The sequence below is a fragment of the Perca flavescens genome, chromosome 11, assembly GCF_004354835.1.
Source record: "Perca flavescens isolate YP-PL-M2 chromosome 11, PFLA_1.0, whole genome shotgun sequence".
Classification (NCBI taxonomy): domain Eukaryota; kingdom Metazoa; phylum Chordata; class Actinopteri; order Perciformes; family Percidae; genus Perca; species Perca flavescens.
The window spans coordinates 32766160-32910338 of NC_041341.1; the positions used below are offsets into that span (position 1 = coordinate 32766160).

The 144179-nt window shown below is 40.8% G+C and overlaps 9 protein-coding genes across 13 annotated transcripts in view; 4 read left to right on the forward strand and 5 right to left on the reverse strand.

Moving 5' to 3' along the window:
* Positions 1-15722: 15722 nt before the first annotated feature.
* mstnb (myostatin b) lies at positions 15723-19696 on the forward strand. The gene is made up of 3 exons (XM_028591409.1): positions 15723-16188; positions 16549-16919; positions 17924-19696. Exons 1-3 carry the CDS (start codon positions 15807-15809, stop codon positions 18302-18304), a joined length of 1134 nt encoding a protein of 377 aa, XP_028447210.1. The 5' UTR covers positions 15723-15806; the 3' UTR covers positions 18305-19696.
* A 19427-nt stretch (positions 19697-39123) lies between these two features.
* On the reverse strand, positions 39124-60556 carry pms1 (PMS1 homolog 1, mismatch repair system component). 2 transcript variants are annotated; one of them, XM_028592196.1, is made up of 13 exons: positions 60303-60556; positions 58970-59113; positions 57103-57285; positions 56241-56343; positions 54560-54723; positions 49383-49499; positions 46756-46878; positions 46477-46623; positions 44828-45660; positions 41917-42372; positions 41574-41704; positions 39611-39771; positions 39124-39517 (listed from the first exon to the last, which is right to left on the reverse strand). In XM_028592196.1, the coding sequence occupies exons 1-13, from the start codon at positions 60333-60335 to the stop codon at positions 39317-39319; spliced, it is 2796 nt and encodes a 931-aa protein (XP_028447997.1). In that variant the 5' UTR covers positions 60336-60556; the 3' UTR covers positions 39124-39316. The 2 variants fall into 2 exon arrangements, with proteins under 2 accessions (XP_028447997.1, XP_028447999.1); XM_028592198.1 differs by lacking the exon at positions 60303-60556 and adding an exon at positions 59983-60068.
* On the forward strand, positions 60424-64604 carry ormdl1 (ORMDL sphingolipid biosynthesis regulator 1). 2 transcript variants are annotated; one of them, XM_028592202.1, is made up of 4 exons: positions 60424-60550; positions 61967-62146; positions 63198-63349; positions 63623-64604. In XM_028592202.1, exons 2-4 carry the CDS (start codon positions 61973-61975, stop codon positions 63756-63758), a joined length of 462 nt encoding a protein of 153 aa, XP_028448003.1. In that variant the 5' UTR covers positions 60424-60550; positions 61967-61972; the 3' UTR covers positions 63759-64604. The 2 variants fall into 2 exon arrangements, with proteins under 2 accessions (XP_028448003.1, XP_028448004.1); XM_028592203.1 differs by lacking the exon at positions 60424-60550 and adding an exon at positions 60564-60711.
* A 735-nt stretch (positions 64605-65339) lies between these two features.
* On the reverse strand, positions 65340-69315 carry adat3 (adenosine deaminase tRNA specific 3). Its single transcript, XM_028592200.1, has 2 exons — positions 69236-69315; positions 65340-66767 (listed from the first exon to the last, which is right to left on the reverse strand). Exons 1-2 carry the CDS (start codon positions 69290-69292, stop codon positions 65697-65699), a joined length of 1128 nt encoding a protein of 375 aa, XP_028448001.1. The 5' UTR covers positions 69293-69315; the 3' UTR covers positions 65340-65696.
* On the reverse strand, positions 67244-69322 carry alkbh6 (alkB homolog 6). The gene is made up of 2 exons (XM_028592201.1): positions 69236-69322; positions 67244-68459 (listed from the first exon to the last, which is right to left on the reverse strand). Exon 2 carries the CDS (start codon positions 68452-68454, stop codon positions 67747-67749), a length of 708 nt encoding a protein of 235 aa, XP_028448002.1. The 5' UTR covers positions 68455-68459; positions 69236-69322; the 3' UTR covers positions 67244-67746.
* A 160-nt stretch (positions 69323-69482) lies between these two features.
* On the forward strand, positions 69483-75761 carry osgepl1 (O-sialoglycoprotein endopeptidase-like 1). The gene is made up of 7 exons (XM_028592199.1): positions 69483-70001; positions 70742-71129; positions 71233-71437; positions 74231-74379; positions 75168-75298; positions 75403-75474; positions 75573-75761. The coding sequence occupies exons 1-7, from the start codon at positions 69790-69792 to the stop codon at positions 75655-75657; spliced, it is 1242 nt and encodes a 413-aa protein (XP_028448000.1). The 5' UTR covers positions 69483-69789; the 3' UTR covers positions 75658-75761.
* Positions 75762-77366: 1605 nt separating this feature from the next.
* Positions 77367-83343, reverse strand: fkbp7 (FKBP prolyl isomerase 7). The gene is made up of 4 exons (XM_028591596.1): positions 83090-83343; positions 82492-82643; positions 79770-79897; positions 77367-77855 (listed from the first exon to the last, which is right to left on the reverse strand). Exons 1-4 carry the CDS (start codon positions 83317-83319, stop codon positions 77694-77696), a joined length of 672 nt encoding a protein of 223 aa, XP_028447397.1. The 5' UTR covers positions 83320-83343; the 3' UTR covers positions 77367-77693.
* Positions 83344-84916: 1573 nt separating this feature from the next.
* glsb (glutaminase b) lies at positions 84917-139405 on the forward strand. Of its 3 annotated transcripts, XM_028590644.1 has the most exons (18): positions 84917-85321; positions 96853-96949; positions 97102-97223; positions 99232-99361; positions 101813-101892; positions 103814-103977; positions 105175-105233; positions 110569-110601; positions 111891-111949; positions 113135-113201; positions 113713-113763; positions 114951-115127; positions 116690-116821; positions 117714-117806; positions 131857-131918; positions 133166-133242; positions 134313-134376; positions 137466-139405. In XM_028590644.1, exons 1-18 carry the CDS (start codon positions 85014-85016, stop codon positions 137611-137613), a joined length of 1923 nt encoding a protein of 640 aa, XP_028446445.1. In that variant the 5' UTR covers positions 84917-85013; the 3' UTR covers positions 137614-139405. The 3 variants fall into 3 exon arrangements, with proteins under 3 accessions (XP_028446445.1, XP_028446446.1, XP_028446447.1); XM_028590645.1 differs by lacking the exons at positions 131857-131918; positions 133166-133242; positions 134313-134376; positions 137466-139405 and adding an exon at positions 118523-120604; XM_028590646.1 differs by lacking the exons at positions 131857-131918; positions 133166-133242; positions 134313-134376; positions 137466-139405 and adding an exon at positions 118526-120604.
* A 3015-nt stretch (positions 139406-142420) lies between these two features.
* LOC114564150 (signal transducer and activator of transcription 1-alpha/beta) overlaps positions 142421-144179 on the reverse strand; it is a 13921-nt gene continuing 12162 nt past the window's right edge. Inside the window, exons 22-24 of the mRNA XM_028591355.1 lie at positions 144059-144116; positions 143763-143847; positions 142421-142729 (exon numbers count right to left, since the gene is read on the reverse strand). Coding sequence (XP_028447156.1) covers positions 142613-142729; positions 143763-143847; positions 144059-144116 — 260 coding nt within the window. The 3' untranslated portion in view covers positions 142421-142612. The remainder of the gene's footprint in view (positions 142730-143762; positions 143848-144058; positions 144117-144179) is intronic.

Consider the following 144179-nt stretch of genomic DNA (forward strand, 5'->3'; position numbering starts at 1 on the left):
CGATTAAAAAAAATTAACTAATTAATTGCACAATTTGCTGTAATTAATCGCGATTAATCGCTTTTTTAAATTGAGACTGAACCTTATAATAGTGGATATGTAAATGCTAAATCACTTAACTTTGCAAATATGAAGAAAAAACCAAACAAGGAAAGGTTCTGCTAAGTTCAGAATGTTTAATATCTTTCAGAACAACAGCAGCAACAATTTGGCTTATTTAGTCCTGCTGAAGGCTGCTGAAACGGCTACAAACTGTCTGACTTGAGATAATTAATTAATTTGTCACCGTCCCCGGCTGCTGTCGCCTGCTCTCGTCTACTTTACAGGCGAGGCGCAGTTCATCTCAAACGAGCCGGCGGCAGGGCAGTCGGGACTCACCCGGAAATGGCGAGCAGGATGAGGTGACTAGTCTCTCAAAATCTGACGAAAATCTTTTAAACTGACCTTTGTTGAGCTGAAATGAAGACAGATTCAGCAACTGCACGGCCTATTTCTCGCTTAAAATGTTTTCAGAAACATGTTTCAGTGAACTATTTTAGTACAATATGAGATCGTATTCTGAACGGCCGCCATGACAATCTGGCTCTCAATATCCGGAGAAAACAAACCCATGTGACGCGTTCGTCCAATCAGCTGCCTGTTTTCATTACTTGGGCAACAATACAGAGTAGCGCCGCCTGCTGTTATGGAGACGTATTACGTTTCTCAGCCGCCACATGAAGTAAACAAACACAGCTGCGTTAATTTCGTTAATTTTTTTTTAACGAGTTAAATATTAAAAAATTAACGCAAAAATTAATTTAATTAAAAAGTTAATTTTGACAGCCCTAGTTTTAATCTTATCTACCTGCTACCTGCTTCACATTTATAGTCCGACTCAATAACACACATCTCCTTTCAACATTAGCCTCTTTATAATTTGTGTCATATTTCTCAGCAGTGCTTCATGCAGTCTGAGGCTCTCTCAGCCGTCCCAGTGGCCCAGTAGGCCGACGGGATGACCTCCACATACGGTGGGCCATAAACGCTGAGAACGCAGTCTGAGTAGTTCTCTCTGCGTCACAGATAAACCCTCATGCTTTATGGCTACCATTTGCTCTTCAAACAGGCGCTGGCTAGCAGTCCCTTGTAAATCCTTTTGTTTGTTCTCTATGCAGCTGCACTTTTAACCTGCCATGTGTTCACTCTCTTACAGGATGCAGCTAATCCCCTCTTGTTTGACCGATAGTTTGAATAAATACTGTGGAGTCTCTATGTGCCACTAATACACCTGCGTGAGGTTGTTATGAAGTAGTGATTTAGAAAATGCTGAAATATTTCAATAATGATAGAAGGCATAAATCTGATTTATTGGCATCATCAGTTTTCACACATACTGTATGTACAGTTTGCAAGTTAAATGAGTACTGCAGGAATATGCAAAAAGAAAGTCACACATATCAAGTTATTGATGATGATATATTCACAGGCCGACATGGATCATCTTACAGAGCTGCTTCCCAGAGGCCATTTTACACTTACTGTATTTGGCAGCAGGCAAGTCATGGAAAGAGTCTTTATAGTCAAGTCGGCTTGCATTTGCTTCAGCTCCTTCTCCCTGACTGCTGTTTGGTCTATGGGTCAATGACTGTTGTAAAACACAGATACATCAGAGACATTGTGGGTACAGGAGTCCAAACCCTGTAATCACTTGTGCTAAGATCAACCTGGCATAGATAATGCATTATGGGATCAGCTGATATGGTTTCAGGCTAATGGCGCAGCTTTGAATCATGGGCTGATTGTTGAATATTTAAAGGCCTAGTTAAATGCTTTACTTTGCCCAGCAGCTTAACATTGGTAGTGTAGGGAATTAAGGACTAGTAGGTTCAATTGTTACTATTGCTCTGGCTGCAGAACCCATAAGCGACTCATTTAAACAAGGTGCAACGTTTAATTGAGTGGCAGAAAATTAATCTGCAACTTTTCCTGACCATTAATTGTTTTAGTCAATTTTCAAGTAAAAATGACAAACATTAAATGTCAGGATGCGTTTCTTTGCCATGTATGATAGTAAACTGAACATCTTTGGGTTTTGGACTGTCACACGATTTTTTTCATTATCAATTAATCTGTCAAATTAAATCCTCAATTAGCCGTTTTGTCTATAAAATGTCCAAAAATGGTTGAACAAAACATGCCATCAAAATAAGAGCACAGGCATTTTTTCACTATTTTCTGACATTTTCTAGATGAAACGGTTCATAAAGAAATCAATTGAGCAGTTAATTGATGATGAAATGAATCGTTAGTGGCAGCCCTAATTGAATCCGTACCAAAGGGCACGACGGCCTTCCAGACCCTGCACCTCGGGGAACCTATCCTTTTCAAGATGAATAAATCCTGCAAAACGTGTTGGTGGCCAACTCAGCAGCCTCTCCATCTCTGACCAAACACCTGCTGGTATTTAATAATTTAAAATGGGTGACCTTTAAAAACTACAAATGACGGTTTCCAAAGGGAAGCACTGACAGACCTTCAGTCCGTGTTAAAAGCATCAACTGGAAGACCCAGATGTTTGAGTAAAGACGTTGGATCAGACTTTGAACTCCTTGTGGTGCAGATTCAGCCCCTTCACGGCTGTCTGAAGAAGGAAAATCCAATTCGCTGATTTTCTTTTAGGCGACCACGAGACATATCTTTACCACAGATACAAAAACTGAATTTGTAAACAAAAAGTGATCCCACAATTTGTAAAAAAAAAAACTAACGTGATGACATCACACTCAAAATGCACAGTAAAGCCTGACAACATTATGGCAACATCTGTAATGTATAGCCTAAAGAAATGGATCCCCATGACCCGGTTTAGTGTCTGTATTCTGGTCTTTAAAAGCAACATGACAAATACCATGACTCGGCATCCTCCAGCATGTAAACCGTTAAGAAATGTGCGTCTTTAATTTGCGTGAACCGACCATCACCTTCTCCTCACGCTGCCATCAGCTCTTTCTTGTGCTTTTGAAACGGGCCTTTTGTTTTTAGTTTTATCCCAACGTTGACCGAATCTGCGTTCAGCACTAAAGGGACATCAGCCTTCATCATTTTATCTGACGCCAAAAAACAAACGGCATCCGATTTAAGAATTAGGAATGTGGCGTGTGGAGAACAGTGTCATCTCTAATCTTTAGTGCATTCACAACATGTTTGGGACGACCCCAACAGATTAATCTGTCCACACAGATTAGTACAAGTTATGTTTCAGGAGTTGACTTTCAGAGTGATGTGTGTGGGGAGGTGTTTTATAGCACGCATTATGTTCCTTTGGGGGGGGGAAACCTCTCTCAGTCAGCAGACATTTGATCAACCATCACCCAGCGGCTCCCCCGAACTGAGGTGTTTTTGAATGATGCTGCCCTTCACTAAAATGGGCACAGTTTCAGACAGCACTGAAACATCTGTATTGGTTAGACTTCCCAACGCAGTGTGACATAACACGGCCTGTTTTCCGTCAATTCTGAAACACTGTTAGCGCTATAAGAGAGGACATGGGGAGAAGGCAAGTGCAGAGAAAAATACCCTGCCAGTGTTTGATATGGCTTATCAGCTTATGTTGAAGGTATACGGTTACTGGTTCCTTTTTATTATGGTAATTACTACAACACTGTTCAACGCTGTTATTACTGCAAATGGTTATGTGGCAGTTTAAGTGTCCTCAATGCTAGCAATGTGACTTGAATTTTGGGCAAATCCCAATGACATCATTTAGAGGACCTGTGCACCAATCTGCAGCTACCTCTCTGTCCAGTGGACAAAGACCAGTGTCCCCTCGGATAGAAATAGAAAATAAGTAGAAAACCGTGTTGGGCTCTTAGTAACATTCAATAAGGACTTTGGCGGTTGTGAACCTCTATTCCAAATATATCTACTCTATTAGTTTGTATTGTTGCCCTCGATTATGGAGCAGCACCACACTATTTTAAAGAGCCCCTATTATTCTCCTTTTTAGCATCATATTTGTACTCTTGGGGTCTACTGGAATAGGTTTACATGATTTGATGTTTAAGAAACATCATTAAGAAATGTTATTTTTCTCATACTGTCCATTGCTGCAGCTCCTCTGCCTGAAACACTCTGTCTGAGCACTTTGGCCCACCTTCCTGAAAAACCCAGTCTGCTCTGATTGGTCAGCTGACCCACTCTGTTGCGATTGGTCAACTTAATTCAAACAAGCCGTAGGGCGGGCTGTGCTTGCTCAGGCGTTGTCTCGCTTTGCCAGACCTTCCTCCACAGCGTTGCGGAAGAGGGTCTGGCCAGGGGCAGAGCACAAAATTCTGGGCCCTGTAGAAAGGCCCCTCCCTGCATCCACAGCTATTCATTCTAGCATCTTTTTGGGCCCTCCTCACATGAGGGCCCTGGGTACTCAGTCCCCCTTTCCCCCCCAGTCCGACGCCCCTGGTTCTGGCTAGTTCACAGAGCAAAATAGCCTCTGGAAGGAACTTGTTTTGGTGGAACATGTGTACGTCCAAAAAGTAGTTTTAGTTGTGCAACAGAAAACTCCGATTGGACAGATAGTCTAGCTAGCTGTCTGGATTTACCCTGCACTCAAAGGAGCAGTTAACCAGTCCTCACAAATCCACCGGAGGTTAGAACGCCAACACAAAGACAGAGGAAGGTGACTGATATCCGGCTGAAAAGAGTGTGATCAGGCGGAATTCACGGCGGCACCGGAGCAATCCCGGAAGTGGAACGTCAAGGATATAGACTAGCTCAGACAGCACCTATGGGCGGCACATATGAAAAACTGGGCATCACTAATTGAGGAATTTCAAACAGGAATGTGGGTGAGGCGTTTTCAGGCAGTTGAGAAAAAGTGCCATCTTTGGGAGAGAAAGCTCCATTTGGAGTGAAATGTTTTTTTGTGTACTCTATACAGTTATTACATAAACAAAAACCTATATAGCACACTAAAAGACCAAAAAAAGCATAATAGGGGCTCTTTGAGAAGTCATATATAGGCTTTTATAGAGGTTTGCATATTTGTGCTGTTGTCCTCTTTAGGGCAGATGGCAGTATTTCTCCGTTAGGCTTTGTACAATAACACAATGTCAAAAAGAAACTAGGCCTACAACATTTCAGCTAAAACCATGTGTTTTTTGTTATGTTTTTTAACTCCAGTTCTGTTGACGAGCCAAATCCTTTTTTGAAAAAGTCTGTCAATCCTTTCCCTGGTTTCTTTGTGGCTGAGAGGCCAGCAGGTCCCCACTGATCTGGGTCCTGATGTCAAAGTTCCCAAACTGTGTATGCATAATATCCTGGAGTACAGGAAACCCATAATTTCCTGGACTCATTTTGAGACCATGTCTGCTGGATGGAGGGCTGTGGTCCAGGCTGCCCAATGGCAGCGGGAGAAGGCGAGCCACAGGATCTCCAGGGAGGCCATTAAGGGAGAACTTCAGCCCGCAGAGCTTTTTGTGAGACCAGAAGGACCCGGACAGCTGGGTGTGTTTCTGACCTGATGACACCAGTGGGTTTTTATTTTTTTAAAGGGAGAGTCTTCACCAAATGAAGGGATCTATTAATAACTTCCTCCGCAAGAGGGGGGAATCTTGGCCCTGGGACAGCATCAATGGTCGGGATAGACTTTCACTGGCAAGGAAGAACATTAAAATTCCAGGCAATATCTGATAGGATTTCTTGCTTTGCGTTATGAGTCCAGCCCCAGAGAGCCAACACATCTTGGGAGAGGGGACAAATAAGGTCTGAGTAAGATGATAACCAAGTGAAGACGCTCCAGGCTCCGGCTCGGAGACAGATAATCACAGGACACGTGGATCAGAGTGCTTTGGTCGCTTTTGGAGGAGGGTTTTTAGGTTCAATCCAAAAAGTAGGTCAAAACTGAATTACTGGCAGCTCATTCATATTCCTGCTCACAGCAGAGAAATGCTTGAAGGACTCATTCTGAATGAAGGTGTTTGAGACTATCGGCCTCGTTTAATAACATGTAGAACCTCCAGTATCGAGGTCAAAGGCAGTCTTGGCTCGGCCCGGGCCTTCCCACCGGGACATCCCGTCCCACGTCACGGCACGTCACATTCAATGTAAGGGATGTCGCCGTAGCGGCGGTCTACCTCCACCCACTGCTGCACGGCCCGGGCCACGATCTCCTCGGACAGCCTCTGGGCGAACTCCTGCAGCGCTGGGTTGACCGAGGGGGAGCTCTCCGACGAGTCCATCTCTGAGTGGACCAGGTAGGCTTTCTCCCCCCTCGCTTTTCCTTCCACCTTCTCTGTGAAGTTCGCATTTTGGGCTGCAGAGTCACTCCTCTTGGATTTGACGCACCCCATACTCTGGAGGATGTAGCATTGATTGACTTTCGGTTGGGACACGTGCGGCGGCACTTAAGGTGCGAAGAGTCTTTGGTTAGATTTCGAACCCACGCATCGATGTTTTCATTTTGATTCTGGAAGCGAGGGCTCGGTCCATCCCAGAGGCAACTCTGTGCTTCCCCGTCACTTCTCTCTGCTGTGGTCGCCTTGGTGCTCCTGTCATCCACTCCCACTCTCATCCATGTCGGAGTGGCAGCATGTGTGACGATCGGTATTGCGCAGTAGAGGGTGGTGATTTAGAGGGCGCTGGGGGGGCAACCGGCTAGGAGGCCCATCCCTCGTGTGGGTCTGCTGGCGTTGAAACAGTCAGTGCTGCTCTCTTGCTGGCTAGCACTCCCTTTCTCAACTGCAGATAGAAAGAGAGTGGAACGAGAGTAGATTAATCAGTTAGTTTTGAATGTATGACCAACTATTTTGATAATCAATGACTGTATTTGTGTAAAAAGTCAGATTCTCAAAAATTTATTTTTATTAGGGCTGTCAAAATTAACGCGTTAATTTTTGCGTTAATTTTTTAATATTTAACGCGTTAAAAAAAATTAACGAAATTAACGCAGCTGTGTTTGTTTACTTCATGTGGCGGCTGAGAAGCGTAATACGTCTCCATAACAGCAGGCGGCGCTACTCTGTATTGTTGCCCAAGTAATGAAAACAGGCAGCTGATTGGACGAACGCGTCACATGGGTTTGTTTTCTCCGGATATTGAGCGCCAGACTGTCATGGCGGCCGTTCAGAATACGATCTCATATTGTACTAAAATAGTTCACTGAAACATGTTTCTGAAAACATTTTAAGCGAGAAATAGGCCGTGCAGTTGCTGAATCTGTCTTCATTTCAGCTCAACAAAGGTCAGTTTAAAAGATTTTCGTCAGATTTTGAGAGACTCTAGTCACACTCATTCCGCTCGCCATTTCCGGGTGAGTCCCGACTGCCCTGCCGACCTCTCGCTCGTTGGAGATGAACTGAACTCTCGGCTCGTTGGAGATGAACTGAACTCTCGGCTCGTTGGAGATGAACTGAACTCTCGGCTCGTTGGAGATGAACTGCGCCTCGCCTGTAAAGTAGACGAGAGCAGGCGACAGCAGCCGGGGACGGTGACAAAAATCTGCTCTCAAGTCAGACAGTTTGTAGCCGTTTCAGCAGCCTTCAGTAGGACTAAATAAGCCAAATTGTTGCTGCTGTTGTTCTGAAAGATATTAAACATTCTGAACTTAGCAGAACCTTTCCTTGTTTGGTTTTTTCTTCATATTTGCAAAGTTAAATGATTTAGCATTTACATATCCATTATTATAAGCTTCAGTCTCAATTTAAAAAAGCGATTAATCGCGATTAATTACAGCAAATTGTGCAATTAATTAGTTAATTTTTTTTAATCGATTGACAGCCCTAATTTTTATTGAACTCAAATAAAAAAAAAAAAATCTAATTTGGCCCTAATTCTCTTCCGTAGATTCCAGCTCCCTAAATGTAAATATGTTCTGGTTTCTTCTCTCCTCTGTGACAGTAAACTGAATATCTTTGAGCTGTGGACAAAACAAGACATCTGAGGACGTCATCTTGGGCTTTGGGAAACACTGATCCACATTTTTCACCATTTTATAGACCAAACAAGTAATCGATTAATCGAGTAAATAATCGACCGATTAATCAACATTAATTAATTAATCATTAGTTGCAGCCCTAAAAGAACCTTTTTCACGGTGTCTGTGGTAAACTCTGCGCCCCAGGGATCCAGCGGCTGGCTCGGGGTCAAGGCCTCTGGCGGCTCTCCTCTGCAGGGTCATTTCTAAACACGCTCTGCTCTTCTGCACATCAAATGTGTTACTCCTTCACCTCCCGCCTCCCCTACCTCGGTGTTTTATGACTCAATCCCACGGCCTATTTTGTATTGCATGCCACAGACGTCTGTCTCTGGCTTGAGTGCGCCTGATGCTGTTTTGTTGTAAGCCTGTGTCTCCCATCTGTTCTACTAGCCGAGCCTCGCAGCCTGATTCACAGTGACAGCTCCTGTTCTAGGACTACACAGGCCTGGGTGCACAGCAAACATAGGCTTCATTCAGAAAGCTGCGTGCTGTAGTCTACACACCACACGCCGTGGATGATTTAAGCAGAGCAGGGAGTCTCCCTGGCAGTAAAACAACATTTGGAGGTGCACGTCTCAACACAGGGCTCTGAAGTGTGTCACAAAATCCTTTCTGATATTATGTTAATGATCTTAAATAGTGGTAAACGTTAAAAAAAAAAAAAAAAAGTAGACTAAACCTAATCTTAATGTGCACCACCAAAGTGTCAGAGCATCCTCTAGCTGTCAAATAGACGCATGGGATTTGGATTAAGCCTGATGATGGATTTATCTGAACCACACAGACAGGGCAGACTTGAGTTTAAACCTCTGCAAACATGAGATGTCAAAATGAACATGTCACCAGAATGCGCTGTGATCCTGTAGAGCTGTACTTACTTTTAACAGAGTGTGGCAAATGCGTCAGGTTTTTCTCCATTCCAACCAAAAAAAGAATCCGGTATAGCCTAACCCAAGGTCGTCCAAGTGAATAATAACCCGGACATCACCTGCTGTGGCGCCGGCTCTCCTGCCTTCTCTTCAGCTCACCAAACAGCATCCGAGCGGTTTCAACTTGACGCGTTATCAATTTCGTGTAACGTGTAAAGAAACAAAACGATCTCCCAAGTTTCTGCTGCTCGGCACCACATTTCAAAATAATCTCTGAGAAGGGGGGGGGATCCCAACCTGGTGCACCAGACGGCGGGTTAACCCGTTGCCTTCACGCCGGTTACCGCCGGAGTGGAGCTCCTCAGCACAGCGGAAATCAGAGGTCTGGAGCCCTGTCTTCAGCCTAATGACATTCCACGGCAACCACCGAGCTGCACTGCAGCGGTGCTCCGGAGGAGAGCGAGTCCGGCCGCTGCGCACTCAAAGCGGCTCTGCAGCTGAGTGTGCGCCGCTGCGGGCTGGGCCAACACCGCCATCTGGCGGCAACACTGAGAAATACCACATGGGGAAAATGACCACACTGATCTTCACAGTGTGTTTTCATCAGTGTTGGGGAAATCATTCAGATTCTTCACTTAAAGCTGTAAACTCGAAGCTTTACTTTTAAATAAATGTCTCTTAAGTCACGATATATCGCTGAAGGAGGGTAACACAATGGTCCACTGATAAAAGCATTGCAATAGTTATATATTTGCAGTGTTACGAGCTGGCTATCAGGCGTGACACACACCTTAAAAAAACTATCCTGTATTACAGTTTTTCTCCATTGCATACACAAAAAACGGAACTATGCACACAGTTCTGAAACTTGAAGCTCATGTATCAACAGCAAGACTCCAGACCATAGGCATAGGTTGAGATCCACTCTATTTCTATGCTACACACTGCTACACTCCCAGCAAAATGTCATTCTTTTCACTTAAATAGAAATTCTTTTTTTCAGGTGCCAATTGTCAGTTGGCACCTGCTAGATGATCTTGGTTTGGTGCAGCAACATTTAAATGTTTGCATCTGCTGAGGAGTTTGATGTGAGAATAGGTACTGTTACTTTGGTTGCATATCAATAAATGTATTAAGTAACTGTGAATTAACGTCCCTTAATTTTTTTTGGATTAACATTTTTTTTTTTACCAACATAGAAAACATACAACTCGCAACATGAACACTCATCCCATTCTGTCATCACCACCCACCCAGACAAAAATCAAGAAAAGAGACCATTCAACAAAATAGACAATAGACCATAAACCAAATGAACATATGTATAAATGACATCACTATAAGCCCATCATACATGTTTTTCCCCAGCACAAAGCTTGGTAGGAGCCCTCCAGAAAGTTCAGGTACGTTCCTCATGTTCTAGTGTAGACATCCAACCTGGTAAACCGCTAATACGACGTTTCTTCAAACGCCGCCACCCTAGCCATCTCATAACCCCCCCTCCTGGATTGACGGCACCCCTTCATTCTTCCATCCTCTTAAAAGAATCAGTCTGGCTATCATTACAACTAGTCTGGACCCAGCTTCCTATGTGCTTATCCATCCCACTTAGGATAGACCCATCTCCCAGGACAAATCATCTTGGGCTGAATGGAACCTGGCTCCCTGCAATCCCACAGAGGTTATCATGTACAGAATTCCCGTCCAAAATTTCTGGACCTTATCACAGGTCCATAGGACATGAAGTAATTCAACAGCCCCTAATTGATGATCTGTTAAGTGTGAACTAATCACATAAAGTCACAGTGACTTGATCATTTGTTAACGGCGACCAGCAGGAATTATAACACATCCTGCATTCATTGATCATGAGTCATGCATTAGTTAACTACCTCTGCTTTATATACTGTTGGTAGTTAATTCTATACCAATGCATTACTTTACAAGCTCATCACATGTTTTGCATATAAAATCCTAATTGTCAAAGAAACTAGTTGTAAAATAAATGAAGTGGGATAAAAACTGCACTTTTTCCCTTTCATACATCATTTCCATTCCATAAATGTCAATTTAATTAAGTCAAACATTTATAGCCTACACGTGCCACAGAAGAAATATGTTATTATCACTGAAGTAACTTATCAGCCAAAGTGAGAAAGAATTGCCTAACACAATGACAAAAAATGATCTACCATTACTACTATGCACAGCATATTCCATATTTGTGTGGGGTTTAACTATTTAGAACTTTTGCAAGAATATGGTAGGCTATTTAAAGGGGAACACCACCTATATGAAGAATTCCAATATGTTATTTCCATGGTTTAGGAAAGGTCAACCAATATTTGTGGACATGAGCTACTCTCTCTCTCTCTCAAAGCCATAAACCAGAGAAGTAAGTCTCAAACTTGTGATGTCATCAAGTATAAAGTTTGGAGATGCTCCATAGACAATTAATGGGAGACTGATTTTGTTTTCTTTTTTTATAACCAGATGAGCTTTATTCTGTTGTAGTGTTTTCAGTTCTGAAACACATGTTCCCATATACTAAGAACGTTCCCCTGGGTGCTCTCAGTGCCGTCTATAACATCTTTCCCAAGTCATTGTCTATGAAGCAGCACTTTATGGGCTACCTGATGATATCACAAATTTGGGTTTTAGCAATCTAGTTTTTGGATTTAGGAGGGAGTTGTTCATGTTTTCTAATAATGTTGGACTGTTGAATTTTGAAAATGAGCGTGGTTACAGAAAGTTACAGCTGTGCTGTCTCAGGAAAATGACAATATATGTCAATTAAACAACCAATCAGAACTAGATAAATGGGCTTTTCACAGTATCTCATGTGGGACTTTGTGAATCAGAAGCTTGCAAGCCAAAATTAGTTTTGAATTAGTATCTCATAATTAGAAGTAATGCCCAAGCTTGGACTTAGTACAACCTAAAGCTGTTATGGTTTTTCATTTCATGTCATTCTTGTCTTATTTTGGTAGTCTGTTTTGTGCTCTGTTTCCTGTTTTATTTTGACGGTCTTGTTTTTTGTCTTGTCTTGTTGGTTTTACTTCCTGTCTTGTGTTTTCCCACCTTTTTTGATTACTCTGCCCAGCCTAATGTGTTTCACCTGTTTCCCAGCCCTTGTGTCACCTGTCTTGTGTTATCTCATTAGCCTCTGTATTTAGTCTTGGTGTTCCCCTTGTCCGGTGTCAGATCATTGTTTGTATGTTTCTGTGTGTGCCTGTCGTGTCTCCCGGTGTTAGTTTGTGTCTGGTTTTTTGCTCCATGGATTTCCTTTTGTTTCATTTTTAGTATTGTTGTTTTTGCCTGCTGCTGCGCTCAGGACTTCCTTGGTTTCTTTTTGTGTTTCATCATTAAATCCTCGTTTTCAACTTACTCCTGCCTGCCTGCCTGCTCTCTGCATTTTGGGTCCGCCTTTCCCTGCTACACCCTTAACAAAAGCAATTTTGACTCACTTTGAGATTTTCATTTTTATCATTTTAATCTCTGCTAGGACTTGTTTTCAACGTAAGTAATATGAGTAGGCCTATACAATTCTTTTAAAAAAAATTATATTATGATGAAAATGTATAAGTAATTTTAAAAATGATTCGGCAATGTGTCATGGTGCATTAAGCTAATATGAGAAGCCTAGCTATTGAATGTAAGTGTGAGCTATTCCAATTTATGAAACAGCGTTTTATCTATCCATCCATCCATCTTCGTCCACTTATCCGGTGTCGGGTCGCGGGGGGAGCAGCTCCAGCAGGGGACCCCAAACTTCCCATTCCCGAGCAACATTAACCAGCTCCGACTGGGGGATCCCGAGGCGTTCCCAGGCCAGGTTGGAGATATAATCCCTCCACCTAGTCCTGGGTCTTCCCCGAGGCCTCCTCCCAGCTGGACGTGCCTGAAACACCTCCCTAGGGAGGCGCCCAGGGGGCATCCTTACCAGATGCCCGAACCACCTCAACTGGCTCCTTTCGACGCAAAGGAGCAGCGGCTCTACTCCGAGCTCCTCACGGATGACTGAGCTTCTCACCCTATCTCTAAGGGAGACGCCAGCCACCCTCCTGAGGAAACCCATTTCGGCCGCTTGTACCCTGGATCTCGTTCTTTCGGTCATGACTGCCGATTCTCCGACCAATCTCCCGCTCCATTGTCCCCTCACTCGCGAACACAACCCCAAGGTACTTGAACTCCTTCACTTGGGGTAAGGACTCATTCCCTACCTGGAGAAGGCATTCCATCGGTTTCCTGCTGAGAACCATGGCCTCAGATTTAGAGGTGCTGATCCTCATCCCAACCGCTTCACACTCGGCTGCGAACCGATCCAGTGAGTGCTGAAGGTCGCAGGCCGATGATGCCATCAGGACCACATCATCTGCAAAGAGCAACGATGAGATCCCCAGCCCACCGAACTGCAACCCCTCCCCACCCCGACTACGCCTCGATATCCTGTCCATAAATACTACAAACAGGATTGGTGACAAAGCGCAGGCCTGGCGGAGGCCAACCCTCACCTGAAACGAGTCCGACTTACTGCCGAGAACCCGGACACAGCTCTCACTTTGGTTGTACAGAGATTGGATGGCCCTGAGAAGAGACCCCCTCATCCCATACTCCCGCGTTTTATCTAGCTTTGTTCATTTATAACGCAAGGATCATTCTATTAATGCCCTGATTTATAAGATGCATTTCGTGGACTTTATAAATTCAGATTTGATTAGAGTAATCATAAGTCGTTAAGCAACTTTCAGATTTCATATTTAGTCAACCATCACCATTGTTTTCATGCTGTCATACATGAATGTCACACTTGAGAGAGGGGAGTTGACTCTGAATGCACTTGGAGTACACTATAAAAAACACACATGCTCTGTAAACGATCCCACTGGTTAGGTTCAGGGTCACTAATGTTACTCTTCCAAGCTCACTGGAAAGTATGGGGCGACAAATGTGAACATTCAGATCCAAATTTTATAGCTGATATATTTTGGTTATTTAGTTCACTTTCCTCACATTTAGCTTCTTTTTTTCACAATTAAGACAGAAATTCATGTAAAACATATTATATGCAATTGTCAACATTTATAAACGTAAAATAAAAAGTTAAATATAAATCTAAATGTTGAATCTAAATGTTAAATGTAGAGCTATATGTTTAGAAATATACAAATAGACCCCTGCCCTCGCAGTGTCCCCGCCCACACCAGTGACTGGATCAGCCATGGGATCAGCAGGGAAACAAAGAATACAATAGGCTTTGCATATTTTCTAAACATTTAGATTTAACATTTAGATTTAGATTTAAAGTGCTCATATTATGCTTTTTGGCTTTTCCCCTTTCCTTTATTGTGTTATATATTTTTTTTACAAAGTGAAAAAGCCCAAAGTCCCCCCCAAAGGGACTTACCATCTCCAACAGAAAACACTGTTCACCAACTGCTCCAAACAGCTCTATTGTAGTCCAGCCTTTACTTCAGAGACCAACGTGGTCACTTTGGAACACACGTTATAATGCTCACCTAGCTGCTAGCGTAGCACGCCCTCATACTCTGCAACTAACAAGCTAGCAGTACTTACTGAGCATGTGCGACTCCCAACAAAGATGGGACAGAAATGTGATGTCTCTCTGTAGCTAAAACAGAGAGCTCAACACACAGGGTGAAAAGAGGAGCTGCAGCAATGTGCAGTACAACAAAAATATGGTGTTTTTTGAAAATTAAACCATGTAAACCTATTCTGGTACAACCTCTAAATACAATTATGAACCTGAAAATGAGCATAATATGGGCACTTTAACATTTAGATTTAACATTTAACATTTAGATTGAATTATTAGATTTAATATTTAACTTTTATTTAACTTTTATAAACTGTTATATAACTGTATATTGTTGACAATTGTATATGACATGTTGTTTACACTAATTTCTGTCTCAAATGTGAGAAAAATTATCTGCATGTGAGGAAAGTGAGCTTAATAATAAAAATATTTTAGCTATAAAATTGTTTCTGAACTTTTACATTTGGCGCCCCATAGGAAATTGTCTTCACCTCAGGGCGTTTCATTTTCCAACCTATTTTTCTTTTCATTTGACCTCATACCCTCCGAATGATTCAGGTCGCCATGTGGGTGCTGCAGATGATGAATATGATGGCATTTCTGAAGTGAACGATGCCAACTTGCCACACGATGGCACTATCTTCTCATGTGCTACAACCATGTTTCACCAACGAAGATTTAAACAAGTCCAGGGTTGTCTCTTATCTTTGCTGATTATTGTTTTTAATCCCTGCACGGAGAACGATGTACTGTATGTTCAGCTTCTCAAAGGGAAACCTGATCTAAACAGATGTCGCCTCAAGAAGGACTAATATTGTAACTTTCTTAAAAATGAACAGTATTCAACAACCAGGCAGACAGTCGCACCCGCGTCCCTGCCATCAGACAATTCGCAGTTTAAAACAAAAATTTTGCCAAAAACATTTTTGAGTGTATTGTTGTTGTTGTTTTTTTAAACAAGCCTATTCCATAGCACAAACTACACACGGATCTTTCTATCTGGCATTCTTTCATAATATGCAGCAGATATTTTGTTAATTGGTGGTGATATAACTTCATCAGGTTCATCACAACGTTAGAGACAGTCCGGTCTGCGCCCCTGAGCGCATTGCGTAATCGCTTTAAGAAAAGTGCATTTCTCCATCTGTGGACACGTTCAGCACATGCTCACAGTCTCCATCCCTTTATGGTTTGACAACGAAAAAATCTTTTCATGTCAGTCGGTTAAAATTCATTGTTGCCTGTCCAGCCAATCATAGTTTTTGACGACACAAAAGAGGCTAAAGTTGGAGTATAAAAAGGTGTGCGCTAATAAAGTATGATGCCTATCAGTGTGGGACATTAATCCAAAGCCAGTGCCGCCGCGCGTTAGGTCCAGCACACACCGAGGGCTCTTTTTTAAACGAAACCGCACACCTTAGAGACAATGCCTTTGTCTCAGACTGTGCTGTATCTCAGCTTGCTGATTGCTTTGGGTCCAGTAGTTTGGAGTGACCAAGAGACGCACCAACAGCCCTCCGCCAGCAGCCCCGAGGACACGGAGCAGTGCTCCTCTACCTGCGAGGTCCGCCAGCAGATTAAAACCATGCGATTAAACGCGATCAAATCTCAGATTTTGAGCAAACTGCGAATGAAAGAAGCTCCTAATATCAGCCGAGATGTGGTGAAGCAGCTGCTGCCCAAAGCGCCGCCGCTGCAGCAGCTCCTCGACCAGTACGACGTGCTGGGAGATGACAACAAGGAGCTGGCCATGGAGGAGGACGATGAGCATGCCATCACGGAGACAATCATGATGATGGCCACTGAACGTAAGTTTTTATTTTAGCTTTGTTTTTTGCACGATGCAAAAAGGACCCGCTCAGACGTCTCCGTGATAGGGTTTTACGCACGGGCCAGAGCGCACTGGAGACGCTTTCAGTAGTCTTTATGTTGACAACACGTAGCTTTACCAGGGTTTGATACATGGAATGTGGTACGCCAATATTACCAAGGTTTAAAACTGCTTATGTGTAGGTGCATTTTGGCATACAGCGCGCGTGATTGCGCACAAATTGTAGGGTTTTTTAAACTTTAGTTCACATGTCGAGTCAGGGAATGTTTATGTACACCAGTTTATTTCTGTCTAAACGTTTTTGCACACGGTGTTTAAAGCTGTTCTCTCTCTGCAGCCGAGTCCATCGTCCAAGAGGATGGAGAACCGAAGTGCTGCTTTTTCTCTTTTACTCAAAAGTTCCAAGCCAGTCGCATAGTCCGGGCTCAGCTCTGGGTGTATCTGCGGCCGGCGGACGAGGCGACCACTGTGTTCCTGCAAATCTCCCGCCTGATGCCGGTCACAGACGGGAACAGGCACATACGCATCCGCTCTCTGAAGATCGACGTGAATGCCGGGGTCAGCTCTTGGCAAAGTATAGACGTCAAGCAAGTGTTGGCCGTGTGGCTGCGGCAGCCGGAGACCAACTGGGGCATCGAGATCAACGCCTTCGATTCCAGGGGAAATGACTTGGCCGTGACGTCTGTAGAGCCTGGAGAGGACGGACTGGTGAGCTGAACCTTTATTTTACATTCAAACCTCATGATCAAGTGTTTACTATAAGTGATACTTGGGGTGAGCAGTTGGTCTCGTCATCAGAACAGGAGTGGACAGCGTCATTATGGCTGGACTCCTGTCCTCATCATTATCATTCTTATTACAACAGATTACAATAAACGCACAATCCTGTATGCTTTTTTCTTCTTCTTGTTTATGGGTAGGTGCATTTTGGCAGACCCCTGGACAAAAAGCGCACAGATTGTAGGGTTTCCTAAACTTTAGTTTAAATGCCGTGTCAGGGATGTTCATTTACACCAGTTTATGTCTGTCTGTAAGTTTCAATCGCATAGCTTTTTTTTTCCTCCTTCTAAAAGGCCAGTTTTTAATTTGGTTAAAAAAAAAGCATTTTGGGGTTCTCTATTGTACTGTCCTGAGGTTTTAACTTAAGGCGTCCTGAGGTTTTGGTGCAGAGAGGAGAGGCTTTGCAGAGTCAGCAGGGGGTTAAACATTCATGCATTTCACTGCTGGAAGAGGGAATCAAGATTTAAGACTTTTGAAAGCTGTTAATCAACACAGACTCCATGCAGGCGCACACCTGCATTTGGACAAATGCCCGGTCCACAATAACCTCAAATCTTATTGCTTGATTACATAAAAGTTCACCTGCCCCACATTCCTTAAAGTATTCTGTGTGACTGTGCACATCAGAGTAATTGCCTGCACACACACACACACACACACACACACACACACACTGCTGCTATCAATGGCAAACTTATCATACCTGGGCTCTGAGGCAATTAGAAAACCTAGACGGCTGTGGTTAACCAACCATCAGATGATTTAATTTCTTTAAAACTCAAAATTTCATAATATTAACGTGCCATGTTTGAAAACCAGCTGCCAAAGGTCGAGGGCACCAGATTAAAAGATGTAAAATGAATGCTGTCATCCGCCTCCTTTTGCAACCAGTTATATCCAAAAATGTTGACACACACACTCTGTCGTTGCAGCAACCATTCATGGAGGTTAAGATCTCAGAGGGCCCCAAGCGTGCCAGGAGAGACTCAGGCCTGGACTGTGACGAGAACTCTCCAGAGTCCCGCTGCTGCCGTTATCCGCTCACAGTGGACTTTGAAGACTTTGGCTGGGACTGGATTATTGCCCCAAAGCGCTACAAGGCCAACTATTGCTCCGGGGAGTGTGAGTACATGCACTTACAGAAGTATCCGCACACCCACCTGGTGAACAAGGCTAACCCCAGAGGGACCGCAGGCCCCTGCTGCACCCCCACCAAGATGTCGCCCATCAACATGCTCTATTTTAACCGAAAGGAGCAGATCATCTATGGCAAGATCCCTTCCATGGTGGTGGACCGTTGTGGATGCTCTTGAGTTGGGACGGAGACCCTGGCGAGAGGGAGGGGAGCACGGAGGGGCCGTGGCTCGGTCCGGCCTCCAGCTTCAGACTTTTTGACACAACCAATCCACCAGTTCCAATGCTTTCCTGCAGAACACGGTGCAGTAGAACCAGAGTAGAAGCCACAAACAGCCCGACCTTCCCACAGGGCAGCGCTTTTCACAACCGGCATAGCTCTTACTTTTCTTTCCTCCAGTGAAATCTTAGCCATAGAGGCTTGAAGTCAGATGGATGCAGAAACATACATACGCACACTCACACACCTGCTGGACCTCGGAGTGAATGTAGACAGAAATGATCAAAGTTAACCAAAAACTTGTTTTTTTTCCTGTCTCTGTGTTCTGTGCCGTCCATTTATACACACACATGCCAACAGATTATACTCGTACGCCATCTACTCCACTCCACTCGTAGCCAACATACAAGCTATTACACTTTTTGCAAAGCTATGTGTTTGTGATAATCATTTTTCGAGTTATGTTTTCAGAGTGAAACCAGGAATCCTCATGGACTTTTTGAAAGGGCTTGGAAAAACCCAGCTGGAGACACTTTGGAGTGATATTTCACACTGGTAGAACATGTTTTAGTACACACAGGTTTGTAGGAGTCAATAAAAAAATAAAACTGACTGCACGGCAAACCCTTAGTCACTCCCACATTACTACTGGCATTTATAAAGACCCAGCCAAACATTGCAACATTACTAATTTGGAAAATTAAGCAGGTTATTTATCTTTCCTTTGTTGGATCAAACTTTGAGTTCGGGAATAAACCCCTAAAGGCAGGTGGTGGCATGGTGGTTGATCATGTCAAGATCCTTTTGACATAAAAATGTTCCACCAGGTTGAAGTAGCACTTTAGGTTTTGACACGTCTTCATGTACTCTACCATACATGCGCGCAGCAACATACCCGACTGAGGAGCGTTCTTGCTCGGTCATAATCTTCACTATCCAACAAAACAGCCTGACCTGCCCGATACACTTGAATTATTCTGATTGTAAATTCACATTACTGGACAGAAGGACTTGAACTGAAGGCACAATGAAAAATGTGTTAAAGACAGAGAAAATGGATTGTCGAGATGTATGAATGTTGAGATCATGCTTAAACTCTGTCTTACAAACAACACCGTTTGCACTATGGCACACCAATAGAAAGAATTGGTTGCTACAAAAGTTGTAAAAACTGATTTTGATATGTTTGCTAATTTGTATTGTATACATATGCCATTGTTTCCATTAGGAGTTGCCTTTCTAAACCACTGTTGGGAAATGTATAAAAACCACAATCTAGCAAGATGAAAGATGTAATACAGCAACTCTATATATTTGTTTTAACAAATAAAGTTTCTGGCTTGTTTGTTGAGTTCCGTTTCTTTGAGTATTTTGTTCCTACGCTACATTCAGACATTATGTCCGACCAACTGCACTTTACAAGAAGCAAGTATGCTAATTTTCTGTAAATCTGAGCTTTAACTGTTGTATTAGTTGCAATTCAGATTAATGTAAATTCCTGGAATATGTGGAGGAATGTGCATCGTCTTCTTGCATACAATTTCGGAATTGTACACAATATGAAATCATCACTTGCAGACATAAAACACTCCAGTTATTCTGATAAACTACTGCAGTTTATCAGGCGAATAAGACTGGACATGCCAAGTGGCTTCAGAAATGACTTAGTGTTATTCTGCTGACTCAGATGATATCCAAACCTGATGTTTCAGTATGACAACAAGCTGAACATCGCAGCACCATTCACACTTTAGCAGCTGAGAATCTTTATGTCTTCAACAAATGGTGTAAACTGATAGCTTACACAGGCTGTGTGTGTGTGTGTGTGTGTGTGTGTGTGTGTGTGTGTGTGTGTGTGTGTGTGTGTGTGTGTGTGTGTGTGTGTGTGTGTGTGTGTGTGTGTGGAGAAAAGTAATGACAACGCACACACTGTCTACCTGACTACATCTGCACAATCCCATCACCATAAACCTGTTTTATCACAAGCATAATTCAGCCCAATTTCCCTGACTTTGCCTTTTTTTTCTTCTTTCAGTGAAGGGATGTTGAAAGTATTGCTGTCTAATGAGAGGATGTGAACTCTGGTGCGCTCTGACAGCATGACCTATTCGACTGACGGCCTCATTGAGGCTTGACTTCCGCCCAGTAGAGGGCGAATTGAGCACTGCCCCTGAGAGCCACTTCCTTTCCTGCTGAGAGCTGGAAAGCTGCCATGACGATCGGCAGAGCAAAGCAGAGAGCAGACTCTGGGTAGAGTGGATCCACAGAACTTCTTTTCCCTGGGGGGAGGTTTTTAGATTCTACCTTACTCTGTTTGCTGGTGACGGGGGGGAAGTGTCTGAAAAGATTTGTAAACAACAGAGCACTCCGTAAAGGTTAAATACCAAATTCAATATGATTTGTAATAATTATTGCAGATTTACTAGCAACTATCTCCATCCTTGTATATGTTCCTACAACTGTGCTGTAGGAACATATGTGTGTCACATTATTACTAATGTGTGTCTTAAAAGTGTCTTCAAAATTGAAACAATTGAAGAGTATGACAATATCATTGCCCCCAGAGGTAAATGTCAGTTAAACTTGTTTTTATAGCTTTTCAGCACTAGTTTAAATTTTACACAACTCTGTGACTTTTATTTAAATATTACAGCTGTGTGCGTGTGTATATATATATATATATATATATATATATATATATATATATATATATATATATATATATATATATATATACACACTACCTGTTAAAAGTTTGTGGTCACACAAATTTCCACTCTGTTTGCTGGTGACGGGGGGGAAGTGTCTGAAAAGATTTGTAAACAACAGAGCACTCCGTAAAGGTTAAATACCAAATTCAATATGATTTGTAATAATTATTGCAGATTTACTAGCAACTATCTCCATCCTTGTATATGTTCCTACAACTGTGCTGTAGGAACATATGTGTGTCACATTATTACTAATGTGTGTCTTAAAAGTGTCTTCAAAATTGAAACAATTGAAGAGTATGACAATATCATTGCCCCCAGAGGTAAATGTCAGTTAAACTTGTTTTTATAGCTTTTCAGCACTAGTTTAAATTTTACACAACTCTGTGACTTTTATTTAAATATTACAGCTGTGTGCGTGTGTATATATATATATATATATATATATACACACTACCTGTTAAAAGTTTGTGGTCACACAAATTTCCATTCCACTCCATTTCAGACAGAATACCATCTGAGATCAGTTGCATTGTTTTTTTAACCAGGGCAGCAGTTTTCAGATTACATTATGTGCTTACATAATTGCCAAAGGGTTCACCAATGTTTTCCCAGTTAGCCTTTTAAAATGGTATCAGATTAGTAAACAGAATGGGCCTTTGGAACATTGGATGAACGGTTGCTGACAATGTCAAGAACACTTTTGCAATTATGTAAGCACATAATGTAATCTGAAAACTGCTGCCCTGATTAAAAAAACAATGCAACTAACCTCAGCTGGTATTCTGTCTGGAATGGAAAAGTGACCCCAAACTTTTGACGGTAGATATTTATATATATATATATATATATATATATATATATATATATATATATATATATATATATATATATATCCCCAGTAAGGGTTGAGGCATTTCTGCTTGTTCCGATAGTAAACATGAAAGGTAGTTGGGGAAAAAAAGAAAACAGGTTTAATGTGATGAGCCTATTAGCATTGTTTTTTGCTTTAGTTAAAGGTACAGCTGTAAACCTGTATGAGCTGCTCTGATTCTGCGATGTTTATCATGCCCAGGTGCATCATTTCAGTAATTGCTGCTGTCTGCTTGTTTCAAGCTACATTGTGAATAGGAGCTGGGAAACGTTTTCACTGAGCATCGCTACATCTGTCCAGAGTCAGACCCTGGAGGACTGTATTCGCCAGCGACATTCCACCTCTGACAGGTGAGGAAGTGAGAGTGAGAGAACGGGAAGAAGGATGTTAGGGGGTAAAGGAGTAGTCCAAGGCAGCTGGAGACCCTGTTATTGGACAGGATTCCTGTTATGTTAAGTTAATAGAATTTGAATGGATAGAACCTGTATTCCTCTTCATGAATGGTCATTCAATGATGCGTGATATGGCTGCCTAAAAATGTTTGATAATAATATTAAAATCCATTCTGTTTTTTGGCTACTAACAAACTAATCAGATTTTTGCACCCTTAGAATACAAAATTATAAATTTTTAACAACTCTACATATATAACATATAACAAAATTGAATAAAAAAATTGAATAAAAAAATGTAATTAAAGAAAAAAAATTTACTTTTAAAATTGGAATAGAGATGCTTAAAGGGGATCGTCAAATTCACCAGTATTCATCCTCTGGGGAACAGGAATGTCTGTAGAAAATATCATGGCAATTCGTATTATCTAATTTAGTCTGGACCACACTTACTGGCCTAGCTATCTAATTTACACATTTCTATGAGTAAGCAGTATACAAGAGACATGGGTCTCAGGTTTATTTTAGGAAGGTCTAACAGGTCTCTAGAGAAGGTCAATGTCCGCAGGTCCAGACAACTGACAGATGAAAGCAGCTATTCAAGAGAGCTATCACTTCTAGAGGCCTTTCCGATGTGCAATGTCTGGATAGAGATGAGTTGAACTTAACACTAGAGGCTGTCGTCAAAGAACAAGGGCCAGAACAGAAAACTTGTCTTAGCTGGATGAAAAGATGAGAAAACTAAAGGTCACAGTTGGTCAAGTGTTCTTGTCTTATAGAAGTGAACCACTGAGCTGTTGGGTCTATTGTGATGTGGTTATCCATTACAGTAGACTGAAGGTCCATTCAATTATTTGAGTTATGGACCATTGTATTCTTCTGTATATTGTTAATATGTATTCTCCTGTTTGATTTAAAGTACATGTAGTGTGCAGACAATGATTATATCCTTTATTTTTCCTTTTAATTTATTTGTTGGCATCATATTTCAAGTATTGGTAGAACCGGCTTACTACAGTTCATGAAGGTTTGAATATTGTCAGGATCATGATTACCTGACATGCATTAATTAAGGCTATACTGCTCATGTGTTACCATAAGAAAAACATTCTTGGAAGCATTCTACTTCATGTCCTGTAAACTGTCTAGAGACTAAAAGAACAACACCTCTATTCCTCCTAACTCTGTAGCAAGGCCTACACTACAGATTTCCACCACATCTGGACAAAGGAGGGGATGCCCTGCCTTGGCCGTGGTGTAGGGCCATGGACAACAGGTTGGGAGAGAAAAGGGGCTTGCCAGGTGCATCCAAAAACATCTGGATCCTTTAACAGATGTGCGCACCGTACCATCTGGAGAAGTGTTTCTGCTGACAGATCGCTCCGTGGCAACGATCTTCCTTGACAACAACACAGTTCAAGTGTGATGACAGATCAAGAGGCTGAAGTGAACATGTCTGCAATGGCATCATGAACTAGAAAATGCATTTGCTGCATTAAATGCTTGTGAATGCTGAAAAGCTACATTGCTAAAGCTAAACTGAATTGCTGGCATAATTGCATAAGAAGGTGAAATAGTGAGAATGGTTTAATTAGAAATGTTGAATAGTACCAATAATGTATCAAACAAAAGTGGAATATTTTAAGTTTTTTTTGTCGCTACACTGAATTGCTGGTTAGAATGTGTAAGAAGGTTAAATTGTAGACAATGTGGAAAAGTGGAAATGGTTCTAATTAATGAGAAAGTCTCAAAGAAGCCGAATAAATATCAATATTGTATGAAAGTTTTTGTAAAAGCTGATGCTAAACTGAATTGCCAGCTTTAATTTGGATAAAGAAGTAACTGAAAGAGTATCTCAATCAGCTGTGTACAATATTTTCATAAAGTAGGAAAACAATTTACAAGTTGTATAAAACTCCTAATGAATGAAAGATGTGGAAAAGGCTTAGGCTTGAATTAAGTGTGGATCAGTAAATAAGACTTGATTAAGCATCGAAAGCAGCTGTAGCAGTACAAATAGCTAAAAAAGTGGGAAAGGGATAAAGGATGCAAAATAAAGATTAAGAAAGGATAGGGGTTTAACTGTTTTGCATATCTGCCACACTATTTCTTTACAGCCGACAGACATATGGACAGAGAAAGACATATAAACATATAGATATGGGGAAAGAGAAGCCCTGTTTAACCTGGTGTTAAAATCCTGAGTGATTGGATCACTAGTAGACAACTCTAAGGTGTAAACACACTCAGGACACACACACACACACACACATATATATATATATATATATTTTTTTTTTTTAATAATGAATGTATTATTGTTGTTATTATAAATACACCAACACACAATGTATTGTATATAATTAATATAAATCAATTGTAATATTGTGTTATTGTGGTAGTATTGTCATAGTTTAGCATATAGCATAGTATAGAAATTGTTTAAAAAACTCATAGTATAGTATGTTGAAAAAAAGTGATGAAGTCATAGTGTAGTATTTGGGTAAAAAAAGCATAGTATGTATGTCAATTAAGTGAATAAAAAGTCACAGTGTAGTACGTCGAAAAAAAAGTGATAAAGTCATAGTATAATATGTTGAAAAAAGTGATGAAGTCATATTTTAGTATTTCAGTATACTGTGACTTTTTTATAAATTCTTTTAACATACTTTTTTATCACTTTTTTCGACATACTATACAGTGACTTCTTTCTACATACTATACTATGACTTTTTATTACTTTTTTCGACATGCTATACTATGACTTTTTATTACTTTTTTTGACATACTATACAATGACTTTTTTATAAATTCTTTTGACATACCATATTATGACTTTTTGTATTACTTTTTTCAAAATGCTATACTTTTGACTTTTTTTAAATCACTATTTTAAACATAGTCAATCAAAATCACAATTAAAAGAATTGTATTTGTACAACATAGTCAACAATCAATCAATTGTTGGCATGATTTTATAATATTTTAATGTTACATACTGTATGTGGCACAGTAAATCTAGGATTAACTGTATCTGTGGGCTGATATCTTAGGGACTCCCTTACCTATAGGCCAGTAAGCCTATCATCAGTGGGAATTAATATTTGCTAATAATATGTTGGAATTATGTTAAGGCATTTTAATTTTAAAAGACTCAAAAATAATAAAAAGACTCAAAAATTTACAATAATTTGGAGGCCCCCCTGCAATGACTTTGAGGACCCCTGGTTGAAGATCTCTGCCTTACATTACTTTTACTTTTATACTTTAAGTAGTTTTGAAACCAGTACTTTTACACTTTTACTTATGTAAAAAGCTTGAGTTGATACTTCAACGTCTACAAAAGTCTTTTCAAACCCTAGTATCTATACTTATACTTGAGTAATGAATATGAATACTTTTGACACTTCTGCCTCCAGGCGGGTGCCAAACAGGCATCCCAACTTGGGTTTTTGTTTGGTTTCATTGTGTTTAGTTGAACCCTTGTTTATGTAAAATGTCTTCCATATCTTTCAACACCCACAATACACTAATGGTTACTGACATCACAGACAGTAGTTTACTTTAGTTTAGCTGTCTTTAATAAATGTACTTGTTTATTTAACGCGTTGGTTGGACCTCCCTTCTTTGTTATGCTCTTAAACAAGCTGGGCGTAACAGTATGTCAAAAAAGTCATAGTATACTATATTGAAAAAAGTCAAAGGTTAGTATGTCGAAAGAATTTATAGTACAGTATGTCGAAAAAAGTGAAAAAGTCATAGTATAGCATGTCGAAAAAAGTGATTAAAAAGTCATAGTATAGTATGTGAAAAAAGTCATAGTATAGCATGTCAAAGAAAGTGTCATAACTCTTTTCTCAATCAGATGTATTTTCTGTCATTAGGAACTCTAAACTCATAAGATGTAAAAAGTGGTTAAAAAAAAAGTCATAGTGTAGTATGTCGAAAAAAGTCATAGTAGTGTATGTCATAGAAAGCCTGGAATAACATTCAAACAAAACAGCCCAGACTGGGGATTGAACCAAGGGTCAGAATATACAGTGTCTATTTGCTGCAGTACTTCTCACTGAGCCACCTGCTACCAATTGAAATACGTTGAAAACAGTCATAGTATAGTATGTCGAAAAAAGCCACTAAAAAGTCATAGTATAGTACTGTATGTTGGAAAAAGTCATAGTATAGTATGTTGAAGAAAGTCTAGAAGAACATGCATACTTTTCAGCCCGGACTGGTGATAAAACCAAGGGTCAGAGTCTGTAATGGTTATTTGCTGCAGTAGTTACCAGTGAGCCACGGTGCTACCAAACAAAATAAGTTGAAAACAATCATAGCATAGTATGTCAAAAAAAGCCATTAAAAAGTCATAGCATAGTATGTTGAAAAAATTCATAGTATAGTATGTCGGAAAAAGTCATAGTATAGTAGTTTGAAAAAAGCCTTAGTATAGTATGTCATAGAAAGCCTGGAGGAATATGCAACCTCCTAAGCCCGGCCTGGGGATTGAACCAAGGGTCAGAGTATGCAGCATTTGCTGCACTTCTTACCACTGACCTAACCTGACTCCGCCAGATGGATTGCTTTGCATTTGCTCGGCATATCCATCTGGGAACTTTCCGTTGGAGAACTTTTGGGAAGGGGTGGAATACTGGTTATTTGATTGGATGAACCATCTGTCTATCACCTATGTTGGTGATAGACGGGCCAAATCAACCAATCAGATCCACGAAGCGTATGAAAATACAACCGCAAGCCCGCCCCTGCTGCTGCAGGCAAAGCATAGCTCGTAAGCTCAGCATGCAAGCAACATGTCGGTAAGAGGAGAATTTAGGAATAAAAGAAACCATTTCAGGTTCCCGGACCATATTCCAAAAGAAGGATCCAAGAGAAAAAAAGCATTAGCGAGCGGCTAACAGAATTAGGGCTACCGCTGGCTGATAATACTGGTTAGCTGATTGGATAAACCATCGGTCTATCACCACCTAACCCACCTCAAAACCAACGCTGATTGGCCCGGTCGTTTGGCTAACTGCTCCAAATTTTCTCTGCCTCAAGATGCCAGACTGATCTGCGAGTGGAAAACTGGAACTCGCAAGATCAGGACGGTCTCACGAGGCTACCACTGACCCACCGTGGTACCAAATAAAATTCATTGAAAACAGTCCGATGTATTTACAGTCATAGCATAGTATGTAGAAAAAAGTCAAAGTATAGTATGTCATAAAAAGTCATAGTATAGCATGTCAAAAATATGCATAGTATTATGTTAAAAAAGTGAGTAAAAAAATATCTGGAAGAACATGCTAACTCCACTAAGTTTCACTTAACTAACACACACATTATAAACGCAGAAAAAGCCTGAAAGAAGCACTAAACTTTAAGTTAACACAAAAACTGTAAAAGCCGAATCATTTTCTAATAGCTGAAGGTTTTTGTGAATAGTTTAAAGTTTAAATGACATCTGTAGGTGACAGTATGTGTGACAGGGGCATAGCACAAAATTCTGGGCCCTGTGGAAAGGCATTCTCTATGGGCCCCTCCCCGCATCCACTTCCACATTCATTCTAGCATCTTTTTGGGCCCTCGAACTCACATGAGGGCCCTGGGTCCCATTTCCACCGCCAGTCCGACACCCCTGATGTAGGGGGAGTAGCATTTCAAAGGGGAAGAAGCCTGAAGAGGATTTGTTGATTGCTCCATTGACTTTCAATGTAGAAAGAAAAAAGCTTAATATTATAAAAAGTATGAATGGTAGAAAAAAGTTAAAGAGCTGAACATTTTTATATTTGAATGATTTTTGTAGCTGAAAGTATGCAGAAGTAGTAGCCGGCCGAAAGTTGTCCGGAAGAATCGGATAACAACACTGTGAATTTCACACAAATATAACTACAAAATGCTTACAGCAATGCACTTAAAAAGCCCAGTTACACTTTACTTGAAGGTATCTACATAAGAGTGACATGACACTGTCATGAACGTGTCATAGACATTATAAAAAAGTCATAAATGTTTATGACATAAGTGTCATTCGGTTTTTGTCATGACAAGTTATGGTTAGGGTTAGGGTTCATGTGTCATGACTGTCATGACAGTGTCATGTGTTCATGACAGTGTCATGTCACTCTTATGTAGATACCTTCAAGTAAAGTGTTACCAAAAGTCCTGTATTGACACGAACCAGGTTATTTAAAAGAACTGGTCTTCTCATCACTAGAGGTTTGCCCACTCACGGTTTTTTTACCTGGTAAGAAATCCAAAACCAATCCAATCACAGCTTTGCAGGCGAGATTAGAATGAGGATGTCACCTTCCTACATAGCTAGTTAAATGAAAATTGCAACTGAAAAATGGCCACAAAAATGGTGTCAACCATGTTGTAAGTGGATTTAAAGAAACTCCTAAATCTGCATATTGCTTCGATCGTCGCAAAAAACTTTAACTACTCCCTGCAAATGCTACCCCAGCTTCTGTGCTGACTGAAGATTACATTGGTGGGGCTAATTAAGTGATCAACTCATTTCAACTGCCCATCTGATGGCCCCAAGCAACAATTAATATATTTATTATTATTGTTAAATATCAAGTTTCCACCTGACCTGTCTCATTCATGGACTGTTAATCACTACTAAAACCATGCCCCTTTCCAAACTCTTATAACTCCGCCCTTCAAGCCTGCAGCCCTCTTTTCCCTCCAAACAAACCAGGCAGAACAAAGAGAGGAGTGATGTGAGTTTGATGGACCTTTTCATTGTATAACCCTTACTATTTGGTCACATTGAATGTTATGTCTTAAAGGTCCCATGACATGGTTCTCTTTGGATGCTTTTATATAGACCTTAGTGGTCCCCTAACACTGTATCTGAAGTCTCTTTTATATAGACCTTAGTGGTCCCCTAATACTGTATCTGAAGTCTCTTTTATATAGACCTTAGTGGTCCCCTAATACTGTATCTGAAGTCTCTTTTATATAGACCTTAGTGGTCCCCTAATACTGTATCTGAAGTCTCTTTTATATAGGCCTTAGTGGTCCCCTAATACTGTATCTGAAGTCTCTTTTATATAGACCTTAGTGGTCCCCTAATACTGTATCTGAAGTCTCTTTTATATAGACCTTTGGTCCCCTAATACTGTATCTGAAGTTCAGACCTTAGTGGTCCCCTAACTGTATCTGAAGTCTCTTTTAGAGCCAGTCCCACAATGAAGTCTCTTTCCTTCAGGATGTGCCATTTCCAGTCCCACAATGTGTGTGCCATTTCTGTGTCTATTGAGGAGGAGAGTGGGAGGGGCAAGGTGGAGGGTGGGGTTGTGGCCTTGACCAACTGCCACTTTTCTCATTTGAAAGCCATGATGTCTCTCTCTGATGGGTTGGCCAAATTCTCTGGGTGGGCAAAGCAGAGAAAGGGGAGGTAACCTTGCTTGTTATGACCTCATAACAAGCAGATTCCAAAACGGCTCATCTGAGCTTTCCTTTTCTCAAAGGCATTGCAGGATACCCAGGGCTCGGTTTACACCTATCACCATTTCTAGCCACTGGGGGACCCCAGACAGGCTGGGGGAACTCATATTAATGTTAAAAAACCTCGTAAAGTGAAATTTTCATGCCATGGGACCTTTAAAGTTGAATGTATCTTGTTTGACTTATGCTAGATTTCAGGGTGACATCCTGCTTAACTTTAAGAGAAAATTGTAGTACAGATTGTGGATGCAGTGCAGACTGTGGATGCATTACTGATGTAAGTCAAGCTGAATCCAACCTAATTAGTAATGATTGATTGTTCAAGGCTGTTTAGATCTGTGACATTTCCTTCATGTGCTTATTTGTTTAGACAAAATCATCCATTCTTCCATGCATCCATCCATCCATTATTCACCTGCAACCAATGTAAACCTTTCCCTGCCTTGACAACAATAAAACCTTGGAACGGCACTGGATCCGGTGTTTGAATGTGCATACCACCACAGATGTTCAGTGAGCCAACACCATCAGTGAATAAGAGTTTCTTCAATTATGATGTTGCGTTTCAAACATCAGACACAGAAACCTGCAGACTCGGTCGCTGGGCAATCTGAGTCAACGTTAATGTCAATGATGTGAGTCACGCGTGCGCTCTACTGGGAGAGGGAGGGTCCTGTCAGTCAAAGTAGATTACTGCAAATGTGCCTGTTAAAAATTACCTAAAAACCCTCTGGGCATTAAAAGAAAAACGTGACGTGAACACAAAATACCCAATTCCTTTGAAAGATATGTAGAAAATGAAGTATGGGGAAACTAGTGTTGCCAACTCTTATCCAATTAAAGTAGCTAGCACTAGCTCCAAAAGTGGCTATAAGTTGCCTGATGACATCATACGTTAATAATGCATATTGGTGATGTCACTGTGTATCATTTGCATAAAGCTTAGTGGCTGTCAGCTAACTGCCTGCTGCTCACGGCTCAAGGGGAGAGGGAGAGAGCAGAGGACTGTGATTACTCTGAGCAGCATGCATGGGAATACATTACAATATATCTTGCTTGTCTCCTGATGGTCTGAAGTCGCTACATTTGTCGCTAGTCGCTTTTTTAGTAATGAAGTCGTAAGAAACTGAAGCCAATATAGCAGTAGTTTGGGAGGCAACCCTACTTTGTCTGACAGGACCCACCACTCCCAGCAGAGCGAAAGCAGGACTTACATTAACAGGACCGACCAATGACAGCAAAGATGCTCTGGCAACAGGAAGTGACACAGTGTTCACTTACCGATGTACTGGTGATTTTGTATGTCCACATTTGGTATGTCCTTGAGGTGTGGCTTTTATATAAGCCATTATAGGTTTCCTTCACACTCTCACATGTATTTTATACTTCTTCAATGTGATTTGTATTTATATCTGTGAAACAAATTAACATAAACATAAACGTGTTTAAAACATAGCGTAAACATATTGTTTCTTGGGGCCATCTGATGGATAGTTGAAATGATTTGATCACTTACTCACATGTTTCTGTGCCGTCTTGTAAAGTGTTACCGGCAACAAGAATTTGGTAGGAACCTGAATATGAACAAGATGTCAAACTCAATAAATTAAAGTAATGACATGCAAGTGAAATGAAATGGCAATTCAGTCAGGTCATCAGGACCACTCCATAATGCCAGAAACTCCTGAAATGGTAGTCCATGGTATTTAAGAGATAACTTTACCATAACATCAATTTGATCATGTCTTCACCCCCGTTGATTATAGGCTGGTCAACATGTTTCTGTTGATGGGGTTGCCACGAGGTTATGTGAATTATACCTATCTTGATTCAAACAAGAATTATTTTAGTCCAAATTGATTTTTTTTTCCTCCACCTGGTTTATTAGATCATTATATTATAGACTGTTCAGAGATCTCTTAGATCCAGAATTATAGTTTAGGAAACAACCATTTAAACCAACATCAGATTTTCCCCATGTGTAACAACAGGAGGTCAATTCATGTGACAACTTAGAGAAAAAAACAATTAAGTTCATTTTTGCCACGGATGTGAGATTAGGTAATACAATCAGTCACTGAAATTGCATTACTATCAGTGCATGTCTTATTCCATGTAAAAGACATTGATCAGGGTAATAGTACACGGCCTCCAATGTACAACTGACTTAAACACTGCGCCCCTGGGAAGCCCTTTATCTTATGAGGGCATGATATTCAAAATGCACATTGTAATCACTTAAAAAAACAGCAGAGGATGATCACCTCAGGCCAGATTGACAGGTTGTTTATGAAAATCCCTCTTGGGTCTACGGAAAGCAATGAAAAGCTATAAAATAAACCAGTCTGGGACACGATAAGGGCCAAATGGCCAGCTGCTGAATGCTAGCTGTCTTCACTTCTCGAGTGATTTATCCTTTCCGTCTGCACTCCGCTTGCTTTTTCACTTAGGGATGAGGAATCACTATTCCTACCTCAAAACTGACAGTCACCTCTGGGAAGCTAACCTATGATTAATGACTTTGTAAAGCTACTGGAAGTTTGGAGACAGGACAAATTTGGTGTTCACTCCAGATATGTTTACAAATTCCTCAATGTCAGTGTTTGTTTGCGAGGAGGGGTTAGGTGACGAGCAAAAAATGTGGCCCTAAGCCATCCAAGGTCCAAGGCAGCGAAGCCTCGTCTCTCTGGGGATGGACGGTTGACAGTGATGAAGAATAGATGTCCCTCCAAGGAGACTAAGGGAGAGCAGATTATGGAAACCTCCTGTCTCCCGATGATATGCCTATGCTCTTAACACAGACGGATGTAGAGAAGTATCAGGTATGTGTCAAGAGGCCTGGATAGATTTTGACATCTCAGAAATAACATTTATGGTAAATTTTTTTAGATTACTGCACACAATTAATTTTACAAGAAGCTTAGTTGATTGACATTCATGCGTCGAGCAGGACTTTCCAGAATTAGGCCTCGGTAGATAAATCCAGGAGACTGTCAGGTTTGAAATTTATTGATATGGAGGGAAATCCAACTTTCAAAAATGTTTCACTATGTTTATGGCATATTGATTTGAAAAACCCAGTGTTTATTTCTAAGTTTGGTTCTCTCTAGGGCTGCACAATTAATCACAATTGTATCGAAATTGCAATATAGACTAGTGCAATATCCAAATCGCAGGGGGGTGGAATATTTGTTAAAGGCTAAATATGTGTCAAACCATTCTGAAATAAAGTATTGTGGTGCTGCAGAGATGTCCCGGCCTACAGATCCTATCCTACAGACTGAAGAAAACATCTTTGTTTGGTACAGATCCTCGCAAAAATCACACCACAATCATTTTCATTTTGAATTTCGGGATTCAATGTTAATAATTTTCAATGAAAATGAGAATAATGATACAAAATCGATCATTCCCTCCAATATCGTGAATCATATCGCAATATCAGTCAACATAATCACAATTAGATATTTTCCTCATATCGTGCAGCCCTAGTTCTCTCGAACATCACGTTCTACAGGCTTGCAGCTGAAGCAGATAGTCCTTGAGCTGGGCATCCAAAGCAATTTGCCCTGTGAATTTCACAGTTTTACACACTAATTACACACTTTTCTTTCATTCCCTAAAATGTATCCCTGTGTCCATGTAAAATGTCTTGGAATATAACTTCAAAACTTGCTGTGGGAATTGTTGACAAGTGATTAAAAAGTAGACTTGATGGCCCCACTGTGGACGCCTTTGACCCATGAAATTGAATGTGGTGTGGCTGTAAATTCTCCAACAGTTGAGAACCTGTGGCTTTTTAACACCCATCACATTAGTGTGTGCCTGAAGCCCATAAAAAGAACTAAGTGGCTCTTCTGTGGTTGGCAGAAAAGTGCACAGTCACAGCACGGCACCACGACCAATTACCAGCTGAAAAACACAAACTTAGATGCAGCAACGATTTTATAGCTGGTCCCATATGGACCAAGGTATGGTTAACGGTTTAAGACGCTTGATTAAGTCCTTCTGGGAAAGTTTGGTGTTGATGGAGAGTTTTGGGGTTTGGTGACAGGTTAAAAGCCCTTTGTTTGCGTCTCATTCAAAGATTTTTTAATGCCATTTTTATTATATAGTCATAATAACAATAATTCAAATGTTTAGCTACATGTAGCGTGATGTAGTCACTTGCAGTGAATAATATAAAATGTTTTTATTCAAATCTTCAGATGCTATTCTTTCTATATAGTATGCTATTTTCAGTAGAACAATGTAGTTTATCTTTAGAAAAATACAATGCCAAACATACAGAATCATATGTTGTATTGGTGGCATTAATGAGGGTTTGAAGAAGGCATCTTTTTTGGAAAACAGACTATGATTTGGCAAAAAAGTTAAACGGGGTATTTGTGTAAGCCGAGTACTTGTTGTACTTGTATATATGGATGTCTGCTAGCATGTGCAATCTTATCATTTGTCTTTCTTATTCATCATTTCAATACATGTTTTTTCCTTCCATAATGGATTAAGATAGACTGGAGGATGCTGCGGACAAGTCCCTCTGAGGGTTTTGTGCACCTCTCCATCACATTCTCTGTTGTCTATGTAGGCTACATAATAATTGGCATGTGTAAACAAATTTAAAAAAAATACAATAAAATAAATAGTAATTACATTGATCTTGGCGTGGTATGTCTGCGCTGCTTTTCTCATCACGCTGTGACAAACACCCAACAGAAAGCATGAGTTGATGCTCAGCTACTCGATCTGTGCTGTGGTCTTACTAGTAGGGGTGTAGATCACAATACGATATTATATAGCAATATATTTGATGATATCACAAAGTTTGCCACGATACGATTGTGATTCAATTCAGGGGCCAATTATCGATTTGAGACAATATCATGTGCCAATTTAAAACAGATTTATATCAACTCACTGAAATATGATTTGACAATTGTATTACTAAGCTCATCCAGACATTTAAATAAACATACTATTCTTTTTAATCAAAGCAATATATAAAAGTCGGGATTTCAAAGGAAAAGCGCATCCTAAAGATGATATGTATCAATATTTTTACTTTGTGCAATCATTGAACCGATATATGGATCCTGATCAATGCATCATTACACCCCTCCTTACTAGGGCTGTCAAAAACAAGTGACAAGCTAACGGTAATGTAAGGCAGTTACATTTCACAAAGTCAGGAAACAGCCTTAAACCACAATTCTTCTGTCGATAGTGTTGAATCTAAAATTACTCCTTCATTTTTAAACAATTTGGTGTCAAGATTTTCCATTCGATACAGCTTGCTAGCGTTCTCTATTTTTTGTTAGCAAAGAGAACAATAGCCTAATTTACTGATTATGGCAACAGTGCATGCTGGTCTTTTTTGCTCATACATATTCATTTTGAATTCAAACAGATTCTTACAGATTTAGTATTACATTTTTTGAATTGTAAATAAAAGTTGACAGCCATAGTTCCTACTACTGTTGCAGCTAGGTAACAGTAAAACTGAAACGTTGCGAGGAATTGAGTTTATGAAAAGCATATTGTGTGTACTGCATTTATTTAGCACCTAACAGAATACAAAGTGGATAGCTAGTGAATACCAAAACAGAGGTAAAAAAGGCGTGAATATCGGACTTACATTTATCAGATGACCAGAAAAGTGACTCCAAATGAATGCTAATGTTGCTCGGCACTTGCTAACAGAGTTCTTCCGCCCCCAGGTGGCCGAAAAGAAATTTAAAGATAAACAAAAAGCTTTAAGGCAGCAAAGTGGTTGAAGGCCCTGCACACCCACCCAGGTGTTTCCAGTGACTGTTGTGAGTCCTCTGGTCAGTTTGGTACTGGGTGGAGCTAACAGGTGCAACATCATTAATGGGAGAGAGGAAGCTGGGTCTACACACACCCACACAGTGGAAGAGGGCTAATTAGGCAAGTGGAAACACCTGTGTGCAAAAAAAGCATTATTTCGGTACCAGCACTTAAATAATCTTCCCACCGGCATTAGCAATCTTCTCCATGGTATCTCTTTCAAAAACTTCCCCCTTAAAACACCTGTAAAATAATCAAAGCTAGCAGCAGAATGCAAGTTTCTAAAGTATGTTTTCGATAACTCTCTGTTAAAGATCCGATTTATTTTAAATAAATTTTTTTTTTTTTCAAGCATTAGACAGAGGTAGCTTTAGCAGATACATTGCTGGGTTTAAAGGGAACAGTTTACCTCACAATCAAAAATACCTATTTTTCCTCTTACATGAAGTGCTATTCCTCAGTGTGGCCGTAGAGTTGTCTGCCCTTCTTTAGAATATAATGGAACTAGATGGCACTTGGCTTGTGGAACTCAAAGATGGCAAAAAATACATTTGAGAAACTCAACAGCAATGTCTCTTATTAGAAATCATGACTCAGTTACTCATGATAATCCACAGACCTGGTTGTGGCAGTTTCATGTAGGAACTATTTTCAACCATATTACTGCACAGAAGGAAGCTTAGAGAGGTTTTGATTTTGGGCTGAACTGTCCCTTTAAGGCCAAGGAATGCTCGATACAAAGTAGTTTGTATCAAGTGTTGTCCAAAAAAGTGTTTAGCTGTTCTAAACGGCCACACTAGTACAAAGGGTGAAAAGCCTGCTGTCATAGGGGCAAGACGTGATCAGTTGTCCTGACTACTTTGTCACCCCAGCACACCTGGGTAACTGCTGCATGAATTTGGTTTACTTGTCCAATTGACGTCAAGTCCTTCAAATTCTGGAGGGAGGGAGGGAGACAGTGTGTGACAACTGACAAGCTCTTCAGTTGAAGCGGGCCTTTAGTCTCTTCATGGGCATTTCTGGCAATATAAAAAAGCTACATTTTAAGGGATGACTTGGTCAGTGATTATTATTGTGGACCATGTATATTCTTTCCTCATTTGATTACTACATTTCCATCCTTCTCTCCATATATTTTCCCATTTCTAAACAGAAACAGGTGCTGCTTGTACCCAGTGCTGGGCAAGGTACTTTACGTGACTACTTCTCATAACAGTTCCAAAAATAGAGCGGGGAAGAGGTTAAATATAGTTCATGTCATTTTATTTTGGATTTGATGACTCTGTTTAAGTGCACCGTTACTTCTGGGTTGTGAGAGTGGTGTACAGTTGCCCTGGCTGCTGAATACAACTTGAGAAGCAGTAGCTCTGCACATTAGGGCAGTAACAGGAGAACAAATAACTATCTAGATGACGCTGTATGTGAAATGAGTATTTTTGTATCAAGGTCTGGACATTCGACATTTTGCATGCATTCAAAAACGGTTCCTTTTTTCCATTCTTCAGGTTAAGTGAAACATTAGAAATGCTTCGAATTGGTTGCAGAAAATGTCAAAAACAGTCAAACAGGTGGTTTAAAAGACAGCTGGCAAAATGAACTGCTGCTGACCTTTTAAACTGTGTGGTCACATGGTCAAAAGATGATCATAAGTTAATCCTCCCTAATTACTCTAATATGCCCCTTGGGTGCCGAAGGCAGCATGCATGGAGTAGATTCTGCTGCTGCACGCATTTCTGGACACAAGCAACTGAGGAGCACTTATCCCACAGTGAGAAGCTTCAAACAAGAGGCCGTGCAGGAGCGAGGGGCAAAAAGCTGAGGGGAGAAGGGTGAAAAGAGGGAGAGGGGTCCTCACTGGCATTTATCCCTTTCCCAGAGGCACTTTGCTGAGTATTGGCCCTGCAGCAATGTTGAAGCCATCTGTGGGTTATCTCAGCAGAGGCCACGTGCGCTGTGGTTTGACCTTTCATGGTCCTAACTATAATATTATCATAAGACGAGCGATCAGATTGCACTTTTCCCAGTGGTGGGTTACAGTGTCCATATGAAATGGCTATGAGTGAAAACCTTTTGTGGCTATATGTATTCCTGTTATCCAAGTGTTGGTCAAATCCCAGTCAATGTTTATGTAATAACAAAACCAAATGTCCTCCAATGAAATCACTTGATCTACCACCAGGCCTATCTAAAATGATTAAGAAATATACATGAAAAAAATAAAAAATTCCCATGCCTTTAGATATTAACTTCTGCCAGTCCTCTCCTTTATTTTTTTAAGTTGTAGAGTCGGAGTTGTAGTTGTCTAATTCAACTTATTGCCCCACAGGAACACTCAAGCAACACTGAACACCAGAATGATGGCGTAATAGACTAATGTCTTTAGGAAGTGGCACCACCACAAGTTAGCGCAGTGTCAAGGATTTGCTAAACTTTGTGGTTGAAATTACAGTGCAAATCTCTGAAGCATTTAGTGCAGCCAGGGATAATATACAACTATCTGTCAATACTAAAGGCCGAGCAGCTGGCACTCATTATGGGAAAAGAATTATGGGTAGTAGCTGGCACAGTGGAGATCTCTGGCTTGGAGCTTGCCAATACCCATTCCAATGGTGCCACAATGAGGCTTAGGGGTAGTAAGATACTCTGGCTTTGGGACAGAAATGAAGTTAGGAAGTCAGATGTCACTCTACTGGTCAAAGATTGCTGTTGTTTATCCAAGATAATTCAAACTATGCACAAAACAAATCTACAAAACCAAAAAATATAATTTAGTTAAATGAAACAGTTGCAAGGAGCAAATCTGCATATGAATTAGACCAATGTCTCAATTTTAAGTGACTGCACTGAGGCTGAAATAGTTCTTTGTTGCAAGGAATCAGCTTACAAAGGCCAATGGATTTACTGTAGTTGCACCACTAAGTGTGACCAAAGTATTGTCTTTTCTCTACACTTGCAAATTCCTCATACTCCAGGGGCAAGCTTTCCCAAAAGTATATATCTATGGGTCCTATGTACAAAGGCTCAGTACTTTCCGCAGTGGCTGCAGGTTTGATTTCGACTCACAGGCCTTTGCTGCATGTCGTTACCCCTCTCTCTCCCCTTTCCTGTCTTCAGCTGTCCTGTTAAATAAGGCATCAAATGCCCAAAAATAATCTATAATATGGAAAAGTTAGCTATTTCAGCACCATCACACTGTACATTCATTTTGTGAGTAAAACAAACTGAAGGCCAACTATTGGTCAATAATCTACAACGTATTAAGTGAATTGCTCAAACAGCATACGCTAAGAGAACATTACCTGTTATCTAGACTCTGTGAGTGGGTTGACATTCTAACCTGCGTCCTTCCACAGTGCAGCTAACCCCTTTCTTTTCGTGCTCTGTGAAAATCAGAAATCACATTTTTCACTGTGATTATTTGTTGATCACACAACAAAAGTACTAATAGTTTGCCTTTAGTAATTCTGTGTTAAATTAAATGTTATGTAATACATTGTGAAAACAATGAACAAAATGGAAACAAACAATTCAAGGTTAACACGAGTTACGTGCTTGATTAAAGCACAAAATGTGGAAAAATACATTTATTTAATGTTCTGTTTGTGACAAAGTTGGACATCATTTAAGCAGAATGGAAACAAATCAGGTATCTTACATTGAGATTAATCAGCTGCGTTAAAATGAGACTGATAATAGACATTGCACTGCTGTGATTTTTTATTATTTTTTTTATTAGCTTATAGCTCTAAAGGCCTCAGCAGAGCTTTGGCTTCCTGGTCTGTAGAAGGTATGTCACATAGGTGTTGGAGAAATGCTCGTCCATGGATGCAGGTCTGGTTGCTCTCATCGAGCTGCTGATCTATTCGTAGAAGGGTTTCCTCCACATCACATCTGGATAAATTAGTAGGTAACTGACGGCCAAGTCGTACTGCTTCACCCTGTGAGGGAAAAGTCACAATTCAGATATTTAAGAAAACAAACAAAAATCTACGGTAATAACACTGTTAATCTTAATTCATAGCATCTCTCACTTGTAGGTAGTTTGTGACTTTAAGTGGCCGGCACTCTTGCACAGTCGCAGCCTTCCCGTGAACAACTGCAGTCAGGATCTCCCTGAGGTCCTCCACGCCGAGGAAAGGCACGCAGTCTGCCATTGCTGTCACTTCCAGATGTCTCTCGGCTGACGTGAGGCCTGGCCAAAACAAGCAGAAAACAAGGATTAATATACTCCAGACGCTACTACTATCTCCAGGAAAGAATAATAAATAAATATTGTGGTTTACGGCTGGAGTGATGACCAAGTCAAACAAGCGAAGGGCCAAATGGAGTGTTAAATGGCTAATAGAAGCCCCAGCAGACTGGAAGGAAGTTGACTTGTAGGGTGGAAGAAATATAGCTTCTCATTTCATGAGGAAATACTGCAAATCATGCACAATTTATATTTCTGATACACAACTTTGGATGCAAAATGAACTGAGAAAGGTACAATAAAACCTGGAGAAGTAGAGTCAGGTATAATTATTTCTCAAATATTTCTGTGCTGGTTGTTTTGCCTGTGCAAGACTGCATAGTCCAGTATATTTGCTTTTAAATATGTATGTAATAATTGTCAGCAACAAATTAACTTACAATAATAATAATAATAATAATAATAATAAAAGCAGCATATTTAACTCCATACAGATATTTGCTGTTTTTATTTTTTTTTATTTTTAGATCCATTTCAAAATGCCACTATCAGCAGAATCACATTGTACACAAGTTTGGGGAAATAAACAACACGACACATTTTAGACAATTCTAACAAAAGTATAAGCTATGCAGCAGAGATTGTGCAATGAAACCATCTTATATATGCCGCTACCTTCAGTCCCATGCACACCCACCGAGGTTGGCAGTGCCAAATGGAAATTCCTGGAATTTCTTAAAGGGCAACTATTCTCATCACCTGCACACTGGGGTACAAACCCACTGTGAGCCCACTCTGTCAGGCAGAGAGCCAATGTCAACTGAGGTGAACCATTCCAGCAACAAAAACAACCAACACTGATTCACAGGACACTGTACAGCATTTGCAAGTGAACAGAGAAATATCAGTGTGACAAAAAACAGTTTCATTTCAGTTGTTTACATTATATTTATAATTACCCTTACTTTTAAAATAATTTATTACAGTATATACATGATTAAACTACACCTATGTATACGGTTATCATCAGAGCAATCTGTCAATCTAGACTGAAAAATTATGCTAAGTAAATATACAACTTTTTAAATGATGTTTTCTGATCAATTATTTGCATACCTTATACTAGCTGCACTATACTAACAGGTTGTTAACAGTTACCGGATTAATGGTTAATAGGACTCATTTCTTAGTGTTCATTATTAAAATATTATTAAATATGTGCGTAGTGCAAAAATAACTTCTCACAAACTTTACTCTTTGTACATGTGTGTGAATAGAGATGCTGTGGGCAATGGACAGGATATACTGTATGATTAAGTTGTCCACATTGTGTCAAAGTTATTATTCCACTTGTCATGATCCATTATAAAAGACAAAGCTTTTAATAAAAAAAAAAAAAACATACTAGGTTGTTTGGTCCTATATGTCAATTCTCTCATCTCATCATTCACTGTTTGACAAATGTGTTAAAGGAATGGAAATATTATCCACAACTAATCCGATACACAGAAACTCTGTCGGAAAAATGTGCCTGTAATCCAGTTACTCAGGACTGTTGACATTTCTAAGTGGCTGGTGAACTGTGACATTAAATGAAGACAAATGGCTCCAACATTTGTTAAATAAAACGGGACGATCCGTGAGACCTTTAAATGGCGTGACTCAAAACAAATTCGATTGGGGGTGTTGTAGACTGTGTTGAGGACTGTACTATTTTGTAATCAGGTTCAGAGGGACACGACTGGCAAATTAACGTTTAATCATACAACAGCGTTACGGCCCAAATTTTTTTATTTACAATGTACCTGGAGTGATTTGGATTTTAAACCCATTAGCCACAAGCCTGGGATCAGAGAAGAGGGCCCCTCCGTTTAGCTCAGGGCTTTGTTTCTCCATGTTGCACAAAGCGTCAGTATATTCAGCTCCACCTAGAACACTATAAAAGAGAGACAAGGAGATGTTTAACACACAACAACAGGGTACTTTCGGACATTAGAAAAGCCTAAGACACCAAGGATTTGTTTGCCTTAAAATAAAAATTCTCAAACATATATGTATGTAAAGAAATTTGATGAGTGTGCAGTTTTCCACAAGGAAAATGACTGTCACGGTTGGCATGTTGCTGGTGAGCAGTGAGTGATACCTTACCCATCTGTTAGCTGTATAGGGTTCTGCAGACTCACTGCTGGAAGTATATTATTCTCTAGGAGTCTCTTAAACAGCAAGGCCTCCTCCACTCGAAATGGGTTTAACAACATGAGCCTCTGACCACATAAAATGACCCAGGCGCTCTGAGAGGCCAGCCGGTTTACAAGACGGAGGCCCCGTGGCACTGCGCTGCTCTGGGATGAAAGGCGCTGAAGCTGCAGCCGAAGGGCAGTTAGGCTGCAGGGGAGGGGCTGCGAGGGCTTGGGTGCAGGGCTCCTCATCTTCTTTTGGGGCTGTGCAGAGAAGAGCTGGTCCAGCAGCTGCTGGTTGGACAGTGGGGTCTTGCGTTTCTGGCCCCTTTGGGGGGTCCTGCTCGTCTCTCTGGGGCCTTCAGCAGAGGCCATTTTGGTCCTTTGCTCGTGGTGTTCCAGGTGTTTCTTCGCCTTCTCCTCATACCTGCAGAGTTCAGCAAAGTCTTTCAGAGTTACATATAGGTCTATTCCATGTTGCCATCCCATTTGTAGAACAAAAACATGCCCAAGTGCCTGAGTTAAAACTAGGCTAAATTAAAAGGGGCACATGAAGTTCAGTTTACTCGTTGCGAGGAGTACTACTATATAATCTGCTAAAAACAGTTTGAAGGGAGATCTCTAATGTTTGAGTGAAAATAACCCTTATGATGTCATCAGGGTTATCTTGGATTGGGATCGACACTTAACATTTTTAACAAAAAGCCAGCATTTTTGGAGCTTGACACATATAGGAACTAAAAGTCAGGATATCTCTGCCTCTGCTGCTTTTTAAGGATTATTTTTGGGGCATTTTAGGCCTGTATTTGTATAGGACAGCTTAGGAGAGAGAAGGGGAATGACATGCAGCAAAGGGCCGCAGGTCAGAGTCAGACCCACGGCGTCAAAGAGTAAACCTCTATCAATGGGGGCCCGCTCTACCAGGTGAGCTAAACCGGGTGCACGATTGTGACCAATGTTTAATTAATCTGTCTCTTGTCAGTCCCCCAACTTTATGGAAGTGCAATATTTAATTGCCTTTAATGTCTAGGTTATGTATTGTATTTGTTTCAACAGCATTTAAATGACTACATTTCAAAATGTAGTTAAGACCTACTTCACACTCAAATTAGCCATTTAAAATGCTGTTAATTCAGCAGCATTGTGTAGCCTAGGCATCTAAGTCCGCCTTCATCACTAAATAAGTGACACAGACCTTTAACACGTCTGGCATATCTGGCTTTACATACAATGTTGTGCCTGTTGATAACTTCCTTGTATGTTTAATTTCTTCTGTGTAGCACAGTTGCTAAGCTGCCATTTGTTGTTGTCTTCTTAGAACATGTTACAGTAGGTTTAAAATAAGAATTTAGATTCTAAAATAATAGAATTTAGATAAAGAGTACCGCCTTGTTTCCACTGTTCATGCAAAGAACATGTTGAGAATTTGAGATATATATATATATATATATATATATATATATACACATGTTGGCGCTTTCCTGAACAAAAGAGTTTGCCAACTCCTGTTTCCATAGATCTGATCATATGTTAAGCATTAGGGCTTACACTTCAGCACCCCATTATTCAAAGAACCTGTTTCGTAAACTTGTGCAAGTGTAATTCCTAGAAATGGTGTGCCACTTAACAGTGGCGTTGAAAGGAGCCAAGTCCTCGCCACATCCTATTTCATGTTTAAGACAGCACTACGTCAATGCAGGATTCTAAACAGATGTCTTTTTCCATACACTCTTCCATACCTTATATAAGGCCCCAACTACTGCTGATGCACATTTTCCAACTTTGCAATTACTTATTGGTATGCTGTAATCTAACATAATTGGCGCCTTCAGCACAGTATAATGGTGTTATTCCATGATGCCACTTGCTGAGTAGCTCAGTGGATAGAGATCAGTAGGTAGCACAGTTTGCACTTTCTTTTACTGACATGCCTGTGCAACTGGACCATTCAAGAAGCTACTAATGAGTGTGTGACAACATTCACCTCTCTTCCTTTCAAAAGTGGTTTTGATACAATCAATCGATAGAAAGCTTGCCCATGAGAAAAAAAAAAGAAAAAAAGTTGTCCATGGCCTGCGCACTGCGCTGTGCTGCCTGACCTGCTAATCGCACCATTTTGTAAATGTTTTGTGTACTGTGAAGTAAATTTACATTTATCTGATCACCACGTTTCTTTTGTTGCGTTTGTTTTCATCCCTGTCTTACCTTCATTAATGTAAATCCTTTGACTCGTGAGGGGGCAAGGGGTCAAACACAAACACTCATTACCTCCATCTGTTCTGTGCCAAATCGGTTCTTGACTAGCCAACTATGTGTCACACCTCATACCACTTGTGAAGTAAGTTTAGGTGAGATTTGAAATGGACAAATGGACTGGAACCTAGTAACATGACCTGTAGATATTACATGTATGTTGTGGTTTCTAATTGGAAATCAGGAAATATCACTGACTGTATATAAAAGGGAAGCATTATTTCATATCTTAAATCTTGTCTTAGTGTCTCTATGAATGCCTATGTTTAGGGACTATTATAGGTATGGGAAATAAAGACAATTTCAGAGGGCTTTATTATTAAATAAATGTTCAATAAAACCTGCCACAAATGTGGGACATGTGAATACTCTGGATAGATAGCATACTTTGGAAATAGGGGACATTTCACCAGTAGTGATATCTGCTGTACTGCGGAAAATGTCATCGACCTGAGCTCCTATTAGACACAGTTGTCTGGAAATTAGAAACACAGCTCATATCAACAAAGTTTCCAGACTGAGCTTTTACACATGCAAATGACAGGTCTGACCCCCCCCCCCCCTCGCTGCCTTGCAAATAACAAGAAATGGAAACAACTGCTTGGAAAGGTGAAGGTCTGGAAACTCACTTCTTACGATCTTCCTCCCTAAGATTTTTCCACCTCTCGTGAACGGTGACGCCGACTTCCTGCAGGCTGGCTGTAGGCTTCTCCCTGAGGACCTCTAGCCTGGCCTCCTTCTCGAATAGGGCGGCGGGAGACAGCGGTGCCCTCAGGGCGCGGTTACTGATCAGGTCGTAGGCCGTCAGAGCAGCCCGCTTCTCTGTTATAGCGTTGAACATCTTTTTGTCTGAGCTGCTCGGACTCTTGATCTCGTCAGAGTGATTGTTCCTTGTGGGTTGATGGATTTTGACGGGCTGCAGGGGCTCCCGTGATACGGGGTCGTACAGAGCCGTCCCCCGGCTCCAGTCTTCAGCCGATATCTGGTCTTTGCTTGTGTCTGCACTTGACGCAGCATTGTCCTCCTGTCTGTCAGGGGACTTCCTTGCTGAGCCCGTTTCTTCTGTCTGAGTGCAGCTCTGAGTGGTTTCATCATCGTAGAGAGCAAAGTTAGACAAAAGCCCAGCTGGGATCTGGTTGACAAACCAGTCCTCCGCTACAGAGGATGAAGAGCTGCCGTTGGAGGTCTGGCGGTCCAGTGAAGCAGCAGTGCTTATTGCGGTTGACAGAGCTGTGTCACCGTGTTTAGATGCACCTTTGAGGAAGTTACCATGGTGGTTGGCGGGACTGCCATCCCTCTCTACACTTTCTTCATTGTCCGCTTGTGAAGCATCAGTCTGCAAAGGACTAGACGCTGAGGGGGACGTCTCATGGCCAAGCTGCTTCTCAGCTGGGGGGTCACCATTGGGTCGATAGCCATAGAGAGAAACCAGAAATACCTCTACTGCGGTCAGCAAAGCCTCCTGAATTTCAGACAGATCACAGACGGTAAAGAAAAATTGACATTACACAGAGTTTAATTCCAAATCACATCTGGTTGGCTGGGGTTTTGGTTTATTTCCCCAATAAAGCGCAAGGCTGGATCCTCACTAGGACTCGGAATCGCCGCGGATTTCCGAAGGTCCTGATTCGATTACATTTCCGATTCAATGCCGATTTGGGACATTTCAGTTGCAAAACTAATTTAGCTTGGATATGAAAGAGATTCTACAATTGTACAAGGTTCCCTCTAACCTGCTGCATTAAATAAAAGTATCAATGTTTACATTAGGAATTGACCCAAAGCAGTTACATTAAAGACTGTGTGTCAATCACTGCTCATGCACATGCATTCATTCTCCGTTGTGGGGGGAGGGGCTTCGGAGACCGTTTTGGGCTTTAGCGGAAAGGGGGGAGGGACTGAGAAGTTGTTGATGTTCATATTTTTTGGCTAAGTCCTGGATCTTCACAATCCTACCTACGGCAACTTGAATGTCCTTTTTATAAAACATGAACACACAATAAAGTGCAGCTCTACAGACATTTCATTCAGATATACAATATTGTGGTGAGAGGTCAAGGGACCCCATGCCAGCGTTTTCCTCGCCAAAATGTAGCATAAGTTTGGAGCGTTATTTAACCCCCTTCCCGACAACCTAGCACGAAATAGTTGGTCCAAATCGATTCTGGATTTCATGAATCGATATTGGATCATTCAAATGAAAATTGGAAAATCTATTTTCATGACTGAAATGTTGTCTGACCAAATTCGATCCGAATATAATGAATTTCATAGCTACCTTGTTATGAAGAAGAACCTGGGTCTTGTCCGGTGTTAAATTGACGTCGACTGAGGATGGTGGAACCGTGATTTTAAGCATGGCGGTGGGATAACGGTTCCGGGCCGGGTCATCCCGATACTGAGCAGTGTAGTGTTGACGCAACAACTGATGATCGATCACACAATCCAGCCAGCATAAAGTTTTCAGGTAAACATGAAATAAAAGAACGTTATTAGACACAAAGAAACCACTGATTGTATGAATTGTGTTGTGCTGAGTAATCCAAAATGACTCTACCTTCATTACATCTTTTTGGTGGACAGGCCGGTTGTTAACAAATATAAATGTTTTGTCAGGGTTAGATGAGCTTGTAGAAGAGTAATCCGCTCCAGGCTTTGGAAAAAAGCCATCTAAAACAATCTGAAACATTGATAATATTTATAATCTAACAGATAAGCACAAAGTAGGCATCATACATATACTTGGCAGAATAAAATACAGTATGGAAACATTTACACTGCATATGCAAATAATGGTTGTAATAAAGGGCTGAATTTGACAAGGACGGTTATTGTGAAACAAGACCTTCATGCTTTTGCAAACATTTTCAAATTGACATGCTCAGCAGCTGGCTGCCACGGGGGCGTAACAGAGTAACTACTGGTTTTGAAACCTGGACATTACATAAACTTTACCATCATTACATTTTCAATTAGGACGGCACGGTTGATCCATTCCGCTGACAGCACAGCTGCACAGCTGGGAATGAAGCCATTAATTCTGGTTGTGCGCAAGCAAAACAGGCACTCAGCGCTGGTCATAGCATACCGTGCATACACGGCATAATGAGGACAAGTTGTAGCGCTACAGTCCCTAAGAAGTCCGATACAGTCATCAACTCACTTTACCTTTTTGATGTCTTATTACAAACTTAATTTCACAGGAAATTTGGAAACAATCAAGAAAGACAGGCAGAGAGACGCCTGAGTTTGTTGGCATCAACATAGTGGCCTATAGTGGAACATAGCATGTCGTACATAATCACCTTTCACCTACAATCATGCCAGAGGCAGTTCTCATAAGCTAAAATTGACGACCCAACATACACAACTGAACAATTGCACTTAAAACTTCATTATGAATGTAAGCTAGTAAGAAATTATGGAAAGCTATTAATGTTCCACAGATTGCAAGCCGTATAGCTATGCTTTTTTGGCCTAGGGCTCATTATTAGCAGCAACGCACACCAATGAAGTTAATAAATGAACTGCTGTTTCAGGTCGGGGCACATGTGCTTCTCTCTATTTCTGCTCATTAGGGTCACTTTATGAGAGCACGAATGGCACCTCTGGCCCCAAAGGGCCGCGGCTATGTGTAGCCATGCTGCCAAAAACGAGGGTCACATTTTGTTCCGCAGAAGCTCTTACGACAGCTCTTACGACTCTCCCGGAGCGAGGCCCCGGTGAAATTGTCAACCTGGTTCCCTTGATCACTAAGCTTTGGTGTTGGGGACAAAGAGAAGAGAAAAGTTCTCTTTTATTGCTACAGGGAGTAAGAGGGAAAGGCGAAAGGTCGTCCTCATAACGGGGCACCAAAGCGCAGCAGCAAAATAACAACAACAAAGAGGAAAATGAGAGAGAAACGAGGTGAAAAGGGCTGCTCCATATCTGTCAGACTAGATTAGTCGGCAGTCCGGCAGCAGGTACGAGCCACATGACACCTACCGTGACCAAGCAGAAAGTTACCGCTCGACAATAATTCAATTACGATCGGCAAAGCAAAGCTTAGCTAACAAAAAAATCGCTCACTCTTCATCAGGAAAGAACTCAAGAGAAAAGGGCAAGGGAATAGTTGGCGAGCCACCAACTGACCACATTCGCTGGCTTCAGACCAGGTGTTCATGATGAGGTTATTAGCTCACATCAAGTATAACGTGCGTGCTCTCATTTGCTCTGCAAAAAGTATCCATCTTAATCAGGCATTTCATGTAATATTGACAGTTACAATTAGACCTTTCTGAAGGAAGTAAAACAAATGAGACATTGAGTCAGCATCATTTATTCCCAAGGCCAATTCACTTGTTTCAAATCTAGTTTAGGGTTAGTAGTTAGTTCTTATTAAGTTTTTAAGCACTAGTGTCACACAATTTAAAAGACACTGACTTTCAGCCACATATCATATTTCTGTATATCTGTATTCGTCTCTGTGTCCCAACCGGCAGCAGCAGATGGCCGCCCACCAAGAGTCAGGTTCTGTCCGAGGATTCTGCCTGTTTAAAGGAAGTAGTTCCTCGCCGCTGTCGCACCAAATGTTTGCTCTTAGGGGGAATTGTTGGGTCTTTGTAAACTATGGAGTGTGATCTAGACCTACTCTATCTGTAAAGTGTCCTGAGATAAAGTCTGTTATGATTTGACACTACAAATAAAATTGAAATTTGAAATGTCACAATATTTTATTGCATTTGAATTTTGACTGAAAATGAGACTAAATGACATGTCGTTTTAGGATGGACTGGATGAATGAGCTTTTTAGGGGGGAAAGTGTGTGTCTTGTGAAGATGAACTGCCACAATGGCCGCACACTGAAGGCCAAAGGGGCATGGGAGCCACAGTATGAGAGCAAAGAGTACAAGTTGTGCACACGAGGTGGGAGGGGTAGCATGCAGCTCTGTGCCCGTGGCGCGCCTCCATCAGAGTGGAATGCACTCCATGTAGTCTCTTCACATTCACGACATCCTTCGGTTACAATGTTCAAAGGTGACTTTGTCCAGCTGGGCAATGGTCCATGTGACAGACAGACAGGGTTAACTATATCAAACTGGTTTTCTACTAATGCACATGCATGCAATGTTATGAAAACCAAAAGAAAACTAACTTAACTTTATTTGCTACATTTCTCTCTCATCATATTTCCCCTCAACTAACCTCTGGTTGCTCTTGGTGATGGTGGCAAGGGAGCAGGTTGGCAACGGCGCTGGCCCCCAGTGTCGCAAGGAGGGCACTTCTGTGATCGGCCACCTTGGCCTTCTGCCAGACCACCACCTGCAACAATATGACACCAGTCAACTTCCATGAGTCCACATCAGGGCAAATCACACTGCACAAACACCTGTCAAGATAGGAACTGGGCCACGAAGCAGCGAACATAACTGGAGGTCGTACATTTTGTTTCTTTGTGTCAAGAGATCAGTGAGATGACATTTAAAATGTATAGCCATATCAGCCTATGTCACAATTTAGGGCAAACACAAAAGATATGGAAGAGTCTTCGTTTCCAAAGTAGAAATGAATGGGTTTTTAAATTAACATTAGCCATTATTTCAACACCAAACCTGAGATGCTACATGCGACTAATCCTTATAGAACAGTTAAGGTTGACACAATTCAATATTAAATCTGAGGGACTTTGCAATTACAACACAGGCTCAAAAAACATTTAGTTTATATTATGATTTTGTTCAGGGACCGATGATACACAATTACCTTATATCATTTTTGGAATGATGTCAGATCAGAAAATATTTTCGGTGTAAAATATGTTGACACCCACGAGTGGGTTTGTAGTTTGTGTCCACCAGCGAATTTATTTTCCGGGTGTTGATTTCTAAAAGCGTTGCAGGGCATGTCTTGGCTATTAAATACGCAATTTGGCACATGCCAAACGGATCACTCCTGTAAACAGTTCTTGAAGAAGCTATGAAACACGACACAGGCCGAAGAGCAGAGTTGGAGATAACGGATAGGGGCAACTGAGTGCTGATTGTACGAAATGGGTTCACTACCTTCCTCCGACCACCTCGAAACTGATTTATATGAAAGTTATACGGTGGTCGTGTGGCTCCTCTATGACCCACACCACCACCTAACACTTCTGTGTACAGACTGGCTGCAGCAGCCTGAAACTGTATCTGGGGTGAAGTCTGCAGCTGTGTTCAGCAACTTACTCAGGCGTCACAATCAGCCAAATCAGAGTTCAGTCAGCTATATTTGTGTTTGGAGCACCTGATAGTTACGCTTAGCTGCGGTGGGAAAGAGCATAAGGGATGGAAATGTCTAATTGCTCAATAATTCCACCACTGATTAATCTAATGTTATGTAATGGAACAACCCAAAATAGCGGGCATTTTTATTCTGCACACCAAAAGTCTGCAACCCTGTATAACCCAGGGGACGGGCGATACAAAGTAACCGAGCACAACCAGTTTAAAAACATGCAGCTATTTTTGTCATTCATACCAAAAACATGCAACCTCAATATAACTCTGATGATAATTAATGAATGAATGCTAAATTATGTCAATAAAACTGGACATTGTGGAATATGATGCACTGCTTTGGTGTGTGTGTTGCTTATATTTAGTCAAGCTTCTATTGTCAACTACCTCAGCCCATAATCAAGTAGTTATTTGACTGTTTCTATTGCTAATGGACATTTAGACGCACTCCTCAAAAGCAACACTTTTTTTTTTTATAGCAATTTACACATTACTTTGCAGACACCATAAATACAAACTGTCTAAACTGCAAGAGTCACATTTTTCAAAATCCTGAGTATAATTACTATTCTTTGTGGAGTCAAGGTGAGTGGTTGGAATGATACAGGGCAGACATGTTAATGGTTCTGACTTGGCCACAAGTCAAACATTTAAGACAATATATTGTAAATGTAGACTCTTGTGTAGGGTTATCATTACTGTACGGTTTCAGAGTACATACTGATTTTTTTCCCTCTAACTTTTCTCCTCCAACTAAGTCCATTGTCCAATGTTTTTCTTGTTGTGCTTATTGCTTCTATTTAAGCACTATCTGACACATAGTTACATCACTAGTCTTCAGAGAAGGTTTGTAGTTCTCTCTATCCCTATATATTTCTGTTATACCATTACATAGCCTATTTATATTTATTGTTATAAACTCTTTTGATGACAGCAAATGTCACATGAGCAGATCTCAACAAAATATTTCAAAAGAACAGGGGACCTTTAAGCCACACCTGACTGTCCTTTCAGTACATTGGTTAATACCTACTAGCCCCTTTCAAACAGGTCATTATCCTAGAGGTTAACATACTTAAATGCCCTTAAAGTAAATACTCGGACAGAAACGATTTTAATAATCAATTAATCATTTAAGTCATTTATCAAGTACAAATGCCAAACATTTTCAGGTTCCAGCTTCTCCAATTTGAGGACTTACTGCTTTCATCAAGTTTTATATCATTATTATTTGAATACGTTTGGGTTTTGGAATATGGGTCGGACACAACAAGCTATTTTCAGATGTAGGGTTGAGCTCTGGGAAAATTGTGATGGGGCTTTTAAACAATTATTTGACATTGTATAGACTGACCGAATAAAAGAAGAAGAAAAAAAAAAATCAACAGATTGGATTGATCATTAATGAACATATTTGTTAGTTGGAGCCATAATAAATAGTGAATGTAGTGAACTGTGTTCAGGTAACGTTGAGGGTAATTAAAAAAAAAGTCATCCGACTTGTAATTGTTTCTTAATAGCTACTTTTTTTATTTAAATGACGAACTGTTATCAAGCCGAGACAGCACAGACTTGCACAGAAGCCTCTTTCTATCAGGTTAGTCTCGCGTGGCTCGATAAAAGCTTTAGTCTGTGTGTTTCTAAAGTGTTTCTACAAGCCAAATAAATATTTTCCATTACACGCAACGATTTCATAACTCACTGACTCGCATTAGCACTGACAACAAAACAACAGGAGGCTGGGGACAATTACTGTCTTCAAGAAGGTGTTTGATTAATAATTTGCCTGACAAGCTCCTGAAAATCCTTCAGTAACGTCCTGTTTAAGGGCTTTGACACGTTTGACACAAAATCTTAAAAGAGGCACAAACACCAAGCTCTACTGTCAAAGGAAGCCATGCAAACCTTACAGCTGTCAGCTGAGAAGACTTTTTACTTTTGCAACATATTACATTATCAAACGAGTGAAATTTAGACAGGGAAACTCTGTATGACAGGGTGGGACTATCTAGGCTACTTGTATTTTTTCCTCTCCATTCATTTGTCTTACTTGTTATTGCTGTTTGAGATTTATTTATTTATTGATTGATTGAATGTCGATGGATACTAACTATCCTTTGGTTCAATATAATGGTGAAACATGTCATTCTCATGTGTTAAATTAACTGACCAATGCAAATATATTTGAAAACTAAACATAACATGCAGCATTACCTCTATGCAGAGCATTTTTTTTTCATGTAGAGTTAATAGTTACTCATTGCACTTTATTATTGTTGTTGTCTTTATACAATCATTTCTTTTGAAAGTGCTTTATAAATATCATGTGCTATTATCAAAAGTAGTGGCTCCAGATGTGTCAAAATGTAGAGGATCAATGGAATCAGGGTGCCTACTTTTCCCTGGACGTTCCTGTGTGTAAGCGCTAATCTTACATATTATGTAATCCTACATGTCAATGCCATTGATTAAGTTCACCACACATATAACACTACACTGTGAAAACATGGCATATTAACAAAACGCGAGGGTGATTTTGAGCCAGGGACAGTCATTTGAAGACTAATAAGGACATCTAGTGGTCGCTGTGCATGGAGGACTACACGCTGTATGAGCAGACACACTTCATTATGTGTTCTTTTTTTTACCACTGGCCCATGATATACTTTACTGCAGACTTGAAAGGTAATTTCATCCAAAGACAAAGCTGGCAGCGTACAAATGTAAGGGTAATACATAAGCCATTGCTATTATTAACCTATGTGTGTTAATTGTATAGCCCACTAACCATAGTAAATCAAAATTGGAATGCTACCAAAATTCCCAAGCTATATCGAAAATATCCAGTTTATTCCCATTAATTCCCGTTTATTCCCGTTAATTCACGTTAATTCCCATGAAAGTTTACAAATTGGAATGTTTTCAAAATTCCCCAGCTAAACTTTCCATGGAAAGTTTCAGGACATTTACTGGAACATTTCCGCCGCTTTGCAACCCTAAGTCTACGTAAGTGGCCTACGCTGTTGTGAGGATTTATACTTCTGCGCTGATGTGTCTGCGACGTTCTAGCGTATTTCTTAAGAGAATAGCAGAGCCGGTATGTGTGTACGCGTGGGGAGCGTGAGGTAGAACGCAGCTCTTTACATTCATTTTGAATGGGGGTAGCGGGTTTAGGCTGCGGCGGGGGATGCCGCAGGGGGGACACGCAAAGAAAAACGCGGCAGGCCTGCGGCAAAAAGTTGAGACTGACTCAACTTTTGGAGAAATGCAACCAGACGTCACGCTGCGGTGGCCAATCATGTAACTGGAGATCAGACTTGTTGGTGTGTTTTGAGCTCTGGTTTGAGGCAGTGTGAGAATCCCGTACAGGAAACAGGAAACATCACTGCCTCTATCGCTGCCACGAGAACGTTTTAAAACACTATGAGGGTAAAGAAATGAAACCCAAGCACTGAACTGCCCGGGGGTGTGTGTAACAGCTGAATGTTTCCTGCAACAACAAAGCACTTGCTATGTCTCGCTCGTCTCTTCTCTTTCTCTCTCTCCCCCTGTGAAATAAGAAGCCTTCAAGAGCGGTCGGAAACGTTAAAATCTATAAACGATCTGACGGAAAACGGTAATTGTGAAATATAAAGTCTACTTGTGCTTTGTTGGGGAGGGGTTTAAGAATACAACAGGACGTCACACAAATGGGCAATTCATTGACACTCTCCCCCGCCGCACCACCCTGCATCAAATCGCCGGATCACTCGGTGGAGACGGAAAAACAAAGTATCTCCCCTGTGCTTTCAGACCACGGTCGGAAAGCTACAGGAAAAGTTAACCCTCTGCTCGATTTTATGGAAATGCGATGCTGCCAAGCGGACCAATCAGGCTACGGCGTAGGGTACAGCGTAGGGTTCGTATCTAAGTGTATCTACGTACGTACCTATGACATAGATTCAACGCAGTAGCATAAACCAGGCTTAACTCTTGGAAGGACCATAGCGTGACACAGCAGTGCATTAAGTCATATTTTGAAGAAGGGATCACTGCTTGAAACACACTGCTCATGCAGATTGACAGCTAATAAGTGATTTATACTGGAGGACTGGGGGGATTACTGACCTTATTGTGAATAATTGTGAGCCTCAAGTCAGGTTTTATAATGGCGTAGGCCATCAGCAGGTCCTGCATTTTCTTCAGTTCCTCCTTGCACTTCTTGGTAGAGGAATAGTACTGCCGTCTCACTGGAAGATTCTTGAAGAGCTTCAGTACACTCACTGTTGTACCTGTAAAACACAAAGAGCAGAGGTGTGCAACAGCTTTTGACCTAAAATGTACTTTTCCTGCAACAAGGCTAATGGACTCAGGTCGACTAGATGTAACGGGACACTGGTCACGCTGTGTGTTATTCTGAAACTTTTACCAATAAACACCAATGTTACCTCTATCATCAAGAATTGTACGTGATCCCTTAAAGGTCCCATGGCATGAAAATGTCCCTTTATGAGGTTTTTTAACATTAATATGCATTCCACGAGCCGGCCTATGGTGGTCCCCCAGTGGCTAGAAATGGTGATAGGTGTAAACCGAGCCCTGGGTATCCTGCACTGCCGTTGAGAAAATGAAAGCTCAGATGGACCAATCTGGAATCTTCTCCTTATGAGGTCATAAGGAGCAAGGTTACCTCCCCTTTCTCTGCTTTGCCCGCCCAGAGAATTTGGCCCACCCATGAGAGAGAGACATCATGGCTTTCAAATGAGCAAAGTGGCAGTTGGTCAAGGCCACACCCCCACCCTCCACCTATTAGTATTAGGGGACCACTAAGGCCTATATAAAAGAGACTTCAGATACAGTATTAGGGGACCACTAAGGCCTATATAAAAGAGACTTCAGATACAGTATTAGGGGACCACTAAGGCCTATATAAAAGAGACTTCAGATACAGTATTAGGGGACCACTAAGGTCTATATAAAAGAGACTTCAGACACAGTATTAGGGGACCACTAAGGTCTATATAAAAGAGACTTCAGATACAGTATTAGGAGACCACTAAGGTCTATATAAAAGAGACTTCAGATACAGTATTAGGGGACCACTAAGGTCTATATAAAAGAGACTTCAGATACAGTATTAGGGGACCACTAAGGCCTATATAAAAGAGACTTCAGATACAGTATTAGTGGACCACTAAGGTCTATATAAAAGAGACTTCAGATACAGTATTAGGGGACCCTAAGGCCTATATAAAAGAGACTTCAGATACAGTATTAGGGGACCACTAAGGTCTATATAAAAGAGACTTCAGATACAGTATTAGAGGACCACTAAGGTCTATATAAAAGAGACTTCAGATACAGTATTAGGGGACCACTAAGGCCTATATAAAAGAGACTTCAGATACAGTATTAGGGGACCACTAAGGTCTATATAAAAGATACTTCAGATACAGTATTAGGGGACCACTAAGGTCTATATAAAAGAGACTTCAGATACAGTATTAGGGCACCACTAAGGTCTATATAAAAGAGACTTCAGATACAGTATTAGGGGACCACTAAGGTCTATATAAAAGAGACTTCAGATACAGTATTAGGGGACCACTAAGGTCTATATAAAAGAGACTTCAGATACAGTATTAGGGGACCACTAAGGTCTATATAAAAGAGACTTCAGATACAGTATTAAGGGACCACTAAGGTCTATATAAAAGAGACTTCAGATACAGTATTAAGGGACCACTAAGGTCTATATAAAAGTGGATGAAATTACACTACAGGACTGATTCAATGAATGGTGCCTTACCTTGACCTAAGTGAGACGGCTTCTGAGAAACAATCTCCCCTGTGAAGTCAAGGGTGTACTGGGTGCTGATGTCATCCTCCTCTGTCTTTGTGATGACAGACACCTAAAAAGGAAAGAGCACAATAAAACATCCAGTTGCCAACCAACCCAGTTTATACACTGTAACTCCTATACACTGTAATAAACCAGGGTGTATATTTCATTCCTAAAATAAACTGATAAATCAAAGAGCCATGCCATCTGTAAAATATAATAAATGTGTGCACGAGTCAGAATTGTTTTCTTTTTCATGAACTTTATTAGTTCAGTACATGTATACAACTTATAGATCAATATGTATAACTTGTAAAATGTTCTGTGTTTGACTGTTCGATGTTCCATGCTTATTAAAAGAGAAACACTTATTGCTGGCAACTCATACCTACTGTATGTTCTCATCCTTGCATAAGAATAAAGAGCAGTTTTGATGGTGTCTCATGTTATAATTAGGGCTGGGCGATATGGAGAAAATCAAATATCACAATATTTGAGACGATATCGATACCGTAATGATGTTGTAGTGTTGACTATTGGTGCTTTCACAAAATATTTACACAATGAGATTTTTGAAAATTAATCATCAGTAATGTGGATATAATGTCTAAGTGGGTAAAGGCAACTAATAGAACAGTTACAACAGTCTGGTAAGTTCAGAAAATGACATCACTTTACTGTAATGCAGCCTTTAAAACCAGGAAAAGACAACACTTATGCCATATTACGATATTACGATATCCAAAATCTAAGACGATATCTAGTCTCATATCACGATATCGATATAATATCGATATATTGCCCAGCTCTAATGTTAAACACTTCTCACCTCGGCCACGGCACAGATGGAGCCCAGTGCCTCTCCTCTGAAGCCGTATGTCTCCAGTCGCTCCAGGTCCTCGTGGCTGCAGATCTTTGAGGTGAAATGTGTCACGGCCATCACACGAGCGTCTTCGGCTTTGATCCCATGGCCGTTATCACGCACTTCTATCCGGTCCAAACCGTAGTTCTCCTGCAATGTCAAATTAAATGATGCTGTACACTGCCTGAGGGGAAATCAAAATCAGTACTGTGACTACTCAGCACACTTTTAACTGCAGGGAAACTATAGCTAATAATTAATATCTTCATAGCAATGTGTTGTCAAACCATGCTTTATTTGGATGTTTTACTAATATCATGCATGCACTACTAATAGCATGCAAAAATGGTGCTGCTAAATAGCCAAGAAAACACCAATGACAAGGTGGTTATACTTTCCAAAATGCAAATCTGATTAGTTAAGAGGTCTGCAGTAGAGCCCAACCGATACATCAGCAGGCCGATATTATTAGCCGATATTAGGCATTTTCCAAACTATCGGTATCGGCATTTATAATGGCCGATAAACGAATATTTAAAAAATAAAAACGGACACCATGTTCTGAGTGTTGGCATTGCATAGTTTGTCCACCAGAGGGCGCTCTACAACGTCCCTGTTGGCAACACTCTGATTTTTGTTGTTGTTATTGTGTTTTTGTTCAAAGGACTTCATATCATATTTCAAATCTTAAGTTAGTATTTTTATACATTTTATTTATCAGAACTTTAATATATTTTGATGTTCCTCTGTTCTGTTGTGACAATAAAACAAACTTTTACATAACATTACACATTAACATATTATTTTAGTGAGGACTCATAAATAACTACAAATAACTAATGTTAGGGAAATCTGTTTGTTTTGTTACGCGTTTCTGGATTTTTTTTTTTTAAATATACTATATCAGCCAATATATCGGAATATCAGATTTTTAAATCACCAAATATTTGTATCCATATCGGCATTAAAAATCCTTTATCGGTCGGGCTCTAGTCAGCAGTATCCAAGAAACACAGATCTCAAAGCCAGAGGATTAACTTGCTACACCTAGATTAGTTTTAAAAGATAACTTAATATAGTTACACACACACACACACACACACACACACACACACACACACACACACACATACATACATATACATATATATATATACATATATATATATATATATATATATATATATATATATACACATATATATATATATATATATATATATATATATATATATATATAATATAATAGTTATAGTTAAGTCCTGAGATGCAAAAAAATATATAGTATAGTATATATAGCCTCATGCATAAAAGAGGCCTCCACCTGTATGATTGAAGCCTACTAATGCTATCCATATTGTTTATAGCTTTATTGAGACAAATCTACCTATAGACAATTCCACTTATAATTTATCATTTACTAGGGCTGGGCGATAAGGAGAAAATCAAATATCACAATATTTTTGACCAAATACCTCAATATTGATACTGCAACGATAGTGTAGTATTGACTATTGGTGCTTTCACAAAATATTTACACAATGATATTTTTGATAAATAATCATTAGTAATGTGGATATAATGACTAAGTGGGTTAACAGTCTGGCGGGTTCAGAAAATGACATCACTTTACTGTAATGCAGCCTTTAAAACCAGGAAAAGACACCACTTATGCCATATTACAATATTACATATCCAAAATCTAAGACGATATCTAGTCTCATATCACGATATCGATATAATATCGATATATTGCCCAGCTCTATCATTTACTAATCAATCATATTTTTCCAAATTTCTCCTCGTTCTAAAGTCTGTTATTTAGACACTGTACCAGTTTCACATCAATGCTTGAAGCCCCAGCATCCAGGGAATTTTCCATCAATTCTTTCACAACGTTCACCACAGATGTGATGACCTGGGAGCTGGAAAGCAGCCGCACAGTGTCGGGAGGCAGCTGCTTCATGATTGAAGTTACCTGTTGAAGAAAAGTCTGGTTTGAGTTTGGTACTTCGGAGTGTTGACATAGGGGTAAAACACATTTAAACACATTGATGCCTCCTACTTAGGACTACACACATACATTTATAAGAAAAAGCAATTTATTACTGCACATAGCTGTTATTCAGATGGGTCCAAAAGTGTCAAAATTGTGAACCCAATGGCTCTACCCAAACACCAAAGAAATGCTAAACCCGTTTCATTCATTTTAGGCATGGGCATGAGTAAACGCCTGTGATGTCGACAATACAATACATTACAGTGAGCAGGTGACGTTTTTAGCATTTGCAGCATAATTCATTAAAAATTGACAATAATAGGAAGCATAGCCTGAAAATATTATGTGAGGCAAACAAATGTGTCTTATTGTCTTATTTGCATTAATTAGCAAGCTTGTTTGAAACGGAGATTCAAATTTTGTTTTGGGGTTTATCTTACCCATTTCCAATTACAATTAGTACTAGCTAGTAATATTGGATTAACGCTAACGTTAGACATCATAACGTTATATAGCTATACACTTGTTAACCCTGTTATAAGAGAGGAGCAGGCAGTACACATGTCAGCTTTTACTGCTAGATGAAACATTTAAGTTATCTTCTTTCAGTCAAGACACAATTTAGACTATTTTATATAATAGATAAACGTCATGTCACGCGGAACACCTTAATAAAATAGCTGAAAGTCGCTTTACAGTAACTGTTAACGTCAGGTTGGTTAACGTTAGCAGCAATAACTTAACTGCTCTCCCCAATTCCGTGTAAACTTACGTGGCGACATTACAAACTCACATTAAGCCTAACAGTAACGTTAATAAATAGCTAAATAAGTAGATTAGATACTGACTTGGTTGAGTCGTTTCGACTGCAGACCGCGAGCCCACTAGCTAAATCGTAAACAGACACACGAGCCATACGGCGGAAATGAACTGATTCCCGCCCCCTTCGTTACCCTTTGATTGGTTAGAAGTGACACGAGGGCGGGTTCAGTAAGCCCTGCTAATATTCTACCCTGAGGAGAAACTAGCAGGTACATCATTTTGTCAAGCTACTTAGCTAAGCGTTTGGTAGGCAGGGTTGCCATACCGAACACAATCAGCCTCTAACTAACCCTAACTTCAACCCTAACTAACTAATTACAGGCAATCTAAACCTTAATATAACAACCTGGTTCGTAGAACTTGTTGGCGGCGGTACCATACATTGCCATAGAGGGCGGGACACAGCCTGGGAGGTCAAACGCAGGGCTTCAGCAGCTCGTTGCCCTTCGAAACCACGACTACTTCCGCTCAGGTCAGTCTACGTGTGTTATGCGGCTGCGCTCGTGAACAGCAAAGACACATCAACAAGGAGATAAACCATTTCTCTCCATAGCTGTTCGTTTCTATAAATACCTCCACTGCTCGCTACTACCTGTAAGTTTGCAACAGTTGGCTGTCTGGGTGTTTAATGTTACACTTTTAACCACCAAATGTTTCTAACTGTTTCTTATCAACGAAATGACGCTGCAACAACTTAGTTTAGAATAGTGGTGGTTTGGTCCGGGCTATGTACTGGAGACGAAAACACGTCAAAGGCAAGGAACGTCTCATGCTTACACAACTAACGTTACTTGACATGACAATAAAGTATAGATAACATCAGTTTACATTACGTCACTGATGAGTGTAATCAGTTTGATGTAATCGTTTAACTAGCTAAAGGCATTTTAACAGTCGTACAGTTTGCTATTGCTATGAGCGAATAGACTCAGTGATAGTGGTTTAGCACCAAATCTGGTATTATTTGTATACAACTTTAGTCAAATCTTGTCTCGTGATTCTTTCCAGTTGCCCGTCATTACCATCGGTGCAGATACTCTCTACAAGTAATTGGCATTGTCATCAGTTTTGTTATCAGACCGAATGTATCAACTTTTAATCTCTTGTCGACTGATATGAGCACCAGTATACCAACATGTAGCGGATAGCTTCATGTTACACTAGGGTAATTGAGGACAGTCCTTTGGCTAAATGTTGGGGCTCGTGTAATGTTAGCCCGAGACTTGAAATTTGGTCGAAAGTCATTAAGATATATTGTCTTCATTCAATACATTTTTTTTAAACAATTGCCAGATGTCAAAATGTAATCTTGCTGGTAAAATAATGACATGCAACTGGCCTGGTTGGGAATGTGGAAGAAATTCATTATTGCCTTTTTAATGACTTGAAACTTAAGTTTGTTTTCTTTACTCCAGTCTGACAGCTTAAAGCGTGCCAGAGGGTGAAGTTCAATAAGATTGCACAAGGTTTTAATTTGTTATTACATTTACATGGAGGCCTGCTATATTGGCAATCGTTGGTTCTTCAAATGAAGGTATACCTATAGAAACTTGTCAAATTAATTATTGTTAAATTATGCATTTCTGTTGCCCTCCGCATGTAGTGTATCTACAATCTATGCATATTTGATATTTTCAGGGCTCCTTAAAAAGAGTTGCGTGATTGTGGGATTTAGAGCTTAAATAATAGTTATTGTTCTTCTGTCAAAGTCTGATTATTGGATATTGCCGCAACCATTGATTGATCTGACATTTTAAACTTTTGAAGTACTTGCAAAAGGACACAAATGGCTTTTAGCACAGTAACAAAGTCCATTCAAAAAAAATAGTTGTTTGATTTTGGACCCTATTGATGAGCAAAGACAGCCAATGCAGAAAGCCTTTTTTTTTTTTTTTTTTATAAACATTAAGGGGGAACTTCTTGTAATAGCTTATGGGGAAAGGAAAGAAAAAGTGTGGTAAATAAGTGTGTAATAATTTGTGAATATAAGTTTATATTTTCTGTTTACAGACCAGAATGAATGTGGGTGTGGCACACAGTGAGGTGAACCCAAATACTCGGGTCATGAACAGTCGAGGGATCTGGCTGACCTATGCACTGGGTGTCGGAATACTTCACATTGTGCTCTTGAGCATTCCCTTCTTCAGTGTGCCGGTGGTGTGGACTCTCACTAATGTCATACACAACTTTGTAAGTTACACTCTCGCTCTGTCAGTGCTGCTCACCACACCAAACCAACCAACTAGGTCATTCAGATTGTCAAATCGCTCTCCGAAAACAATTAACCGTTTTGCTTCATTGGGTGTTTTAGATAACAATTTGAAAACCACAGTCCGTTGTAGCCTCTCAAGCCAAATTAATCTTGCATGCAAGCTTAGCCTGGTGTCTGTTACCTTCTGACTTGCCTGTGCTTGTTAAAATATGCTCTCTTTTAGGGAGGCTGTCCTTGTGGCAACCTAATGCGTGGCCTATTGTGATCATTTCCCCGCTCCACATAATGTCTGTTGACAAAACTAACCTTACATTGTTACGTGGCTGGCCTCAAATGAAGAAACAAAGTCCATGTCTGTGACATCATCAAGAAGTGCAAGCTCGAAGCAGTTTACAAGGATTGTGTATCACAGCCAATACGGAAGGCTATTAACAGTAACGGCTAAGGTCAACTAAGGGCTTTTGTTTTCCACACAATACAACTGCAGTGTGCTGATTAATGCTTGGCTGTATGTCAGCATTTCAGTTGTATAACTTTTCCCTCTGTAATGCAGCTTTTCCATTTAAAGCTGCATTCTTGCATTTTTGACATAGAGGCATGTAATCGGAAATGAGTGGCCAGCTCAAGCTAATTTAGCAATAACTCAGCATCATCCTATGTTTTTTTTTGTGTCTCTAGAACATATTTTTATTGAGGGCCCAAGCACCAGGCAGGAGCGTTGTTGTTTCTTTTAGGATTTTTCCTGCAGCAACACACTTGTTTTTTTATCTGCACTAGTTTGTCATTAAAGTAAACAGTTTTGTACAGTTAGAAGCTTGACATTGTATTTGTATAAAAAAAATATCTGAACCAGTCTTGGAGAAATGGCCCTAACTACTCTTTTACATTATAATTTCCATATAGCGTGAACATTATTCAAAACATACAGTAAGTTATGAAAACAGGACACGTCGTTTAATCAGTCTACTATGGTCTTGCTCTTTACAGACCGCGAGAACTGCACTTCTAGCTGTGTTTTTGTCTCTACAGGGAATGTATGTCTTTATGCATGCAGTGAAAGGCACACCTTTTGAGACCCCTGACCAAGGAAAAGCCAGACTTCTTACACACTGGGAACAGCTCGACTACGGCGTGCAGTTCACTTCATCTAGAAAGTTCTTCACCATCTCCCCCATCATTCTGTATGTATTAGAGATCACATGATTCTGTCTTCACACTGATTTAGACATAGCGATAGGGGACATTTGATACTACCAGACATAAAAGAAAGCATTTCATGATCACCTCTGAAACTGTGGATCATGACAACAGCATTACATGTTTGTGGAACAGTTATGGAAACTGAAATGTGTAGGAATTCTATAGATAATTGTTCTGCACACTTTTGTTTTGTCTTACCGCCTTTTTTCATGTTTCATGGTTGTTTTTTTTTTTTGTCTGTTTTTGCTCCACAGATACTTCCTGGCAAGTTTCTACACGAAGTATGACACCACACACTTTGTCATAAACACTGCCTCACTCTTGAGTGTCCTGATCCCCAAGCTGCCACAACTACACAGAGTGCGAATTTTCGGCATCAACAAGTATTAAGTAATTGTAAATGCTATGCCTCATAGCAAACAAAGTTAACTCCTGTGTAGTCCATACCGCCGATGTGTGTGCTAAGTCATACAGTTTGTGTAAACGTCACTGTCGTCGTTTAGAAAAAAAATAGGTTTACGATGAAATGTAAAAAAAAAAAAAAAAAACTGGAGTAGGTTTGTAGATGACAGGATGCCATATGCATTACTAACTTATGTGAATATTTAATGATGTATTTTGGCCTGCATAGACCTGGGCTGGCCCAGGCATCAGTGAGGCTTTTGGTTGAGTTTGTTTATTCTTTGCCCTCAATTCATATGGCAACACAAATTGTGAGTACGAGTCGGTTTCTAGCCACAAATATGTCCCCAAATGTATTTTTCAAAGATGTTTACTTCCTAAGGGTTGGGGCCTGTGGCTCTTTTGTTTATTGGTACACTCTCATTTTGTAATGGGCGTCAAACGTATTCATGCTGAGTGGAGAATGGAATCCTAATACTCTTTATTTGCACGATTTCCTCTGTATGTGAATCATTTCTTCGTTCGTAACTCAATCAAAACAGGGCAGACTTTTTTTTTTTTTCATTGTACAGTTTTTTTTTGTGTGTGTGAATGTTATGTCCCATATGCTAAAGAAAAAGTCCTGCGTGTAGAAATGAGACAAATTATTGTTGTCAGGTTAAGTGTTTACTGAGGAAGGTCTACAGTAGCTCTGTGATCAACTTACATTCATGTAGGCGCTCTCTTTAGATGATGACTTTTTGGCTATCATCAAGGCAGCTAGTCCTGCATTGTTTGCCCATAGCTCTTGAGAGTTCTTGTCCTTAATCTTATTAAAATGTTTGTGCCCTCAAAGTGTTTCATCTCTAATGGTTGTGCACTGCATGTTTCCCAGTAATTATAGAATACCAGGAATGTAATGAAACTGTTGGGTACTTTCCACAAAGGAAAAGTCAGTTAATTCAGGATTCTCTCAGATTATCAGAGGACTTTACACAAGGTTTACTATAAAAAAGGTGAATACAGAAGCTGTTTTTTAGAAAACCGTATTTCAATTTTATTTATAGTATCAAATCATAACAAGAGTTATCTCGAGACACTTTACAGATAGAGTAGGTCCAGACCACACTCTATAAATGTATTTGACCTGAGAAGCAACACTGACAATCCTAGGCTTATCAGGGAAGTGTGTTATAACACATCCACAGTGTAATAGATGCATGATAGAGTATTACAACAGATTGGACAGGAATAACAAAGAAGCTTGGAAGCAATCATCAAAATGCACATCTGAGAAATTAATCCTATGTATACAACGTAGTTTGAAAACTAATTTGACATGCTCTTCAAGTAGCTCATACTGTCAAAGAGTCCTCGGGGGGGGGGGGGAGCCTCTCCAATCTTGAAACGGCAAACTTTACAAAATCTTCACAAATTAACATTTGTTATTTTACAGCCACAAGCTGAATTGTGACAAAACAATGGTACGTTATTTTAGTACTGTAGGTTGTGACCGCTGGAAATGGGAATACCTCAAAGATAAGCACAAAAACACTAGCTAAATACTGAATTTAACATTCAGTTTGAGTCGGTTTTTTGCATCTGAATTTATAAAAACAAAACAAATGCTCCTTCATCTGGACCTATGCACTGAGAATCTTACAAAAGAAAATGACTTAATTCCCCGCTAAATTAACATTTTTATGCTGCCAATATCTTACACAAAGTCAGGCTTCAGGGTCACCAACTTGCTCTTTAATCCTTCCAACGAGCCTACAGGAGCCTTATTAGTGTTCATCTACACACGTGCTCTCAATACAACAATGGCCAAATGATTAAAACGTTTATTTAAAAGAAATGCTTATGTAACATTATAATATAATTTATGTAAAAACTAAAAATTCCAGCTCCAGGCCCATTCATGTCTGATATTTTGAAGTGGATACATTATCTACTTTGCTGTACACGCTCTCTTTTGATGTGGTGGCCCAGACCATTAAGATCCTCACACTGCTTGCCCAACACGCCTTTGTAAACCTCAAAGTGATGGTTCAAATCTTTCTGTGAGTGGATTTTATATCTGGTCCCTACAGCCCCGTCAGCAGAGGCAGTCCCGTAGAAGACCCGACCTATCCGGGAGTGTACCAGCGCCATGGCGCACATGACACAAGGCTCTCGGGTCACGTAAAGATCATACCCGGTGCATATGTACGGCTGAGGGCTCGCCTCTGATCCAGGGGCGCTCTGGAAGGGGTCTGAGGTTGGCGAGGTAAACCCACAAGCAGGGTATCTGTCAAAAGAGTAACGTCCGCCGCCCTGGCTCTGAGCCACCAGGTCAATGCAGACCATGGCTGCGTGATGAAGAGGATGGTCACCTCTGCAGTCGTGGCCTACTGCGACGATTCTCTCCGTTGCCGGGTCAACCACCACAGCCCCCACCGCCTCCATTCCCAACTCCTTTCCTGCTTGGGCAGCTGTTAGCGCAGACGTCATGTACATGTGCATCCTGGCTTTCTGAGGCGGACTGAAGAGCTCTCCTCTCAGGGCCACGGTCACCTGTTTGTCCTCGTGAAAGGAGGTGGGCCAGTGTTTGCTCGCCAGCTCAAACTGGGGTCTGGTCAAGGGGGGGCGTGCAGGGACCTTCACCACAAAAGGCTCACCTAACCCGTCGCGTCTGACTCCATCCGAGGGGAGCAGAGAGTCGATGTTTATCACCTTTGTGTCTGGCGCGTCGCTGACGAGGCACACGAGGACCTCCAGAGGATGAGGGCTGCCCTTCTCCCGGACCGCCCGCACCCTCTTGATGTGCTGAAGGCCGTTCAACGGGTATAGGGTGCTCAGCTCCCGGAGCAGCCGAGAGGTCTCTTTCTTGTTGACAATGGGTGCAGCGAACGCCTTTATCAGCTCGACGTCTTGTGACTGCTCGTCTGACAGGACAGGATAAGCTACCCAGGAGTCGGAGTCACACACGGATCCTTTCCAGCGCTTCGTCTGTGGCTCCATTGTTTGGGTTTCCTCCTGTGAAATATGATTTCACACCAAAGTCAGTTTTTCATTTTTCAGGACAAGGGCACATGATGACAAAGCCTTTCAGTTGTGCCGGACAGAAACTAAGCCCGCTCTACAGTATAGAACACAACAGCTTTAGCCCAAAAAGAGCTTTGCGCCATTATATTTCCAGGGATCAGCCAGCAGGTTGTGTCCCAACTCAAAACATGAACAAGGCAGTAGTAATTTTGAAGATGTAACTCTGGCTAATAAGTGAGGAGTTATTCTTAATTTATTAGAGTAAAATGCAAACAAAATGTGTATCTGTCAACTGAAACATGCTGATTTGAATTACATGTGCATGCTTGGTTGAAGCAGGGTTTAAAAAAAATAATCTTAGAACATATTGGCCATTATTCATTTTTTGATAAACAACCCTTACAGTGCTGTTCTGCTGATGTGACAAACATGTAGGGGAGCAGAACATTTTCGACCACTTGTATTGGCCATGCTTGTTCATCGGTTGGACTCTTATTTGTAGCTGTTAAATAAATCCATAAAGTAAACAATACATACACAAAGCACAACCAATAATGATTTATGTCCATTTTATGTATGTAATCCTGAAACAGTTGAATGATGAATCAACAAAAATGTAAGATTTAAGACACCATTCTTATTCCATATATTTGCTATTTTTGCTACTCAGATCCCATACTCCCTTAAAATACTTAAGAGATGAATCCATAGTTTAAACAATTTCTAGTTGTGACCCTCTTTGTAATGTTGCCTTTGATAATATCCAGGAAAGTTACTACAGCGGTGTGATCACTTGAGGCAGCACAGATATTTAACAAAGCTAGAAGTGAGTGATCCATTATAAACACATATAATGTGAATGAAGCAGCTTGGAGGAGACAGTCCCATTGATCGTATGCTTGATGGTGTCCGTGGCAAACGCAGCGTGTAGTATTATAACAAACTTATCATGCCAACGTGCAGTCTTTCTTCATTTCCTCCCCAGTACAAGCTTTGTCTTCATAACGTTGGGCACGTGTCGTATGGTCAGTGACACTCTGGTTCCTCGGGTCAGGGTCTCTCCTGGCACGGCCCCGGCAGCAGACCGGTTCACCACCTTGTCCGTCAGCGTGTCCTGGGCGCGGGGCCGGATGCCGTGGAGGAGACGCTGGTACGTCTCATCCTGCAGGATGAGAAGGCTCCGCGGCTTCACCAGCAGGGAGAAGAGGAAGCGGCTCTCCTCCGTCTGCGGTGCGCCAGCGGCCTCCTGGCTGCTGATGGGTGCGTAGAAGTCAAGGAAGGTGTGAGAGCCCAGGCTGATGGTGGTGACGGTCGGGTGGTACAGAGGGCCGTCTTCGTGAGGCATGATCCCTTCCCCTGGTTTATACTCGTTAACCAACACGTGGTTGGCGGTTTTCCCACTGAATGCACCTAGAGAGGAAATCTTCTCGCAGTACGTCCGGAGCCAGTCAGGAATCTTCTCTGCCAGCATGCCTTTGGGATGAGGTAACCCTCCCCAGTTCTGAAGCCGTCTGCCTGACAGCTGAGTCCATTTAGTTTTGGGAGATTTATACACCTGCTGTAGAAGGTAGGACTCCTCATCTTCCGATATGAAATCTGGGATGTAATACACCGTTGGTGGGGCGTCCTTTACGACAAACTGCTTCAATTCCTCCAAAATACAAGCCGGGTGTTCCATACCTCCTTTAGAAAAGTTGACATGAAATGCTTGTTAAAAAACCCCAAGTCAAAAAAAATTAAATGCTAACGCTGTTAAAGCTAACCTTCCTGGTGGTGGCTAAACAGGGAGAAACATAAAGTGTACCACAGCCATATCTAATAATTACTAACGTAGCTATACTAGTACTAGAAAACCTGACTGGAAATCTACCAGAAACGTCTAAAATGTGAATTGAAACGTACAGTTTATGTAATTAACGAGTTTATAATAAAATATATCTGCTAGCAGCCGTAAGTCCCTCGTCAACCTCAGTAGACGTGATCCGAGCTATATTGTATACAGTCTAGGGATCCGAGGCATTTACGTGTAAGTTATGTTGATAGCATTAGCAACGGTTACCTCCCTCAAAACCTTTGGCTACATACGCACTCTGTGCCTACAACACAAGAACTAAACTACAGCCAGAGCGTCAAACAGTTTGTATGATACATTACAAGTTAACGGACATGAAACGTAACGTTACTGGTTTGTTCTTCTCCCCATTAGCTAGCTAGCCAGCCTGCGACAGAAAAATCCAGTACAAATGAACGTAATTGGTTTTTAATCAGAAGAACCGCATTTCTGGACCTGGTAACGTTACCCGTGAAGGCATCACAGCTCAATAACGTTACACGGAAAAGGCTAATTTCAAATACTGAAAAAGCGCCGTGTTTGTAACACACATAGCACCGCGCCGCTACCTACAGGAACCTAAAAACGGACACATTTGACATTTTTAGTGACACCAAATCAACTTTACCTCTTTGGACATCAAAACTTTGATGCAAATACCGTTTTGGTCAGAAAGCCCTGTCATCCGCTCGACACATGCACATGCTTGTGCAGCTGACTAAAATGTCCCCTACAAAAAGCATCACATTTTTAGATCCATGCTTTATTTTCCAACCGATTTTTTTTATTATCATTATTTGCTATTTAAAAGTATAAGTTTAACAGATATCATTTGAATTTTGTTGCTCATATTTTTGTTAATGCCTTCATGTCTGTACTTAATCAAAGGTCCCAAACGTGCCGGTGCACGGAATTATTTACATGTGACGCAGCAGCCACACGGCTAGAGCGGAAGAGAGAATACTAACTAATGCTTCTGAGTACACTAACTTGCTGCTTTTAACTCCATGGGCTTCGTGTATTTTCTGTTTTTGGTTCGTTGCCCTGGGAACTAATGTGATGCCGTTCCCATATTCGTCTCATCTATCTTAATTTAAGAGTTTAGAATTCAATAGGAAATGAGTCGAGGTCACCCCCAGTTCCTAGACTATTTAAAACTCACAGCTGGCTAGTATTAGAGTCATGGCCATGTTCCCTACAAAAGTAAAAATTCTGCACAGGCTGCTACAGTCTAGACACCCATTTTGGTCCTCTCCCTCACTTGGAGGAGCACCTTGCTCCAGACTGGTTCTGGGCATTGAGACGAGCTGTGATGACACTGGAGCTGCTGTGCTGGACGAGACGGGTGAAATACTGGGAGAGTCTCTACATTCACAGAAAGAAGTTCACCTGAGGTAGGTGTAGGAGCCATTTACTGCCTTTATCATTTGTATTGTATTTACATTTACCAAATCTTTGTTCTATTGGGATGAGATGGCCTACCTACATTATGAGTGGTATAATTATTTACATACATATTTAGGTTGTTTACTCCCCTGATTATTTTTGTTGACACCCCCTAGTTGGCTTGATTTTATTTGATTTTATTAGGATCTACCCTAGCATTAACTGATGCAGAACATCGGCTACTCTTCCTGGGGTCCACATAGGGAGGGGGTTGGCTTGAGACGGGAGTAGCATCACTGTACCTGAAATGGAAATAAATGGACTTAAAATGGATTATCCTTTCGGTCTTTTGTGCGTTTAAATCATAACCCTATGTTGGTAAGTGGCTCTGGAAGGATTTTAAGCCACTGCAGTGGGTGTCAGCAGGCCCGGATTATCCATAAGGGCACTTGGGCCAGTGCCCAGGGGCACCAACCATTCACAACCAGTGGGGGGAAACCACATGACACAAGCTTTAACAATATTTTCCGTAAATTCCGTAAATCACTTGAAATTGTTGAAAGATCATACATTACTAGTTTATGAACACTAATTTCACAATAATAACAGTAATAATAACCTTTGAGGTATAGTGCTCATGGGGCACCACATTGTCTTAATACGGGCCTGGGTGTCAAAGCTGTGTTCAGTTAACAGGGTCATTGCTTTAGGGCTTTTGACATATGTCCTTCCCTCTTGATTGCTGCAGGACTGGTGGCATCATCCCCACAGTGGCACGACAGCTCCACAGAGAAAACATAGAGCGTGTGGTCCAGGAGGCTTTGGAGAGGAGCGTCACGGACCCGAGCCGGCTCTCGGCCGTGGCCACCACCGTGAAGCCCGGCTTGGGCCTGAGCTTGGGCGTCGGTCTTGAGTTCAGTCAGAGGTTTGTGAGGCAGCACAACTTGCCCTTCATCCCCATCCACCACATGGAAGCCCACGCCCTGACCGTCAGGATGCTTCAACCGGTCGCCTTCCCCTTCCTGGTCCTGCTCGTTTCCGGTGGTCACTCGCTTCTCGCCGTGGCTCGAGGAGTCGACGACTTTCTGCTCCTGGGTCACACTCTGGATGAAGCTCCAGGGGATACACTGGATAAAGTAAGGTCTTACGTTAACGCTAAGACGTGAGTGTTGTTAGTGGTCGTGATGTTCAATTTGTGATCACAAACGAATCAGATATTGTCTTATTGTGGATTCTCAGGTGGCAAGACGTTTGTCCCTCATAAAACACCCACAGTGTTCCACGCTAAGTGGAGGACAAGCTATAGAGCTTCTAGCGAAGGATGGCGACAGGATGAGGTTCCCTTTCAGGACTCCTATGGGACAAACGTATGACTGCTGCTTTTCTTTCGCTGGGCTACGGAATCAAGTGAACATGTTGATAATGAAAAAAGAAGCCGAGGAAGGTATGAGGACACACACAAGGTCTCGCAAATGACAACCACAACCCAAGCGATCAGATGCATAGAATTTTTTTTTTTTTTTTTTTACAGACAGTTTGACTTGTCCAACACGTGTGTAACTCATAACATGAATTACTGCATTGCAGTAATGCATGGGATCATTGATCTTATTAGTTTAACGTGTGCTCTTCCTGCTTTGGTAAGTCAAAATATCTGCTTTTAAAACGCATAAAAAAAAAAGATAATTTTGGAAATTGTTCATCTGTGTCCATCAACTACACAGATGAACAAATTACTCAATGAATAGAGGCTTGGCAGTTTTACAGTGGGGGAAATAAGTATTTGACCCCTTGCTGATTTTGCAGGTTTGCCCACTTACAAAGAATGCAAAAATCTATAATTTTAATCATATGTACATTCTAACAGTGAAAGACAGAATCCCAAAGAAAATTCCAGAAAATCACATCATATGAATTTATTAAAATTGATAACCATCAGATGAGGAAAAACAAGTATTTGACCCCCTGGACAAACAGCATGTTAATATTTTGTAGAAAAGCCATTATTGGCCAGCACAGATGTCAAACGGTTTTTATAGTTGGTGACAAGGTTTGTGCACATTTCGGCAGGGATGTTGTCCCACCTCCCCTGCAGACAGCCTCCAAATCATTCAGGTTCCGAGGTTGTCGCCTGGCAACTCGAATTTTAAGCTCCCTCCAAAGATTTTCAATCGGATTCAGGTCTGGAGACTGGCTAGGCCACTCCAGAACCTTGATGTGCTTCTTCTTCAGCCACTCTTTTGTTGCTTTGGCGGTGTGCTTAGGGTCGTTGTCGTGCTGAAACACCCATCCTCGACCCATCTTCAGCTCTCTCACTGAGGGAAGGAGATGTCGGTCCAGAATTCCACGATACATGGCCCCGTCCATCCTCCCCTCAATACGATGGAGTTGTCCCGTCCCCTTGGCTGAAAAGCACCCCAAAGCATGATGTTGCCACCACCATGCTTGACGGTGGGGATGGTGTTCTTTGGGTTGTACTGGTGTTCTTTTGCCCTCCAAACATGACGAGTTGAGTTGAGGCCAAAAAGTTCTATTTTGGTGTCATCTGACCACATCACCTTCTTCCAGGCCTCTTCTGAGTCGTCCAGGTGGTGAATGGCGAACTTCATGCGGGCCTGTACATGTTTCTTCTTGAGCAGGGGGACCTTGCGTGCGCTGCAGGATTTCAATCCATGACGGCGTAGTGTGTTACCAACCGTTTCTTTTGTAACTGTGGTCCCAGCTGCCTTCAGTTGATTCATCAGTTCCCCCTTGTGGTTTTGGGATGATTCCTCACCGTTCGCATGATCAGGGACACCCCACGAGGCAAGATCTTGTGTGGAGGCCCAGACCGAGGGAGGTTGGCGGTGGCGTGGTGCTTCTTCCATTTCCTGATAACTGCACCGACAGTTGATCTTTTCTCTCCAAGTTGCTTTCCGATTCTCTTGTAGCCCATCCCAGCCTTGTGCAGATCAACAATCTTGTCCCTGATGTCCGTAGAAAGCTCTTTGGTCTTGCCCATGGTGGTGATGTTGGACGCTGGTTGTTTGGGTGTTGACAGGTGTCTTTTATACAGGTAACGAGGTGAGGCAGGTGTATTTGATGTAGATAATTGGTTCGGATTGGGGCTGTGTCTTAAAGAAAGACTAACTGGCTTGTAGGAGCCAGAATACTTGCTGTTTGTCCAGGGGGTCAAATACTTGTTTTTCCTCATCAGATGGTTATCAATTTTAATAAATTCACATGATGTGATTTTCTGGAATTTTCTTTGGGATTCTGTCTTTCACTGTTAGAATGTACATATGATTAAAATTGTAGATTTTTGCATTCTTTGTAAATGGGCAAACCTGCAAAATCAGCAAGGGGTCAAATACTTATTTCCCCCACTGTATGTGTAAAACTGTCAGTTTTAGGAAAATTTTAAAAATGTAATTTGCACACCAGAAACCAATGAGAAATAGGCATAAAAAGAAACCCACTCTTGATAATGTTTATTCAATAAAATTGTACCTGCTTTATCACTAGTTCCCCAGCATTGTCACAGGTTGACAGAAACTGTTGGGGAACTTCATATCTAAATAAATGAAATCACAGATCACTGATCACAGACAACAATGGAAAGGCCTACCTGGGAGAGGTGGAGGGACCTGCTGGTATCAGGGCCACAACATACTCACGAATGTCAGCGAGACTAAAGAGACGATAGTGGACTTTGGGTGAGAAGAAGCAGGGAAGGAACTACTAGTCCTCGGGGGAGAGGGTGGACAGCGTCAAGTGCTTTGGGGTCCACGTTGCAGTGGGTCTGACCCGGGCGCTGCATACGGACTTGGTGGTGAGAAAGGCAAGGCAGAGACCGTTTCACTTCAGACGCCTGAGGAAATTCTGGGTTCTGGTACAGAAACCGCACGGGACAGGACTGCTAATCCCTGCAGAGAGTTTGTTTGTTTGGCTGAACATACGGGGCCCAGGCGCGGCAAGAGAAAAAGCCTAGGAGAATCATTAAAGATCCAAACCACCCGCCTTTCTACCTGTAGAGGTCTAGGAGAAGGTACCGGGTACACCAGGCCAGCACTGAGAAGCTTTTACCCTCAGGCCACTAGGATACCCCCATCATACACACACATATTTATTATTACCACTGGTTTAATGCACAAATTGAAGGAACTGGCGGATTACATTTCCCTGAAATTGTATTTTTATATGATGTCACGCGACAAATACATTGTATTGAATTGTACCTTTTTGTCTCCCTCTGTAGGTATCGGACAGGGGACACTGTTATCATGCGTGAATGACATTGCAGCTGCCGCACAGCACACAGTGGCCTCTCATCTCGCAAAGCGCACACACCGAGCCATCTTGTTCTGCAAGGCCATCGGCCTGCTGCCATCGAGCAGTCCCACCTTGGTGAGCGCGTCACTTCACTTTGTATTTGCTATGAATGCACGCGTTGACCTTTTTAGAACAGTAGGAACAACAATGCCAACGTCTAGAGTTGCAGTCATTGGGTGCTCATTGGAGAAAAGGTTTCTTCTTTCTTCTAAGGTTGCTTACAGGAATATGGACACTGTTACTGGTGTTAAACTGATCTTATTTCACTTGTGCTCCCAGCATGCTGTACTTAGATTAACATATTCTGTGTACAATAATAAAAAAAAAAAATATATACATTAAAATCATACCTTTTAAAAGGATAAGGGTATCATATTCTATGTTTATCTTATAAATACTCACTAGAGGGCGACCTTTAGCTCAGCCAGTAAGAGCGTGCGCCCCATGTAGGCTGAGGCCTTTGCAGCGGCCCGGGTTCGAATCCGACCTGCGGCCCTTTGCTGCGTGTCCTCCCCCATCTCTCTCCCACCTTTCCTGTCTATCCACTGTCACTCTGAAATAAAGGGGGAAAAAAAAATAAAAATATTCGCTAGTGCCCCAAAAATGTGTTAATTCGCAGCTGAAAATAGTCCCCAACTAATATTTTACTCCTAGTTTTGGGGGGTGTATGTTCCCTAATGGGCTTGGAGTTGAGAGCAGGGTAGAGGTGTCACCAACCAAACCAACACATTGTAGGTTTTGGTCTTTTCATGGGATTTGAAGAAGAAGAAAACTCTAGAACAACACCAGCCCCATCCTTTTGAATCCGAGAAGACTGCGCTAATCTAGATTCGAAGATTTCATCGTGAACTCTTCTTTGACAGGTGCTGTCTGGAGGAGTCGCGAGCAATCAGTACATCCGCAAGGCTCTGACTCTCATCACTGACGCGACGGGACTACGCCTGCTCTGTCCTCCAGCCAAATTCTGCACTGACAACGGAGTGATGATTGCATGGTGGGTGTATATTGACCTTTTAGTAAAGCGTTGACAGTGAATCCGATTGGATCCATCTGAGACAAACTTATATTTCTTTTTCTTTCTTTTTTTTTTAAAACCAGGAACGGTGTTGAACGCCTGAGAGAAGGGAAAGGGATACTGCCTCCAGATGTGGATGTCAGCTATGAGCCAAAGTAGGTCCACACTAAACCAAAGATTTCATTTCTGATTTCAGTGCAAGATACAATTTTTTTTTTTTTTACCATGAGCTCATATTAATGGTGTATTCCAGGGCCCGGCTGGGTGTTGACATGACAGCGGAGGTGAAGGCAGCAGCGATCAGGTTGCCCTCAGTCCGGATGAAGATCCCCAACTGACACACTGTTGGTTTTGTTCTGCGCAGAAACAAAGTGTTTTGTCACTCCTATATTTTCCCAGGTCAGAGTATATACTGTGTATATATTATATGTATAAGCACAATAAACATTATTTATTAATAAATGTGTTTTTGTACATCTTGATTTTTTTTTTTTTTTAAATACTCCTACTTAAAATGTCATCAAAGTGAATTCTTTTTTTTTATTTTTCTATGACTGTATTTTTTAAATAATACAGCCATCATTACAAAGAATTAGTTTAGCTTATAATAAGTTTCCGTCCGAGCATTAAACATGGGGGTGACTGATTAGTATTCACCGCGTGATAACTTCCTTGTGTTGTGACAAGCAACTAATTGTCACATTTGTGTGGGACAACTCGTCGAGTATTTGAACATCTCGAGAGGCTGAAACTTATCCAGAACTCTGCTGACTAAAACAAAGAAGAGAGAACACATCACTCCAGTCTAAGCTGCACTGCTCTGGCTTCCTGTAGCCTCTAAAATTTCTTTTAAAGTCCTTGTATACAAAGCTCTCAGAGGCTTAGGACCGGCCTACGTCACAGGTTTCCTGTCCCATGTTCCTTCCCGACCCCCTTAGATCCCAGGTGTCCAACTCAAGGCCCCGACAGGCCAAATCCAGCCCACATTTTGATCTGGATCCGCATGTAGGTTCACAATACATTTTCATCCACCTACGCTGGAAATGAAATGCAAATTCATCTTTTAAACTTTTTTTCTTATCTTGGTAAAAAAAAAAAAAAAATCCCATGAATCCATTGTTTCACAACTGAGAGGACTCCGAATTACTAATGACATACTGTAGTTTTCCACATACCCTATGTTCATTCATGTATTGTTCCTAAATACAATTGTTCACCTGGATACAATGAAAATCCTGATTTTCACCACGTAAAGGTGTACACAAGACTTGTAAATGTGCATTTTATCATCAATTTTATTCAAACTTCTCAATCACAGCCACATGTGCCGTCATTTATTTTAGCCTTGCTTGTATTGGACGTCCTTTCCTGGAAGGAAAGAAGTCTTTGCGGTCACCTTTTCAATATGTCCGCCTCCATCTATGGATCCGTACACTGGTGTGATATTGCAGATTAGAGGGCAGAAAACTCACAGGAAGCTGGAACCATTGAAGCTCCTCTCTCTTGTGTCTGGTTCCTCTTACATCTCATTTGACATGGCAGTCAGGTTACAGTTTCAAAGGCAAGGATTCCACAACATATTGCAATCCTGCGGTTTCTTTTTTTTGTGCTGCAAATTGAATCAATGTTTACCAAAAGACAAAACTTAAAGACAGAAAAAAAAAATCTTACATTTAGTGGTATTTGGACACAGGTTTTCACAGGTGTTGGAGACGTGTTTGCATAGTTTAATACTTTTAAACTATGCAAATTGAGTGGCTAGTTTGCTGGCTTGGAAAGATGTCTTGGGGACTCCAAATACCTTAACAAAGTTACTTACTTCTAAAAAGGAAAAAGCCAGCCCGAAACTGTTCAAATCTTTTTTTAACAGCTAGGGCTGAACTGGTCAAAACCTTGTAATATCCACTGCTATACCAAGCAGTGTTTCCTCTATGTTAAGTTTGTAGTGGCGGCCCACCACGGCAAAATTTCTGCCACCACAATATCAGAAATAGGGCTGTACAAAAAACGTAGTCGCGGTTGCCTTTTAAATGATCAAAAAATAGAGTTCAATCACAACTGAAAATATGCCTCATTGTGTGTGAATACAGGTGAATAAACATATTTGTTTGTGTTGCAGCAAGTTTAAGTGTCAGTTCCATACGTAAAACATTTGGCGGTGTGGCTCGTGGGGGGGGGTGGTTGTTCGGACAGACCCACCCCCACTGCTAAAAAAAAAAATCCTAAAGGAAACACTGACATGTTTGTAGCAAAAAAAACACCTGCAATATACGAACATCTGAGGGTGGAGTTTTCCCTTCCCCATTTATGTTTTCTCTCAAATTAATCAATGTACATAAACTATAACAATTAACGAGATCCACTTCTTCCAACACTAGAGCTCATCATGTTCATAAATATTATACTCCTTGGCACTGATCAGCCCGTCTCTGTCGTGGTCACTCTTGCGGAATATATCAGCCATAATCTTCTCGTAGAAAGGGTCGTCGCGTGCCTTCCCGCCCTTTTCATATTCCAGTTTTAAGTACTCTTTCACCTGAAAATGAAAGGAACACTTCATTGTTCACACTTCAGAATCCATAACACACATATATTTCTTTCTATATATCTTTTACAACACTGCTATAACATAACAAGGCCCTGTTGGTCTCTTCAGGCGACATATACCACTAAGGCCTATATAAAAGAGACTTCAGATACAGTATTAGGGGACTACTAAGGTCTATATAAAAGAGACTTCAGATACAGTATTAGGGGACCACTAAGGTCTATATAAAAGAGACTTCAGATACAGTATTAGGGGACCACTAAGGTCTATATAAAAGAGACTTCAGATACAGTATTAGGGGACCACTAAGGTCTATATAAAAGAGACTTCAGATACAGTATTAGGGGACCACTAAGATCTATATAAAAGCCTCCAAAGAGCACCATGTCATGGGACTTTTAAAGTGCTATCAACAATCCAGATAACGTTACGACTATAAGCCTGCTGGCAGAGGAGTAACAAATCCTGACATTTGTTTATTATAATGTTAATAACTTTAATTCTTGGAAGCAGGTATTCTGGGGTTGAGCCAATATTTTTGATCCCTTTAAGATGTGTTTGTTTCCCTGGTGGTTTGTAGTCCCTTTATTTTGTTTTGACACTGCTCTAAGGAGTTGTCGAGCAAATGCAGTCTATAAATGAAAGGCAGAGTGATATACAGCCTGACAACGTTCCAGTACAATCAATGGATGTTTATGATGTGAGATAATGAGAGCAACAACATACAGTATGTGGCCTTCTCTTATGAGGCAACTACAAAGGCAAGGTTACTACGGTTTGGATTCTTTATAAGCTGTTTGGAAAGCAAATGATTCGTAAAATATATATAAATGTGGCATCAACTTTAGATGAGATATTTTTTAAAGATTATTTTTAGGGCTTTTTCCGCCTTTATTCGACAGGACAGCTAGGTGAGAAAGGGGAGAGAGAGAGAGGGGGAAGACATGCAGGAAATTGTCTCAGGTCGAACTCGAACCCTGGACCTCTGCATCGAGGCATAAACCTCTCGGTACATGTACGCCTGCTCTACCCATTGAGCCAACCCTACACATCCAACACTTTTAGATAACAATCTTGTCACGAGCCCGTTGTTACCAAGGCTGGATTATCAACTGGAACTCCAGGTATCAGTTGGTTTGTGCTAAATTAATTGGACATCTGTTTAAAAAATACAGACTAACCACATGACATTGTAGGGACAGTAAAAACAAAAAAGCATTATGAATATTTGTGGAAATACATCTATTACTCAAAATACGAACACCGTGCAACCATTAGGACTTTGTCGTTCGGCCGCACGTGACCGTTTTCCCAAGATGGCGCCTGTATACGTCAACGGTACCGTCTTTCTAAACTATCTTTTTAATCAACTGACTGTCCACTTACAAAGTTCTCAATGCTTGTGTTTACATGCTACCGTGGAAGTGTAGTGCTATTTTGAGCATTGTTAGTGGTATAGAAATAGCGATTTCTTTTTACTTTAGCCGTACCCCGACGACTAGCATTATGAGCTAATTAGCGGTTTGTGATAAAACTGGTCACATTGGATTAGCATGAAAACATATCCCAGAGAACAGTTGACTCGGTACACGTGTGTTATTAACCCCTAGGTTCATTTTGCGCCGGATTTCTCCTTTAAAGCAACACTATGTATCTTGTCCCTCTTGGGTTCCCCTATAGGTTGTCTCATTGGAACTACAGCTGCGGCTAAAAGTTACATAGTGTTGCTTTAATGTGTTAAACCAGAGATCATCCAGAATGGAAAGACTGTACACACTGCACAGGAAGAGTAACCAGTGTTTAAAAAAGCGCCCCCTCCGAGCATGTTAATCCAGCCATGATTATTACCTTTTCTGTCTGAGCTAGTTTTGTGATAATGACTGGCCTGTAGACGATAGTTACCTCAGCCTTTGTGAGACTTCTGTCTCTATCAAGGTCCATCTGTCCGAAGGCCTCCATGCTGCGCGGTCCCCTGGACACGGAGTAGACCTCCACCTCAAACACCACCGTAGCGTTGGGCGGCACTGGATCTATTTCATCAGGGGGAAATAACAGCAGCACGTGAAGAGTTTAAAAAACAACGAGCAAATATAATGCCATAGTAGTAGCTCATAATTACTGATCTTTTTTTAAATCATGCACTACCGTACAGGGTGGAGTTGTGAAGTTGGTGTGACGACATTTCAGGAAGAAGGGGAGTTGCATTTTACTGAGTTTATCTGGTCGGTGGTTCTGCTAAATGTTCTGACTTTGTGATGAACTGAACAAAACAGCTACTAACTACGTAAACGAATGGATAACGTCTACGAAATGTAAAAGCCCATAAGGATATGGTTATTAAATCCAGCAAGAAAATTTAAATATTCTCAAGAGAGCAACATGCAATTGAAGTTGTTGATAGGTTTTTTTACTGAGAGAAAAACAAGAACATGGAGCCTCCATTACAGCTGTACAGCACTGGGTTCCCACTCAGCAGCTCTCAGCCTGGGATAGGTTTAAACTTTACATGCACGTAATTGCAATGCAAACTGTTGCAGAGACAGCAAAAGCACGCACACTTGGCAAAACCATTTCCTCCGCAGCCAAATGGTGAAATCAAGTGATGAACCCTGAAATGTAGACTCCCAGGCTGGGCCACACCACCATCAGAACATCACGCCAACGTGCATTTACGAACACCAACATGAAGAGGTTAGTAAGAAACAGTAGTAAAAGATAAAACGCTAATAATCAGCTGTTAGTCGTGCTGTTAGTGCTCCAATGCGTGCAGAAAGAGATGAAGATGTGAGATGAAGTAAAGACCTTTAAACCTTTGTGCATGCTTACAGTACATGCCATGGAGGGATGAGCAGCAAACACGGCGAGGGATGTGATGCCCTTTCAACTAAAGTGCTGTAAAAGAAGACAAGACAGCGTGAAGGCAGCTCTTCCAGCACAGAAACAATACTACAACAAGAATCAGTTTAAAAGCCTGTATAAATAGGATTTATTGTTTTTAACTTGTCACGGCACAATCTTCCTATTGGTTGCCAGGCTGAGGTAGGAGGGGCTTACCTAGTCGCAGACACTGGGAGAGTTAAGAAGAAGAAGAAGAAGAAGAAGAAGAAGAAGAAGAAGAAGAAGAAGAAGAAGAAGAAGAAGTCAGAGTTCAGGACAAAGACAAGTGTTTCGGAGGAGAACCCTTTTTCCCCCATTCAAGTTGTGTTAACATTATTGTCCGCTTCTTAAATGTCTACAAATGTCTACTCTTTCAAAAGAGTGCTGGCGCTGACCTGGGTCGGACAACGCAGTGAGCTAGTCCAAGTACTGAACGAAGCGCTGCCGGGCCAGCGTAGTTTCTAGAGTTGGGATCGGGATGCATTTTTCTGTCCGAGCCCGGCCGGCGTCCGACAGAGCAGTAACCGAACCCGAGCCGACAGGCATTAAGATATTTCTGTCCGAGCCCGAACCGAGCCCGTCACAGTTCAAATCTCATACTAATGACACATGTACGTTTGTTTGTGTGGAAAGCTTTTATTAAGCAACTGTACAAAGGCATTCGGAAATGTCAACAGATGAGCGCATCAGCGAACACGGGGCAAAAATACATAATAAGCTTTTTTAAATTTAAAATGTTCGATGTCTTATCGCGCTGATGTGACCGAGCCCGACCTGAACCCGAACATCATTTCTACCCGGCCCGTCGGGTGCCATCGGGTCCCAACGGGCTCGGTTCGGGTATCCATCCTCTAGTAGTTTCATATGTACAGGCGGCCAAACTTAGAAAGTCCTAGACGATGTTAGCAAGTTGTCCCAGGGTTGTGGTTATGCCGTGACAAACTCAATCATACAACATATCAATACTAGTCCTGGACATTGTCATTTCATTTCCTATGTTCCCTCCCGCCACTGACATCCATTCATTTCACTAAGGCATCCACTTGCAAACATAAAACTTGCTTGAAACAAGTGATCAGAGAACACGTGGACGAGAACATTGTTTGTAAATTGCGTGGTAATCTAACTTTTTGGTAAATATTGAAAGAAGCACTCAACCGATTTTACACATGATGATCAGTTTACTCATCCCACTGCTTTCCTTGGCAAGACACGCTTTACATTGAATTTAAGCGCTAAGATTGGTGAGCAGTGAGCGGCTCTGGATTAGAGTGATTTTTGCCCATTTAACATGTCCAGTGACGTTTCATCAAATGCTTATATAAAGAGTTTTAAGCCTGGAGTCAAGCCAACCAGCTAAGAGATGACTCGTGACCAAAAAAACTGGAAAGCCGTGGGATGGGAACAGTTATATAATGTCCTCTGTGGTTCTGGAGGAGCTTTCTCAAGTCTGAGTAAATAACCCTGGTGATTTCGTAGTGATGTCATCAGGGTTATCTCAGCTCAGGGTTGGAGACTACAAATTTATAACATAAAGCCTTACGTTACAAACGGGGGCTGTGTAGTTTAGAAGACGTGTATGTGTTTAATGAATTGATGCTACCAAGTTGCATTATGGGAAGTGAGTCTGAACCATAGTAGGGACTAAAAACCCTTTAAAGTAATGGAATATTGTGTAAATCTACGATTTAGCAGTGGGTAATATAAAGCTTTTCCTAATACAAAAACCACTGTTACAATTACTTACCTTTGCCTTTTTCTCCAAAGGCCAGGCCAGGGGGAACAGTTATTTTTCGCTTCTCTCCAGGACACATATCTTCCATCCCAATATCAAGGCCCTTAATGACTTGTCCGACGCCCAGCACAAACCACTGAGGGTGCCCAGCTTTGTCTGATCGACTAAACAGAAACAGTGCAAAAAGGTCAATCAGAATTCACATCAACAGAATTTGCAGGGCCCATCTGAGCACATATGGACAGATCTATCATTTTGGTCAGGGACTGTACCATTACAGTATGGGGTTCCTACCCAATTTATTTTTGTACTGTCCCTAAACACTCCATTGTACCATGTGTGAGGACTGCTGAAGGCCTAAAAGCAATAGTACGATGCCCAGTATTGTACTTGATGTATGTCGCATTGAAATGAAGGATATACAATTTATATAAGGAGACCTTAGCATATAATGTACCTCTGTAGTGATCAATCTTCATTTAGACATTACAAAAGCATAATAATACAGTAATAAAGCCTGCAAAATGTGCATGTTGACTTCCAAAGCATCGAATAGGCTTGCAAAGATGATATCTATCAACTGCAGCGAAGTTTTTCTCGAGCCACCAACCTGCAGTAGAACTGAGAACCATCTTTGGCGAGGAAGCCATCGTAATGGACGTTCATCAGATCTCCTCTTTTACTCTTCGGAGCGCACTGCTCGGGCTTGAACACAACTTCAATCTTGACGTCGCCGTCCAGCTCAGCTGGTGTCGCCCAAACACACCAGAAACTGAGCTGAGAAGAGACAAGAAGCCACAGCGTGCAGCTCACTAACCTCCACATCATGCCGCTGTGCATTCGTGGCAACTTCTGACGTTTTGGACACCCCGTGGGGGGACGTGGAGAGCTGGAACTGTACCGCTGTGGCTGCTACTTACTATGTGGAACCACGTTGCCCTGAGCTCGGACTGTCAGGGATTGCTGTTTCCAGGTTCTCTAAATCCCGCCTCCTCTTTAACTGGACCAAGCCATGGCCCTGGCCTTCAGCAATGACGCGTTGGACTCATGGATGTATTAAGCATGGCTGTATTAAGAGAACGATTATAAGAGAGATTGGACTGGAGAAGCTTGCTGTAAACTTTACCTGAAAGACTAAACTAAGGGCAACTAAACGCCAGTCACTTAATATTACAGAACTAGCATAGGCCTATAAATCAGGGTTCTTTACTATTTTTTAGGCCAAGGCCCTATATTAGATTCATGTTAATGTACATTTTTAAAAATATTTTAATTTTTGAAATAAAAAAAGAACGTTAAAAAACGTAGGCTATCATATAATAATGTGGCTGCGCCCCTGCAGTAACTCTGATGACCCCCTAGGGGTCGCGGACCCCCTGTTAAAGATCTCTGATACAACCTAGATTATATTTCCCATGTTGTAGCAATGAATGAATAACTAGAAGTTGGAATATGTCAACATGTGAAATACGCTTTACGTGAAGATTATTGCTGCTGTAAGACTAAAGGGAAAAACTACTTCTGCATCAGATGTCATGTCTGACATTTATTTTGATCACTAGTATAAGAGCAACTTCAAGTAATTTTCCAGCCCAAATAGCATTGCTTTATGTACCTGTTTTCTGTTTTGCTTTTACCTCACAGAACCTCATTTTTAATTTTATAAAGTTAAAGTATAACATAATGCCAGGGGATATAGAAGTATTACATGTAAAAAAAGATACATGAGAATAAAATAAATGTACAAGTGCCTGCATGGCTTTAAACTACTTTTATGATGCTCCATTTATGCGACATCAAAAATGGAAAGGGTCCAGAGAGCTGAAGGGCTGACAAATCCTTCAGAATCAAAACACTGATAGCTTTAAACAGTCATAAAATGAAATGAAAATGAAAATGAAACATTGCAACATTAAAATAGCCTTCAAAAAGCACATAAGCATACAAGGCACATCCATCTGTTTTTATTTTCTATTGCTTTTAGCTCAGTGGGCAGGTCTTTCCATGCCTTTGCTCTCTTAACACTTAAGGTGGTGGTAGCAACATGCAAACATACCGTAATATTTTTTCATTAAGACTAAATCAATTCAATTCACCTGCTAAGGAAGAACTGATATATTACCATATAAATACTAATTTAAAATAGCCTATACATTGCCGATACAGGATCTCATATCCAACGGGATATAATTACTAAACACATTTTGTAAATAAAAACATTGACATGACATTTATAAACAAAGGCTATCAAGTATTTTTTTTTTAAATAACAAGAATTGATAGACACAAAGACACACCAATAGCAAACTTCAGAGCGTCATAAATGATGTGTGGACGCGGACATCATCGACGCCACCAATAGGAGCCGCGGGGGCGGGAACAGGCGCTTCTATTTATTTTAGGACGCCGGTGCTTCTGAGTCATCGCCCCTCAGACAGTCAACGTGGTCGAGCGCGCCTCTTAACATCTGTTCAGCTGCTACCGGACATTTTTTGGAACCACGACGTTCTCTCTAATTGCCTGACAGGATTGAGATGTTCCAGTTTAGGTTTTCGATAGTGCTGAAGGAGTTGTTTGAAGCCACCCTAAAGCGTCCCTCGTCCGGCTCTAGACAGAAGACCTGGTCACCGACCCACCGCTGCTGCTTCGGCACCGCCTCCGTTGATGCCAGAACAATCTCTCCTCAACTCAAGGTCCTCCATGCCGCTACTTACCGCCCGGCGCTCCGCGCCGCGCCCTTTACCGCCCCGTTCCGCTCGTACTGCACAAAACCTGAAGGGGCCGTGGAGCTGGACGAACAACTGAAGAAGGATGTTGTCAGCCAAGAAGAAGCCAGTGAAAAGTAGGTTTCAAGTACGGAACAAACTGCCTGACACCATGGGATGATGGTATGGCGCTGGCGCTTATGGCGAGTTATGACGCATACAGGAGCAAGCGGATGTTCGCCAACCATTATAAAGGCTGTGTCAAAAATCGCATTAAATAGCGCTCAGTACATAGCTAACTTAACACCCTGCATCTTAACATGTAAGATACAGATGTATTGCTTATACAAAGAGAAAATAACCTCACTCAAAGCACGTGTAATGTATAAGAATGAATAAGCTAGCTAGTAATGGCCCATGTAGATAACGTTATGGCCTTACAGTAACAGCAGCTATCACAGCATGTGAGACTTACACCGGGTGCAGCCTCCGATGGTTTTGTGCCAAGTAGCAATATAAATACGCCGCCTTCAAATACCAACGCAGCAACTTAACCCAAAGTGAATTAGGATTTTAGTTGGCCGGCCTTGACCGGCTTTTGTAGCGTCAGGTTAGCTGTCTGTCCCCTGTGGAGGTAATACGCAGCATGGTGAAAGTAAAATAGCAGCGTTTCTGTCACCGAGTCAGAGATGAAGTGGAGGATAAAAAAACAACCTCCCCATTCAAGTTTTATAAGTGAGCAGAGTTATAAACTGTATGTGTTTATTAATATGTATTTTGTTGATTGGTTATAAATATTGCTGCCTGGCTGGAGACCAGTCGGAACTGGTTTTTTAGCATCTGGTGGTTTTCTAATGTGACCTTCTATTCTCCTTGGGTCACAGCTGCAGGGCTGGTCCAGACTAGTGACAATACAGTAGGACCGGGGTCTGGTAGAAAGGGGAAAACCTTGAGCCTGTGTGGGGCTTCCACTGCTTCATAAGACAGTAATACATAGACAATATAGTAAGTAAGAACAAAAATGTAGGTCCAATGTTTATATTTGTTAGCTTAATGCACAGTAGTAATTGTATTAGTAGTTTTCCTATTATGTGTTGCTCTACCTATCATTCCCTGACATTCTTATGTCTGGAGAAGCACTGCCACTTCTGTATGGTGCTGTAGACATGAAACCTTAACCACCTTGCTATGTAAGTGACCGCTCCATGTCCAAATTGTACTATTTGTCCTAGTCTTTGCAGGTGTCTCACTATTTATCAGAAATTCCAGTCTGAATTGCATTTTTATTTTGTCATTACTGAATAATGTACTTGTAAAAGGTTGAAGACAAACACGTTTAAGTTTAAAGACTTAATTATAGATTTTGTTAGCAACACCTTTCAGAATATATATTTGACAAATAAAATAACTTTTACCAGGTTAACAGATTTGAAGGGATAGTTGGTCTCAATGAGAAATATAATAACTCAAGGTATTTTATTTATGGAGTTTTTCCACAAAATAATGATGGTATTTACAGAGCTGTGCATTGCATTGTAAGAGTGAGGTGCAATCTCCCATCCCATGACATCAGGGGGGGGCAGCAGGATTCTATTTAGTATGCACAATATATGCAGTATACTCTGTGAGCAACACTGAGAGAGATTGATTGTTTTTTTGTTAAAAACTAATACATCTAATGGCTGAACTTGTTCCGGACGTGTTTTCTGGGCTAAATTTAAACCAAGTTTTAGTTTGTATTTAGTTTTAGTGTTAAAGTAGTTTTAGTGTGTTTTTATTAGGGCCAGGTATAATGTCTCAGGCGTATGCAGCTACATATAGATTGATTAGAGAATGGCCTTAAAATCCCAGTGAAGCGGAATTTGGATAGTCTTTAGCTTCTGTACTGTGACTTATTTCCTAGTCAGACGGAACATTTGAGTGGGACCGCAACAATTAGATTAATTAGGTTTAGAGTATAGCTCAGAATCAGAAATCAGAAAAAGGTTTATTGCCACAGTACATTTATGTGGAATTGGCCTTGGTGAATGGTGCAAACATAAACAAACAAACAAACATATTAAACATTAATATGAAATAAACAATAAATACAGAAAAAAGTACGGAGCTACCAGACTCTGGGAGCTACCATAGGGAGCTACTGGCTTCTGGTTAGCAATGGCTCCACACAACCACTAAAAACCCGCCAGGAAGAACCCATCCCCAAAAACCCCTCTTAAGGTTGTGTTAGGGGAAAGCCCCAGGTTACAAGTTGTTTCGTTCTTGCAGTAGAAAATGGCTATGAGTAGGAGTGATGTTTCTGTCTGCTCCTGCGTCACATGAACCCTGAATCATTTCAGCACAAACATCTTTGCATTACGCTTGTGGTATATTGGAAACGGCAACAGTATTTATTTATTTTTTAATCTAGAGGGATAAACAAAACAGGTAGGCCTGTCCTCACATGTTCCGATGCTTAGGACAACAGTGACCTTGGAAACTAACGGTTCTCTATATTTGAGATCAGTCCTGTGACTCGTATTTTATGGGTCATCAGCAGCACACAAAAAAAAGTGTTGTGGCACGTGATGAGAGCAGATTACTGAGGATGACTCAAAAGCTAAACCTCGGAAGGAAATGTGGTTTATGACTCACATCCCATTCTGTGCATTAAGAATCAATCAACCTCATCTCTACTCTGAATCTTTTTTTAGTGGAAATTAATTAAAACAATTAAATTGTTTGACACAGCAAGGTGTAGTTATCAAGCTGTAGACTGAGCTGTAAGGTAGTAGGGGTGGGAATCACCAGAGGCCTCACGATACGATATCATCCCGATACTTATGTCCCGATACGATATTATTGCGATTTTAAAGATATTGCAATATTCTGCGATATATTGCAATATTTTAGCTTTTTTACAACTTCAGATTTTTCCCAATTTCAAATGATGTCCCGAAAGGACAATTTTGTCAACATCTGTTGTATCTAAAAATATACATTTCTCTGTTTGTTCATCACACTTCAGTTTTATTGGTGCAAAATGTGATTGTCAAGCAGACAAACTGACCAACCCATATATCATAAAAGATCGATACTTGGCGTCTGTGTATCGATACAGTATTGCCACGAAAAATATCGCGATACTATGCTGTATCGATTTTTTCCCCCACCCCTATAAGGTAGTAGTGAATGAAGGAGGAAAGGCCAAACCATTGGAGCTGTTGTCTGGTATAAGTGACAGGAAAATATAGTGCTAGATCGCTATTACCTTATTAAGGCATCACAGACATGTTGTACACTAAAAACATTCTTGGCTCACAGCCATCTACCCTGAGCAATTTATGGGCTCAGTTACAGCTTTAGTGGGTGGAGGAGGTGGATAGGATTAAGATATAAAAAACCGACAAGTGGCTGTTGTGATACAACATGACACCAACGAAAAGTGAAAGACACATTTGGTGTTAAGCTCTAACACACAGCTTAGTGAAGTGTGCTAAGTCACTGATGTGACCCTGCTTAGGATATTTCCACACTCTCCGGCCAGATAATTGAATGCCTTTTTAACCCTCCTATCTGCATCTCAAACATTGAGTCCATGTCGTCTCCCTTTTACAACTTTTAATCTATGGTAATCTTAGCATTTCTTGGGCCTCCTATTGTATGCACTATTATTTATGGTCCTGTGTCTCCCAAAACATTCACTTTTTTACTGAAAAGCCAGCTAAAAGAACTGCAGAGAACATATGGGGATTGATGTAATCAAGCATGTTAAGATGGCTAGACCAGTGACGTGTGAGGTGACTCGAACAATACATGCACTGAGTGCTCTATGAATAAAAAAATACTGGCCATTTACACTGCACCGTAACCCCACAGACCTATAACTCCTCCAGAGCAAAAAAGAGATTTTAAAATCACGACTCAGTCTTTGCCTCGTATCCAGGAAACTCAAAGTAGTCTGCTTACACCAACGAGCAGTCATCCAGAGGCTAATGGACTGAGCCATCTGCCTGGGGAGAGGACGAGGATTTTTACATGTACCAATGTAGAGAAACTGGGTGTTTAAGGCTGTATTTATTCACACCTAATGTGTTTAAGCAGTTAAAACAGCCTCTGGTTTCGTTTGCCCATTTAGTTCAGTTCACACACCATCCACAAGATTATGTGATATGGATACGTGGCAGATATTAATTCTGCCATCTGCCCCATCTTGTTGCAGTCAGCTGTCCATCCGTTCGTCCGTCAGTATTTATTACCAACCAAGTTCAGCTGCAAAATGTCAGGTTTAAACAAGTATCTCTGTATAAACTCTTGATGACCCAGAGCGCCGCGGGACTTGATGTTAATCTCAAGCTAAATAAACTTTCCTGTTGCTCCTCTGTTTGTTTTCCACTGGGATTCTGTGTAGCGCTGACTGCTGTGTGTCTGATATTTTTGCTGCTGCAACACCATTATTTCCCATTTTTTTGGGATCAATAAAAAAAAATCTATCTATCTATCTATGCTGGAAAAGCCATTGGAACTGCCCAGAAAATGAGTTAAACTGAAGGACTAGTACTGCTACTAAAAGGGATAGAAGTAAAAAGGCAACATTTGGTCAATGTATATGTTTGGCCAGAAAAGGAACTTGACAACAGATGTGAACACAGCCATTTTAATACTCCCATTAATGCTTCCACGCTGTGCATGGATTGTAGGATGTCAGTATAAGGTCAGAGGCCGATCTGAACAAACAACGACAACAATGGTGGAATACTTTGAAGAGAAACTTTTAGAATACATCAAAAATACAATAAACCTGTCAAGTAATGCCATTATGTTTACGGTGTTAATGTGACAAAGTTCTCAATGAAGGTATTCAATGTCGGCCAGGGATCACGCCGCGTTTATCTGCTGCCTAGTTGATACACTTTAAAAATGTTCCTCAGGAAAGTATGGGAACAATTCCAATCATGCTGTAGTCACTTTCATGAGCCTTAAAGGGACATTCCAGTGAGTTAGTATTGCACTTCTGTGAAGTTAGGGGACTTGCAGGAGACAGATTATAAAAATAATTAAAAAAATTGATGCAGCTGAGGCTCCTATGCTTGGTACTGTAAATGGACATGGTTTGTTACTCTGTTTTTTTTGTTAAATATTTGTAGTCCCCATTAAGCTGAGAAACTGTGATGAACAGTGACATCATCAACAAAGCTCCTCCAGAGCCAATACACAACTGTTTTCCCGGGCTGGGGATGACGCCGCGTGACTAATAAATTGATCCTGATGTGCCCATTTAATTGCCCAAATATTTCCTAATTTCCCCTCACGTTTTCTGCGGTGGCTGCACAAAGTGCTGCCACTTGGGCCCTTTCACGCTTCATAGCACAAAGTGCACACTCTAGAAACAAACACTGTTCCCCAAACACTAAAAAGTGTGTCGGTGGTTAATGAGCTTTTCACAACCTTGAATCATTTCTCAGTCCCACTTGCAACGGCAAACACTCTTTACGTGTGGTTGCACAGGTTGTCTGAATGATTGATGCTTTATCTTTCATTCTATCCTTAATTATTATTAATTATAAACATGTCACTGTCAGGTGTATCCTAGTTTGCCTTGTGACTATGCGGTGCACCTGTTGACTGCTGCACGAAAGGGCTGTTGTAGTGACAGATGTCAGGTCAGAAACACTCTGTTTAAATTAGGCATGCCCTACGGGCAGCATTTTTGTCGATCTCGGTTTGTTGTGCACACGTTAAGGCGCGGTTACCTTGGCTGTATGTGGAGTGTTTACTCTGTGAGAGCAGAGGATGTGCTAAAAGAGATGAAGGCAGGGAGGAGGTGCAAACTGAATCCTGGAATTTCAAATGCTGATATGGCCCATGTGCAGCACAGCTCAGTGTTAGTGATGTCAGCACATTAATATTCCACTATAATTCCGAATATGAAAATATTCTGATTTTGATAGAGTTCATGTAAACAACATATTCCAGTTGGATATTCCGAATATAGCCTTTTTCCGAATATAGCATTTTCCGATTAAGACATGGGAGATATTCCGGTATTATTCGGGTTTAAGAGGCATTCTTTGGACATGTATACAGCGTAGGGCTGGGCGATATGGACCAAAAGTCATATCCCGATATATTTTGGCTGAATATCGATATACGATATATATCCCGATATTTTTTTCCGCAAAGTGAGAGCAAATGTTCAGTCAAAGCCAAAATCAAATATGACATGTCACAAGTAGTTTCATAGAAACAGTTGCAAAATCAAATAAATAATAAACCGGTTTCTTCACCTGGTTCATGATTAAATGCTCAGCTGTTCAAATAATAAAATGTAAACCTAAATACTGTATAACAGGAGTACCTTTTTTGAAATCAAAGCTCCATATTTGTGATTCGTTCCAAAGGTCAATTAAGCTTTTGATATTAATATAATCTACTTTGTTCAAAATGTAATGCCTCATGCCTGTAAGCCTAGGTTTATAGTCCCATTCTTCCACTTGATACTGCTTCCACTTAAGTAAACTAAAAGATGAACTATCGACTACAAAACAAAGAAACTAATTAATGTGTTAATACAAAGAATATTTATTATGATCGGTTCACAGATCTGAGTCCAAACGGAAACTTCACCCTTCTAAACTAAGAGTTTCTGCTTCAAGGTGAAGTTTAAAACAGACTGAAATGTCCAGGCTCATTCCTCCACTATTTATTTCTGTATGTATTTATGCGTTACATGTCATTTTAACGGGCACTGAGCTCCAGATCCTGCAGCCGCAGACGGTCTCTGCTGCCCGCTGAAGCTTCTCTCCGTCCGCCTGCCGCCCGGCAAACTTAGTGGAACTTTCCGCCGATATCGACATACAGGTCGTCCTGGACTACGTGTAAGATCCTACCGATCACCACTCTGTCTTTGGCTGGTCCGATCTGGATCAGCGGGGACCGCGCAGCAGCGAGGCAAAGCTGTGTTTTTACCGGGGAAGAGACGCTGCGGCCGGCCACGGAGCTCTCCGCCGCTCCCGCTGCCGCCGGAGCTCAGATTGCTGGTCGAAGGCGGCATACATAATCATAAAACACATTGTCACCTGTTAAATGTTATTCATTGCTGTTTGTTCTTTTCATTTCCTCTATCGAACATAATTAAGCAGTACAAAAGTCCGGCATCTTTAGCGTTGATCTGAATGCTTCGGACCTCTGTTCCAAGATGGCGGCGGTTTTGACGTATGTTTAGAACCTCAAGGCGACATCTGTGTATATATCTATGGGAGCAAGGATCACATTTGAACTATATCGATATATGCGATATGGTCTAATTCCATATCTCATTTAAAAATATATCGATATATTTTTAATATCGATATATCGCCCAGCCCTAATACAGCGCATTCGGAATATGTGTCTCAATCAGGGTTTTTACCACAGTTAACGGCCTCTTGCCTGTTTACGGCTTATGGTCTGCTCTGTGCATTACTATGGTTGCTGTACACAAACCAACCAGCCAACAGTTTGCAAGGCTACAGACCCGATAAGAAGGACAAACACAGCTACTTTGAAACATTATCAAAGACTTGGATATCAACAGGTTTTTGGATAGTCGCACACATCGCTACACCGACCTTTTCAAGAAGCTAGTTGATGGAATTAAAGAGGGACGCTGTGTTTGCATGGTCCAACAAGTCCGCCACCGGTGGTAAACTTTTGAGAAAATCGTATTTTGCACGGCTACATGTAAACGGGAATATTAGTGGAATACTCACTTTCATTAGCCATGTAAACAGCTTAGTCCTAATATCGTCTTTTTCGGAACAAGGGCAAAAACCGTATGTTTATGTAAACGTAGTCATTGTTAGACCAGAAGCATCTAATCTGTGCCATGTAACGCTTCAGTTTAATAGGGTACTTGATAAGTTTGGCTTTTCATGGAAATTAACTTTAATGTTAAAGCTATAGTGCGTAGTTTCTGTCTCCCCAATGAGGAATTCTAAGTAAGGGCAACAAAACTTCCGTGAGGACACGGAGAATTAAAAAAACATGATAGACTCTTCAGAAGAGGTAATAATCTTTGCTTAATTGTCTTCGCGCAAAAGTCGCCGGATGACACAATCTTTTAAACACAGCCATACTGAGAAATACAGAGATAGTTTTGTAGAGCTGATGGTCTTAATTATCTTTGTATCATCTCATTTGGCAATGGCTTGAATGTAACAGACGTTCATTAATATAAAAAAGTCATGCACTAAAGCTTTAAAGGTTGCTTTGAACAACATTATGACTTCTTCAGTGGGATGCACGGTCTCTAGAAACAGGATGTTAAGAGAGGGACAGTAGACGATGCAGGGCTATAGGTATGGAGAGAAAATGACTTTGATTTGATAGGACAACCACATTTTGAATGCTGATTGTGTACTGAGCTGAGTTAGCCCCACTGCAGACCATGCTGCTGTGTCATGACCAGCGTGTGAACAGGCCACAGTGTTGGCTTTATTAATCCAAGAGCCACAGAGGGCTGGGCAGGGCTAAAGACGAGAAAATTCCTGGAATTTAGACCCGGTCCAACACTGCCGCCAAAGTTACGTGTCAGTTGACACGTAGTAGTGGGCCAATTGGGTTTGTGTAATCTAAATAGTAGAGATACTGTACCAGCACTAAGTACCAAGCTGCATTCACTAATGGTGGTATTCGGTGTTGTCAAAAGATAAAAAAAAGAATACCAATTTGTCTAGTCTCTATAACGCTTATTTCTGTCCTTCATTATTAATGCTTTGCAGGCGCAAAAAGTAGTTAGAACTGCATTTCCCAACACACAGCGTTGGGAGCAGGTGAACCATGTAGCAGGGTTAAACAATAAGGGTTGCCCGATGGTCCGGGGCAAGTAAAACAACAAAAAGTTTCAATCATTTTTTTATCGTGCTGTTAAAGTATTTGCATTAAAAAAAGTCTCATTTGCAGATATTGTAGGTTTAGAAACTAAAAAATACAAATGTTCCAACTTAAACTCTATGACACGAGTAGAAATGAGGGCACGTAAAAATGTATGTGGTCCAACAAATTACAGATAGAAACTACTGTCTTTCTGGTAAGTTAATTATTGCAATTAGATTTAATAGTTTTTCTTTTAAATAACAGCCTCCGCTTTCAGTATTAACTTTAACATTGTAAATCACGATTTGTTGCTTTTGATAACCACTAATAAACCAGGCAAATGAAAAAGAACCTTAACTTTAAACCCTGATGTAATGACGTGACTAAGTATAGAAGCCCATAGTTTCCATTAGTTATACCCCCACTGATGGTGTGTTTCCAGTAAACGGGTGCTTTGAGTGAAGGAGAGGTTGCTGTGCCTCCATTTCTGTGACATGTTGTAGGTCAACACCTCTAAAGTTTAACTGTTAGTTGAAACCTGCTTTTTTTGAATGTTTTGCTCAAGCTAAAGCATGTCCTCAACAAACACTATCCTGCCACAGCAGATCTACACTAGTCTTGTTTCCATTCACCTATTTTTATGGGAAAGCTGTAAAGTAGGGCTGCTCACCAAGTAGCGGTGAGCTCTCTCCCCCCCCCTGGGTGAGCAGAGCAACTGGAACAGTGACAGGATGTCATCACTCGCAAAGTCATGGCAACCAAATAAACAACAGGGCAGTACTACTTCACTCAATAAGTGATAAACAGCGACGATAGCCGCGACATGAAATCTGCCCTCATGCGGGTCCTGTGAAATTTGACAGCTACAGTTTATTGGAAAATAGCATTGGGCACACTGACTTTGATGAATTGACTGTTTATCAGACCCCAGATGAGACAAGAAGCTAACGTTAGCTAACGCTGCTGTGACGGCCCCTCTGCCTCTGATTCTCATTGCAGGAGAACGCTGTATTCCTCTGACACGCTGTATTAACGTTACTGATTTAAAACCGGTTTCCAGGTTAGTGGGGGTGCATACCGCTCAAAACCAACATGAAAAACGTAGCTAGTAATGTTCACTCAGCTTTTAGTTTTGTTGTTAAACTGTGTGTAATGAGCGGTGACGTTAAATCACCCTACGGTACCGTCTATTTGCTGGATGGTTTCAAGGTACACTGACGTCCAATTCACCCCACCCCGCCACCGCTGAAAACACTGGTCGACTAATCGGTAGTTTTAAGTCTTCGTCGACTAAAATTTCTCTAGTTGATTTGTCATTTTTTTAAATGCTATTTCATGCTCAATGACTTATTTACGAGAAACGTATGAGCACATTTCTGGTAAACACAAGATTTAAAGAAGTGCTTTTGCGTGATTCTTTGTAGAGAAACTCAGTTTTTCAGATCAGTCCATTAAATCAACGATTCATCAATTAGTCGACAAAATCATGTGAGTGTTAGTTGACTAAGAGTTTCTTTAGTCAAGGACAGCCCTACTGTGAATCAGTTTATAGTTTCTTAATGCAGAGCTCTTTAGCTACCATCGGTTTTACATTGCACATTACACAGCTATAACAGAGAGAAAAGTATAATTCAGTTTTGGACTTGGTATTTACTATAATCAATAGTACATAACTCTTATCAGGGCTTATCTCTACTACTTTAGCCCATTTCTGTTTCAGTCCAGCTTTAGTTCTGTCCTCATCTCCTGATTTCCGGTTTTAAAACACAATGTTACCCATCAGGCACCACTACCAACAGGAAACATTCAGTAATGTTGTCCTGCACTATGAAGGATGTTCCACAAACAGACACACACGCCTCTGTGGCTAATGCTTACACTTGGATTGCATATTTGCAGTATGTGTGGCTCCAATCCCTCACTAATGTGATAAGACTATCAACAGCCACGGATAAGCTCTGTGTTTACACTGGCAAGATTGGTGGGAACAGGCTTTATAGTGGCTCGTGCTAAAGGGCAGTTCTTTTGCATATCAACCATGCCTTACTTACGTTTACATAACAAATGTTACATTACATGTCATTTAGCTGACACTTTTATCCAAAGCAACTTCCAATTAAGTGCTTTCAACCTTGAAGGTACAAACTCCAGACAACAAGTAGTAAGTGCAAGTACATTAGCTTCAAATAAGCAAAACTAAAAAGAGCCAAATGAAAGTGCAGCTGTAAAAATATATATACATTTTTTTAAAGGTTTAGTTGGAAGAGATGTGTTTTTAGCCTTCGCCGGAACATGCGTAGGCTTTTACCCGTCCTGATGTCAATAGGGAGCTCATTCCACCATTTAGGAGCCAGGACAGCAAACAGTTGGGATTTCGTTGAGTGATTCGTTCTCCTTCACTGTGAGGGGGCAGCAAGCAGGAGGGCTGATGCAGAGCGGAGTGGGCGGGCTGGGGTATAGGGTTTGACCATGTCCTGGATGTGTGCTGGGGCTGATCCGTTCGTGGCCCTGTATGCAAGTACTAGTGAAGCGGATGCGGGCAGCAATTGGTAATCAGTCAAAATCAAAATACTCAATACTATCGAATCGCAATACTTCTAGAATCCTAATACTTCTAGAACCCCATTAATTAAAATCACAATACAAATCGAATCGCCACCCACGTATTGTCAAAGAATCGAATCGGGACAAAAGCATATCGTCCCGGCCCTACTGCTCATCCTGTGTATCTTACTCCAGAGGTTATGCCGTTTTACGTTTTTTTGAGTACTTCATTCAAAGGGACTAACACATGTGTGTTTGTTTGTATCTGTCTACCACTTTCCAAACCTAGGAGAAGAACTGCAGGCATTCTCCCCAGTTTGGAGGACTTGCTCTTCTACACAGTCGCAGAAGGCCAAGAGAAGATTCCTGCTCATAAATTTCTCACAGTAAGTCCTACGAATTCAGGTCAGCGTGATGCTTGGTGCTAATGTCACAGCATTAATAAGTGCATTAACACCCAGCTGATGTATTTTCACTTTTGATTGTTTCCTTTATATTGTTTCCATTCAGAGGTGTTTTTAAATACTCTTTATTTTAGGCGCTTAAAGCCACCGGGCTTCGCACTGGAGATCCCAGACTGAAGGAATGCATGGACACCCTTAAAGAAACTCTAAGGAACACAACAGATGGCGTTACGCTGGACAGGCACCTATTCAAGAAGTAAGGCGTGTCTTATCTGGATGTTTTATCTCCATCATGTACACCTACCACTTTTTTTAATCATGTTTCCCAGGAACCTTTTTATATCTATCTTTAGCATCAAAAAACACTTTATCTTGTACATTTTAATGACCATATTATTTTAATTCAAACATACTTAAATGTTTACATTTGCATAATTGCAAAAATGTATCCATCAAAAAGCATTTAGGCAGCAATTCTGTTTTGTGTGAGTTGCAATAAATTCTATGATTGAGATCCTTCTATTCCTTAATAAGTAAGTAGATAGATGGGATGTGAGGTTATGCAGCATTGCAATTATTGGTGGTTTCTTATAGATATTTCAAGATTCAACTATATGTTAGAAACCAATGTTTCTAATACTTGAATGTAATGTATCTCTGCACAGACATAGTCTGGCTTAACAGATGTACAGTGTGGGTGGCTATCTCCTCCCCTTCTGCTATCTCCGCAATCTAGGGCTGCCACCTCTTAGTCGATTAGTCGACTAATCGGTCGTTTTGGTCTTAGTCAACTAAGATTTCTTTAGTCAATTAGTCATTTTTTATGCTTATTCATGCTTAATTACTCATTTCCAAGAAACTTATGAGCACATTTATGGTAAACACAAGATTTTAAGTGGTGCTTTTGCAGGATTAATTGTGGAGAAACTCAGTTTTACAGATGGTTAATTAACTACATTTATATTGTGCTTTTCTAGTCTTAACCACCTCTCAAAGCGCACAGCTCTGTCAATTAAATCAACTAATCGATTAGTCGACAGCCCTACTGCAATCTATTTGTCCAGGGCACCGTCGCTGCATCTAGAGCTTAGCGGCGCCCGAAAAGATTGCGATTGGTTTAAAGAAATACAAACAACCCAGAGTGTTTTTTTCCTGCCTATCCTAGAATGTCACCTCAGCCAGACCAGACTCCAGCGCTGTGGTCTGGCAATGCGGGACTAGCGCAAACATAACATGAAGTGCCGTCTGTCATAGTAATAAAGAATTTGAGATGGTGTAGTCCAGTAACATGCTGTATGGTACAACAACCACTAGCTCTCTTCACCCCTCAAAGTCTGGAGTGGATGTCAGTATAGCTGTAAAATGCCCCTAAGATGTAGTTTTTACGTTAGCTTAGCAATACTCTAGATTGGACTCAGTGGCAAGGTTATAATTTTCAATTTGTTTTTAATTTATTTTAGTTAATTTTTAGTGTTTGAGTTTTAGTTTCAGTTTTTATTTAACTTCAGTTCATCAAAAATATATCTTTCACGTATTATTTCATTTAGTTTGAGTGTTCTATAATAACCCTGCCCCGTGGGAAAATCACAACTTCCTTCCTTTCTTAAAAAAAGAAAAAAGTAGAATTTTTGTCTACAGGATGTTAATCATTATTTAGTTTCACTTCTAGTTCGTGTTTTGGTTCCTTACTGGAAAACCATTGTTCTAAAAGTACCACGCCCGTAGCTGTCAGTAGCTTCTCACAGGACGCTGATTGGTCCGAGTCACGGTGGCCCAGACACAAATGCATTACTTGAAGCCTGACAAGAAGGATTTTCCTGTGATCTTGTGACCCTGCGAGGTAGTGAGAATCCAGCTGCCGTGCAAGGTAAACACCAAGGTGGTTGACACTTGTTTGTCCACAGAGGCGCTTTGCTTTTCTCAAATTGTTTGGCCGTAGTAACCTGTAGTAGTAACCACTAAAACGTGAGCATCAACACGTCCCGTAAACCCCTGGAGATAATGTCACCGGCACCATGAACATGGTTTCCTACAGTCTGTGGTTCGATCATTTATCACTGTATGGGTTCATATTGGATCACACTACATGGATAAAAAAGCAGCTGATCAATATGTTTACGATGAAGCCTTTTCATCAGACTCTTTCTTTACCATTCATAGAAGTTTGTCAGACTTCAGCGTTGCAAACTTGGTTGACAAACTTTTTCCTCCAATTGCATGAAGTCCCAGTGTTTTAGCATGCTATTTTGTGGTTTATTCATCAGGTGTGTCCAGAGCAACATTGTCCTGCTCACTCAGGCCTTCCGCAAGAAGTTCGTCATCCCAGACTTCCAGTCCTTCACCTCCCATATTGATGAGCTGTATGAGAGTGCCAAAAAGCTCACTGGAGGACAGGTGTGTCCTTTCATCCATGCCTCTTTTGGTTTCTCCCATCATAATGATTTTAGCCCATACAGATTCAGTTTGTTCTAACAGTGTGGTTTCAGTCTGCATTCAGCTGGTATCAGAGGTGTACATCAGTCCTTGATTACACATCCAGCAGCACTCTGATCTGTTGAAAACCACTGTATTAGCACGCTGCCATCCTACACCTAAAGGAAAAATCCACCCCAGGACAAAAATATCATAGTGGTGTTCCCAGCTAGCTGATACTTTCACATATTGGTGCAGGATTCTCATTGGCAGCACATTTCTGTGTGTTGTGTCAAGTCACTTTAGGTGCTAGCTACAAAATTGTTGAGACATGCTGAAAATGGGAACAGCAAGCCTATGAAAAAAGAGGAATCATGGTGATGATTAGGGCTGGGCATCGCCAATGATTTTCCAAATTGATTTTGATTCACAAGTTCCAGATTCAATTACATTTCCAATTGGATATCAATTGAAAATTCAGTTGCAATACCAGTTTAGCTTGGATGTAAAAGAGATTCTCAGAGAACTTCTGCTGTAAACAGGCAACCCTCAAATATCTTTTATAATGCACCAGGTCGACGTTTACATTAAGAATTGACCCCCAAAAAAGTTTGTTTAAAGTACTTTTTACTTATACATCCATGGTGAAAAGGCATATATTAAAAGACCAATTTCTGGATTTTATTAACTGATATCAGATCACTCAAACAAAGATTGGTTTGAATGGGAGAATCGTGCAAAAATGTGTAGGTCTCGGCTTAAAAGCATCTGGCGACTCCATAATACGTAGAGGAGGTGGTACATGTTAGTCTACAGCCTCCTGAGACCAACAGAAGAGTTTATTTTGCAGAAGAAGAGGCCTTTTTAACAGCAGACATTTTGACTCATAAAAAGCAGGAAAAGCACAACTGGAATTAATGACATTAATGGTGGCTGCGTTACATTGAGGTGAGCCAGTTCCAGGGCATGCTCACTCAGTGACATTGCCTAGTTTTCAACTTAATGGAATGAAGCCATTAATGTTATTATTTACGCATGTGCTTTGACAAGTCAAATTGTCTGATGTGCAAAGGGTCTATTAGCAAATAACTGAACTGAGCTTACATCCACACTAAACTGGCTGATTTTGAAATTGCAGTAATGTGTTAAAATGACAGATGTTCACACAAGTGTTTAAGCTCTCCATCCACACTGAAATGACTGGGGAAAAAAATTCTGGATTTGATTATAATTGAATGGATGCTGCGTGTTAACCTAGGAGAACAGTCATTTCTGTGTTTCTGCGCTAAGATGCTGATGAAATCATTATTTCATGAACATGAAATCCAAATAAATATAGGTTCTTGATGACATCTGTATATAACTCTATATATATATATATATATATATATATATATATATATATATATATATATATATTAGGGCTGTCAATCGATTAAAAAAAATTAAATAATTAATTGCACAATTTGCTGTAATTAATCGCGATTAATCGCTTTTTTAAATTTAAATTTTTTAAATGGCGAGCGGAGTGAGGTGACTAGTCTCTCAAAATCTGACAAAAATCTTCTAAACTGACCTTTGTTGAGCTGAAATGAAGACAGATTCAGCAACTGCACGGCCTATTTCTCGCTTAAAATGTTTTCAAAACATGTTTCAGTGAACTATTTTAGTTCAATATGAGATCGTATTCTGAACGGCCGCCATGACAGTCTGGCTTTGGATTTCCGGAGAAAACAAACCCATGTGACACGTTCGTCCAATCAGCTGCCGGTTTTCATTACTTGGGCAACAATACAGAGTAGCGCCGCCTGCTGTTATGGAGACGTATTACGTTTCTCAGCCGCCACATGAACACAGCTGCGTTAATTTGGTTAATTTTTTTAACAAGTTAAATATTAAAAAATTAACGCAAAAATTGACGCGTTAATTTTGACAGCCCTAATATATATATATATATATATATATATATATATATATATATATATATATATATATATATATATATATACAGGGCAGTTGTCAAAGATCTCTGTTTTCATGTGTCAAAAACAATGATTTAGTGTGGAGCAGTCAAAGTCCAAAATGGAGAGAGAAAAAACTTCTCAAATTGAGCCAGCTTCAGTGTGGATGTACTGAAGCAAAGAAACATCTCTGGGGGTTGTCAAAAGGCATCATGGAAATGCGGGAAATGACTTGCCGTCATAGGGGAAGGAGATAAAATGCACAAAGTAAACAGAGCACTTTGTCCTAAAGTAATTCCTTTTGATATCTGAGGGTGGACTTTTCCTCTGTGGTCAACTGATGAGGATTTGACCTGTCAGTTGTTTTTGTGTATCGCTTTCCACTGAAACCTGAGCCCTAGGCAGACGTCAGCGGTGCAAGGTGAGCCGCTGCTGTGCCGACACTCTTTCAGCTGCCGTACCTTTCTTTCAGGTTGCAGACTACATTCCTCAGCTCGCCAAATTCAGCCCTGACCTGTGGGCCGTCTCTCTGTGCACAGTGGACGGACAGAGGTGAGACCGAGTCAGGAGCAGCACCAAGTATTAAAGGGATACTGTGACGGTGTTTTTAAATGTTTCTATGATGTCTCTCAGTTAACATTAGAATGGCAGCTCTGTGCTAAGTGCATTCCTGATTGAAATCACTAAATCCAGATTACCGTAGTAGGTCAACTCATGACCAAATGGAATCCAGGGGTTTCAGGAATGCTAACAAGTAGGGCTGGGCGATATGGAGAAAATCAAATATCAGGATATTCTTGACCAAATACCTCGATTTTGATATTGCAACGATATTGCAGGGTTGACTATCTGTGCTTTCACAAAATATTTTCACAATGAGATTTGTGATAAATAATCTTCAGTAACGTGGATATAATGACTAAGTGGGTAAAGGCTAGAGATGGCCCGATACCATTTTTTGCTTCCCGATACCGATTCCGATACCTGAAGTTGCGTATCGGCCGATACCGAGTACCGATCCGATACCAGTGTGTCATATATTTTATTATGTTATAACAACTGTATACTACTATCCCTGTATGGATGTGATATGATTTCTATCTTTGCTGTCTGGCTCAGGTTAAACTCTTTGTAAAACATGAACAAACACCAACAATAAATGTCGTAGAACTTTCTTTTATTCTCCAGTTTGACAGTCAGTTAACGGAAAAAGAACATAAATAAACTACTTTAATGTAGATTTTTTTTAGGGCTTTATTACGTGGTATCGGATCGGTGCATAAACTCCAGTATTTCCCGATACCGATACCAGCGTTTTAGGCAGTATTGGAGCCGATACCGATACTGGTATCGGTATCGGACCATCTCTAGTAAAGGCAAATAATAAAACGGTTAGAACAGTCTGGTGGGTTCAGAAAATAACATCACTTTACTGTAATGCAGCCTTTAAAACCAGGAAAAGACGTGGCCGGGTTAGCTCAGTTGGTAGAGCAGGCGCCCATATATAGAGGTTTACTCCTAGACTCTGACCTGCAGCCCTTTGCTGCATGTCGTTCCCCCTTCTCTCTCCCCTTTCATGTCTTCATCTGTCCTGTGGAAATAAAGGCCTAAAATAATCTTAAAAAGACAACACTTAAGCCATATTTCGATATCCAAAATCTGAGATGACGATCACAATATTAATATATTAATATATATATTATCGATATATCGCCAAGCCCTACTAACAAGCCAGTTCAGATTTCTTTTAACTGCAGTTTAGGAAACCATTCATCGTGTTTATTAGTATTAGTAAAACATTGCGTTTGTAACTGTTGAATGAAATCCCCCTTGAGTTTGTGAAATGTGTTTAATCTAAAGTGCCACGATGATTAATGCTCTGTAGTTGGGGCTTTACTTCATGTCATGGGGGTGGACAGAATAAAAAGAAACATTAACATTAGTAGTACTACTACTATTAAATGTAGTTTAACAAACACTCTTTTTAAAGAAGAAAATACATTGTATAATTGTTGATTCAACTCTTTGTTTAGATTTATTGCAGGCCATTACATCATGTTGTACAGGTGTTGTGTTTTCAGTGTAAACGTCCTTGTATTTCCCAGTAAAAACCAAACTAGTCCAACGAGACAAGCCAACGCGTAGTATGATAACGTCAACAGGTGTTTTGATCAGCACTGTTGTAAAATTCCATAGGTGTATATTTGTTAAGTTTGTGTAAGAGTGGAAGTCATAAAGATAACATGGGACTGAATGAATGGTAATCATGCCGTAAACGCGCTGTTACTGAAGTTTATGGGTTTCCCTAAACACATTATTCTATGAAATGGCATCTTCTTAATAGGCTTTTACTTTTGCGTATCTCTTTCCTTTTGTAGTATGTTCATGTTTCTCATTTGCAATTTGTTTCTAATCACTGACATTGCAGCGGGTCTGCCTACTTAGATAACTTGTTATCTTTTGTCTTTTGTAGGCACACGGTAGGAGACACCAAGGTCCCTTTCTGTCTGCAGTCCTGTGTTAAGCCTCTGAAGTACGCTGTGGCTGTCCATGACCACAGCACAGAGTATGTGCACAGTTTCATTGGGATGGAGCCCAGTGGCCTGCGCTTTAATAAGCTCTTCCTGAGTGACGATGGTGAGCCATTAGACTTTTTCGGGTTTTTTTCTTCTTCCTACCGTCTGAGCTTATTGGCCCATACACACTTTTGTTTCTCTTCAAAATGTTGCGGTGGAGCCCTAATACAAGTTTGATAATGGGGCCCTGGTGTTGTTGTGTTTGTTGTGTAAGCGGATTACACACCACTGAGAACATGTCGGTGATGTAAGCGCTGCACTTGAACTCTTTCCCTCTGAGGGAGGAATGCTTCCTCTCATCTGGTCGTTAGATTTGCCCGGCATTACTGGAACTAAAGAGGAAGTGAGCACAATTCACAGAGCTACACATGGAAAAGGGAGGCGACAACTATCTCTTGGTTTAACTCTCCTGTAGGGGAATAAGTCAGAGGTCACGTGACATCACCAGCTGGCAAATGATTAGCAGGACTGCAAGACTCACTTTATCCTAATTTTTACATTAAAAATGTAATAAAAAAAAAAAATCTAACTTTTGACTCAGTGCTGCTTGGTGAGAACCATACAACTCCACACACATTTGAAACCTCAACTCCTGCCTGACTATAACTAACATTCTATTAATTTATTGAAATGCATTGTTTACAGCAGGATTTGTATTGTAGCCAAGTCAGCTGTGTAGGTGTGTGGTTTCATTCAGAGCATAACATAGCAGAGATACAATCAGGGCAAGTTTCAAAACAGACTTTGGGAGCTTGCCAAGCTATGTGCGTGCCAAAATCTACAATCCTATCAACATAACACACTGCCATGCATCTTTTTCAGAACAAAACTGTAGATTCAATACATTCTACTGCTATTTTGTACTAGGGTTGCACGATATTGACAAAAATGTGAGATTGGGATATCGATTATGAATATTGCGATATCGATATTAATTTTAATATTTTTGAACATATGGAAAATTACAAAAGTTAAAATAAATTCATAACAAATTATACAACACAAGGTTTATTTCAACTGACAGTCATATTGGACTGGTCCAACATGATATATTGAGTCGATATATCTTGCACCCCTATTTTGTACATACTTTATTGATGTAGATATTTGTATCTGTTGTATCTTAAGTCAATGTGTGCTCAACATGTGTTTGATTCTCATTGTTTGATGTGTCTATATACAGAGCTCTCATACATGACCCAGCGTTTACACTTTGGTCCTCTACAGCATGCTAAACTGAGCACTTGTTGTTTTGCAGATAAGCCCCACAACCCCATGGTGAATGCTGGCGCTATAGTTTGCACTTCACTGATAAAGGTAAATGCAGTACCACCTTTTTTCCCTCCGTCATGTGTGTTTTTTTGTGTGTGTCTTTGTGTGTGTGTGTGTCTTATGTCTACTGAAACCTTAGCAATAAAACTCCTTGTATGGTGGGTATCAGTGAGCTGCTTTATCTAGTAGATATAATGAAGGTTAACATGAATATTTGTAGCAGATAAGATGTGACTGTTTAACAAGTAATGCAGATTTTACACCCTGTCCACACTCAGACTTTGTGGTATTGTTACTTAATCAGTTGACTATAGACTTCCCAGTGTGTTCAGACATTTCTGATTCATGACTCGGCTGGAATCATTTCTAGGTCACTACCTTAGTCCACTGCCAGGTGTCTTGTTTGGGTGATTAAGACCTGTGCTAATCCTTCCTGAAGGCACTTATCCGCCCCAGCAGCACACACGCTCTTATTGTCCCTGCTGAAAATAACCTGGACAGAGAGCTGGTCAAATGCAAGGTGCACACAGACATGGCCCAGTTTTCTCATTAGGAGAGATAGGAAGTCAGATTATTAATCCTGATCACCTAGCACAGCTCCTCCTTCTTGTCACCAGAGTTTGGTGTCACACAGTTTGGAATTTCTCCATGTGAAGGCAGATTGACACAGGGTTCAGAAATGAATCACCCGTCATCCATCAAATTAAAATGAGCTGCAGCTGAGCTCACAGCTTCACTCATAACACCTTCAATACCAGCTTTGTCTATAGGGTTTTCACATTGGTAGTGTTAGATTCTTAAGCTCCTTACAGGTGTTAATGATCATTCTCAGGTTTGATTTTACATTCTTTAACCTTACCAGGCTCTCTTTACATAATTAGTGCAAGCATTGAATTATTAGCACTCACACAGATCCAGAGCTGTCCCTAAATACCTTCTTACAGCTGAAAGACTTTATCGCAGGTGTTTGCTTTTTAATATCTTGAAACAAGCTTATGTTTGCTTTATTGAATTACGGATCTTTGACACATTCTCTGTTAATTGCCCTAAAATTCTCAAAGCCAAGGATTGGTATTCGATTGAAGCTTTTTCTGGAGATGACCTTATGTTATGCCAAGCTTTTGTCCCAAGCACTTAGACTTTGAACTGAATTTGTATTCATTCATGTTATTATGTTGTAAGAAACCATGTGCTACCAAAGCTTGGAGATGTGATTACTAAGTGTTTTTATTTTACTTGAGGAGGACGCAATCTAGAGAGGAAACATAATGAAATCTCCGTCCTGTAGACGGTGCCAAAATCCTCGCCTATGTATGACGAAGCATGCTGAAGCATGTGGCCTGTTTGATCTTGATTTGATTTGGGACCTCTTGTACTCTCTGTTACATGTCTCAGGGTCTGGGACCTGTGTGTTTTCAGTGTCCACATGTTAAAATCCCATTCCCTCTTTTCACCTGTGCTTGTTGTGCATTACCACCTTGCAAATATAACACTATTCAACTTAAATTTAGTTTGCCTCATATTCTCGACCAGGTAGTTTCTGTAGACGGGGAACTCCTTTTGACACATTGCCATTTATCTGCCATTATTGCCTTTTGGGATTAAATATTGCGCTGTTGTTATACCATAACAGCAAACCACAATGCAGTCACTCAAACTGGAGTCAATGATGACAGATCTTTATAAGTGGAGGAAGTGGTTCTACTCTCTAAATCCCAATAAAGGACTAGATATAATTGTGCCTTTTTATTGTGCATTTAAAACAAAGATGAAAACACAGTTGTCGCAGTAAGCCATTTTACAATGGCATGTTTATGAAGTCAGTTCCATAAAGTACATTTTTAAGCAAAGGGCTACAAATGACCTTTCCGTAGTGGTGCTCAGCAACATTTATGCTTGTGGGGCAAAGGGTTAATCAATAATCCATTGAAAGACCATTAGAATAATGTATAAATAAATAATAATCTTCCATGACAAATGTGCAGGACAAAGGTAACTGCATCATGTGTCAAAAAGCCATTCACATCTACGTATGCAGGCATTGAGACGCCCACAGTTTTCTACCAAGAAGAATTATAACTGATAAATATTGTACTATAATTGACTACCAAGGCAGCTCGAGAAAACATTGGAACCCGATTTTTAAAACTGCCCACATTTGTATAAAACACAAACATCTGGTCTGTCTTAGCAGCCGTTAGATCTGATCTGTAACCAGTGATGTTTAGAAGCCAACTGTCACTTCTAGGTGTGAGTTTATTTTTTTGTTTTAAAGGGATACGCCACCGTTTTGTTGAAATCGGGCTTATCACGGTCTCCCCTAGCTGTAGATAGGTGGGCCAACGCATTTTTTGTGCATGCAGTTTTAGTCCGGTGCAACACCGGCAGTGCCGCCGCTAGTTAGCTTAGCGTAGTGAATGGAATCCTATGTTGCCGGTTAGCATGTTGTGAGTAAAAGTGAGCCAACAAAAGGCAAAAAAAACAACCTAATTACTTGCACTGAGACGAAAAATATTTCAACAAACGGTGGCGTATTCCTTTAACAAAGTGTACAAGACACAACAGGTGCTGTCATTGAGGGGTCTTTCTGTTTGTGTTGCTGTCGTTGCACAACTGTTCAACTTTCAAAGGTGTGAAGTCACAAAAGACAACTCTAGGATTTATAGTTGTTAGCCAGTTAGCCATTTGTGACCTCACAGTTGTCGAGCAGAAGTAGAAGGTAAATTGTGTTAAATGCTGTACTAAAATACACATAAGTCATCACAGACAGCGGTGAGTAAGTTGGCTTTTAGTAGTGGTTTAGTAGTTTTTTAATAGTTCAACATTTTAGGAAATACACATTTAGCTTTCTCAGAAAGTAAGATGAGAAGATTATCAATTTATCAATCAATTTAGGGCATCGTTTTGGTTTTATGGCCTGCAGCTCTCCGGTTTTGCTCACTTTCTCAGCTGTCATTAACGTCGCTTTCAGCTGCAGCAGTAAAAGGTTTTAAGTAAACCACTACATGCACAGCACCAAACAGCAGACAGACAAAGTTAGCGACTAGATGAACATAGTGGAGCATTTAGCAGCTAAAGAGCCAAAAGAGAGAGCAGCTAGAGACCAAAAACAGCTAAAAGGAGAGTAAATACTGAGCTAACACGACTCCCAGTAAATTCTAATCTTGCTTTGTAAGCAACTGCTTACACATTCTGCACAAAATGTCAAAAGTTCACACAGCAATGTTGTGTTTACAGCTTGTACTGCTGGCACCAAGTGGCAAAACAAATTAATTGATGCTGCTGCAAGTTCGAAGCTGGAGGCCAGACGTGTTTAGCTAGCTTAGCAAAAAGACTGGAAGCAGGGGGAAAACTGCTAACCAGGAATGTATAAATGACAATTTGAGGTATTGGGGGGGTTGCTGCTGTTTTTTAGCGAGTGTTGAAGGATATGGTTGGTGAGCACAGGGTATGGTTTTGGACTATGAGAAGCAGTGTGGTGATGAGTTATGAGTTGGAAATAGTTCCAACACATAACTCCCTCTAAAGAAATGCAATACTTTGAGCTTTAGTGTTGGTAGGTGTGCTTTGGAACACGCCACCAAGCTAGCCGATTCCCCTCTGCTTCACTCTTTATGCTAAACTAGCCAAACGCGTTCGACATGAGATTATTATTGATCTTTTCATCTCACTCTCGGAAAGAAAGCACGTAAAATGTTGAACTAATTCTTAAACATTGCTGGCAGTGGTGTGAGCAGATCTTTACTGGGCTAAGATAAAGCAGAAGAACATTCTTTGTATTTTAAATCATCTATTTCAGGAAAACTACTATAAACTTCTATTCTTTATAAATACCAACATAGTCCAGTGAGGAACTCCTTTTATACTCAGGAGCCTAACTACTATCACTCCTGTGCTGACAGTAGTCAAGTTAAACTACAAACTACACTTTGTAGTGTGTGGATAATTCTATGTGCAGGTTACTCGTCCACCACACAGCAAACCTGTTGCTGCATAAGTCACATCACAGAAGTGAATCAAAGAAATCACCTCACATTTGCAAAGCCAATCACGTGTGTGTCTGTGTCCATCCGCCCACCATTGCCATCAGTGTCTCAATGTGTTGTTTTTTTTCTATAATGAAGCACGAATGTCAAGCCGTTGGTCAGGTTGCTCAGTTAGCTTTAACCTTGGTGGGAAAACTATGGGATGGTTGCTGTGGCAGAATGCCCCAAACTGTTGTTACATGGTGCTTGAAGGCTACATGTTGTTGCTATTTTTGTATGTTGTTGCATATTTTCCAGACTTAGGAACTGTGGGAAATAATGACTGCTGCTGCAGGTCAAATGACGTTGGTAATTTTTTCTTCCTTTTCCATATCTATCTCCTCGCACTCTCCCAATCTCCTGATCCCTCCCCCTCCCCTCTCTTCTCTCTTTCTCCTCCAATCAGCTCTGTAGAATCCCCCCCGACCCCCACCCCCATTTTGTGACTCTTTAACACCTCCATCAGTGTCAATTGCTTTTTCTTCTGCACAGTATAGTGTAGAATTTAAAAATGTACTGTCAGTCACACATAAAAGCATTTGTCTTTTTAAATGTGAAGTTACAAATCTTTTCACACCATCCAAACCATAAATAGTTTAATATTGTTATATTTGAAACTAATGCTATAGTACTTTTAAAATGTGCATGCGTGTCCATTTTTCTTTTGCTGTGTTTACTTTGGTGGAATAGGCAGCATCAATGAGCTTGATAAATGTACACTGAGCTACAAGCTGTGATTTTATTCTCAGAGGAAAACCATTCCTTCCTTCCTTTTTGGCTGACGGGCTCTTTGCACGTGACACGTGTTGACCTAGAGTAGACTCCCATCCTCAAAACACACACACACACACACACGCCTGCATTATGGTCACCAATAATACATACTTGCCTGCATACACCCACACATACTTTATGTAGAAACATATACACAGTCAGGGCTGCTTCAGATTTTGAAAACTTATCTTTTTTTACTTTTTACTCTATAGACTTGAAATAATATTGAATCCCTAATGTGGAATCAGTGAGATGTAGTGGTCTGCAACTGGCTAAGCTCTGTTAATGCACATGTCTACTAAATCTCCCTTTTAACTCAAAAAGAACTACCCTATTTGTAACCTATTGGCAAGCCAATCTTATTAATATTGTGTATCTTCTTGTACGATTCTTGGCAAAGCTCATGTGTTTTTTACATTTTGTTTGTAATAAAATCTATTCACGTCTTTTCTAATCCTGTAGTTTTAATTTGTCAACATTATTATCATTTTAGTCTAATCTTTTATGATGTTGTGCTTGCTCTGCAACATCCCGTGGTGAATGAACTGTACTAACTGCTTCTTCTTTTGTTCTCTCCTCAGCAAGGTGCAAGCAACGCAGAAAGATTTGATTATGTAAGTATTAGAAGTCAGACTTTGAAGCAGAGTTAACGTTCATGTACTTTGTGAAGAGTCTCCTTGTGAGGAGGATTATGTCTGGATGCCAAATTATTGTTTAATACTTTTTTGAAAGTTTTTTTCTCCCCAAATTAAAATATGTCTGAAAATATACAGTATATGGTTCCGACATATTATTAGCAAAAATAAATCGGCCTATTTGTAAAAAACAACAACCTCAACAACATTGATTATACGCTTATTGGCCTAGAGGAAAGGTATCCACTACGGTAGCCATCCACAGATACAGTTAAGCTTCTGGATTCACCTTGTCTTCCACATGTTGGACCTTGTTTGACCTTAAAACATGATGATATATGAAGATGTAAATAGAAGCTTAGTATTGTATGCACCATAAAAAGGTATGTTTAAAGGCTTTAGGTCAACCTACACTATATTATTAAAATTAAAGTAGTAGGAGGTTCCTGCTCGGTCCTCAGCCTAAAAAACGTTGAATCCCCCTGCTTTAGAGAGTCTAATAAAGTGAATTAGCTGTGACCAGTTCCGTACTACATAGTCATAGTAAATAGTGTTTACATGTGAAAGTAGAGATGAAGCTACAGAGAATTATCACCTGAATCTGCAGCTTCTCTCGGCGTTACAGAGCTTTAGATCGAGTTTCAGCTCGTTGTTAAACTCTACTCTTTGGTTTACTCTCACCGTTCTCATAGAATTGTTTATGGCCGCAGCAGGCAGCTGTTTTCTGAGAAAAAAGTTCTAAAAAGCCACTTTACACTGTACACTGCCTGCTCTGCGCCAAACAGAAGACAGACACCAGACACAGCTGGTTGATGAGACCAAAGCAGAGCTTAAAGAGAATGGATACTAAGCTTACATTCCTCAGGTGGCCAGAAAATGCGGTTCCTCTGTAATTGTTGGATGTGTAAATAAGCAATTGTTTGTTAAGTTCGCCATATGAACTTAAAAGATGATGATGTGTCCCTGAAAACAAAAAAAGTATTAAATCTTTGATAAAACATTTAGTTCTCTTTTTGTAAAGTTTAATTGGCAGTGGCACTCTAAAGTCACACTTTGATTGATGTTTATTGACACGTATTAAAACAACTAACTGCAAAATCTGTATACTTTAGACACTTTGTGTCTAGTACATACTGTTTAGAATTAGTTTGTAGTATGGAATTGGGACACAGCTATTTTTATGACGGCAAGGCCATCAACCAATGGTAGAATTTAACTTCATGCCATGAACCCCTGTTGATCATTTGGCCACTCTGCTTTCCCTTCAGGTCATGAACTTTCTGAAAAAAATGGCTGGAAACGAGTACGTGGGTTTCAGCAATGCCACGTAAGTCCCTCTTAATCATCAGTTAATGTTATCATAGTTCTCTTCTTTGACTCACCCGCACAAAAGTTGCTACACTCGATGGGTTCCAACTTTGAAGCATGTTGAACCTCTAACCCACACAGCAGGAGTCTTTAATCAGCTCTTAGATAATGTGCTCTAAAACCCAATTGGCTCAGTGATGGTTTAAAACCCAAATGTGGAATCTGAATCTGTGGCTTGTGCAGCACGAAAACAAAAGGCCACGTGTATCAATGTAAACAACAAAAAACTGGCGAATCGATCTCTCACGTGGCTTGTCATGGTTGAATCCCAACTAAACTGTCCATGAAAGGTCATACACACCCCCACACTAACTGACAACTCCTGCTGATTAGACTTGTACTCAGGTCGATGTGGAGCAGAGCTGTACTAAGGCTAACGTGATGTCACCAAACTCTATTAGGGTTTGATATCATTTTGATTCCAAAAGTACCCAGTTCTTGGCATTTTGTTTTAATGTTTCTGTTTTAATTTGGAACTCCATGTACCAATTAGAAAATAATAAAGATGTTAGTTGTCTAATACTCACAAATGCAACAAGGCTAGGTGAGTCAGAGAGCTGTCAATCATTCACCGTCTGTACACACCCGCACAGTCTATGGAAGGTCTTAGTAGAAAGATTTTTGTGGATTTGTGGATTCACTGTGTGGTGCACACCCTAACAGATATTTACTTGTTTCTAGTTGACCTTCTAGACCAGAAGTATTGCTGAAGCCTCTACCACACAATCTAAAATCATCAAAAAGAAGCGAATAATGAGGGTGGTAAAGACGTTTAAATGCTCAGGACCTTTACCCCAGTTCAACGGCAATTAACAGATTGGTCAAAAAGACAGCTCAGGACCTTATTACTCTTGAAACAGGAGGTATTAGTCGTATTGATGGACTTTATTATGGATGAGGATTGGAATTGGCATCTATGTTAAATGTCACTTGCGTGTGCACGATTAATGATGACATCACATGCTAACACTGTGTCCGGAAAAAGACCAAGCGCTGGGGCTCATGTTGCAGTATCATCACATGACAGCACGAGAGCTCTGGTTGTACCGTACACGTGAGGGGAGGGGTGGTGGAATTCCAACACACAGAGTGCAAATTTTTCCTTCGTCTATGTAAAGGGAGTGCTGTGCTCTCTGTGTGACAGATTCCAGTCAGAGCGTGAGTCAGGAGACAGGAACTTTGCCATCGGCTACTACCTGAAAGAAAAAAAGGTTTGTGCTTGGTTGAGTCATTACTGACATTCCCCTGTCTCTATCAAGGTTTCTCTGCCCTACAAAGCTGAAAGACAAGAACTGTAAAGACAAAATAAAATGAAAGTAAGATTAAGTTACTGACAGAGGCCAGCATTTTTGTATTTCCTCATAGATTTATAATTATCTTTCTATTTGGAATAAGCTAGATTCTGATAAGCATTTATTAGACCTACTTATTCCACGGCTTTGTACTCGATTCTGGCATGTTATGGTCTCTTCATGGACGCAGTTCTGATCTTAGACTCTGGAGGACAATTTTTAAATCTATAAAATCATTTTTAAATTAATATGTATCAAATTATATATTTCTTATATAGATATTGTAGAGTGAACGGGTTGTTATTGCAAATTGAACCCCTTCAGGGTTATTCAAGACCCTGTCAGGGTTTACTTTGCACTAATGACCCGCTCCCTTCTACATTATCCCTCACTGTGCTCGACTTGTGTTAATCTCTGTGTTTCTCTGCAGTGTTTTCCAGAGGGGACAGACATGACATCTGTACTGGACTTCTACTTCCAAGTGAGTGTAGCAATATTTATGTTGTTTTCCTGCTTTTTGCTGCTCTTCTTCCACGCTATTAGCCTCTTTCACACAGATTCTGCTATATTGGCATAATGAAGTTCCGCAGTTTACGCAGACTTTGCTTTTTCACACTGAACCAAACAATGGCGCTGTAATGCAGTGTATGATTTCAGACAGCATGTGTCGACGTGTATCACAACAGCGTCTGCGTCTGGTGTGTGTGAGCCAGTCCCATGGATGTATAATAAGAAGTTCATACAGCATCCGAGGCGGAGCCCCGCTCGTTCCTTTGAGAGTTGCTCAGTCGCGCATGAAGCCATCATGGAGCCAAAAATTACCCGGATGATCGGCACTGCTTTCACACCATGGGGCCTTTAGTGCAGGTGTACTAGAAACTTCAGCCGGCCGAGTAGGCCACTTCCTGTTAGGCTTTCCAAATGTTATTCAACCGAATGGATTAAATTCTGAAAGTGAAACGAGTCATTTTGCAGGTTTAGTGACGCTAAAAAAAAACTCATCCTCTGATTTACAGACGTCTCTCTCACCATGTAGGTCTATGTTTTTAGACTTGGTACACTTCCTGGCAGCCTAACCAGTCCACACTGTTAATTAAGCAGCCGACCCACAAACCGCCAACCTTATTCATTATAGTAGCACATTTGTCAGTAGAAAGAAGGACAGAGACGGACTGAGAGCCCTGACACGCATGTGAGTCTGTGTTTGTGTTTGTGGGCGTGAGAACTGTCCCTTTCACAAAGACATAGGCTCGGCTCTGTTATGGCTCTGGGACTACCTCCGCTGCCGGCTTAAAGCAAAGCAACAACTTAAAGGCGCAACAGTCCCGCCTTGAACAGGCTGTGTGAATAGGGCTCATTGATTCCATCTCTGTGGGTCTGTTTTTCATCATGTTTACTGCCCTGGATGCTACAAGTAGCTTCTTCATTATTTACAAATGGGTGGCAAATTAAGAGAATAGAGCAAATTGAAACAGTTTGCTCTGATGATGGTTTTTCATTAAACCATTCATTGGCCCCTTGTGCCCTGAATGGAAGCTGCAATTTTTTATTTAAGTTGTCACTTTTTTGTCACCTGTCCCACCACTGTACTTTACTGTACTGGTGTGCAGAGTGGAAGACAATTGTGATAGAGAAATGATACAAACTGTCCCTTGTGTGAACCTCCAGCTGTGTTCGATTGAGGTGACCTGCGAGAGCGCCAGTGTCATGGCAGCCACCCTGGCTAACGGCGGCATCTGTCCAATCACGGGCGAGCGTGTGCTGAACCCCGAGGCGGTGAGGAACACCTTGAGTCTGATGCACTCCTGCGGCATGTACGACTTCTCAGGACAGTTTGCTTTCCACGTAAGTAAACGGCACGGGTCACAAGTATAGTTGGGGGACATACTTTTTTAGTTCGATAATGGGAAAGAGTCAAACCAGTGAAGTGAATGCCAAAAACCTATTTTGTAATTGCAAAGTTATTACCCATTACACTCACAAGACATGTGAATTAATTGGCCTTAGAGGCCTTTTTATGCATTAATCTTTGCATCTTTATCTTTATTCCCGTCAACATGCACTTTTGTCACTCTCTTACAGTAGCCTGTAGTACAAGTACACAACCCCAACAACTATGTGGTTGCATGCTACATTTCAGACTTAGACACGACAACTACTAAATATTAAAATACCTGTACACGTGTTACACCCTTCAGGTGAAGCGCTTTGAATCAAGCATCCATTGCTGATTTCTATGATCGAACAGTTTGTAAACCATTTCATTTCTTAGGACAAAGACATTCCTTGAATTTGAATGGTACCATTTAATTTAGTTTGAAATAAACCCATACAGTACTAACACAGTAGAACATTTTATTTTTATTTTAACATTTAAAAAAAAATACAAACGTAACACACCCTAACCCATGTGTTTGGTGAACGTTTCTTATCATCAAACACATCAGAGAGTGATTATTAAAAAGAATGAAGACAGACGGGATCCTCAGCAACATATGAACAACAAATAAGCAACTCAAGTAATATTCATGTTCAAAAGGGGTAGGAAGAAGAAGAAGACTTTTTATACATTATTCATAATAGAAATTCAATTTGCATCTAGTGTCGATGTTCAACTCGGTCAGCTTGAACAAACAAATCAAACCTTTTGGACAATTATCTAAACCGATGAACCAAAAAAACATTAAACAATCCACAAACAAGAAATAACCACTCATACATTTTAGTAATCAATTTTCAAACAGCTGGTGCAGTTGGATCCTGGTCATCTATGTATCTTAGTTTTTGCAGTTGACCTGCAGCTTGGATGACCTCAAGCCAAAATGTAATGGGGACAGCAGCCAAACCAGAGCTTCCACTGAGGATTACCCAGTTGCCCACAACACTGTATTCCTCTGGGCTGAACAGAGTGAGCTCAGCTCAGGCTCATTTTAATGAGACACCTCCTGGTGGCAGAAGGAACAATTTCTCATGATTGGATGCAGGTAGTTTTTGACAGCAGTAAAGTGAAATTCTACTCTTCATTGATCATGCCTTAGAGCATATTCTATTTGAGGTAATAAGAATTGGGTTTTGGAAACAGTTTCCACTTCTTAATAGATGGAAAATAAAGGACTAGTAGAAATGCTGACCTCATCTGAAACGCCTCCTTTTTACATCATTTTAACTGTATATGAAAACAAAGAAATGCTCATTGAAATTGATTGAGTCTAAATGATTCTTAGACCTACAATTTCTAAAAAATCCTCTGGTATAATGTCACAAGCTAAACAGTGGATATATTTCTCTGATGAATTATTGAAGCCGTGTTGTTCTTTGCTGCCTTTCAATTTCATGCTGTTGCCATGTTGCTACTGTACTACACACACAGCTGATCTTGTGTTGCGTAACTTTTTTCCCTGCTGCAGGTCGGTCTGCCTGCCAAGTCTGGAGTAGCGGGGGGGATCCTGCTGGTTGTACCCAACGTGATGGGTATTATGTGCTGGTCACCTCCGCTAGACAAGCTGGGCAACTCAGTCAGAGGAATACAGTTCTGCACGGTATGTAATGTCCGGCTACAGCCTGTCTGCAGTGTGTACTAAGAATATATACACACACACAGGGATTTTCTCTGGGTTTTTTAGAGTGCTTAGGAGCAAATGACTCATTTGCGTATTGATGACATCAATGCACAACACATTAAGCTAAGTGATTTCTCTTCACATTGTTTTTGCATTCATACGCTTAGACGCTGCGTGTTAGTTTACATTGGTGTTGTACTGGACCACATTATATTGAGTGGTGTTTTGTCCTATCTAGGCATGAGGGGGGCAGAATATTAGAAACGTGTGTGTGTGTGTGTGTGTGTGTGTGTGTGTGTGTGTGTGTGTGTGTGTGTGTGTGTGTGTGTGTGTGTGTGTGTGTGTGTGTGTGTGTGTGTGTGTGTGTGTGTTACCGTTTTTAGGCACTTTTGATAATTTGGTAAACAAAATGTCCTTTAGAGCATTTATAACTTTAGTTTAGCTATACTGTTTTTTTTTTTTGTGTATTTTGATATTTTTTAATTTAAACCCACGGGGCTTTAAGGTAATAATTGTATGTACACAAACACAAAATTGTCTAATGAAAAACACTGGAAAGTGCGCACCAGTGTCCTTGAGGTATTAAATCAACTTGGCTGACATACTGTTGGAGACCTGTTTAATAAGTAAATGATCCTTGATTAATGATTCCCTAGAGGCCAGATCCAGATACGGAACTCAGTAAACGCTGCGTGCAGGAATCCGCCTCTGCTGCAAATGTAACCAGATTCCAGCTCATGTGCTTTTTGAAATGTCGGTCAATCATTGGCGTTCAACTTCCAGTCATCAGAAAGAAACTACCACGTTGAGCAGTGTGGAGTAAATCTAAGTATTTCCCCTTCTGATGCATCTGTCTGCCTTTTCATCCCAGGACCTCGTGGAGCGTTTCAACTTCCACAACTACGACAACCTGAGGCACTTTGCCAAGAAGCACGACCCTCGCAGAGAAGGAGGGGACCAGCGGGTAAGGACACAAGGCATCATGTTAAGGAACAAACCATCCCAAACAGCACCCATTTCCACCATCACACACACTGACCAGGACACCTTCTCTCCAAGAATGTGGGTGAGGTCGAGCTTACCGTAGTTCAGTGTAACAGCTGTGAGCGTTTTACATCAGCTGTTGTATCGCTGTAACATGTTTATCATAGCATGTCCACCCTAAGCGAAAAAAAAAGGAGCAAAATAGGATAACCCTCATCCCCTTCCTTCCTCCATCTTTGGGTGCACTGTCTCTTTGAAAACCTTTGGAGATCGTGGCAGATGTTTTCAGGCATACTGGACATTTTCTTTCTAGTTGGGTCACTGGATGTCGTTCAGTTTGCTGCACATTGGATTCACAATGGCCGTAAGCAGCTAAATGACCTACATTTGTTTTACAAAAGCAGGCAATTTATACCTTAGACTTTGGTGTATTAACTAACCTTTACAAAAGTGTGAGAAAATAATGTACTGCCCACACTGATGGAAAACTAGAGGCAAAGTGTGTCCGCTTGAAAACCTGCCATTCCTAAAGCAAAGTCAGTAAATGATTAAGTTGACATTGAAAAATGTGTCGGCAAACTACATGCCACTTACACACTCCACACTCTCAGACACACATACACACACACACACACACACACACACACACACAGAGAAGGAGCAAGACTAATTTGTTATTCGTGTCAATTGAAACAGCAGCTCTCCTTCGGACCCATGGATTACGAGAGCCTCCAGCAAGAGCTGGCTCTGAAAGCCCCTCTTTGGAAAAAGGTGTCCCTCACTGAGTCGCACCAGGACAGCTCCACCACTGTAGTCTATAGGATGGACAATGTCACCGAGTGAAAACATAAAAGGAGACCTGCCTGTCCCCCACCCACCCCTACCTCTACTGATCCCGTCACCCCACCTCTCACAACACCACCACCACCACCAACCTTTCCTCACCCTCGAATATTTATACATAAACTATGAAGAGGATTATTTATTACTTGTGAAACAGTTACTGTGTGGACGTACTGGAAAGCTTCTTTTGTTTGTATTTGTGATGGGAAAATGGAATGATGTTTTTGCTTGTTAAATGTGCTCTGAATTCCAAATTAACTCTAAACCTCCACCTGCTTGTTGCCTTAGTGTGTGTGTGTGTGTGTGTGTGTGTGTGTGTGTGTAGGATCTGGTGTACAGTGTACAGCTTGTGCTCTTGTTTCATATCATCCCCTTTATTGCAATGTGTTTGTGACAGACTCCTCTCAAGGATAGACTAAGGGTTGATTTGAAATTCAGTTTTATTTTTAACCAACAAAAAGTTATGTGTGTGTGTGTGTTTGTTTGTGTGTGGAGCTTCATTACAGACAGCGTTTAGACCAACAGTCATTAAATATACATTCAGACTACTTTTCAGTGAAGATTGCTTCCTGTAGCTTCCACTGGTGGTATTAGCACATCACTACAGATGCTGGATGTACCGTAGTAGATGATGAAAACAGCAGTATAACAGAATGTGTTTTTGGATTATTTTGACTTATGGTCAAAGAAAGAGACTGTTGTTAACATATCAGGTAACTGTGCATGCCTTGGCTGGACTGCAGGAGTGTTATGGAACTTATGGTTAACATGACGTTAAAATAAAAAAAAAAGGAGCTGTGCATTCTGGAAGGATTTTAATAATGCAGGTATTTTGCTTTTCCAAATTTAACACACTGGACCTTGAAAGGAAATATCAACCTAAAAAGTGAAAGCTTTTCTGAGTCACAAGATTCTCAGCCTTCTAGTCAGAACCACGGAGCCGATCACAAACAGTTAGCCTCTGATTCTCTTTGGTAGTTTACTGTTTAAGTAGAACATTTCTCTGCACAATATACGAGCACTTGCGCCCTCTTTCTGTCGGTGGTCAAGCCCTGAACGACATTATACTTGCCCACAGGTGTCTGAAGTCAAATAAATACAGGCATTTGTGAAATGAGATTAGTTGGAACTCCCCTTTGGAGTCGCTTTATGTGACTCGAAAAGGGTTGCCGGAGATTTTGACTGCACATCTGTATGTGCTCTAATTACTTTTAATAGTAAACAAATAGCATCATTTGTGCCTCCCTCCATACCCTTAAGAAAGTAGAATACAAAATAGACTTGAACTTCCAACAGTTATTGTGTCGACTTAAACAGAGATGGCATATTAAAAAGAGAAACTGCAGTAAAAAAGGACTTTAACTTGACTTGAGCCTGTGAGTATTTGTGCCTGGATCCCACAGCGGGGGCAGATTTTATTGATGACGCAATGATAATGGGAGTATAGGAAAAGAGGTTTGCTCAGGACAGGGGTGAGATGGCTGAAAAAAAACAAGCTGTTTTCAAAGCTTCTCACTTCTCAGTCTCGCTTCACTTAGTTGTCCTCACCAGTGCTCTTGCTGGACTGGCTGCATCATGCTGAGCTGCTGTTGACTTTAGACTGTGTTTGTGTGTGCGGGTGTGTGTGTGTGTGTGTGTGTGTGTGAGTCTGTGTGTTAGTGTGTGTGTCAAGGCCAGTGATTATACCCGGTATGACGTTGGCAGAGGGGTGGCGTGTGTTTATTGCTGCGACCCCCAGCTAAAGCCACTCATTCAACCGTTAGCTTCTGTGCTGGGAGCAGGACACTGCAGGGTTTATCTGGGCTGCATTCCAAAACCATCTCTGTGTGTTTGCACTGCGCACAAAAATATGCTGGGTTAAAGCTTTAAGAGGAAAAAAAAACAGCAGCAGAGGAAGGAGAATGTATTCTTTCTAGGGCTGTCAATCGATTAAAAATAATTAACTAATTAATTGCACAATTTGCTGTAATTAATCGCGATTAATCGCTTTTTTAAATTGAGACTGAAGCTTGTAATAATGGATATTTAAATGCTAAATCACTTAACTTTGCAAATATGAAGAAAAAAACAAACAAGGAAAGGTTCTGCTAAGTTCAGAATGTTTAATATCTTTCAGAACAACAGCAGCAACAATTTGGCTTATTTAGTCCTGCTGAAGGCTGCTGAAACGGCTACAAACTGTCTGACTTGAGAGCAGATTTTTGTCACCGTCCCCGGCTGCTGTTGCCTGCTCTCGTCTACTTTACAGGCGAGGGGCAGTTCATCTCCAACGAGCCGAGAGTTCAGTTCATCTCCAACGAGCCGAGAGTTCAGTTCATCTCCAACGAGCCGAGAGTTCAGTTCATCTCCAACGAGCCGAGAGTTCAGTTCATCTCCAACGAGCCGAGAGTTCAGTCAGCGGCAGGGCAGTCGGGACTCACCCGGAAATGGCGAGCGGAATGAGGTGACTAGTCTCTCAAAATCTGACGAAAATCTTCTAAACTGACCTTTGTTGAGCTGAAATGAAGACAGATTCAGCAACTGCACGGCCTATTTCTCGCTTAAAATGTTTTCAGAAACATGTTTCAGTGAACTATTTTAGTACAATATGAGATCGTATTCTGAACGGCCGCCATGACAATCTGGCTCTCAATATCCGGAGAAAACAAACCCATGTGACGCGTTCGTCCAATCAGCTGCCGGTTTTCATTACTTGGGCAACAATACAGAGTAGCGACGCCTGCTGTTATGTAGACATATTACGTTTCTCAGCCGCCACATGAAGTAAACAAACACAGCTGCGTTAATTTCGTTAATTTTTTTTAACGAGTTAAATATTAAAAAATTAACGCGTTCATTTTGACAGCCCTAATTCTTTCCCATTTTGCAGCTGTTTTTTCTTCTATTTTTGTCTTTTTTTTTTATAAGGGACTGTTCGTTATTTATTTCAGGGGCCAACGGAGGAGTTTTGGGGCCTGTAGTCAAAATAAACATGACCCTCCCCTCGCCAGTAATAATTTTTCTATGACCCACCAAAACGATTTGGAAAAAAAGCATGACCCTCCCTCAACAATTTATCGATACCTTCTGTACTGGTTTGCGCTTGGCAAAGATGTAGAGATTACCATATTTTTTACAGCAATGACATATGTGATTAAACCTATGCTTTCTCATCTGACGCATCCCACTCCTCTGTTATTATATTTATATATGGTGTGGTGGCCATTTCAATAGATTTAGTCAATAACGTTGTTGTGGAAACTCAATAAGCATGGAAACTAAATGCACACTTTCTGCATTACTGCATTACTTCAAATACTAAGTTACTCCTCTGGTAAACTAGTATTCACATGAAATAAAACATTGAGACCATTCAGCAAGACACATTCAACACACAAACTGGTTGCTATGGACTCGTCACTAGACTTCCTCCACTTCGCCGTTTAAACAAAGTGGAATAAACGTATAAAAGTCCAAATCTACACCAAACCCGCAATCAATTAGTAAGCTGACATCAAATGTGGCATTTAGGAAACCTTTATTGTAACCTTGGCACGGTAAGATGTTCAGACTAGCAACAGTCATTTTCGTTTTTTGCGTCCTGCTGCTCCCATCGTCAGCCAGGAAATATTTTTTTTTTTACTAAAGCAGTATATGAAATCTGATGTATTACCTACCACCATTTAGTTGTTTTGTGTTATTTAAGATATTTATAAACTATCTGGTCATGCCAGACGTAATTATTCCACTCATTTTTTAAACGATGCAGTTATCCGTTTCAGCCACCAGAGGGAGCAGTGCTCCCCCTGCCCCCCCCCAGCAAACTCATGGGTCAGACCCATCTGGTAGCGAAGGAGGGCCGAGAGCTACATGGAAAAATACGCACCAAACAAGCCACTTTGAAATGTTGCTGTTTCTATGAATACAGTCCCTCTGGACTAAAAAATGTTGGACGACCCTCCCCTCAACAAAGAATAAAAAGACATGACCCTCCCCTATTTTCTTCCGGTGGTCCATTCCATAAATACCAAACGGTCCCTAATACGCCTTCAGAGGAGAAAAACTACCAAACTTGAAACTGCACATCAATGAGAAGATATCAAATGAAGTGAGATGCCTCAGCTCCACTTATCCAGGAATGTTTTTTCCGAATATACTCAAAAGGTGGTGTGAGTGTCACTATGCAAACACACACAACATGTATTCAGTATTGTTCATAAAGTCTTACTCTTCTAGTAAGCTTGTACATTATCAAAACCGTTTTGTTTTTTTCCATATACATAATTTACTTCTTGAATGTACATAGTGGCAGGTGTATATAACTTTTAAGGTGTGCGTCTGCACATGAGTGATACTCCTCAACAGCAGACCAGAATGTGTGTTGGAAATACACTTAAGGCGTTCTGAATTTGTAACGTCGTCTTCTCCAGGAAATAGGAATACTTGCACATGCAGCTCTGAGCTGTGAGTGTAGTGGGTCATTGTTATTCAGTCATTGTTAAAACTGTCCACGTGGTGTCGTGTGTGGGCTCGTTCCTGAGCTCAAAGTGATGGCTGCCGGAGCCAATGATACCGTGTAATGACTCGGTCATCGTGTGTGGAGATTTATCTTATGTTGTGTTATGTTTTTGTTTTTTTTAAATGGCATGGACTTCTGTTAGTGTGTTAGTGGTTTTTTTTTCTTCTGTTTTTAAGGTTTCTGTTCATTATTGTGTGGAGGTACAAAGTATTCAAAAGCCTCTGTCATCAGTCATGCTGTTTTCTACAGTAAGCAAGAAGTCGAGATAGGTCTGATGGCTACTTTAAATGGTTTCCTCCATGGATCTGGTCGCTTTCTGCGGAACGTCTTACAGTGTACTTAGAAGAAAAAAAAGGTATAATCCTTAAAGCATTCATCATTTCGAACCCATTTTATTAGTTTGCATTGTGAGTGGCGGAGTCCGCCATTCCTGCGCTGGATTTAAAGTTGCGTGCACATGCGCAAGAGATTCTCAGGATGCGATGCATGTGTGTACTGGGTGAATTTAAGAAGACGAGGGCTGGCATATGTGCACATTGCATGTAATTTGTGCGCACATCCATATGTCACATAATGACATGAAACGGTGCAGTCGGTCCCAGGCATTTTGAAGAGGAAACATATTTGTGTCAGTACAGTTAACAAATAGCTAACAACGAATTATAAATGTAGTTATAATAAAGATGTCACATTTTCATATTTTCCAGCACATCACTAAGAATGGAAGTCTTAAAGTTATAGTGCATATTTTCTAAGTAATGACAACAACACTGTCGGCGCGTCCTCATGATACGAGCCTTCCCGTGATCGCCCACACCCCCCTCCCCCCAAAGAGACTGATTTAACCAATCTGAGCTGATTGTCTGGTCTTTGCTTTGGTAGATCACAATGACAAAGGGGCCTAATGTTGCTTTGCATGATCGTCGACCTCTGTCTCACTCCTTAAACTCTGATTATTACTCTGGACAATCAAGCTCATGACAGAGGGGCTTTGAATGCTGTTACCAGTATGTCCATTTAAATAACTAGATGTGTATGGTTCATGTCATGTATGTAATGTTTTTTTTTTTTTTTCTGTCTCTGTGAATTCTCGGTTCTTCCCTTTCGCATGCATATTTTTGTATGATTTAATAAATGTGTCTTTAATTCCATGTAATCAGTATGTTTTAACTTCATTTGATTACTTTCCACCTGTCTTTGTTCATGTCGATTTGTGTCTCTTGGACATACATTTTACTTGCGACATGGAAATTGCAGATACATTTACAAACTATCACTACCATTGCAATTTGGTGACCTTGGAATTGGAAGGTTCTCTAATGTTTTGGTCAGATATTAGATATTCATGTATACGCAGTTTTACAAGCAGATCTTATGGCCAAAGAAAAAGATTAGCAAATTTCAAAGTTTGGAAAGTTGTTACATGGGTTGTAAAATCCCAAAACGTGAATGTCCCCAAACATTGGGTAGATGAAGCCTTACAGTTCCAAGCTCATGACTGTCAAACGTTCCTATGTTTTGATTTCTTTACCCAGTCCACATGGTTGTAATTCTGTATGTAAAGTCTCCATAAACTTCATCAACTGTCCTGTCTGCTTGGAGGAGAAGACAGCGCTAAGACATGTCTTCCTTCACTATTCTGAGCAAATACTAAAGTCTCTTTGGCTGTGATGAACTTGCAGAAATGACAGTGAAAGTGGTGTTAAGATTTTTTTTTTTAGCCTTGGTGTCCCTTGTATAATATCTAATAAAGCACTATTATATATATCATCTCATTTCTCTGTGCCTGTAAACGTTCTTTAACAACCACAGTCGCTGTCACTTCAGTAGTCGAACAGAAATAGTTAAAGAATCCTTCTGCATACTTAAAGGGTAATTGCTTTTTTTTTTCAAACCTATTTTCCCATGTATTGGTGTCTAAGTGAGTAATGTGAACAAAAATCTTTGAAATTGGTCCAGTATTGAGCGAGAACGCCGTAACCGGCAGCCACAAACAGGGTTGCAATAGAACCCTCTAGGGCAAATGCGCACCGTCAATTTCCGTCCACTAAAAGTGCTGTTTCTGCCGTTGATAGACTCAGATTATTATTCTAAGTGTCTGACAACATTATGGTAAGGGTCCCTACAGAGATAGACCTTTTTGTTAAAAAGTAAGAACCCTTTTGTTTAAGCATGAACAGCTCCGAAATCACCACCACCAAACCCACCAGACCCCATTTAAATAAACAATACTTTAAGCGTGTATAGAGCCAGCATATTTTCACATGTAAATGGGTGAATGAAGGGTTTATTTTAACCAAACCAGAGCGGTGATTGTTGGAACAGTGGAAAGACGAACCAGTGGTCTCATAGTGGTCATGTCAAAAAAAGACGTGATCACCAAGGGTCTCTTTTTTGGTTGTTTCAACATATAAAGATTTCCTGAACCGAAAAGGGCACCTTGTAATTCCCCACAGATACATACTGTAGCTAATTATGTGAGCCACACAACCCCCGATGGCGTGACGCGCCTGGCACAGGTGTGTTTAGGGCGTGTTGAATCCACTTTTCCTAGTTTGATGGGTCCGTCAAAAAAAAGGGCCTGTGCGCCAGGCGCATGGTTCAAAAGGGTTGTACTTGGTGTCTTCATTAATTCATAGGTGTGTTTTGGGCGTAACATGCAGTAAACCAATCAGAGGTCATCTCCCATTCCCTTTAAAAGCCAGGCGCTTGGACCTTGGAGCATTGCTGTTATGATGGAGGATTTGCACTGTAATATTTGTATTTGTAATCTTCTGCATGTTTGTGTGCTGCTGCGCTTTCCTGTGTGTGTTACATGTCATTTTTAGCTGACGCTTTTATACAAAGCGACTTACAATTGCTGTATATATCAGAGGCCGCATGCCTCCGGAGCAACTAGGGGTTAAGTGTCTTGCTCAGGGACACATTGGTTGATGTATCGCAGTGGGAATCGAACCCGGATCTCCACACCAAAGGCACATGTCATATCCACTGCGCCATCACCACCCACGCCATGTGTGTAACAAGCATAGTGTTTGGCCCTGTGTGTGTAACAAGCATAGTGTTTGTCCCTGTGTGTGTAACAAGCATAGTGTTTGGCCCTGTGTGTGTAACAAGCATAGTGTGTGGGCGCTGTGCACGAGCCTAGGCACATTTTTACTAATTTGCTGTTAAAGGTCCCATGGCATGAAAATGTCACTTTATGAGGTTTTTTAACATTAATATGCGTTCCCCCAGCCTGCCTATGGTCCCCCAGTGGCTAGAAATGGTGATAGGTGTAAACCGAGCCCTGGGTATCCTGCTCTGCCTTTGAGAAAATGAAAGCACAGATGGGCCAATCAGGAATCTTCTCCTTATGAGGTCATAAGGAGCAAGGTTACCTCCCCTTTCTCTGCTTTGCCCGCCCAGAGAATTTGGCCCACCCATGAGAGAGAGAGAGACATCATGGCTTTCAAACGAGCAAAGTGGCAGTTGGTCAAGGCCACACACCCCCCCACACCTTGCCCCCCCCCTCTCCTCCTCAATAGCTACAGACACAGAAATGGCACATCCTAAGGAAAGCTCACTGTGGGACTGGCTCTAGTGGCTGTAATTCTGCACCAAGGCTGAATTTTGGGAAAGAGACTTCAGATACAGTATTAGGGGACCACTAAGGCCTATATAAAAGAGACTTCAGATACAGTATTAGGGGACCACTAAGGTCTATATAAAAGAGACTTCAGATACAGTATTAGGGGACCACTAAGGCTATATAAAAGAGCCTATACAGTAAAACCACTAAGGCCTATATAAAAGAGACTTCAGATACAGTATTAGGGGACCACTAAGGCCTATATAAAAGAGACTTCAGGGACCACTAAGGTCTATATAAAAAGAGACTTCAGATACAGTATTAGGGGACCACTAAGGTCTATATAAAAGAGACTTCAGATACAGTATTAGGGGACCACTAAGGTCTATATAAAAGACTTCAGATACAGTATTAGGGGACCACTTATAAAAGAGACAGATACAGTATTATATAAAAGGGACCAATAAGGTCTATATAAAAAAGAGACTTCAGATACAGTATTAGGGGACCACTAAGGTCTATATAAAAGAGACTTCAGATACAGTATTAGGGGACCACTAAGGTCTATATAAAAGAGACTTCAGATACAGTATTAGGGGACCACTAAGGTCTATATAAAAGAGACTTCAGATACAGTATTAGGGGACCAATAAGGTCTATATAAAAGACCAGATACAGTATTAGGGGACCACTAAGGTCTATAAAAAGAGACTTCAGATACAGTATTAGGGGACCACTAAGGTCTATATAAAAGAGACTTCAGATACAGTATTAGGGGACCAATAAGGTCTATATAAAAGCATCCAAAGAGCACCATGTCATGGGACCTTTAAAATAACAATGAAATGCTGCCTTATTGACTTTAGACCAGCTTTTTCTTGGTCAATGGTCAATGGGTCCAAGATAGGGCCCCAAGCGTCTAGTTACTGACCACATTAAAATGAAATGAATTTGGATACAAACACTGGCTGCTACTTATTAGTTAAGTTCAGGCGCGGCCCACAATCAAACAAAAAGTTCTAAAAGTAACTTAACACTTCCCTCAGGTAGAAGTGTGGCAGAGGATACAATTATTTTTTCAAAATTTGACGCAGCTTTTGTGCATTCTTGAGCAAAATTCTGCAATCATTTGTAAGAATATACATTCTATTAAAAGAAAAGAAATCCAAGCATACTGAACCAACTGTAATCTTCAGATTAACGAACATACGGAGATAGAGGGATGTGAGGAGGAAACGTCATGCCTCTGAAGTTGCGTGTGTGTTGCGTGTCTTACGTGTTTTTACATGTTATCACTGTCTGAATCGGTGAAGATGTGAGCCTGAATGAAGTGAGGCTTTGGGTGACCTGAGGCCTGTGTTCTGTGCTCCCTAATGTCTGCTACTGCTTCTACGTGTCTGAGCTTTAACATTGAGTATTTGCTTTAATCGTTTGACGTTTAGTTTCAGCTCGGCTTTAACGGTTGTAACTGGTGAAAACTGAATATTTTAATGGGCCTTACTTTTGCTGCATGCTTTCTGTGGTGTTCACATCCGGTCATTTCAGTGAATTATAAAGATTTTTGCTTTAGATTTTTTTTTTCTTTAGAATTAAAATTCTTTCTTAGTAAACCGTATGCTATTCCACTGAAATAGTGTAATACATTCTTTCACATACTAGCCTGTAGTGAAGTCCCCATACAGGCTAGTATCTGTCCTCGTTTACTCGTTTCTTTGCGTGTTTTTTTTAACTCCTGAGGTTTTGCTTATAGGAAATGATTGATTCCTGTTTGATGGTAAGTCTGTACTGCTGCAGGGATCTCTTTCAGAGCTCTGTGACTGTGTGTTCTTGTAATTGAGTAGATGTAGCTTTGTCTGCAATGGTAGTCACCTGAGGTGAAGTCTCTCTCATAGTGCATCTATAGGTACTGAGTATGTGTGTGTAATTCAGACCTGTGTGTAATGTGTGTAATAACAATGTGAAATCATTGTAATTTCCCCTTGCGGGATTAATAAAGTATACATTATTATTACTATTATTAGTTAACCCCTTAGCATTCCACCCTCTTTTTCTAGAGGGGTGGGGGACAGGGGACGTTTAGGGGGTGATAGCAGGTCAACAGTAGATTCCACATAGAAGTGGTGTACAGCATTTAAAAGCAAAATTTGACATACAAAAAATTGTGTCAAGTTATTCTAGTCATGATTCCTGAATACATAATAATGAATTGATTAAATAATTATAATAAGTTGTGAAAGTGTATGAGGGCTTACATTATGAAAATTAGGGAATGCTCACTTATGTCTAATTAGTTGGTGCAGCAGTTTTGGGGTTGATACCATTTGTTACACACATTTTTTTTTTTTTTACCATTCAAGAATTAATAGAAATGGTCAGAAATCCCTCCAAAATACCACATCAACACGCCGAGACCTCAAGGTAAAGCATAAAAAAAATCCATGACGTGATTTGCTATCAAAAAACTTTTGACATTTGGATGGCGAGCACTTCTGTTCAGGAAACTGCTCAAAAATGGTCTCACTAAATTGAAATGGCTACTATGGGGACACACATCACCACACATGAATACAATTGGGCTCATTGAATCCACAAGAGTCTGTTAGCACATCATACCCAAACAATGCAACTCCAAGACCCCAATATGCAGAAATATTCAAATTCACTATTTCAGCGAAGGCAGAAATAACAGATTTATATTGCATGAGAAAAACTGCATGCTTTTTGCCCCAAACATAAAGCGGTCATGTCTGTAAAGGGGAAACTGGCAGGTACCCACATAACCATTATCACTCCGATAACTTGAGTTCAGAGGTCAGGGGACCCTTTTGAAAATGGCCATGCCAAAACTTTAGCCTAACTTTGAAGCATTATTTAGCCCCCTTCGCGATGAACTAGCATCGTCTAGTTTCATATGATACCAATATATTCAGTCTATCTTCGAATCTCAGCCTGCTACAGCCTCTTAAAGACACAAAGTTTGCCAGGAGTGGCAAGTGGTGCATTCTCTTTAAAAGCTTAGAGTTTGATCGCCTATTGATAAGATGATAGTGTCCAACTTCAAGATTAAGTAGAATTTTCAACAGATCAAACAAACAGACCAAAACCATCAAGGAATTGATCCTACTGACGATATTGTTATGCCTATCATAGAGCCCCATTGTTGTCTAAAAACTATTATAAACACATTAATGAGTCACACTGTTGCACTGAGGCTACGTTCACACCGCAAGTCTTAATGCTTAATTCTGATTTTTTTTGCTCAGATCCAATTTTTTGTTTGGCTGTTCACGTGACCTTTTAAAATGTGGCCTATATCAGATTCTAGTGTGAACTGTTTGCGGTTTCGAACTGACCCGCATGCACAAAGAACAATGGGCCTCATTCACCAACCGTTCTTACGAAGAAATGTGTTCTTAAACCCTTCTTACGAACTTTTTACGAAGATTCTGGCATTCACTAATGTTTTCTTAACTTGGATTTGTTCTTAGCTAAGAACAAAATCTACGAACACTGAAAAGCAATCTTACGCACATTTGAGTGATGACAATTTGCTCCAAATGATTGGTTACTGCATTTTATTTAATTCTACAGTCGTTTACAATAATAGTATTGTACTGTAATGTATTTCTGATCATTTGTTGAAAAAGAAATCATATTATGCAAAAAAAACACTAACACTGCAATTTACATCAGCAATTAAACTGATTAAATCCTGCGTTATTTGGTGATTGATCGCTATTTATAGGGCCAAAATGCAGTGGTAGAATGTAACAAAGTACAAATTCCTCCTAACTGTACCTAAGTACATTTTTCACATAGGCCTATCTGTACTTTACTTAAGTAGACTCAATAGTGCATATAGCCTACTTTTGACTTTTACTTTGTTACATTTTGCAGCAATTATCTAGACTTTCTACTCCACTACATTTCTACAATGTTCCGTTACATTTTCTGATCAGTTTCCCCCCCGCCAAAACGTCTTCCTGACCGTCACACGTTTGTCTCACCAGTAAAGTTTGGTTGCCGTAGATACTGTATATATGGGTTGCCATAAATAGTATCTGTTTAATGCTGGTTAGGATAGGAACTTTTTTTAAAAGCCAGGCCTTGTTTGTGGTAGTGGACACCTTCTACTTTTACTAAAGTAAATATGTCTCTTGTTATTTGTACTTTTATTTAAGTACTGAGATTCAGTACTTCCTCCACCGCGGCTCCGACAATCTCCGAAAACCTGTCTCCCAGGAGGTGCACAGGAAGTGTCATGTCCTTATATGGGAATTTGCGGGGCGTTTTTTTATGCTAATTGGGAACAACTCGCACGCGCTTTCAGTTACGAAGACGTGGGATTCATCAATCCTAAGAACACAGGTGCGAACAAATCTGCTGTTTTTGAACACGTCATGAATCTGACGTAGACTTTTCTTAGGAACCTTCTTAAGAACATATAAGAGAAAACTTAGGAAGATATTGGTGAATGAGGCCCAATAAGTCTAACACCTCCCTCCAGTGACTTGCTCCATCACTGTTCTCCATGTTGTAGGCCTAGTCCAGTTTTTAATGTTACTGTCGGTGTCTAGGGCTAACTCCCGCCGGCGTATAATTGGGACAAATGTCGATGTAGATTGACGTAAAAGTCGCATCAAATCCTCCTTGGTTGTTCACACTGCAACCAAATGTGTATTAATCCACAGCTGAAAATAGTCCCCAACAAATGCACTATTTATTCCTGTTTGAGCAATGTAGGTTTTTTTAAAAGTGTACGTCTTCAGTAGGAACAAATGTGCTTGGGACGGAGAGCCACAGACAGGGTAGGGAAGTCTGAACGTACTGACAGATAAACTGCTGCTGCTGCTTTTTTTATGGAAACTGTTGACAATAAGAAAACTATAGAATAACACCGGCCTCATCCTTTAAATATGCAAATGAATAATGAATGACAGTGAAACTGAAATATGTAACATTAGTCATATATGAAGTCATTTCTGTTTTATACCCACTGGTAGAATTTGGTAGCATGTCTTCTAGCTGCTGGAGTTGGTGGAGCAGTAGTGAAAATAGGGCGAGTGTGTGGTCCTTCTGCAAATGTTTCTCTCTCTCTTTGTCTGTCTCTGTCCACAGGTCAAGTCTGTCATCAACCTGCTGTTTGCTGCCTACACAGGAGACGTCTCTGCACTGAGGAGGTGAACTGCTCAAACTCTTTTTCACATTTACTAAAGTTAATCAGCCTTATTTCACTTTGGTCACCCTTTGGACGTCCATTCCAAATAAAAGTAAACCGTGTGTAATTATGTATTTGCTGACGCTCACACAAAAACAGAGAGATGGTAAATAGCCTCCCCAGAGAGGACATTTTGCCTCTCCTCTCTCAGCTTTTCACTTTGGTGATCTCAGGTGGCAGCAATAGGAACCTTTAAAAGTCCCATGACATCGTGCTCTTTGGATGCTTTTATATAGACCTTAGTGGTGCCCTAATACTGAGGAGGAGAGAGGGTGGGGGTGGCCTTGACCAACTGCCACTTTGCTCGTTTGAAAGACATGATGTCTCTCTCTCATGGGTGGGCCAAATTCTCTGGGCGGGCAAAGCAGAGAAAGGGGAGGTAACCTTGCTCCTTATGACCTCATAAGGAGAAGATTCCTGATTGGCCCATCTGAGCTTTCATTTTCTCAAAGGCAGAGCAGGATACCCAGGACTCGGTTTACACCTATACCCATTTCTAGGCACTGGGCAACCATAGGCAGGCTGGGGGAACTCATATTAATGTTAAAAAAAACTCATAAAGTGACATTTTCATGCCATGGGACCTTTAAAACAAGTTTAACTGATGGGTGGAGTTTTCTTGTATCCTTAAGGTCATGTCACCAAGGGGGTAAGCGTCTGTCAACAACCCGCAGCTCCTATGGCGCCATTTTGATGCTAACAAGCACTCACCTGCCGTTAGCATCCCATTGACTCCCATTCATTTTGACGTCACTTTGACAGCGAATAACTTTACATCTGAAGCGTTTAAAGACTCTATTTGTCCATTGTTTATTTCTAAAGAAACACAACAATGTATTAAAGGCTCCATTACCTTGTATCTCACATTATGGCTCCGTAGCAGATGTTTTTGTAAAAGTATGCGTGCGGGCCGGTTGGCATCGATGGGACATCATGGTGCATTTAAGTAAACCTTGTAAACTCATGGTGCATAAAGGTGCAAATAAAACATGTTGTCATTGTTAGAACTGTAATAGAATATTAATTAAGTACTTATATCGGTACTCTGTATTGGCAGGTACCCAAATGTAAGTACATATTATAATTTTGGAAAACAGCATAGGCCTATATTTGGAGGAAAAATGCCAACATTTTAGTGTTATATTGGCTGATAAGGTGTGTAATTTTGCAAAGAAGGCAATTATCTACAAAGTGCTGTTGTGTGTGTAGGTTTGCGCTGTCATCCATGGACATGGAGCAGAGGGACTACGACTCTAGAACGGCCCTCCATGTGGCAGCAGCTGAAGGTAACGTTCAGCCTAACGGCAACCTGTTAGTCTTTGCAGACACTGCAGCTGTCATTCCATGTTTGTCATTCAGTGCAGTTCCAAATGTATTTGACAAGGGGGTGGGGGGGGGGGGGGGTGACCCGCTTTTTGGTCCATGGTGACCAGGCGTACCCGTTTTGGGTGGCCTGTCCCTGTTAATGTGCGTTAAAAACACATAGCAAGCCTTGCGATTTTGATTAAAGTGTTGTCAGGAAAAACCTGGGTAACAGAGCTGACGTCTCAATGGCGTCTTGCTTGCTTTTGACGCTCTCTCTCTCTCTCTCTCTCTCTCTCTCTCTCAGTTCTTTTTTATACCGTCTATAATCACCTATCTATATCCTTTGCGTTCCACCGCCGTGATTGCTCCGGTACTGCAGGAAATTCTGTGTGCAGTGTGCATCCAAATCTCATTATTATCATTTTTAATCTGGCTTTTAATTTGGAGTAATGTTATAGCCTCGATTTTAAATCATTGGGTTTTACATTATTATTTTCTATCCCTGGTGTTTATTTGTATTTCATTTTTAATTCTATTGACTTTTATTGATTGATTTTTAACATTTTAGTGTTGTAATTTTTAGCCTTGCAAAATATTATTAATTGTTGTTGGCTATCTTTGTTTTTTTTTATTTGTTTTTTATTTGTGTTTCGATTTTGCTAAGTGAAGTCTGGGTGCATGTTTGTATGAAATGTGCTATATAAATAAAGTTGAGTATAAAATAAATAGACCAGTGTATGTTTAACCCTGTCCACATATTTTGTGTACTTTGGGTTTGGGGCCTTTTTTCCAAAACATGAGAAATGTTATTACTACAGCATACATATATTATATATTTTATATATTTATCAATGGGGTGCTTCCAACTTTGTGGCAACAATTAAAGGAAGGCCCTTACCTGTTTTAACGTGACCGATGAAATGTGGCTGGCTGGGAGGCTGTGATAGCAGCGTGTCAGTGTCCATTATAATTAGAGTTAAACACAAACCCTCTTCACAGTATAAGCATTTACATGAATGCGTTGGATTTCTGACATGTGCTCTGCTTTCAGGACACACAGAGGTGGTGCGCTTCCTCCTGGAGGCCTGCAAGGTGAACCCAGTACCCAGAGACAGGTGAGTCCAGACTGACCACTGTCATCATCTGCACCTCTTCCTTCTTTTTATGTAGCAGAACTTTCACATGTCAGCCTCTCTTCATCTCACGGCTTTCTCTTTAAACTACACATGTCAATCCCTTCTTCCTCCTGCTTACATGCTGGGGGGTCCGATCCAGGTCATACTCTTTTCTCGAGGGACTATAATGGCAGGTTCTGATGCCCTTTGATTAAAAACCATATGCTTATTCAAACATTTCTGCTGACCATTTCCCAAATCAATATAACAACAACGACATAATGTTAGATGCTTTCAAACTTGAATATAATGTAATATAATGCATGAGCACAACGCATGTTATGATGCTGGTGACTAGAGATGTAACGATGCAAATGTATAAACGATTGAGATTTAAAAAAAAATATTATCGCGATGCAACTTTTAAAACGGCCCAGGGCGTAATCTGCTTTTGATTTCACGTTTGACTTCAGACGTCTTCTCAGTTTAGTTATTTGAAGAGATTTTTATTTTATCTATTTAGTTATCTCAATGTGGGATTTGCTTAAAGAATCAAATTATAATTTTTTTATTTTATTTTTTTATTGAAGATAAAATAAAATTTCAGTTGCACTTCTGATAAGGGAACACATCGGTTGTTTTGCACAGTTTATATAAACAAAGCAATATTTTTCCGTCATTGGTCTGCAGCTCATTCCGTTTAAAAAATCCTGAGAAAATCGTATCTTGAACTTAAAATCGTATATTGAATCATCAGTTGAGTATACCGTTACGTCCATACTAATGACCAGTGAAATCTAGAGCCAGTAACGTCTGTATTGGGTTAGTCTGGCATTGCAGACCTATCTCCACAGCGTTGTGGAGTAAGGTCTGGCTCCACCACACATACATTCTGGGATTTCTTTAAACCAATCACAAACGTCTTGGGCGGTGCTAAGCTCCGGACGCAGCGACGGTGGCTCTGCTAAAGAGTCTCAGGAAGGAACTTGTTTTGGTGGAACATTTGCACCCGGCCAAAGAAAAATAATACAATATTAAATGAAGTTAACTTTTCACACAAAACAGTCCTACAGAAAATGGCCCAGTCAGATAGTAAATGTCGTAAACATAGGGCGTTTTCACACATACCTCGTTTGGTCCGGACTTTCGGACTTTTTAGTTTGATCCGAACCAAAATTACAGGTGTGAAACCTCACCATCAAAAGACCAAATTTTGGTCCGATAAAAAGAGGTGGTCTCGGTCCGGACCAAACTGAACCATGGTCCGGTTCGTTTATAGTGTGAAAGCATTTTTTGGATGGTTCGGACTTTTGGACCAAATACAAGAAGCTCTGGCAGGCTCTCCTTGTGTTACAAGACCGGGGAAGCTCCTTTAAGGTGCTTAGTGAGAGAGAGGGACGGTGAATGCGTTCAGAGAAGACAGCTGTCGGCTATCAGAGCAGAGAATACATCAGCAGTTTATTTGTTAAGTGGTAAATGTACAGCGTAGGTTTCAGTTTGTCTCTGAATAAATTCTCCAGAAAGAAAGTTCCCGTGTCTCACTTCTCAACATCACAACAAAACAAAAAGGGCCGCGGCAGTAGGGGGAGAGCAGCAGTCAGTAGGGGGAGAGCATCAGTCAGTAGGGGGAGAGCATCAGTCAGTAGGGGGGGAGCATCAGTCAGTAGGAGGAGAGCAGCAGTCAGTAGGAGGAGAGCAGCAGTCAGTAGGGGGAGAGCAGCAGTCAGTAGGGGGAGAGCATCAGTCAGTAGGGGGAGAGCAGCAGTCAGAAGGGGAGAGCATCAGTCAGTAGGGGGGAGAGCAGCAGTCAGTAGGGGGGAGAGTATCAGTCAGTAAGGGGGGAGAGCAGCAGTCAGTAGGGGGGAGAGCAGCAGTCAGTAGGGGGAGAGCAGCAGTCAGTAGGGGGAGAGCAGCAGTCAGTAGGGGGGAGAGCAGCAGTCAGTAGGGGAGAGCAGCAGTCAGTAGGGGGAGAGCAGCAGTCAGAAGGGGGAGAGCAGCAGTCAGTAGGGGGAGAGCAGCAGTCAGTAGGGGGAGAGCAGAGAGAGCATATGAGAGGACGAGGAAGCCCTTCAACAAACCAATCAGTTAGAAGTATCTGGAGACGTAGCTCACGTATGTGATAACGGCAGGACGTAGGTTTGTCACGTATAGATCTTTAGTGCGCTTGCAAAACTGCAGTGTGAAACCACAACTTACCGGATCAAATGTATACAATGTAACAAAAACATGAACCTTGGTTCGGACTTTCATGTGTGAAAACGCCCATATTCTTTGTAAATCTTTATGTTTTGTATTTTGGGGTGTTCCGTATTCCGTAGTGAGGATTGTGGGTAACTTTAGCTTCCGTTCTTGGTGTTAGCCGTGCTGCTGTAAAGACATGCTGTTGGGCTAATAAACGGTTAATATTCCGTCGTAGTCCGTTTTTTTATTGTTATATCTAGTTACATGAAACGGTGACGAATATTACTCCTTACAATCATTCCCTGAAAGAACCGAGCAGGCCTGCCTTGTTGTACGATCCAAATTGTCTTCACAACTTGCCATTTTCAGCGTGTAGCTTGCTAGCTCAAAGTTTGTCGTTGTTTCCCGAAGCGAAGGGAGTTTAAAGGGATACGCCACCGTTTGTTGAAATAGTTCTTATCACGGTCTCCCCTGGCTGTAGAGAGGTGGGCCAACGCATTTTTTTGTCTCAGTGCAAGTAATTAGGTTGTTTTTTTTGTCTTTTGTTGGCTCACTTTTACTCACAACATGCTAACCGGCACCACAGGATTCCATTCACTACGCTAAGCTAACTAGCACCGGACTAAAACGATGCATGCACAAAAAATGCGTTGGCCCACCAATCTACAGCTAGGGGAGACCATGATAAGCCCGATTTCAACAAACGGTGACATATCCCTTTAAGAACGGCGACACGCAGAGAGAGCGGAAGGTGAGGGGCATCCAGACAATTATCCTGGAAATATACTTCCGTTGATCCAGACTAGTATTGTGTCAACTGCGCAATGATGTATACGGTTTGTGTACGCGTGGCCTATTTCCCACCCGGTGTTTTTTGCGGTACCAATGGGCCTATTTCCTTTGTACAGATGGGGGAACACTCCGATAGAAGAAGCGGTGCACTTTGGCCACCACGACGTGGTCACCATCCTGCAGAAACACAATGAGAAATACAGCCCGCCTGCTGGGGCTGGCGACAAGGAGAGTGCTGAGAAGAACCTGGACAGCCTGCTGTAGACCTGCTGCACACAACCAACATACTTTAGGTGGACCATTGTTCTTGAACAACTTTATACATTAGTGACCATACTTTGGATATGTGTGGTGAATTAGTTATTGTTGCTGTGTCCCGTCCGGTGTGCTTTGCTTTGTGGCTGTACGTCGCTGCTCTACTTCATATCTCTCCCCTGCCTCGATCATACCATGTTTAAACAAATGATACAATATCTGGACATCTGTAATGCAATGCTTACAGTATATTACTCATGTCACGTGTCGGTCAGAGGTGGGGGGGCTCTAGTGACACGACAAACTTGAGGACTTGAGACTTGACTTGGTATTCCAGACTTGAGACTTGACTTAGACTTGAGACAGGTGACTCAAAAGGACTTTTTATTAATGTAATAAAAATGCAATATTTGCTTTTTTCAAGCTATTGAGAAGTTACGTTTTGTTTTTGAAACATGACTGGGTGATTTTTTTTTGTGGAATGTTGGCAAACCTGGCAACCTTCCAGAGTGCAGCAGACCGGCAGAGGCCAACGAAGGAGGCAGGAGGGGCTAGTCTCGCCTTGGCCAGACTCTGGCATTCCTGCATAGGAGAAAAACCTGCTCTGGTTTATTGGTATTTCTGTAAACCAGTTACAATCCATCTTGGGCAGCGCTAAGCGCCGGACGGAGCCAGGGTGCCTCTGAAAAATAGCCTCAGGAAGGAACTTGTTTTGGTGGAACACGTGTACGTTCAAAAGTAGTTTTAGTCGTGCAACAGAAAACTCAGACTGGACAGATAGTCTAGCTAGCTGTCTGGATTTACCCTGCAGAGATCTGAGGAGCAGTTAACCATAGTCCTCACAAATCCACCGGAGGCTAGAACACCAACACAGAGGAACAATACGTGCGTCACCTGAACAATACCGAAAGTGGAACGTCGTCAATATATGCCGGGAGGGGCGTAATGCCAAAAATAATCAAATTTGGATTCAAGGATTATGTAGTCAATGGCCGTAGTAAGAAGAGAACAGAGGTGTGAAAGGTCTGCAGCTCAAAGATCACCGACACGACCACCACCACAACATCTGAGCTAACCTCAGCGATCACTACGAAGCCCACAAGGAAAGGGGCGTGAACGTGTCTGTTTAGCTAGGCGTAGCCTCAACAGGCTGGTTAAACGTTCATTTGGACCTACTTTAGACTGTATGACTTGACTTGTGACTTGCTTGACTGAAAGCAGAGACTCGACTCGACTTGCTCGATTCTCACTACGGTGACTTGAGACTCGCTCGTGACTCACTCCCACCTCTGGTGTCGGTACTGTAAATCACATCTACGGCATCCCAGGATATAGACTGTATCAAAGTGTATTAGTTTAGTTCCAGTGTAGTTCATGTTATACTGTTCTTTACCTAGAAATATTTGGGTTAATACTCCAATTGTACAATTGTATTAGTTTTGTGAGCTAGTGAGGTGTTCGGGAAATTCCAATATAAACTTTATAACGCGTCTGTGTTTGTGTAAACGTGTAAAGGCTCACAGGCATTAAGCTGACACTGCAGTAATGTGCCTGTCTGGGTTCCATATAGCTGCATCTATTCTCCGATTGTTCTCCTGACTGCTGCGAGGTCAGCGGCAGGTTTTATGAAGCTGCGTCTCCTTTGAAAGATTGTACTCCGAATGTATTTTTCAGTGGCAACACTTGCAATAGAAGCACTGTATTTATTTCACAGAGATACTTTTTAAAGAGTAAAATTCATTTAAAGATGTAAGATTGTGTCATGTTTTGCACCTGGGATAAAGGCAAGTTGGTTTCTTTATTGTTGTTGTCATAGTTACATTTTTTTCTGTGTGTGTGCACTGCTGGTTTTTAAACTTAGACAAAAAATGTTGATAATGTTCATAGCAGGTCATCTGGTTTTCTCCCACATCCTCCACAACCAAAGTCCTTATCGAATTTTAAATATCCCGGGACTCCACATGAAGAATACATACTTTTGCCTATTGGTTTCATCATAGGCTTCATTGGCCATCACATTGTTGGGTTTTCCTGCACAGAACCATTTCAGCAGCACCAGGACAATTTCTGAAACTTTTGACAATTACCAATCTGAATGGACTTCTTTCAGTAATTCTTACTTTAGTATTCCGATGTTACTTATGCAGTAGAAAGTTATTTCCAAATGCTATTTCACACACACCTAAACCAACGACAATGACTGTACTGTTAGAATGTAATGGGTTTTCCCCAATGACATTAAAGGTGCCGTAGGTAGGACTGTGAAGATCCAGGACTTAGCCAAAAAATGTGAATATCGACAACTTCTCAGTCCCTCCCTCCTTTCTACTAGAGCCCAAAGTGGTCTCCTAGGCCCTGCCCCCGACAAGGGAGAATGAATGCGTGTGCATGAGCAGTGATTGACACACAGTTAGACACCCCCGGCCCTGATTGGTGCATCTGAACATGGAGCGTGGATTTTTGCAAATCTCACTACAGGCTGGAGGTGGAGCCAGAGGAGCCGGATTATTTATTTTAATGACCTGCTTCATGTAGTTCTACTGGAACATAGGGTCAGTTTCAGCAAATATGACAGAAAGTTAGTTTTATAAGGCTTACCTACTGCACCTTTAAGTTTGAAAAATATATTTAATATATAAATATGAACAATGCATGCTGTGTAATTACTGTGACCTGAACTAAACAAAATCTGTCAACAGGATTCAAGTAATGCTACTGTAACATTCCTTATATATATATATATATATATATATATATATATATATATATATATATATATATATATATATATATATTTCACATACAGAATGTGATCTCATTCAAAATGTGCATGACTGCTTCAATTTCACAGTAGTGATTCTTGTTGTTTGATCTTAAAAGTCCATACGGGTCACTATGGAGCCCCAGAAGTCACAAGTGTCAATAACAGACTGCCAGATGATGATGAGTCAACATGTAGTTTTACATACTGTAAATGTGTATAAATTGGTTAAATAATTGAACAACAAAGTTATATAAATTAACTCCAGTCAGGTAACTTAAACAAATGCAGGTTTCTCCTCTTTAACTGGCTCTCTTCACTTCAGTAGCCCCTCAGTTCTGTTTCATCCTTACTAACCGCAAGAGGCAGCGCGCTTAACACGGAACTTTAGCAGTCATCCATCATTCTTAGAACCGTAGTTCTCTAGATACGATCATGAGAAAGGTTTGCTGAAAAAGCATGGCTGGGATCTGATACATGCCACATGTGTAGTAACCTTGCAGTCTGAGTTTTTTTCTGGCCTCCATTTTCCTTCTTTGCCATTTTGTTGTTAATCAAGTGGTTGGTATCATGTAACAGTGCATCTATGCCCACCACTGTTATTGACTACAGAGGGCCTATTCTTACATTCTCTCTCACACACACACTCACACACACTCTCACACACACACACACACACACACAGGCCTTCAACAATACTCAACCTTCTCCTGGTTTTAAACAAGGTGTTCAAAAACATACTTTTGTAGACCAAATTAGACCGAATTAACAGATTAAGGTGTCAGTAAAGTCAGTGGTGTAAGTGTGTGTATGAGTGTAAAATGCAGACAACGCATTCAGGTCAACTAAAGCAACACAACCCAACCAAAGGAGAAGCAAAGAGAGCTGGAACAGCAGAGAGAGCTCCAAGCTTAAATCGCCTTAGACCGAGAGAAAGATGCTGCATTCACACAATACAATCTCACGTCATAAATGCAGTCTCACGGTGGCGCAAATGTCAATCCATCGGAGAGTTCAGTAAAATAACAAAAAGGAGCAACCTCAAATGTTTAAATGCCTAATATGTTTTTTAGGATACAGTACATTAACATATATTATGGACTTTGAGTTTTTTTGATGGAAAATATGAATTTGGTGTTCTTTTCATATTATTATGAGTGAAAATATAGGCACATTTCACTCCTTTCGATTCAACCCGGGTATTAAAAATGCTAAACAAACATGTAATAGTGTCAGAAGACAGTAACTTGAAGTGCTGTGTCAGATACATCGTCAGCGATGCTCCATCCCACGTGTGAAATCTGATGGAGGGGCTTAAACTCACTCTTATGATACGTATACGTGACTCATCAGGTAAAACATTAGTGACACGTGTTGCTGATTGGACTCCACACTTACACAAGTGCTGAAACATGTGGCCAAGTACTACTAACTATACAAAAGGACACATATTTCAGTAGGTGTAATGTGCTGTGCAGCTCCTAGATTTTCTGATGAAATGTTACTCCTTAAATTGAACTGATTTCTTAAAGAAAAAAAAAGGCTTGGTATATTTCAGCAGTGCGAGCCTGTGTGTGACAGGTGATGTAAGGGTCAGGACACGAGAACAGGAAACTGAAAACAAGCAGTCAACACAGGGGGCCACTGAGTGTGTATGTGCTCCTCTGTATAAATCAAGTTGTTATTATAGGTTCAGTCCTGTATAATGCAGATGGTCTTTTTGCACTGGAATGTATTCAGACATGGGTTTATTTTAATAAACAAAGAAAAGAATGTATACAGTACAGTATGGAGTTTACACACACAGCATTGGATTTTAATCTTCTTCCTGAGAGTATAAAGTGATCATGTGCAAGTAAAAAGGTTTTCAGTTTATTTTAAAACAGTGCATCAGAAAATCCCCCCACATTTTGTTAGAACGACCTCTTAGATTGCCTGAATATCTTAACTTGTAGCTTTGCACAATATATATATATATATATATATATATATATATATATATATATATATATATATATATATATATATATATATATATATATATATATATATAATTTAGCAGAACCTTAAAAAATTACGCTCATACATATTGATCATATGATCAATTGTTATATTCATAACGTTTTAACCTTTTATAGTAGGCAATTACTGACACCTGACCTGAAAACATTCCATGTTCTTAAAGAATAAAACCTCTCAATCGGATAACTTTCTGACTGTGCCACGTTTTCAAAGAGGTAACCAAAATCAGCACGATCTGTTGATCTGAGCTTGTGCCACTTCTTGATAAGATGTCCAAATGTCCTCTCCCGGTAAGTTGAGTAATTCGGAGACGACTTCGTGAAACAGTTGCTGATCCTCCAGCTACAAGGAAACAAAAAATTTTTTTTTTATTTAAATGAACTGATGAACGAAATATGAATTTCATATTTTCAGATAAAAAATGGCTCAAATAGCAATGTGAGAAGCGTTGAATCCCCAGACAGTCGTCACCCAACTCCGCTGTTTCTCACACCTCTCTTTGTTGCTCCCAACTTTACTTTAATCCGTCTTATCACTCTCATCCACCTCAATTCCAGCAGTAGCAGGGCTCTGATAGCGCACCCGGGTAGCTCACCTGGTAGAGCGCGCGCCCATATGCAGAGGCTCAGTCCTCGATGCAGCGGACCGTGGGTTTGGTTCCGACCTGCGGCCCTCTCAACTTAAGCTGTCCTGTCAACAATTAAGGCCTAAAATGCCCCAAAAAATAATCTTAAAAAAGGTCTCTGATAAAGCCACTGTACACTACGTGTTAGTGCCAGCCGGTGAACATAGAGCAGCATTTGGCAGCTAAAGAGACAGATATTTCCCTCAGGAGTTGCTGGAGACCCAAACAGGCATTTTAGGCCTTTATTTGATGCAACATCTTCGACATGAAATGGGGGGGGGGCAAGGCTTGCAGCAAAGGGCCGCTGGTTGGAACCAATCACACGGCCGTTGCGGCGAGGACTGAGGCTCTGTATATGGGCGCACGCGGTGAGCTACCCTTTTGAAATGCATTTTCTATTAATCAGTAATTTGTTAATGTGACGTTGAACATGTAGTGGTGTAACGTAGATGATCCGTACGGACTTCTTTTCACAACTAAAAATAAATCTTTATTTTGAGATATTACAGAGAGATAAATAAGGTACCACTGGATTCAAAAGTTGACCCGGAAAACCGAGCTCTCAACTTTGACTGTATGTGGCTTAAAAGTTAGAAGTGAGTTGATTAAATGTTATTTTGATATTGCCGATATGTCAATATTGTGTTAGCAGCTTGTTCCGCTGCCCCCAGGTGGTTAAAAAAAATAAAAAATAAAAAAATCTATAAAAGACTGCTATAGGGAAATATTAAAAAACAATGTCAAACCCACTGTTGTCTCCACATCCATGTCCAAGTCAATGTCTATGTCCATATTGGGCATCTCCATAGGTGGAGAGGGAGGTGGCGTAGGATTTCTGAGGAAAAACATAAAAAAATAAGTTCCAATTTCTCCAATACAGCATTGAACAATAGAATAATAATGAATATTGCTCATATTATTCTTTCTATTGGGATTTAGCATTTTGAAAGCATCCCCATTTTCTCCAGGATGGGAACGGCTGTAGATATGGTAAGATATGTGAAATCTTGATGCATTTCTTGTTCCATTATTAATGTCTTACTTACTCTGAGACGTACACAGGTGTTTTGGCAACGTAGCCGTCCTTGTTAGGTGCCGACATTTCTGCACGACAGAGAGGATTAGAGATCATTACAGGGCTCATGTTTATCTCATTTTCTCCAACTG

Bases quoted from the DNA above. Each gene is read 5' to 3' on its own strand.
- osgepl1 (XM_028592199.1), top strand. From the start codon at position 69,790: ATGGCCATGTTCCCTACAAAAGTAAAAATTCTGCACAGGCTGCTACAG. The intron at 71,130-71,232 runs GTAAGGTCTTAC...GTGGATTCTCAG, and splicing joins CAGGGGATACACTGGATAAA to GTGGCAAGACGTTTGTCCCT. The intron at 74,380-75,167 runs GTGAGCGCGTCA...CTTCTTTGACAG, and splicing joins CATCGAGCAGTCCCACCTTG to GTGCTGTCTGGAGGAGTCGC.
- mstnb (XM_028591409.1), top strand. From the start codon at position 15,807: ATGCCTTTGTCTCAGACTGTGCTGTATCTCAGCTTGCTGATTGCTTTG. The intron at 16,189-16,548 runs GTAAGTTTTTAT...CTCTCTCTGCAG, and splicing joins CATGATGATGGCCACTGAAC to CCGAGTCCATCGTCCAAGAG. The intron at 16,920-17,923 runs GTGAGCTGAACC...CTGTCGTTGCAG, and splicing joins AGCCTGGAGAGGACGGACTG to CAACCATTCATGGAGGTTAA.
- glsb (XM_028590644.1), top strand. From the start codon at position 85,014: ATGTTCCAGTTTAGGTTTTCGATAGTGCTGAAGGAGTTGTTTGAAGCC. The intron at 85,322-96,852 runs GTAGGTTTCAAG...TTCCAAACCTAG, and splicing joins CAAGAAGAAGCCAGTGAAAA to GAGAAGAACTGCAGGCATTC. The intron at 113,202-113,712 runs GTTTGTGCTTGG...GTTTCTCTGCAG, and splicing joins ACTACCTGAAAGAAAAAAAG to TGTTTTCCAGAGGGGACAGA.
- alkbh6 (XM_028592201.1), bottom strand. From the start codon at position 68,454: ATGGAACACCCGGCTTGTATTTTGGAGGAATTGAAGCAGTTTGTCGTA.
- adat3 (XM_028592200.1), bottom strand. From the start codon at position 69,292: ATGACAGGGCTTTCTGACCAAAACGGTATTTGCATCAAAGTTTTGATG. The intron at 66,768-69,235 runs GTAAAGTTGATT...CATATTTCACAG, and splicing joins AAGTTTTGATGTCCAAAGAG to GAGGAAACCCAAACAATGGA.
- fkbp7 (XM_028591596.1), bottom strand. From the start codon at position 83,319: ATGCACAGCGGCATGATGTGGAGGTTAGTGAGCTGCACGCTGTGGCTT. The intron at 79,898-82,491 runs GTAAGTAATTGT...CTGATGAAATAG, and splicing joins CTTTGGAGAAAAAGGCAAAG to ATCCAGTGCCGCCCAACGCT. The intron at 77,856-79,769 runs GTAACTATCGTC...TTTCATTTTCAG, and splicing joins GAAGTCTCACAAAGGCTGAG to GTGAAAGAGTACTTAAAACT.
- pms1 (XM_028592196.1), bottom strand. From the start codon at position 60,335: ATGGTACCGCCGCCAACAAGTTCTACGAACCAG. The intron at 54,724-56,240 runs GTAAGGCACCAT...TGTGTTTTACAG, and splicing joins GCCGTCTCACTTAGGTCAAG to GTACAACAGTGAGTGTACTG. The intron at 45,661-46,476 runs GTAGCTATGAAA...TCTGAAATTCAG, and splicing joins AGGTTCTTCTTCATAACAAG to GAGGCTTTGCTGACCGCAGT.
- ormdl1 (XM_028592202.1), top strand. From the start codon at position 61,973: ATGAATGTGGGTGTGGCACACAGTGAGGTGAACCCAAATACTCGGGTC. The intron at 62,147-63,197 runs GTAAGTTACACT...TTGTCTCTACAG, and splicing joins CTAATGTCATACACAACTTT to GGAATGTATGTCTTTATGCA. The intron at 63,350-63,622 runs GTATGTATTAGA...TTTGCTCCACAG, and splicing joins ACCATCTCCCCCATCATTCT to ATACTTCCTGGCAAGTTTCT.